Here is a 144,179-nt window from a genome sequence, read left to right as displayed (position 1 = left end):
TTCAGAGGCGGTCGCAAAATGCGAGCGCCTGCTCTGAATGAGAGCGGCTGCATCTTAAAAATGATCTGGCCTCCTGGCCGCTCGCTATGCTGTGGGTTACCACCCACAGCGTTAACGAGTGGCCAGGATGATGGTCGTGATGGTCAAGACCATCGCGACCATCGGGGCTTGCGACGAGACCCTTGTGGTAGGGTCTCGTCTGCCACAAGCCCCAGAGAGCTTCCAGCTCTAATAGAGCCGGAAGCTCTCCCACTGACATCACTGGTGATATCAGTGGGGCCGCCCACAAATGGCAACGCCTCTGTTTGTGAAACCACCCCCCCGCCACACCTACAAAACGGGGCGAGCTGTCGATGAACATCGACAGCCGCCCCTTTTGTAGTGAGCCCCGGAGCGAGAGAATTTCTCTCTCGCTCTGGGGCTTGCGCACGCGCAGTGCGGCCACTGCGAGTGCGCAGAGCCAAACATCAACCCGCTTGCGAGCGGGTCTGAATGAGACCCAGAGACAGCTATCCCATACGGCAGCTCGCTTCTTCATACTTACTCCATTCTTTCCCATTCCCCTCCTGTCTGAGGGCCTGATTCAGACCGGTCGCAAGCTCTGAGTGCTCGCAACCGGGTCGATGGTGGCCTACAGCACATGCGTACAATGGAGCCGGCTCCGTCGTGCACATGCACGAGACCCGGCTAGCTACAGGCACTCCGTCGCTCCGGGTCTCGCAACAAAGGGGGCGAGCTGTTGATGTTGAGTGACAGCTCGCTCCCTTTGGTGGGCGGGCCGGGGGTGTGGCTGCCCAAATGGAGGCGTTCCCATAAGAACGCCTGTCATTTGGGGGTGACCCCACTGGCATCACGAGTGATGTCAGTGGAGAGATTCCGGCTCTGTTAGAGCCGAAATCTCTCTGGGGCTTGCGGCCACTAGACCCTGCAACAAGGGTCTCGTCGCAAGCCCGATGGTCGCGACCTGTAGCTGTGGGTGGTCACCCACAGCTATGCGAGCGCCCATCTGCTCTATTCCCTAGTAAATATGTTTGTGACTGAGGGCCTGATTCAGAGCCGCTCGTAAGCGGCCGCTCGTTCGCTCCGAGTGATGTTCGCACATCTGCGCATGCGTATGGGTTTTAGTACGCATGCGCGAACCAGTCAGTGCGGCCGAAAATCGTGTGCTCGCAAAATAGCGAATGCCTGCTAATTTGAGTGACAGGATGAGGCGTTTGTGGGTGGTAACAGGGGAAGGTGCTTGAAAACGGGGAGTGGAGATCCGAACGCAGGCGTGCCAAAAGGTCAAAACGGGCGTTTTAAGGGTGTGCATAATTAACAAAGCAGCGTCATCGACCACGTCAGTTGGGTGTCTTTTAGCCCGAACTGCTCGCATGATTGCGGTAGGAAAATGCAACCACATGAATAGCGAGCAGTTAATTCGCTTTTCGATGTACTCGATTAATCTAATAAATAGCGGAGATGACGTATGATGCGAGCGGCCAGGGGGCGTTTTTTACAAAAAAAAGGCCGCATGTTTTGTTCGCTCGTTCAGACATAGAGGCGTCAACAGACCGCAAAGAGCGAACGGTCAATTTAAATAGCCAGCCCCTTTTTCTGGATGAGCGAGCGCAAATACTGTCCGACTCTGAATCAGGCCCTGAGTCTGATCCTATGTACAAAGTGCTACAATGTAGCGGCTGCAGCTTTTTCATGTCAAGTTCTGTCGTGCTTTGTCTGTAACTTTCTGTGTGTTTAAAACTACTTCCTGTGCAGTTAAAGTCACAGCCCAGCTGCTCTGTACAGTAGTACACTGTCAGTGGTGTTTCACTGCAGCTGCGATGCGATTACGATGCAAAATTTAAAGAAAAATTCAATACATTACCCCTCTCGGAGCGACTCAGTCACTCCAGGCATCTCGCGCCGTATGCCGTATAGACACTGGGGGTAATTTAAGTCCGTGTTTTTAGAAATGGAGTTGTTGCCCATAGCAACCAATCAAATTCTGGCTATTATCTTCTAGAAGGTGCTAGATAAATAAGTATAATCTGATTGGTTGCTATGGGCAGAAACTCCACTTCTAAAAGCCCACACTATAGTAAATATACCCCTAGGTGTATGAGGGGATACATTTATATGTGATGGTTAACCCATTGGGATCACAACTATCTAATATTAATAAGCCATTAACCTATTAAATTACATTATTCCAAGTAATATCACAATATGTTAATCTGGACAGTTTACAGCAAACTCAACACTATGTTGGTGAATCCCTTCCTTTGGCCTGTGCGGTTCTAGGGGTGGGCTAACAGGGCAATCGCCCGGGGAGCCGGCCCCTAGAGGGCGCCACTGAGTCCCCAGAAGGTTAAAAAAAAAATAAAAAAATCCAAAAAATAAGAAAAAAAACAGCGCCGGTCCCCCCCGCGTTGCCGGGCGCCCGCTGATATTTGTTATCAGCGGGCACCCGGCTCCCTCCCTGCAAAGGCAGCCGAAGCTCACTCCAGAGCTCCGGCTCCCGCATAGAGCACTATAGGAGGGACATCATGACGTCTCTCCCATAGATCCGTGGTGGAGACGTGGTCAGACCGGACGGCAGCGGACGCAGGAGCGGGGCCTAAGGTAAGTATTGTGTTTGTATTTTTCAGAAGGGAGGCATGGGGGAATTACTACTGTGGGCATGTCTATAAGGGGGCATTACTACTGGGGGCATGTCTATAAGGGGGCATTACTACTGGGGGCATGTCTATAAGGGGCATTACTACTGGGGGCATTACTACTGGGGGCATGTCTGTAAGAGGCATTACTACTGGGGGCATGTCTATAGGGGGGCATTACTACTGGGAGTATGTCTATAGGGGGGCATTACTACTGGGAGCATGTCTTTAAGGGGACATTTGTACTGGGGGCATGTCTATAAGGGGACATTACCACTGGGGACATATCTATAAGGGGGCATTCCTACTGGGGGCACTACTATAGGGGGCACTAATGGGGGCATTCCAACTTTGGGCACTACTATAGGGGGCATTCCTACTGTGGGCACTACTATAGGGGGCATTCCTACTGTGGGCACTACTAATGTGGGCACTACTATAGGGGGCACTACTACTGTGGGCATTGTATTAGGGGCACTACTACTCAGTACTGTGGGTCTTGTGTATAAGGAGTACTTATTTGGACATTGTGTAAAAGGGGCACCAATTTGTGTCATAACATGAATAAGGGATTAATCTGTGGCGTAATTTGAATTGGGGATACTGTATTATAAAGGGAATTACTGCATGTGGCATAATGTGCTATACAGGGCATTACTGCATGTGGCATAATGTGTTATACAGGGCATTACTGCATGTGGCATAATGTGTTATAAAAGCCATTACTGCATGTGGCATAATGTGATATACAGCGCATTACTATGTGTGGCATAATGTGTTATACAGGGCATTACTGCGTGTGGCATAATGTGTTATACAGGGAATTACTGCATGTGGCATAATGTGTTATACAGGGCATAACCGCGTGTGGCATAATGTGTTATAAAGGCCATTACTGCGTGTGGCATAATGTGTTATACAGGGTATTACTGCGTGTGGCATAATGTGTTATTCAGGGCATTACTGCGTGTGGCATAATGTGTTATACAGGGCATTACTGCATGTGGCATAATGTGTTATAAAAGCCATTACTGCATGTGGCATAATGTGATATACAGCGCATTACTATGTGTGGCATAATGTGTTATACAGGGCATTACTGCGTGTGGCATAATGTGTTATACAGGGAATTACTGCATGTGGCATAATGTGTTATACAGGGCATAACCGCGTGTGGCATAATGTGTTATAAAGGCCATTACTGCGTGTGGCATAATGTGTTATACAGGGTATTACTGCGTGTGGCATAATGTGTTATTCAGGGCATTACTGCGTGTGGCATAATGTGTTTATAAAGGGCATTACTGCATGTGGCATAATGTATTTATAAAGGGCATTACAGAGTAAGGCGCATTACTGCACATGGCAATTATTCGCCAGGAGGGGAGAGCTTGGAGTAACCCCAGCAGCTTCAAAAGTGCTGGGCACGCCCCACAGTGTGATGAATTGGGGGTGTTCTGCAAGGACATGGCCCCTTTCCGGAAGCGCATGTGCTTTCAGCGCGTGCAGAGGAACTTCATCTACAAAAAGTTGTTTTTTTGGGGGGGCACAACTGTGAACTTTCGCGCTGAGCTCCACAATGTCTAGAACCGGCCCCGCCTGTGCTGGTATAAGTTAGGCTCACATATATACATCTGGAAAAAGAATAAGAATGAACGAATACCAAATAGGACATTTCTGCAATGAGGTTTTACGAATACATCCTGGAAAGGTGCAGTAAGATCATATACCGAGTCCTTAATGTTGACTCGCTCACTGATCCTGCAGACTCCCACAGCTACTACTGAATAATATAATACCTGTCATTGTTATGTCTCAGGCACTCAGATACTGTGGCTGATTCTGAGTCACATGCTGCTGTGACTACTCTAGTGCCATTTGCCATGGTCACATCTGCGACTATATACTAATGCTAGTATCAGCCTTTCCCCCGGGTGTACAGCGCTGCGTCTGACTGTGCAAGCCTGGGACGCCCGCTTTCAGCCTCATCAGACATTGTAATACTGCTTGGGGGCTTTTTAGATGCCACCACCAGTATGACCTTCAATGTGAGCGATTAAGCATCTGTGTAGGCAACCCCATCAGGGACACGCCTGCGACACTCCCATAACACACCCTATAAGATGGACCATCTCATTGTGTCTGAATAGCCACCTCCCAGCCCCCCTCAGTAACGCCCAGCACATTTCCAATACATTTCTGACACTGGTTGTCTTAATACCATTTGAGCCTCTTTACATACACATAGGGGTCAATCCAATTAGGTGCAAATTGTGAGATGCTGTTTTCTCTTCGAATTAGCATAGCGAATTCATTTTGCAATCCAATTAGCAACTCGCACTGAACCAGTCAGACTGAATTCACATTTTTCCACTTGCACCTCCCTGAGGATGTGATAAAGTCTTTATTTTAAGGTTAAAATCGCAGGACACTGTGCTGAACCCCTTGGACACTCCCCCAATGATTAATTAGGCAATTGGAAGTTTCCAATTAACTTAATTAGTCCAATAATTACATGTCATTATTTTGGGGTTAAAAAATGGCCTAAAATTACCCCAAAATCAACTTTTTCGTTAGTTTAGGCACCCCAAATTTAATTACAGTAATTTTTTAATTGAAAAATAATTGTTTTTATAATTTTTTTTTACAATGTTTCCAAGTGCCCTCAAGTACCTCAAAGTCTCTTTTTTTTCTACTATTTTTTCCGTTGTACGTTTGAGATTACACAAAGAGTTTGCTTTTTATCATTGTTTTGCATTTAAAAAAACCCCCCACAAATCAGCCATTTGACACCATTTAAACACCTTCAGTACCTACCTAATGCCCACAAACAGCCTTCTATATAATTATACATTTTGGGTGGTCCAGGATGGTCTCCCCACTTTTTCATTCACTTCTCTCACATCGCATTTGGCAGTCAATTCGCAAACCCCAGCTGTGAGTACCGCGAATAGACATTTTTAATTGGATTAGAGAATTCTGCGAGTTTCATGAAACAAACTCACTACTCGCAATTCGCACCTACTTGGATTGACCCCTCAGTGTAACACATGCACTGTAACGATATGTCTAGTGTGTACCCAGCGTTGTCAGTGACATCGTTAGCGAGGGCCAAGTTGCTGAATGCAGCATGGCCCCCCATGGCCGAGTGCCTTCGCCAGGACCGCCATCAGGGGGGGATTTGTAGGATTATAGTCCCGACCCTGGACACTTGTCAGAAAGGAGGGGACCCGTCAGCTCCTACCACCCGCTACTACCGCCCGCTACTACCCCCTTAAGTGAAAGAGGGTCCCGCTCCGACTGGCATGCCGCGTCCACTACCTGCGCAACACCTGATTGATCTACAGGGAACAAGGAGGCCCGTCATTCCTCCCGCCCACCCACTTGTTCAATAAAGTTTTTATTTTAGAGTCGGCACATGTGCCACTGGAAGAGAGAGGAGCTGCGCCAGACAACCAACCAGCCAGGGAGTTGAAGGAGCCCTCTTCAATTAGGTAAGTATGTCATGAGACTTGCGTGCTTACAGCAGCAGCCACAGGGCCAGATTATAGGGAGGGCGAAGGGGGCGGTCATCCCAGGGCCCCACACATAAGGGGCCCCTACACACTGCCCAGAGACACCACTGCTACTAACAGCATTTAGCTGTCTCCGGCGCCGCTATTGTCCTTGTCGGCGACTCAGTTGTTCCCTAACAGCAGCCGCCAAGGAGCTTCCTACAGTCAGAGTCTCGCGAGATTTGACATCATCATCTCGCAAGACTCTGACTGTAGGAAGCTCCTCGGTGGCTGCAGTCAGTGACAGTCAGAGGGAGCCAAGGCTCCAACATAAAGTAGAGTTGAGTCAACTTGACACAGGTCCTCATGGTTCCCTCTTGGTGTACCTCAGCGGTGCAGGGCGCTGACAGGCAGGTACTGTAACCCTTAGTGTGTCTGTGTGTATATACAGGGCCGGACTGGCCATCGGGCACTTCTGGCAAATGCCAGAAGGGCCGATGGCCAGATGGGCCGGTTTGGTTGAGCGCAGGCTTACCCGGCCCGGCAGTACAGCCTCCTGGGCGGTGCCATGCTCAGCAAGGAATTTGCACTAATGAGCGGCCGCGTCATAGCGTACTGACGTCATGATGCTGTCGCGTCATGACGCAGCCAAGCCCCATGGCAATGGGAATCTGCCTGTTAGCTGGCAACTCTATATGCGACAGTGCGGCCACTGAATTGACCTTCGCCTCCGCCATGGCCCTTCTGGTCAGGACCGGGAGGACTGAGACTAGTAGCTCCGCCTCCTGTGCCGAGCTGCATGTCCCCTGACGGCTGTCTATTTTCCCCACAGTTACGCGCGCAACGTGATGACGTCACGCTGTGCGCTTAGTCTTAGTATGTGCAGTGTACCCACGCTCCACGAAGGAAGGAGGAGAGCTGAGTGAGGAGGAGCACCGCACAATCACCAGGAAGACTCCGATTCAGCGTTTCACAGGTAGCCCCAGTTATGTGACCCAGTGTGACAGCTGCTTGTCCCTTAGGAAGAGGAGAGAGGACACTGCACAAACCTATTATGAGGTAAGTGACAGTAAATATTGTGTCTGCTACAGTATAGTCTGCAGATTAGGTATTATTGTTTATACAGTGTATATATATATAGGTTCGAGTTTGCACGTTGAGTTCGGACATTGTAAGATAACGTTTGGCCTCTTTCTGAGTTCCATTTTTTTGGAGGGAAAAATCCGAACTCAACGTGCAAACTCGAGCCTATCCGAGCCTGCACATCCCTAATATATATATATATATATATATATATATATATATATAATATATATATATATATATATATATATATATATATATATATAGCGCAAGTCCAGCACTCACTGGTTCGATTTTTCTTATAAAAAACTGAAGCCTGGTAGAGATAGTCATAGTAACACGTGTGCATGTGATGTCAGACGGTATTACATAGCCGCAAGGAAGCAGCTGTGCAATACTGTCCGGAAATGCAGCAGGAGGTGTCTGTAGGTAATGGGCACCTCCTTTCTGCACCTGAGAGATCCTAGTGCAGCGTCCATTTGTGCTGCCTCAGATCACCATTGCGAACACTGGCGGCTCCAAAGGTGGCGCTGCAGCACAGTCCAAATTTCAAATAGGGGAGTCACACCTACTGCCAACGTGTCTTGGCAGGTGATGATTAGCTATGTTTGGAAAGACAGTTGGTTTGGCTCCATTTTTTGAAGTTTGGGCTGCGCTGCAAACCCACCTCTGGAACCACCACTGATAGCAACCATCGGTTGCAATGGTTGCCCCTATGGTCAGGTTTCGTAAGCTGAGATTTACTTAACCTGGCCTGGTCCTGGCAGTTTGCGACGCCCAAAAATCTCCCTGGCCTCGTCCCTCCTGGAAAACAGAGGTGACATGTCCCAGTTGCCAGGAACGCCCCTACTCCGCCTCCCAAGCGCTATAGCCTGTCAGTCAGGCTGCAGCTGGGAGACACTACAAGTAAACTCGCAGATGGAGGGCTGCACATGCACAGTCCTCACACCATTGGAGATGTACGCTAACCATCAGGTTAGCGTACATATCTGAATCTTTCCCGAGGAGTACTGGAGCCGACGGCTGACAGTCATCGATGGCACCACTTGGGGAGTTTGGGGACCAGCTGCCACTTCCTAGAACTCTGCAGTAAGTGAGAGGGGGTGCTCAACACAGCACAACAGATACACCTGTGAGGGAGGTGTTACCAGTGTGCTGCAATAGTCCCAGGAACGCCTGCCATTTGTGGGCGGCCCTACTGACATCACTCGTGATGTCAGTAGGTGGACTTCCTGCTCTATTAGAGCAGGAAGTCCACTGGGGCTTGTGGCCACGAGACCCTACCACTAGGGTCTCGTCGCAAGCCCGATGGTCGCGATGGTCTTGACCATCGTGACCATCACCTGGCCGCTCGCACAAGCTGTTGGTGGTCTTGAAAAATAAAAAGGGACGCCCTGATTCAGAGCGAGCGCTCTCAAAGAGCGTTCGGCTCTGAATCAGGCCATATGATCACTAATGCAGCATATTCTTGTCCTGTATTGTACTGTAAGTCACTGGTTTCTTGTTCACTTATTTGTTTATGTGCATTGTAAGGTGCTGCGGAACACTTTTAGCAACTTATAAAGAGAGGATAATAATAATGTCACTAAGAGGCACTACTGTGTGGCATAATTTGAATTGGGAGTACTATTATGTGGTTACGCCGAGACCACCACACCTGGATCTCCCTGCTTTGCCTGTGGTTGGCTGCACAAATGCTCTTTTTTAAAAATGTGCAGTTACGGCTCTGCTTTGGTGTGCGCAGATGGGTCCTCTGTGTTCAGCACCCCTGCCCTAAAAATTTTCTGTCTAATATTCTACAACTGCTAAACTAGGGCTTGGTCAATTGGGAAAATGCCTTCCTTTTTCTTTGTGTGTGACCTACACCAATGTAGTGCCAGCTTTACCTAATTGTGGACACACCTATAGATATCTGTCGAATCTGTCTGGTGGGAAGGAATATCTGGTCCATTTTCCAGCTTCTGGGAGCAAATTTCTATTGTTATTTGCTCCTATACATTACCAGATTTTCAGTCCCACTACACGGATTGGACAGATATAGCTATAGGTGTGTACACAGCTTAATAACAGAACCAACACAATACCAAATGTTTGACAATGGCACATGTTTGAATCCCCTGCAGGATGAGCTGTTGTATGTATTTTAATACAGAGAATGATGTGTACTTGTATGTTGTTCTAATATTAATTATATTTTTAAGAGCATAGACTAAGAAGTGGGAGGAGCCAGGAATAGTAAGGGGAGGAGTCTATGCCAGGAGACAGATGCTGACGCGAGGTGGGCCTGTGCGCTCTTTAAATGCCAGGGCCTATTTTTAGTCCCAGTCCGGCCCTGTATATATATATATATATATATATATATATATATACACACACACATACAGTATACATGGCTATATATACACTATATATGGCTATATGTACTGTGTATATATATATATATACACACTATAAACACCTATACATGAGTGTGTGTGTGTATAGTTATATACACAGATACACTGTGTGTATATATATATATATATATATATATATATAGCGGTTACATAGAGGCCCCCACAAGTTTGATGCCCAGGGGTGCCCACAGACCTTATTCCGGCCCTGAGCAGCCAGCACGTCATGTGAATGCGGGGAGTGATGCCTGGCTAGGGCTGGAGAGGCAGAGTGTAGAGGTAAGAGAGTAAGATAGAGTGAGCTGGGCCATCTGTATTAGTTATATACACACAGCCAGGTGCACAGTGAGAGAAAGTGGGTACATAGTGGAGAAACCGCAGGTGGGGGGGGGGGTGGCTGTCTTCTTTGTTAGTCCTAGGTCCCAAAATTTCTGATGGCAGCGCTGGCCGTCTCTTACGTCTAGTGTGTGCCGGCCTTAAGAGTATTTATGTTTTTTCTCCATCAACATCAGCATGTTGTCTGGCTCAGGATCAGGACCACTCTGTTTTAGGCTTGTGATTGCTTTTCTAAGGGTTAAAGTAATTTTAGGATGTCTGTTTTGCAAACATAATCTCTATTTTACATAAATGTATATATGTATAAGGGTTTGCTATATACATTTTCCATTAGTGGTGAATAAAGATGATCTGGACCTGTATATAATGCAACAAACCACACAATTAGACTCCAGGAGCAGTCCTGGTATAATAAGGCATCCACCTTCATAATGTGTTTTGTTTGATTAAAGATTTCATGAGAATTATCAGGGATAAAGGTGCAACACTCCTTACCTATGAGTGCCAGGTCCCTGCTATGCTTTCCAACAGAAAATCCAAAGCCATTCTAACTAACACAACTATTCTGATTGCAGATAATTCTATACTGATATATGAGAGTGCAAAAGCAGGGCTGCCATCAGAAATTGTCAGGTCCATTACAAATGAAATTTGCACTCCCACCCAAACTACCAGACCAGTAGAAGAAGGGTAATGTCTAATTCCCCTTCACCGAGAGGACCCTGACGTCATCAGCCAGCGTCCAGCGTCATTCCCTGCCATCCAAGTTGGCATAGAGGGGGAATATAACCATGTGGCGAGCGTAGCGAGCCACCGTGCCCGAAGCATGGCGAGTGCACAAACAAACTTGTGTAAGTAGGGACAAAGTACTTCTTTAGCTGGCTGTCATGGGCAGGAACTGCACTTCCGCCCTCACTCACGTCACTTCCAGGTCCCTAGCAAGAAGGGGAAATACAGCCTACAGTAGAAGAAGAGGTGTAACGTGGAGCACTACAATGTAAAAAAAGGATGACAATTATTTAAAACAATAAACCTTTACAGACAAAAAAAATGCTTTAATCAATCAGTGAAGCAATTTAAAAAATTAATATACAGGTTTTGCCGATGTGTTGTTACTGAAATAGACTTCCCCTTGCAAATGGAAAGTCTTAACTCTGGCCAGATTACCGTCGGTGATAGCAGTATTTTCATGGGTAGTATTCCTTTGAAGTGAGAAAAAAAACTAATCATTTATTAAAGGAAAATTGTGCTTACCTGCCACCCTTTGGTCCAATACTGTGGTGCTCCCCTTGTCCTCTGTAACCCGGCTCTGTACACAAGGGGTACTGCACGCAATGCTCCTGGCTGCAAACTGCTTCTGATTCATATTAATTTGCCTGTGAGTCAGAAGCAGTTCATGGATGGGATGGTCAGAGTGTATGTACCCCTCATATCCCCTTGATGATGGTCCTGACCAAACAATAGCTGCCACTTTTTTAATGGTATATAATGCAGCATAAACTGCAAGTCTACTCCCAGGGTGCAATTTAATTGAATGGAACATGCTACATGCATGAACAGAAGAGACATATCCAGTGAAGACTTCATATGATATCAGCTAGACAGGTACAGTACTACTACCTCTCAAAATAGACATACAGTAATCATGAGCAGAGTTCACCTAGGGGCTGCAAGGCTGCAGCCCCCTGTAAGATCTGTCATCTCGGTGAGCCAGTTGCATTCCATGACTGCACTGGCTACATTGTCACTGACAGTGGCTTCTAATTGGAAGCGCTACCTGCCAATCACTCAGAGAACAGGCAGTCCCAGGGGAGGTGTTTTTGCCCTCTGGGAATACCAGTCCATGCTGCAATTAGCAGAGAGTGCTTCCAGTAAGAAGTCACTCCTCGGCCTTCTGGGCAGCCCTACTCTGCTTATAGGGGCTGCAGCCGATGCAGTCCATAGGAGCTGGTATTTTGCATTGTCCCAGATGCATTGCACTGGCGCCTAGACCCAGCTGCCTGGGACTACTATCTACTGTATCTCCTCTTCTCCTCTTGCAGTGTAGGCAGCGGCAGCATGGGCAGAGGAAGCCCCCTCATCCAAGAGGAGAGGAGCCGCTGCTGGACATAATAGAAAAAAAACAATATCTTAATGGGAAAATTGGAAAATAGCACATGTAAGCAGATCTCCAGGGGTATACTGAATGGGAGAGGGGTGGGGGATAAAAGGAAAATAAGGAGCACTGCTTATTTGAATTATGATTTCAATGTCAGGAAGTAGATAATTGTCAAAGGGGGGTCTTCCCCAAAGTGGTCTATCCAGGGTGACCACATTTTCTGAAAGCTACTAGAGGAGTTATACAGGATGGCTGTGATGCTTTCCATTCTGTAAGTCGCCCATATACAAGTAATAGTAGCAGTATAAGATTGCGGGTCTGTATTTTATTCAGAGACATCCTTTATTTTTGTACCAGTTGGCCTCAGCTCCGGCGCCCTAGGCAGCTGCCTAATGGTAGCAATGGCCCTGATTTCCAGCTTTATCTGGCATACTGGTCATCCATGTATTTATCTTCCCTGTTTGAGGCCACACTAATCTCAGCTTCTTGACCTTGGAATCTCCTGTTTATGCTTTCTCTGCCTGCTTATGCTGGTCATACACGCTACAATTATCGGGGCGATCCGCCTTATATCGGCGGATCGCCCGATAATTGTAGCGTGTGGGGGGACGACCGAGGGTTAAATATTGCTCGGTCGGGCATGCTGCATTGTCCAGCATGCCCGTCCGATGCTATATTTCCCTTTAAACTGTTGGCCGCATCGGGCAGTGTATGCCCAGCCACAGAAGACAGACAGACATTTCCTGTGTTCCTTCCCATGGAAGTAACAGGGAAATATCTCCTCCCCCGGGAGCAGAGCGCGGATGTCTGCCGAATACACTGTGAAAGACACGGCGACATCTGCGGCTGGCAGCCGGCCAGATAACATGTCTGTCGGTCTGACAGGCATTTTATCTGGCCGTGTATGCCCAGCATTAGGAGTTGCTATGTTTAAATTGTACACTAAAATAAATAAATAGATAGAAAAATAAATAATGTATTTGTACTATCACTGCAACATGGTTTGTTCTGATACAATGATACTTGCTTTTTTTGCTCTGACTTTGCAATTTTTTATACTTTATACCTGAGAGATTTTACATTTAGTTACGCTTTGTGACTAAGAGACTTTTCTGCTATATATTAGTTCTTGTTTTCTTTACTATAATACCTTTCTGACCAAAGGACGTCCACCGTCAAGTTAATATGTAAGTGATGCAATATACAATTAAGGAGGACCTGCATGCAGGGCCTTCAAGAGCCTTGATGGACCCTGGTATTGGCGGAGGGAGGTGTTACCAATTCCAAGGAGATGTGGCCACACCCCCTCCCACAAAAAAAAATGAAATGACTCTGTGCAGTGAATGCACTCAATGCAGGCGGTGGCTCCAGGGGAGAGAGGGGAAGCCCAAGGGGGACACTTCTCTTTTACTATTGAGCCTGAATAGCAGCACAGCTGCAGCGGCACATCGGCCAGTGAGAGGAGACTGGGCAGAGCATTGGGGATGCTCGCTGACCTGGGCCCCTCTAACCAGCCAACGCCCAGATAAGTACTACCCACTCTCCCCCTGTCGGCGTCCCTGCTTGCAAGGCTAGAACTCTGAAATTTGGGGATTGAACTGGAGATGTTAAGTAACAGCAGCACATAAGTAACTTAAGATAGGTACACACTGAGCAAATACACATTGCACGATATGTCATTATGATTTGGCCAAATCATGTAAAACATTGCCTCAGTGTTTACCTACCTATAGGCAGAGCGGTACAATTTGGCAGGTATATTTGATACAATAACAATTTGCACATGTTAACAGCAAGTTAAGCACGTATGGACTATTACTATTGTACAACAGAATGGAATAAATATTGATGATACTGGATCAGAACCTCTATATACCCCTGCCTATACCTTCTAATATCCTACCTATAAACCTCTAAGGATGATGCTAATTTGAGTATGCAGTCATACAGTAAATAAAGACTTAAGACCTGGAATCTGTGGTTCCAAAGCACAAGTATTATTCAGGTAAAAGTACAGTCAGTTACACGCTATTGATCCAGACACAATTTGGCGCAAAGGAATTATACAGACCCAAGTACAGTATACATACGCAGCGCATTCTGGTCCAGATGTTAGGCATCAGCAAGAAACCCCTCAGTCAGCATTCAGCAAGAAGACTAAAAACCCAGTGCTTCAGCACACATATTTATACCCCCCCAGAATATACAGGACAATAGAGAAGTTTCTTGCTTATATCATTGGTTCCCAGAGGGGAAGCATCTGTTACAGAGCGTTTAACAGGCTGGTTCAAGTAGACTCATCCCAGCCTCTAACAACTGGGGGTCTCTGCCCTCCCACCCTATGCAATCATCCTAACAGTTGTTCATATAATATACATTTTGTTGCTTAAAGTCTCTGCGGTCCATAAGTTGAGAATGCATGATGCGATCTCCACACCTGTTGAAAGAGAACGCATCAATACGAAACCAAACACAGCTTTCTTAGCATGTATAAAACCTTAGTTATCAAATATCTTTATTTCACAGCATTTATACTAACTGAACAAACTTAAATCTTATACCTTAAAGCTTATTAAACCTTTTATGTGGATATGTAATGTGTGAGTATGCAGGGTTTGATATAAAGACGCTAGTTAACTTGGGGTAGATGCGTGCGCATGAAGCTAATAAAACAGTGTTTTCACACAAGGTCTTATGCATTCGCTAATATGCGACTAGTTAACAGTGCAATTGTGTGTATTAATGTGTGTATGAGGAATGGTGCACTTAAATCTCACTTACTAAGTGAACACCTAGCAATGTTGAATGCTGAGCCTTATAGTTCCACATGCCCCTTCTCTCAGCAGCCCCCACCTTTCCCAGGCTCAAAAGAAAATGCCCTTTATTCTCCCAGACTCTTGTGTGAATGCAAATTAGCCCAGCTACAAGACCCAGACCTAAGATAACACTCTTGGCTTTGAAGTTATTTCATTGCAGGAAGTCTGCTAAGGTAAGGTGTGTATTCTAGCCGGGCCACCTGGAGTGAGAGCAGACGTTATCCAGGAAGCTTATCTACACAAGCTAGTTATCACGTGGCCATTTTCTCTGTTCAGCTAATGCAATCCAATTTTGACATACTGTAAAGCCATTTCTGAAATATATCCTTTATAATACGTAAAGTCATGAGATGGTCACAGATGCATTCGCATGATGCTAATAGTATTATCGCAACATGTACTAAAGTGTGAGTTTATCTAAAATGGCGCTTAGGCGGCCATTCGCAAAATGGCGTCTTGTGGCCAGTCACAAGATGGTGTCGCAGCGATTCAATTTTAACTGATCTTGTCTCAGCCAATAATCCAGTTTCGACAATATGCTTACACATAGCCCAAGGAACTGGTCCACCTGTTGACAATGTAATTCTAAGAGGTTTAGCAGAAACGTGGTCTTATACTATACAAATGCCTGGTACACTTACGGACAAAGCAATTACAAAGGATTAAGCAGAAGCATAGTCTTATAATGTTCAGTGATCTCGTAAACTTGCAGGAAAACCAGTAGTATAGGGCTAAGTAGAAGCATAGTCTTAGAAATATCCATGCATCTGGTACACTTGCAGACAGAGCAATAATAATACCAATAGTACTGGGAAGCAAGATAGAGTAGTCAGGAAACACAGTTAGGTCTGCAATGTGCACTTTTCATCACATATACAACTGCTTGTAAGTATATGTAGGTGACAGTGATGTCCCCCTTATGGTATTAATTTGTTTCAAATCATGTGACAAGAGTGTGACCAATCTGACTGCAGGCTGAGCTTGTTCATTGTCTGATGATTGGGATGTGGAGATGGGCCCAGAGGAGTTGGAACTGAAAATGGGCAGAGGAGTCCGCATTAATTCATAACCCTCTCCACCCCCCACCTCTGCTGCCCTGCAGGTTGGTACACCGAGGGTCATGGCTTCGGATATGCACAGAGATCAGCAACAAGCTAGACTGGGGCATCACCTAGCCAGGTTTGTTTTGGACATCCTTTAAGCCCCACAGGGGCATATGCACATGCGCAGTTCACTTACAGGCATGCCAGGAGTAGTGTGGGTAAGTCCATCTCGTCCTTCAGGCACAACAAATCTTTTCCTAAAAGACTGATAGAAGTAGCGTTGCTGAAAAGCGTGCTTATCAGGTATAGGCCATATCATCGCAGAAACAGGATGAGCTATGGGTTGATTAGAAACACCCATCGCTGAAATACTGTTGTGTGATATGAGAGAGTTAAAATCTTATGCCTTTAGGACAGATTAGAAACACCAGTATCTATTAGACATTGAATTGATTTACCAGACATTGTGTAAGTCACTAGGATTTCTTGGGCTGTAAAGATTTATCATCTGTCAGGACTTAGACAGTACTCTTGTTGTGGAGGCGGTGGAGAGGGACAAATCAGATCTGCCATTAAGGACACTTGCCCTTCAGATGACCTGTTTCACCTCAAAAATAGCAATCTCCAATAATAGCTTCCTTTGTTCTGGCAAAGTTTATCTGCCCACATGATGCGCTCTTCCCCTACCTCATCCTTAACACTTCCTCTCCAGTGTACTCTTACTTGTGTGGAGAAGCTATGCATAGTTAAAGCCACAAGGTTCATTTCAATAGCTACTTTCCTAGTTTCCTGCATATTTGTGCACTGAGCAACCATATTAATTTCATCAACACCCCACTTATACCATTCTACAGCAATTGTTTTAAATGACAAATTCATTGTTTTAATATGACAAGTAGTAAAAGGCCATTCACAAATGTAACTGTAGCTTGTGGGACTTGTATAATTGGATTCTCAATCCTTGCGTGTCTAACAAACACATCCCTTTCAAACCAATCAGATTCTAACAATTATTTTATAGAATGTATTACAAAAATAAAAGCTAGTACCTGATTGGTTGCTATGGGTAACTTCTCCACTTAGGTTTGATAAATCTCCCCCTTAATCTCTCAAAATAGTCTGCTGTTGATTCCAAATTGTACTACTCCCAGGCATTGTAGACCCAAATGGTCTTAGTAGGACATTTCTATGGCTGTCTCTGTATTTACTGTCTCATACCGTCCTTTCCTGGAATAGCAGCAGGCAAGGTAACCTTTCTACACAATGTTGTTCTAGCTTCAGTAGGGGGTGACGCTGTCAGCAAGTGATTTACATGTTCCCAACTGTAATTGTAACACTTAAATATAATTACAATCTAATAGCCCCTGTTCTGTTTTATCCCTTATTTTGATCCTGAAAAGGATCCCATTGTTTACTAACATGCATGCAAACTGTGGGGTGACTACTGTGGGTGGAAGGGGTGCGGTTGCTATGATGCCTGAGCTGCCTCTGTGGCCTGCTGCTTCCCCTGCACCCAGTCATGCACACAAGGTGGACCAGTCCAGTCAGGGCCGCCGAGGGGGACACAGGTAGCAGTGGTGTTGATTTGGTGCCGGCCCATCAGCTGGTTACAGCTGACGCATCGGCAAGCAGACATGGAGAGACAGCGCCGCCGGTCACGAGGCAATGAGAACTCGAGGACCGGCAGCCAATAAGCTGTGAGGGCTCCTGATTGGCTGCAGATCCGCGAGCTACAATTGGCTCGTGACCGATGCCACATTCAAATTGCGCAAGCGCTGTCTGTCCATGTCTGCCGCTGCCTGCTGGTGCACCAGCTATAATTAGCTGGTGGCCTGACACCAATTCCACACCTACTGGCGCTGGCTGCTAATGGCACACAAGGGGAGATGAGAGGCTGCTGGAGGGACACGGGGGTGAGTTACTGGGGGCAGGGGCATAATGTGTAAGGGGCATTTTTGTGTGGAATAATGTGTTATATGGGGCACTATTACTATGTGGCATAATGTGTAAGGGGCATTACTGTGTAGTATAAGGGGCAATGCTGTGTGACATAATGCATAAGGGGCACTACCACTGTGTGGCATGTGTATAAGGGGTACAACTGTGTGGCATAACCTGAATGGGCTGTGTGTGGGGGCAAATGTATGTGTTCTTTTTTTTTTTATCTTGGGGGGCATGGGAACCTTTTAAGATCTTGATATGTGGTCCCCAAAGTTCTAGTTACGCCCTTGCATGCAAACACAGAGGGGCGGGCTGACTAATATAAATAGTCACTTTAAAAAGGACTAACCCTGGATTTAATATGAACTTGCATGAGTCATAAAGTTTGACAGTTGCTCAGACTGTAAGGTTAAAAGGATACTTTTGTAGCTTTCACACAGGTATTTAGTAGACAGTCAATTTCCACTTGAGCCAGCACCGGAAACTGTGTAATTTAAGAGAGTCCCCATTTTTAGGTTGTGTCTCTGTGACAGTGTGTGGCCCTGACGAAGTTCAAACCTAGGCAAAAACCACCATACCAAATTTGGTGGAGCCAGGTCCAAAACTCTGGCTGTGCATAAAGGACAAACAGACAGACATGCTTTCTCGCTTATTATATAAATGTATGCACATTTACAGATATACGATGTCAAATATGGACATTTATAGACAGACCTCATTTCTGTTTGTCTACTGTAACCTGGTTATAAAATGCTGATAGTTCCACTTCCTGTCAAATAAATCATGAATTTGTGGTTTTAGTAATAAGTCGTACTGTATACAAATAGGTTATTTCTGCTATAATATTGCATAAAAAGCTGGGAGGAGGAGAGAGGATTTCCTTACTGTCACATTTCATATCTATAGCCATCTACACGGATGGATCACCGTCTTACCTGTTAAAGAATAAACCTTTTTTTCTCTGATTGACTCAAATCCCAGATTTTTTTTGTGTGTGAAGCTTTTAAAGTATTAGAACATACAGTCAGGTGCATAAATATTGGGACATTGACAGAATTTTCATATTTTGGCCTCTATTCACCACCACAATGGCTTTGAAATGAAACAAACAAGATGTGCTTTAACTGCAGACTTTCAGATTTAATTTGAGGGAACTAACATCCAAACCAGGTGAACGGTGTAGGAATTACAACGGTTTCTATATGTGCCTCCCACTTTTTAAGGTGCCAAAAGTAATGTGACAAACTAAACAATCCTAAATCTAACTTTCACTTTTTAATACTTTGCAGGCAATTACAGCCTAAAGTCTGGAACGCATAGACTTCACCAGACGCTGGGTTTCATCCCTGGTGATGCTCTGCCAGGCCTCTACTGCAAATGTCTTCAGTTCCTCTTGTTCTTGGGGCTTTTTCCCTTCAGTTTTGTCTTCATCAAATGAAATGCATGCTCAATCGGATTCAGGTCAGGGGATTGACTTGGCCATTGCATGACATTCCACTTTTTAGCCTTAAAAAACGCTTTGGTTGCTTTTGCAGTATGCTTCGGGTCATTGTCCATCTGCACTGTGAAGCGCCATCCAATGAGTTCTGAAGCACTTGACTGGATATGAGCATATAATATTGCCCAAAACACTTCAGAATTCATTCTGCTGCTTTTGTCAACAGTCACATCATCAATAAATACAAGGGAACCAGTTCCATTGGCAGCAATACATGCCCACACCATGACACTACCACCACCATGCTTCACTGATGAGGTGGTATGTTTTGGATCATGAGCAGTTCCTTTCCTTCTCCATACTCTTCTCTTCCCATCACTCTGGTACAAGTTGATCTTTGTCTTATCTGTCCATAGGATTTTGTTCCAGAACTGTAATGTTGTTTGGCAAACTCTAATCTGGTCTTCCTGTTTTTGTGGCTCACCAGTGGTTTACATCTTGTGGTAAACCCTCTATATTCACTCTTGTGAAGTCTTCTCTTGATTGTTGACTTTGACACATTTACACCTACCTCCTGGAGAGTGTTCTTGATTTGGCCAACTATTGTGAAGGGGTTTTTCTTCACCAGGGAAATAATTCTTCTGTCATCCACCACAGTTGTTTTCCGTGGTCTTCCGGGTCTTTTGGTGTTGCTGAGCTCTCCGTTGCGTTCTTTCTTTTTAAGAATGTTCCAAACAGTTGATTTGGCCACACCTAATGTTTTTGCTATCTCTCTGATGGGTTTGTTTTGATTTTTCAGCCTAATGATGGCTTGTTTCACTGATAGTGACAGCTCTTTGGATCTCATATTGAGAGTCGACAGCAACTGATTCCAAATGCAAATGTCACACCTAGAATCAACTCCAGACCTTTTACCTGCGTAATTGATAATGAAATAACGAGGGAATAGCCCACACCTGTCCAGTGGCGTAACTATAAATTTTGTTCCCCCCTGCCAAAAAAGTTTCAGACTCCCCCGCCCCCCCCCCCCCCATTCTCCCCCACATGGGATTTTGGTAAAATAATTACAGGGACGTTTATACGCAATTTGGCTCCCAGTGCAAAAGTAAAAAATGTGCCACCACCCCCCCTAGACAGTTTACAGTATTTTTCCTCCTTATAGTAATGCCCCTTACACATTATTCCACACCCCCTCCACCTCACATTACTTGCTTCCCCCCAAACCCCTGTACCTCATACTTCCTGCTTCCCCCCCACCCTCTGCACCTCACACTACTTGCTTCCCCCCAAACCCCTGTGCCTCATACTACCTGCTTCTCTCACCCAACCCCCACACCTCACACTGCCTGCTTCCCCCCACCCCCTTTGCTTTACACTACCTGCTTCCCCCCACCCCCTGCGCTTTACACTACCTGCTTCCCCCCCACCCCCTGCGCTTTACACTACCTGCTTCCCCCCCCCACCCCCTGCGCTTTACACTACCTGCTTCCCCCCCACCCCCTGCGCTTTACACTACCTGCTTCCCCCCCACCCCCTGCGCTTTACACTACCTGCTTCCCCCCACACCCCCTGTGCCTCACACTACCTGCTTCCCCCTGACCCCCTGTGCTTTACACTACCTGTTTCCCCCCCCACTCCCTGCGCTTTACACTACCTGCTTCCCCCCCACCCCCTGCGCTTTACACTACCTGCTTCCCCCCCACCCCCAGCGCTTTACACTACCTGCTCCCCCCCACCCCCTGCGCTTTACACTACCTGCTTCCCCCCACCCCCTGCGCTTTACACTACCTGCTCCCCCCCACCCCCTGCGCTTTACACTACCTGCTTCCCCCCCACCCCCTGCACTTTACACTACCTGCTTACCCCCCCACCCCCTGCGCCTCACACTACCTGCTTCCCCGCGACCCCCTGCGCTTTACACTACATGCTTCCCCCCCATCCCCTGCGCTTTACACTACCTGCTTCCCCCCCACCCCCTGCGCCTCACACTACCTGCTTCCCCCCCACCCCCTGCGCCTCACCCTACCTGCTTCCCTATCCTACTCCCTGCACCTCACAGTGCTCACACTACCTCTCAGTCTCCCTTTGCTGACAGAGACCGGCTGCATCTCCTCCTTCCCATCCACAACGCTCTCCGTTTGCGGCTCGGCACCAAGCAGGGCACTCCTTTGATCAGCGCTGCCTGAGGTTGGCTGCTTCTCCTCCCCTTCTCAAGGCAGGCAGTGGGTTCTCCGTGGCAGCTCAGCACCCAGCAGGAACACACACACACATCTTCAGCACTGGGATAGTGAATCGGGTCCCCAGTGCTAGGGCATGAAGGCAGAATACAGTGGCAGCTTAAACTTTGAGCTGGCTTCTGAGGATGGATCCCACGCGGCGTACTCATCTGCACACACTTGAGCTGCCGTCCTCAACGTTCCCCTCCCTGACCGTGCACACACACAGTGACAGCAGGGAGGCGGAGCTAAGGAAACTGACAGGAGGCGATGCTGAGGACAGCGTCACAAGGAAGCGGAGCAGTGTACAGTTTGCCGTTACAGTACAGCGGGGAGCATCTGGGTCCTTAAGCGTAAAAGATGCTAGAGGTCCAGTTTAAAGTATGATTGGAACAGGCATCAGGGCCCTAAGATGATGTGAGTACTGGTTTTAATTAAGTAAGTCCTGCAGTTTTAATTTTTAATTACTTAAATATTCAGGCTTTTTTTTTTTTAAAGGGAAGTGGGCATTGTACTTATCTAGTCTTACCCTTACAGAGGTGTAGGGCTATTTTATTAGTAGTGGCTGCATGATGTAGACTACATGGTGGTTTGACAGAAATAAAACATCCATATTAATACAAAGCTTTATTCAGATAGTACTGACCTTTTACGCAGAACTATACACGGAGAGGGTGCTATTGGAAATCCCAAATGTACTTTTACTCTAAAATAAAAACTGGAAAGAAAAAAGTTGAAATGGAGCAATGGTTGTAGTGTGGGGATGCTGGGAGTGATCAGTTTTAGGGAGAGATAAAAATAGTAATGGAAAGAGGTATAGGCTTCTTTGACAGTTTAATGATCTGCAGAGTCCAGAGACATGATCATAATAATTGCTTTCCAGAAAAAAAGCATTTTTTTGTGGATAACAAAAGCTTTGAAGTAGATAATTAGACACACTTATTAAACCTAACACATGGTATGCGGTTTTCAAGCTTGCACTGCCACCTAGTGGCCAAAACAGCACAGCATGATCTATTACAGACTGGAGATAATGTACAAAGTACAACTGATGCAGTGCAGACTGCCTTGGAAGTCAAATATGTTTGAGAAATGACATGAAAGTCCAATCACCTACCCCAGTAATACCACCACTTTCAATTAACTGACCCTTTTTGTATAAGAATCTGTAATACAGAGCTCAACTTATCAACTGTCCAGGAAGCCATCGGTCCACTTGTGCCCTCTGAAGCTACTATTTATTATAACTATACATGAAAACTAGTGATTGCCTTATTATCAATAGTCTATGTAATATAAAGTTATCTACATTGGATATGAGGTGGGAATCCAAATAACATTTTCCACCCATAAGTATCCTATACAGCCAGTTGCATTCATATATTGTTAGTATAACATAACAATGATTACAGAATGTGTGATCCATTGCAGTTGGCTACAGGTTGTTTTCAATTTATAGACAACACATCAATGCCAAAAAAAAACAATTTTATTTAGTAGAGCCTATTATATGTAAAATTAACATTGCCTCTACAAATACAAAGCATTGTCATTTTTGCTTGTTTATTTGGCATCACAGTTCACAAATGACAAATCAGGTAGATATAGTTAATATAATAATTTCCAAAATAACAGTGTCTCTGGGAAATAATTGTGTAATCTACTCTGTAGATTTCATTTGGTGCTTTCCTGAGAAACTTTAATCCCAGCCATGATATAGTTGAACTAATTTCCAGCATGTAACAGACCACTTTCGTGAGAACCAATTTCGACATAACCATCTTTATAAATATACGCCAAACGTTATTTACCATCTAATATAGTGAGCATATCTCCACTTTATTACAACATTCTACCTCCTAATAGCATTTTCTAATTATATGTAGTTCGTTTTAGAACTATGCATCATATGTAATTATACATTATACTTCTTGGTAGCTTTTCCTTTACATACAGTATCATGGCAAACTAGGGTTTAAGATGATTTACCATAAACACACACATGCACATATATGTAGATATATATGTATGTGTACATGAAAATGTGTGTGTGTATATATATATATATATATATATACACACACACACACACACACACACACACACACACACACACACACACACACACACACACACACACACACACACACACACACACACACACACACACAGTATGCTTAATAATGGGATACAAATACCAAGGATTCATTAAAACCAAAAACCCAATCATATTTCAGCTTTAATAAGTCAAGTGATAGACCAATAAGAGACAATTTGTCTGATTAGTTATTAGTATACATACTGTATGTGCTATTTGTAGCATGTTAGTATATAAACCACATATTCTTTTAAACCCGAAAGTAGCAGCACCATCATATCCAATACACTGTTTTATCATAAGTTGGTGGTACTGGGGTGTAATTTTCCATATTAGTGCAGTATACAATGCATTACACAACAAAGCATACAGTTTTATAATTTCACATGCAAAATAATTAGTAGTGTAAAAAACATAAATAAGTGTTTGAGTACAAAGTACTGAGATGCAGCCTTGTGGGTTCTCATTCTTTACAACATCAAAAACATGAATTACATTACAATATAAAAGTGAATATGCCACATATTGCTGCTACATGTTGTTATAACAGAGCTTTGAAGCCGTTGTGAGAGCCACCTTTCTATAGGATACCTGTTACTGATGGGATACTGTGACTGACTTGCCAATGTTGCACCAAAAAGACAACATGACATGAGGATGGATCCTAAGCATTGTATGAACAACACCACTGATGTAACTATATATCACCTTATCTACTATAAAGCGAAAAACACTAATACCAATGTAAACATGATTTAAAATACTAAAAAATACAAAATGTAGAAATAATATTATACAAGTAAAATAATAATTAAAAAAATCCTGTTGAATGATCTGACTTATTTTATATTTACAGAAGAAAACAAAAGTTCTGTTTTTGTCACAACGTTACTGTCAGAACAAAAAGTTGCCACAGAAACAAGTGTGAAAAAAGTGCTTTAGGTATTGAAATGAATGCAGGGTAAGTGACGTGTAGGATGTATTTATTACAAATGTGTAAACTGCACTCTGTTTCCTGGGAAAATGTTCACCCTTGAAGCAAATTTCATAGCACCTACAAATGACTTTCACATGAAAGACATATCTGAGCAGCAGCTGTTCGCTCAATGTGCAAACGTCATGTATCGGGAAAACATGAGGCTCCTATTCGGAAGAGGTCCATGCATTTGGTACAAAAATAAACTTAAGACATGGAACCCTGTGGATATTGGAGAAATATAGCTTTTAACATGGCAAATAGAAACTCATTTATATACCATGTGGCTTTGTATGCAGCTGACAGGTCCACTGTAATATAAAGTGGCCCATTCATTGTAGAACACTCCAGTGCTGGGGGAAATCTTTGCAGTAGGGTGATTTATGGGTCACACAAACTAAACTGCTGTCACTTCAGTTCTCCCATTGGCCTGCAGGAATAATAACTTCTAGTGTTTATTTAATCTTCAGTGCTGGGACATTATTGTATGATGACTGCGTCCCTCAAACGGTCTCTCCTATCTCTCAAACCCAAAGCAACGTTTCACACTGTACACATTTCCAGCAGGATAACTTGTGCATGTTATGTCTGTTTTAGACTGAAAAACTGATTAAGTGACATTTACAGTACGGCAAGTCTAGTGTAAGCAAGGGCCAATGTCATGTATTCACAATACAGTGTGAGTTTATATGTCCTATGTGTAACTGTTATCGTTAACATAAAAAGACACACTGTATGTAAAACAACAGTATGGACTCATGGTTTGTATATGAAAATAGTAGATGGCAATGCGATACAATGTAGCAGTTCATAAAATAAATTGTGGTCACATGACAGCACTTTGGCAATGTCAGCATCCGATAAGTGACCCACTTTAATGAAGCTATCATGCATTTTATCTCACAGAGAATCTGTACATAATGGACATACGTATGTGAAAAGTACAAGTGCAGGATTTTGGATATTATTTTCCGCAATGTTCCCCTTTATAGTGCTGGGTCCAAGTTTGGAGTCTGGAGAAATCAGCAATATAAAGTACCGTAGTCTGAAATGACTACATAGACACTCATGCAGTTCTCAGTCTTGCAAACTCGTTTCCCCTCCTCCATAAGGGGGCTTCTGTATTTTAACCTTCAATTATTTTATTGATGTTCCCTTTCAACTCGTCTTTGACGGACTGTGAAGATAAAAATAATTCAGATTATGATTTTTATATTTGTATTTACATTTGTTAAAGTGCGCAGAATATTACTAGGAATGTTTATGTGTTAGTGACAAGAGGACATTCTGGATTACTTTGCTATGGTACCGCATGCAATGAAGCAATCCTAATTTAGTTCTTACAAATGGAGATAGAATTAACATTCTATCTATAGGAGAACTACTGCCCATAGGTCAGGCTTAATACACTGGCAGCAGTAAAGCATAAACCCACAAAGGTCACTTGTGAGTTACATTTCAAGTTCTATCATGTTGGCCATGCTCAGTACAACTTCTACTATAAATACTTCTACTGTACAATATCACACTCCTATAGCTGGTCATTCACATCTGCAATCAAGAAAGAATTAAGAGACACTCCTAGGTAACAGCCTTTAGTGTATGGTGCACTATGCAATGTCACTGAAGATGATCTTCCATGTCCACCATTTTGTGAGAGTGCTCACCGCCCTTTAAAGAGCAGGTGAGCCCAATGAAATTGGGGAACCTATAGAGCAGATTGAGTTATATGCGCTACTGTCCATAATCGGGGTCAAAGTTGTTACAGATCTCAGGGGATACCAGTGTTGCACTTAAAATTGCTGTTCTCTTTGTAGGTCATAGGTACCTATTATGTATAGCTACTAGTGCGCACTAGTGTCACTGCTCCGAAAGAAGCAGTGAAGCCGCTCGCCAGCTAATTTTCGCATCAGCTGTCTCCGCGCAGGAGCAATGATGAAATGCACTGGTGTCCGCGGCGAGTTAGAATGTTAATTATCGGGTTTCATTTGGACCCCGATAATTAACATCATGAACAGTGCTGTCCCTTCCCGCGGTGTCACCCGGTGCGAGAAGGGACACTGGGCCTGATTCAGAGTTGGGAATAGAGAGATATCTCTCTCTCAACTGATCATCTTGGTAACACCATGCTGCACTGCAGGTGGGGCAGATTTAAAATGTGCAAAGAGATTTCGATTTGGGAGGAGTGTTTCCAAACTGACATCTAAATTGTAGAGTAATAATAAAGCTGTGCAGTATTTGTGGGCTACATGCAAAAGCAGCCAGTATTTACACTACATGCAAAAAAATGTATGTATTTACACCCCTTGCATTGCAACATGGTCTGCCCATGTACACAGTTAAGTGCTATCTCTCTCTCTATTTCCAACTCTGAATCAGGCCCTCTGTGTGCTGCTAGAGGGGACGTTGCCTCGTGAGCAGGGGGCATGGCCACGTGGGTAGGGGCTTGGCCTGAACCCCCATAGTTCTGTATTTCTTACCGGGGGAGGGGGGTGCAGGAGGTGCGGACTGCGTTGTATGCAGTGTGCCGGCTCCATCACAGTGTCAGGAGCTGAATGCTGCACTTAATACTACAGTGCAGCACTCAGCTCCAGTCACTGAAGGGGAGTCTACACCTTGGTGTCACCCCTCGGCGGGTGCTACCCTGGTGTGGCCCGCACCCCCCCTTGTGACGCCACTGATCATGAATAGGCGCCATAGACTGAAATCTGCTGTGTGTATATTGAAATATACACTTTTTAGCCTTATTCAACACAAAGCAAAAAAAAAAAAAAAAGAAACAACCATAAGGACAATGTTACATCCTAGTTTTGTGATAACAAACCATTAAACAGATAATTTCCATGACTCTCACTGCCTCTCTAAAGTATCTAAATTCAAAAAGCTAAAATAAAAAATCGTTGTGTGATGCTAAAATGGGAGAGGAAGTAATTAAATACAGTAATATGATCTATGCCAAAAATAATAATAAAAAGAAAAACAATACTGGTGTAGCGATACTACTGTAGGATGTGCAAATAACAAATGGTGACAAAAGAATCATTAAAAATATTGAGATAGACATTGCTATCTATAAGAGTGGGTTGTATTTTAGTGATTGTATTTTGTCATGTAAAAGGTGAAGAAAAGTGGAATAGTGGTAGCTTGTTAACAGCTTTTTGTTTTTGCACCCAATCTAAATTTATTTATTTACATTATGTGTGTATTGTATCTTATTTTATGGTGGTCACTAGTATATACAAATGCTGTGTTATATATAAAAAAAATTGTCGCAGGAAGTGGACCTGGTTCTGTGTAACATGCAGCGTTGAAGTAAGATACATTTATGTCTTTTTATACCTTTTATTTTGATTTTATGCATTATTTTAAAAGTTTATTTTTTGGAAAGACTTGTTAGATCTGGGGTCCACTACCTGCTGTATATTTGTACCAGGGCTCGAAGTGAGGCGGTATACAGCGGTATACCATACCGCCACTTCAGCCTGTGTTCCAACTCCCGCTTGGCAGTTGGCGCTGGGAGTACAGAACAGCTGCTGGAGATGTGTCCCTTAGGGACACATCTCTTAGCAGTGCTGGCTTGACTGAGCTGCAGGAGACGAGTCCCAACTCCCGAAGCCAGGACAGATGCGGCCACAGTACTGCACAAACCTGGCGCCGGTCGTGAACAAATCACAGACCGGCAGCCAATAAAAAAATCATCTTTAAATTTGTTGCCAGCGACTAGCCAATCACGGCTTATGGATCAGCAGCCAATCAGAAGCAGCTACGTGGCTGCATCTGATTGGCTGCTGGTCCAAGCTGTGATTGCTTCACGGCCAACGCCAAGTCCAAAAGCCTGGAGGGAGGATGAGTGGATGCTGAGCCGCCTGCGGAGCTGCCCCACTGCCAGCCGGGGGGACAGGATAGGACTCGTAGAAGCCGGACTCTGCCAGCGCTGACAGCACACATGGAATGAGAGGTACTGTGGGCGAGAGAGGTAGTAGCTGGTAGGTAGTGTAAGGTGCTGGGGTTGGGTGGACTGAAGTGGGCAGTGTGAGGTGCAGGGCTTTGGGAGAGGGAAGCTGGTAGTGTGAGGTGGAGGTAAGTAGGCAGTGTGAGCTTAGAAGGTAGTGTGAGGTGCAGGGGCAGGGAGAGGGAAGCAGCCTGCAGGTAGTCTGTAAGGCTTGGGGGGGGGGGGTTCAAGAAAAATGTCCATACCCCCACTTCAAAATTCCCACTTCGAGCACTGATTTGTACTATATGTATATGTATTATATAGGCAGTTCTACATAATGCATATACAGTCAGGTACATAAATATTGGGACATTGACAGAATTTTCATATTTTGGCCTCTATTCACCACCACAATGGCTTTGAAATGAAACAAACAAGATGTGCTTTAACTGCAGACTTTCAGATTTAATTTGAGGGTAAGTACATCCAAATCAGGTGAACGGTGTAGGAATTACAACGGTTTCTGTATGTGCCTCCCACTTGAATAGATGCCAAAATATGAAAAGTCTGTCAATGTCCCAATATTTATGCACCTGACTGTACATATGTATATGTATTATATGGCAGTCACTGGGAAGCTCTCTGTATTGTATAACGAACACTAGGATGATCTCTGTATTGTACATAAAGGCCACTGAGATGCTCTCTGCGATAATGCCTTGGTCAGGAATTGAACTCATGACCTGAGAGCAGTGAGGCAGTAATGGTAAAAAGAAAGCCAATTGTGTGCATTTTGTAAGTTCTCCCCATGTTTGTGTCTGTTTCCTCCGGATGCATCGGTTTCCTCCCACGCTCCAAAAACGTACTGGTTGGTTAATTGGCTCCAGACAAAAAATGAACTCTAGTGTATGATAGGGAATATAGATTGTAAGCTTTACTGTGACAGGGACTGACATGAATGACTGAAATATTCTCTAAAACACTGTGTAATATGTGTGGGCTATCAAAAAATTCTAAATAAAAACATGAAATAAGACTAATTTTAATAAAAAAATTGTGTATAATTGTTTTCTCCTTGTACTGTACTTTAAGTATTGTTGATTCTGAAAACAGAAACCACAAGAATAGTTATTTTCTAGCCATAGTTTATCTTTGCCTGCTGTTTGCCTGCTTAGATGAGAATTCCCTAGGTCTGGCACCTGACATCTGATGATCATACTGTGGCAGTAACTGATATCTGGTATCCCCCATAGTTGCATTACTGGGTCCTCTTTCTGGTAATAGTATTCCGTTAGAAGCTCACCCAAGTCATTATTCTTTGTAATGGCTGCAGCTACTCTGGTCCTCGGCCCTTGCTGTGTAAATGGATATCCAAATTTAAGAATCGCAGTGTTCTCTTCAAGCATTTGAGCAATCTCCATCTCCACGGCAGTCCCCAGCTGCTGTCTCTGTAGATAGATAAATGGATGTGAGCTGTATCCAAGCTATATCATGCCTCCAGCGCTAAATAAATGATAGCACATTTACCTGATTGGCGATCTTGATCTCTGTGAGGGTTTTGTTTTGCTTCAGGGCTTCCACAAAAGCCAGAATGCCAACTCCAGTTATAAAGTTTGTTTCAATGTTAAAACTCCGCAATGTTTTATTCACTTTCAACATATCTGCAAAAGCCTTTAATGATTACATATTTATTAGATCCCTGTTAGGCAGAAATACTCATGAATGCATTAGCTAGACCCACTCTTTTTCACTGTCAGTATTAATTTTCAGCCCTGGTCCAAAAAATACATAAAGGCTAAAATGGATATCCATGAACATTATAATCTCCCAGGACTCTTATTTCTTGAATAGCTGCACTAAAATAAAAACTCAGTTCCTGGATTCCCTGAACTTAGGAGGACTGCTTAGTGCTTCCTCCATATAGATGATTCACTCAACTTATAGGAGTACTGCTTAGTGTTTCCTCCATAGAGACGATTCCCTGAAGTTACAGGAGTACTGCTTAGTGCTTCCTACATAGAGATGATTCCCTGCTTACAGGAGTACTGCTTAGTGCTTCCTACATAGAGATGATTCCCTGCTTACAGGAGTACTGCTTAGTGCTTCCTGCATAGAGATGATTCCCTGAACTCAGAAGAGCACTGGTTAGTGCTTCGTACATAGAGATGATTCCCTGCTTACAGGAGTACTGCTTAGTGCTTCCTACATAGAGATGATTCCCTGCTTACAGGAGTACTGCTTAGTGCTTCCTACATAGAGATGATTCCCTGCTTACAGGAGTACTGCTTAGTGCTTCCTACATAGAGATGATTCCCTGAACTCAGAAGAGCACTGGTTAGTGCTTCCTACATAGAGATGATTCCCTGCTTACAGGAGTACTGCTTAGTGCTTCCTACACAGAGATGATTCCCTGAACTCAGAAGAGCACTGGTTAGTGCTTCCTACATAGAGATGATTCCCTGAACTTACAGGAGGACTGGTTAGTGCTTCCTACAAAGAGACGATTCTCTGAACTGACAGGAGGACTGGTTAGTGCTTCCTACATAGAGATGAGCAAAAGTTTCAAAACTGTTTCACAAAATATTTAACTCATTACACATTTGAGCCGGAATTTGGCATTATGTGTTATCAGTCCTACCCTAACCAGACAACACACAGTAGGGCTGATTCCGCACTGGACGCAACAGCATCGGTGTGTGCATCTTTTCCTGCAGTCGTGTCTGAGACTTTAAGCCAATATTAGTATAAGCTTCTCCCTGGTGTACATCCTTGCGTCTGACTGTGCAAGGACTGAGACACCCACTATGTGCGTCTGTAGACACAACAATCCCGCCTGGTGCTTCTTTAGATGCAATCATCGGACGCACCATCAAAACATGCACCAGTCCCATGCTAGGTGCAGAATCTCCATCAGAGTATGGCCCCCAATGTAAGCATATGGCTTCACAACCTATAACACGCCCGTGACATTCCCATAACATGTCCGTCAGACAGTGCATGACTGTGCGTCTAAATATCCACGTCCCAAGAATGCCCAATACATTTCTGAGACTGGGGGTATATTTACTAAAGTGAGAGTTTTAGAAGTGGAGATGTTGCCCAAAGCAACCAATCAGATTCTAGCTATTATTTTCTAGAAGGTGCTAGTTAAATGTTAAGTAGAATCTGTTTGGTTGCTATGGGCAACATCTCCGTTTCTAAAAACGCTCACTTTAGTAAATATACCTCTGGGCGTCTCAATTGCTGCTGCGACTCTATGCACCCCACCGTGGGATGCTGGGCGACTTTTCAGATGCATGCACAATTGAAAAACATTGACCATTTGTGTGCATATCGGGATTGCGTCCAACTCAGAATCAGTCCCAGAATGAGTTAACCATCCTTTTCCTAGCTTTAGTGATAAACTATAATTGCGATTTTATAAATACTGTGTGGAGAGACAACGAGGAAGAAGTTGAAGGTTGTATCACTAGAATTTGGCATCTCTGGGAAACAGCCTCATAAAATGCTATATGTCCAAGTTCACTAATCTCTATTCCTATGAGAGTTCACAGCCAGCCAGTGAAATGCATGTAAGCAATTCACAATAGAAGAAGGACCTTGTTCCCCTTCCCACTGGCAAAACCTGGGCTCTTCCACGCCACAATAAATGACTCATAGAAGTGTTTCCCGTACAATTCCTAACCAAAAGTGAAAAACAAATATTGTTTTGTGCAACCATAATGGGGAAGACCAAACACTATATTTCATATGCAATTAAGACAAATAAAACAACACATTAACAATATATACATTTGAGGTGTAGTTCCCTTCTAAGGGTGGTACACAATTAGTTTCGCACCCGCGATAAAGTTTTGCATGCCGGATTTTTCGCCTGCATCGCGTATTTTAGCAGCGCTAACTTATTGTGTGCGTCCCTGCTACTCGCCCCATTCAATTCCAAAAGACGTGAAAAAGGCGACACGCAAAGTCAGAACAGGTGGAAAGTGGTGTCAGAATCGGGAAAATCAGCCTGAACCCTCTAAAAAGATGCGGAAACTTTGGGGATCAATGTAGTAGTGCCCGATTAGCCCTAATAAAACTGTTTGGGTACTTAAGTTGGTACAACTGCCTCTAATTAGCGTCTTTGCACAAGTGGTGATGAATGGCATAAAGCAGTATTTTTAGGAGAAAATAAGTAGTCCTGGCAAATTTGGGGTACCTGAAAATGGGTGCTAGAATCTTATAATGTCTCTGAAGTGAAGTATTAATAAAAGTGAAATTCCGCCCTCATAAAAGCACCTGCAATCCCAAAAACACTTGACCCCTTCTTAGAGCACCCCCAGAACCTTATTTCGCTAGTTTGCTAATTTCTCCCCCCACTTTGTGCTGTTTCACACCCAAATTCAAAGTACTTTTTTGGGGTGTTCTTTGCTTTTTTCCTGGAATTTTTTGATGCAGTTGTCCTTTGGGGGGATGTTCCAAGGGTTCTGAGTGGTTTGCACCCAAAAATAAATATGTTGCACTTCTTTTCTCCTGCTATTCAGAGGTGAATCTTTTTCGCCTATTGCATTGACTTTCCGCGTATGCAAATGCGGGTGGAATTGAATACGGAGGTAAGTCGCAATCGGCGATACTTTTTCGCGGAACTCAGCTTTCCGCTTCTAATTGAATACGGCCCTAAGTCACAATAAATGAAATTGAATAATGACAGGTAGTCACTTACAATAGCCACTGGATCGTTGCTACGGGTTGCTGCAAGGCTGAAAGACTTCAAGTGGGTATTTGATTCTAGAGCCTTTGCAAATTCCTTTAGTGTTGGTATTGGAATGTTCTAAGGTTTATAGAAAAATAAGAAAAAAATATTATCATTCAGGATACAACTAAGATACAAATTACATAAACCATTTCTAATATCCCATCTATTTATCTGAAAAGTATTGTATTACGCAAAAGGCACAGGGGTGCACCCAGAGACGGAGGCCCTATGACTGCTCCTCCATTACTACAAACAGCACATACAGTATGTATGAGAGGAATACTGATGGAGCAAACACAACCTGGTTGTTTTTATAGGAACATCACTATTAATGATATTAATATGAATTCATGTAATTACTGATACAGGGCAAAAAGACCATGTGTAAAAAGTCTACAATCAGTGGCATTGTTATAATGAGAGCAGGGTGTGCTGTGCACATGGGCCCCTGGATGAAGAGGGGCGCACACCGTACACACATGTTTTGTAATACCTCTCCGTAGACCGACAGTGGCAATGCTGCACAAACCATTGGGAAAAATGGTGGGGCGGCTTTTTCCGTGGCGATGTGCGCCTGCGCAGTAGAATTTGGGACAGCACCAGAGTCAACTCGCTTGTGCCACCAGTTAAAAAGGAGGAGAACCAGACAGAGATTGCAAACGGACCCCCTCCTCACTTAATATGCCCCTGTCTGTGATCAATAGAATTATAGCACATACTGTAGGATTTAATTGTATGTAGCTAAAGTGTATACTCATGGATGGTACATTGCTCTACAATGCATTTTCCTGTACTATTCATTAACAATGACTCAGTGACCACTAGCACTGCAGTGGAAGTAGCCATGGTTCTGACTTTAGTTGTCAGACAGACAGACAGACAAAAGATGAGCCTTCTGGGTCCCGGGTATGTCCAGCATTTGAAATGTATACTAACAGTGCTTGTGTATATCACTATTTGGAGAGCCACATGTATGAACACTTATCGTTGTATTATTATTATTATTACAACAACTGTAAATGTTGCCCATGTCTCATATTTCAAGACCAGGAATAAGCTGATCAATCCTCTGCCTACTGTCCCTTTACGCACTGGCACTGCATTATACGCTGGTGACACAACATAATGGGGTCAATACTATTGTAAGGATTTTAGGAAGACCGCTTATCCTCTACTTCTAATATTGCCATTTATCGCAGGGATCCAGAAAGGAAGCAGATTTCATCTTGCACCCCCTCTGGTGGATATCACTATCCCATTCCACTGCGGTCACAACAGGTGGACATAGAGCTCAACAATCAGCTACCCGCCCGCCCTCCTACAGAATTTATAGGAGACACGGGAGTTCCGGCTGACGTTCACCGCTCCACGCCGGGTAGAGATGTAGGTCTCTTCGGACAGGGTAAACGGAGTCGTCAGCATAGAGCACGAACCTGGGAGCGAGCCATAGAATCATTGGGACGGTTTTAAGATCCATCATACATGCTGCATTGGTAAGCAGCTTTATATTATACAGCCTGCTATGGCAATTATTGTAATGGAACTTATGTGACTACTACCACTGCATACCAGCAGAGACATTGTTGCTTATTTGTATGAAAGCTATTTTACAAATACTACAAAATAGCTGATATTACACCATTCCACTTCTTTGCAACAAGCTTGGAGCTTTGTATCAACATATTCCATACTAGAGGCTTTTTTCTATGGATCAGTTATTTGTGTCATTGGGACATTTAGCATTACAATTTTTTTTTCCTTTTTAGGAAGGGTCGTATTTTTATTGTGATGTTTGATATAATCATTGAATGAGCATATTGCTTATTTTTATGATGCTGGGACCTATGCATTACATGTCTTATTAAATTGTATATTTTTATATTCTATTATTTGAGTATACATATTCTTATTGGTATAGCGCAAATCCTTATATATCTTTTGGTCACAATCCTATTGTACGTGATGTACTCGCGGGTGGCCCGGATTCGCTAAAATGTGCTCGCAGCCCATAGAGCTCAGAGCAAAATGCAGTGAATTCGGGCTCCGGAGTGGGCCGCGAAGGGTGCGCGGTGCCGGTCTGTTGCCGTGTTTTAACTCCATTGTAACAGCAACTCTCACCCTTCCCATGGAATAGGATTGACCCCATAAACTGCAATTGCATCTAATAAGTGGCAGTACACAAGTGTTGCGGTTGGAAGGACAAGGGGCTCAATGTATTTAATTGTTCTGAATGCGAAAAAAATGGAGCAGGCAGCATCAGAAAGACCGTGCTGCAACACAATCATTTCCAACCACAAGTACAAATTCTCGTGTATATGGTACCATTGCCACCTAGTAAATGGGTATGGTAATTAAACCATTGGTTGCAATGACCCATACGCTGTATCAGTCATGCATTTGCATTAGCAGTCAGGAGCGTTTGTGTTGTGGCACTATTTTTCAAGGGAGTAAACAACTAAGCATAAAAAGCTAGGTGGTAGGGAGCTCTGCCAATTCAGCTGTCATTTGTAACTTTGGATGACAACAGATCACAAGTCATTCAGAAATGTGTATAGAATGGGAAATACTTCAATTTTTGCAGTGTTAGCTGCTGTAATATAATTTATTCACATTGGTGATCATGCAGTTTCCATTCTTGAGTTTACTTTAAACAGCAGTATATGCTCCTCCATTATGTGCATGTACAAAAATGTCCATCATCGCCTGTATGCAGAGCTGTACACATCTTTGCAGTCCGCCCGCCTGTATATGTAGTCTACATTTGCTTATGTGTTAATGTCCTGTGTCAACCTAGTTGCACTTCTTCAGTCGTATGTGGAAATGCTGTAGAAATGTGTGTAATGAATCACCCATACTGGCTTACGCTCGGATCCTGAGCATGCGCAGTGCAAATAGGCGTACATCTCTGCATCAGGGCCTCCATGTTCTCCAGAATGATCTCTGCACTAATAAAACACCACCGCCATACTGTGTAAGCAGTGTATATATACACATTTATATGTACGGTATACTCACTAAGAGTGGCAAGGCAATGGAACATCAAAGCATCATCAGATCAAGAGACAGATTCACTGAGTAACAGTTTATGTTACAGATATGGTGCAATTATACCTAATGTAATTTGGGGAGCTATGGTTGTGACAGGCCACTGAATGATCTACTTACCTAGAGGGAAATATCGTTAAGTGTAGTGATAAGAAAATGTAAAATGTCTATATAATATTAAGCCTCGTCTTATCTGTATGAGCTTGGTGCTGGCAGGTGATATTACATTCCAGTGGATTGCGCTCTTTGCATTTAGTTTGCAGAAAACTTCAAATATGTCCAAAAAGTGACAGATGTTTGCCTTTTCCAATAATTACCTTAATGTTGTTCAAGTTGACATCAACAAGGAAAGGATCATTGGCTTTTATCCTCTGCAAGCTCTCTTCTACATTTGTGGGGTTTGGTGGGTCTTCAAATGAGGGTTTCACTTTTTCAGCTTTGACAACATCTACAAAAAGTACTTTTATTAGTATAATCACACAAGGGTAAATACAGAGGAGCATTGCTCATGGACAGTCAGTCAGTATCTGGTTACGTTATTGGGCGGCTGCACAAACATGTCATCTCACACACAATTGACATGAATGTATGTAGAAACTAGACATATTTGAAAGTACTTACGCTCTATGTAATGTATACTTTGTCCAATAGGGAATGCAATAATATTCCATACAAATATTTTGTAAATCCATGCATCAGTACAAATCAGTGACAATCTCAAGTAAATGAATGGTTACATTTTAAGGCGGGCTGGTCTAGAAACCCACTGCAATGTACATCGTACATACTAGAAGTACAGGAACCATGTTGTGAGTTAATACGGTATTCATGAGAATGTTTTTTTAAAGCTATATTTTGAGATATTAGGCTAAAGACAGTGATTTATATTGGTAATGCAAACTTTGCATGTTTTAGTCTACAAAAGTAAATGTAGAAATATAAATCAATTATATGTATTGAAAAGCTTGGTTACCTATTCATGAAAATGCAGCCTGACCATGGATTAGGAACTAGCATGTCACAAAAATTTGGTCTTGAAATGTCGGATTGGTGAATTAATGTGTTGCAATATCATAATATTATGAATATTGGTTCGAATGCCGAAACGACTGGGCCTCCATCAGAGCCGGCCCTATGCATAGGCAAACTAAGCAAAGGCCTAGGGGCGTCCAAGCCCGCCTAGGACCGGCGAAGGTTTAGGGCAGGCATGGCCGGGGCACCAGCTCCTGGATAGGTAGAGACTCTGGAAGCTGCTACTGCCACTGCGCAGCGTGTGATTGGGCCAGACAGCAACAAACAGTGAGCAGGCAGCGGCAGAACAGCCAGCGGCAGTTTGCGGGGGTGGGGCACCTAGATGGTAGCTAGTGGTTAGCGCCGGGTCGGCTCTAGGGTGGCATGCATGCGACCAGCCAGCCTAAGGAGGGAAAAGCGGCTGCACCACCCCGCTGCTTGCTGTACCTCGAGTCGGGCGGCTATGCAAGCTGCACTCAAGTAAAGTAAGTCTGGAACTGGGAGAGGGGTGGGATGCTGTGATGTTCACTGATGGGAGAGGGATGCTCTGCTGGAATAGGGGTGCTGGGTGAGGGTGGGTGCTGACACCGTGCTGTGCTGGGATAGGGGTGTTGTGCTGGGTGAGCGGAGGTGCTGTGCTGGGAAAGAGAGGTGCTGTGCTGGGTGAGTGCCGGGTTGCTGTGCGCTGTGCTGGATGAGGGGTGATGAGTGCTGTGATCTGTGCTGGGCTTGGATAGGGGTGATGTGTGGTGTGCTGTGTTGGGTGATGAGTGCTGTGATCTGTGCTGTGCTGAGAGAGGGTTGATGGGTGCTGTAATCTGTGTTGGGTGAGGGTGCTGTGATCTGTGCTGGATGAGGGGTGCTGAGTGCCATGATCTGTGCTGGAAGACGAGTTCTGTGCTGGGTGATGCATGCTGTGCTGGGAGAGGAGTGCTGAGAGCACAGCACAATGAGACCATGCCCCTTCCATGAAGCTACACCCCCATTCAGGATCCCACAGAGGGGGCTGGGGGGGGACCACCCAAACTCTTGCCTAGGGCACTTATTTGGCTAGGGCCGGTTCTGGCCTCAATTACAAAGCACACAGGATACACACTGCAAACAGCTTGGCTTGCACAGCTACATCTAGGTGGTAAGGTAGAAATAATAACACTGAGGGAAAGACAGATCTTTTAAGATTTTATAAGAAAAATGAAAAGGGAAACATAAAATGTCATAAGCACTTCTAGTAAAATTATGGGCATATTTATATTTATATGGTTTATGGGATGTAGAAGTGCTAAGTAATATTAGCTGAAATGGGCCCAGACATAAAAGTATGTATGATGTGCCTATGTAACTTAAATCCAGCTTAAATCCACCTTAGGTTCTAGTTTTAAATCAGTATCTTTCATGTAGGATAGATAATTACATTACCTGTGTTTTTCCGTTATCAAGTTACAGAAAAGCCTCTTTGGGGTCTGGCAAGAACATTTACTGCACAATAAACCTAAGGAGCTGCTAAGACTAGAAAAGCGCTCATGTAGTAGGGACGTGTCTTGTAATACGTTATACAGCTGCGAAAAGAATATAAATATTTCAAGAGAACCTAACCTATGAGATGCAAGTACTGTATATCTTCATTTTATCTACCGAAGCGCAAATTCATTTAATTTTACTATATTACAGTAGAATATTGTGAAGAATAAGCAGTTATTTCTGTCTGGGTGGAGTGTGTACTATTTGTATTACATTTTCTGTGAGTACATTTTTTATTACGTTGGAGAGCTAGAAATGTATTTCTCCGACTGGAAAATGGAACATTAGTCACCTGTTATGTGCAGATAAATGACCTCCACTGTGTGTAAGGGACAGATGCCCTTTAACTTATTATGAACAAACTATACATACTGAGACTGAGATATCACAATTATGTGTAGGGTAGTGTCCTGACAATGGCATGTCCAAAATAAACATTAATGCAAAGTCGGCTGCTGGACACATTAGCATAACATTTGCATAAGTGTGAAGTCTTCCTACAGGAGCCTCAAAGTTACAGTGAAGGTTGTTTTACACAAACTCCTTACTAACATTTACAAGTTTACTATACATCTAAAAGACTCACTATTAAAGATATGGTTTAATCCATTATTGCCTATTCTCCCGAAATAGCAGGAAGACTCACTAATTAGGCAGAGACCTTCGCATGAGAAGTCAACTCACCTGCAAGGTGCAGGGTGACATGTTCTGATCATCAAGCCATGGCACCTCACACATGTCTGTATGACCATTGAAGAACATTACAGGGAGGCTTACAGATAGCTCACATGTCTGATAACAAACACTCTACAGGTAGCTACACGGTTTGTGTAATATTATATATCTTCTTACCTCGAAGATCTACTCCATCTTGTCCTCCGTCACTTCCCTGTGGTCTGCTGGCAAAATGTTGCACTCCGAGGACAGCTAAGGGGCAGAAGTTTAAATATAATTTGTCACAGAGCTCCTGTGTATATATATATATATATATATATATATATTATATATATATATATATATATATATAATCCAGAACGGGTGGCACTCACATGTAATGTAGACAAATGTTAGGTGCCCTCCGGTGAAGCTTCTCAGCGGGGGCTCCAATATATATACGGTCCGGCGGCACTCAATGCAAATAAAACTCAGACAGCAGATGTTTTGATCAACGTTTCGATGTTACACCATCGTCATCAGGATGACGATGGTGTAACATCGAAACGTTGATCAAAACATCTGCTGTCTGAGTTTTATTTGCATTGAGTGCCGCCGGACCGTATATATATATATATATATATATATATATCTGTAAGTACAAAAAGAAGTAATATTTTATAATGCAGTTGAAGGGTTATTGCTACTTACAAGCAAGGTCGCTGAGCTCGGTGTCTGTGGCACTTGCTAGGGCCTCTTCCAGTTCTGGCTCCAAGGTCACCCTCTCCTCTGGCTGGCGTTCCATGGGCATGTGCTTGGGAACAAACACCTTACCTACAGAAATGTATTGCAAAAAAGAGCCAAGTGTTTAGAGGGAATCTGTGAAGTGCTGAACGTGTATCTGAATTGTACAAATCTAGTGAGATTACAGTGTAATATATGCTGTACAACATATTGATAAGCGCAGCAAAATCATTTTCTTCTTTCCATTCAACTATTTAATGTTATAATAACAAATGCAGATAGACAATACAAATACAGTTTAAAAGAGTATCCAAACATGTCACTTGCTCTAGTGAAAACTGAAAAGGATGTTAATTTTAGTTTATTAAAGTTTTACAAGGATAGGAATTATATGTTGCAGACTCCAGTATGAGAATGAGGGTATGACAGCTGAAGTAAACAGCACTACTATTTTACCATAGTAATACAAAAAGAGAGATTGGAGCCCCCCGCCTATGTGAAATGGGGCGTTGTCATAAGGAGCATGGTCACTGAAAAATGGGGCGTGTCAACATGACACACACCCCTTTCTTGTCACTGGGAACATTTCTTTCCAAATGCACCTTAATGCAGTGCCCCTCATACAGTCCCCCCTATGCAGTGCCCCTAGTAGTGGTCCCCCTTATGCAGGCCCCCAGTAGTGCCCCTTATACAGTACCCCCAATATATAATGCCCCAGTAGTGGTCCCTCTTATGCAGGCCCCCAGTAGTGCCCCTTATACCGTATCCCCATTAGTTCCCCTTATACAGTGCCCCCAGTAGTGGTCCCCCTTATACAGTGCCCCCAGTAGTGATCTCCCATATGCAGGCCCCCAGGAGTTATCCCCCATATGCAGTGCCCCTTATACAGTGGCCCCAGGAGTGATCCCCCTTATGCAGGCCCCCAGTAGTGCCCCTTATACAGTGCCCCCAGTAGTGATCCCCCATTTGCAGTGCCCCTTACACTGTGCCCCCTGTAGTGATCCCCCCACATGCAGCCCCCCAGTAGTGATCCCCCATATGCAGTGCTCCCAGGAGTGATCCCCCCTTATGCAGGCCCCCAGTAGTGCACCTTATACAGTGTCGCCAGTAGTTGCCCTCCTTATGTAGGCCCCCAGTAGTTATCCCCCTTATGCAGTGCACCCTGTAGTGGTTCTCCCTTTTCAGTGCCCCCAGTATTAAGCCCCTTATATAGTGCCCCCAGTAGTAGTCCCCCCTATACAGTGCCCATTATATAGTGCCCCCAGTAGTAGTCCCCCCCAGTAGTGGTCCCCCCTGATGCAGTGCCCCCAGTAGTAGTCCCCAGCAGTGGTCCCCTCCAATGAAGTGCCCCCAGTAGTAGTACCCCCCAGTAGTGGTCCCCCCCAATGAAGTTCCCCCAGTAGTGGTCCCCCCCCCAGTAGTAGTCCCCCCCTTAGTAGTAGTCCCCAGTAGTGCCCCCCCCCGATGCAGTGCCCCCAGTAGCAGTGCCTCCCTTCTAGCAGACACACACACAAAAAAACCCCCCACTTAATTAAATCCCCGATCCTGCTCCTGCCGTGGCCATCATCTCCTCTATCCTCCCGGGCTGGCCCGCTCTGCATTATGGGAGAGACGTCATGAGTGAGCTCCAGCCCAGCTCCGGCAGTGAGCGGTGCAGCAGTCAATGAAAGTCTGTCTGACTCTCATTGACTGTTAAGCAGTGGCGGGCACCGGCTCTGAGCACGGACCAGGAGGTCCGTCGCCCGGAGCGCAGCCCTGCCTGAGCCCTCCCTCTAACCTCCCGCTAGCGTTATTGGGTAAGCGCTCATGGGGAGGGAAGGGGCGTGGCCATGCAGCACAGGACGGCGCCGGGCGCATGGAAGCCTAGCGCCGGTCCTGCTGCTAATTAAGACAAACACACAGCCGCCGGCCGGCGGTTGTGTGTTTGTATGGCGTGTAGTGCTGATCGCGGCCGGTCCGATGGCGCCCAGGCCACACGCCCTGCTCGAGAGAACATTTAAAGTGTAAAAATATTAAACTCTAACACTGGTTAACCAGTAATTGTAGATGTCCCTTACACCTGAACCATGAGTATTCTTTAGACCAGGGGTGGGGAACCTTTTTTTTGCCAAGCTCCATTTTGATATATATAACATTATTTGCGGGCCTGGTGCAGGCCACGCCCCCTCCATGTACATGGGGACGGGGCCACAATCGCTAGTGATTACAGCAATGCCTGGAGCATCCTGAGGATGCTCCCGGGAGCTGTAAGGGCAGCGGTGTGACCATCTGAAGCGTCCTAAGGACGCTCCAGGTGGCACTGCTGCATAGATTCTGGCTGCAGGTTGCCATTATAGGCACCCTGCTATCCAGATGAGGCTAGCAGAAAAAAGTTCAGAGGGCCAGACCAAATGATTCCGGGGGCCTTATATGGTCCCCGGGCCTGAGGTTCCCCATCCCTGCTTTAGACCAACAGGTAGGACACCAACATCGAACCTTGCAATAAATGTATCTAATTAAACACTTTGAAAAGTAGATAAGAAAACTACAGGTTTCTTATTCATGTTTCAGCTTGGATACTAAAGGGGGGGTATTGGCTCTGAAAAAATTTTGGCCGTAAAGAACGTGTTTTTTTTTTTGCCGACGCTCGGGTATTTTTCACTGATTTTTTTTATCGTGCTATCCAATTAAACCCCGTATATAATGGCCGAAAATTTTCTGTTTTTCTCACGAAGATATTCGTGAACTTATGTATTTTCTCTGCCACGATCGGGAGAAAAACACCTTATCGGGGATTTGGTTTTGCCTGCCTGAGGCAGGCAAAACAAAATCTCTGATAAGTCCCGGCTTCGGGGCTAATTGGATAGCCTTGGGTGAGGTAATTAGCTGCGGTAATTTACCACGGCTAATTGGATACCCCCCTATATTGTCCCAAATTATTTAATGGAGGATATTTCCTAAACAAGTGAAAAATATTACATGTACAGTAGAGGCGCGTATCCAGTCCACTAGCAGATTGTGGAACGACAGTACAGTCGTTCCTCTTCCTCTGCAGTGCCCATGCTGAGCGATATGTCGTTCAGTGTAGGCACCCTCCCTCATTCCTGAACATGGTCAATCTGTCGTTATCAGCAGATTGACCGGCATGATCAGGCGATGATTGATGTAGAAAACGACCAGCGGGAGTACGCATCGCTGGTCATTTCCGACATTTTCATGCCCGATTAATGAGCGATTGAACGATATTGTTATCGTTCAATCGCTCATTTTAATCGGCAAGTGGATACGCGGCTTAACCTATAACAACCAATCAGACTTCAGCAGACGTTGTATAATGAAGACAAATGTCTGCTAGCCAATAACTAATTTTTATTTATTTTTTAGAAATATATCTCCTGCTGCCATCCCAACATTCTGCCTCCCCTCATGGAAGACTCCATAGCAATCACCAGTTATTCCAAAATAATGAGTTGCAATAGTAGGATTTGCTAAATAAAATAAGGCTACACCCCTGTGATTTTGGCTCTATCAGAGCCAAAATCACTCCCACTGACATCACTAGTGATGTCAGTGGGCCGGCTTCTGACGGGAGGCGTTCCCGTGGGAACGCCCCCGTCAGGGAGGCACGCCCCCGGCACGCCCACCAAAGGGGGCGTGCTGTCAATCAACATTGACAGCACGCCCCCTTTGATCGGACACAACGAGCGAAGGACTTTCCTTCGCTCGTCGCGTCTGGCGCATGCGCACGACGGAGCTCCCTCCGTCGTGCACATGCTCAGTCCATAACATCGACCCACTTGCGAGCGGACAGCCGCTCGCGAGTGGGTCTGAATCAGGCCCAAAATTTGTATGACAAATTAGGGCACACACCCTTCAAGGCATTACAGGGGAGTGAACTAAAAGGAGATTACATTGGCCAGAGCCGGCACCAGAATGAAATGAGAATAGGCAACAAGTAGAGAGGAGTCTGCAGAAGATGTTACATGAAGTCAACGCTTCTCATGTTGTATTATATGCAACACATTATATTCAACTCAGAAGTGGCTGCAGCACAGTGTGACGCTAGTCTAGTGACTGCCAATTCGGCCACTATACTGCTTACTGAGCACTGTAACATGAAGAGAAGAAACATACACTGCTACAACTAGCCTAATGTAGGGCATTATAAGCAATAAAACAGGTTTGATGTTCTATTCACTCTAATTCTGATAGCCTTTGGGAAACAGCCATTCAGAGTTAAAGATGGAAGATAAAAATGGGACAGATGGGTGCCCTAAGGTTATAAATGCTGTATATTAAACAGGTGTGCACTTCCTTAAGGGGGTTTTCCAATTAACTTAAGAAGCTCACTAACCCCCACACAGCCCACCCCAGCAGTAACAGTAGTTTAATGGGGTTCCTCTACCTGGGAGTCCCATCATTCACGATCACCTAAAATGTTCAATTGGAGACCCTGTATTGGATTTTGCCTACTACAGAGAATACCTAACTGTGCCACAGATGGATAACAGATGTACTGGCTACATAAGTACCATGACCTTGCTAAACAGAGAGGATGGTGGTGGGGATGGGGGGGTGTGCTGAGGGATGGAGAGGGACTACACCAAAATTCTATTAGGAAGGGGAAATATTTAAGTTTTCATAATGCCATACAGAGATGGAGTTAGGGTTTTGTAATAAGTGACAAACATATACTGTATGCTTTATGTTGCTTGATCATTTGAGATATATATTTGTCACCATAGCTGGCTATGGCGGTGGCAATATTAAAGAGCAAAAAAAGGGGTTATCACCACTTGATACATTGACTGCTATGTATTCAAAGGAGATAAGTTCCAAACCTGGCGGACTGAGAGCAGCAACTTAGAACCACTAGGATTTAGTACATTGTATTGGTAGGAAGCACCAATTCTCATTGTTCAACTGGAAATGATCTGGATATCTGTATGGTAACCCAGAACAGGAGATCGGATTACCAGTCACGGTGGTGAGGGCTGTTGATTCCATAGACAACATTTTGTCCTGCATGTTAAATATTTTGAACTATAAAGAGATCGACTCGACTGAACATTAATGAAAGTTGAACCCACTGTCGCTATTATATACTATATGGAGCAAATTCTTCCCCTTGTATAGCAAACCGTTTATTAAAATCTCTGTGGATATTTCTAGTTACAGCTTTTTATTAAAACACTGCTCATTCTCTTATATGACGGTTCCTTATTTATCCAGTCAAAGAGAATCAAATCGGCCTGTGGTTGTTGAGATCAATATTTGGAACTGATACAAAATTTCTTCTGTTGAGATTGTGAGCCTGATTCTCAGTTGGAGACAAGTGGAGATACATATGGATCTTGCGAAAATCTGCATACCGAGCATGTGCCATAAAGACATTGGTGAACTGTGCATGTACCGGACCAGGCATACGCACATGGACGGAGTTTGCTAGTGCGTCCGGATTGATTTGTCATGTGAGGGAGCACTATTTCAGTCCATGTGCTCATTCCTCATTGTCTACCCCATCTATGTCACTCCTGTCTGTCTGCACCTTTTAGACTGTAAGCTCTCTTGAGCAGGGCCCTCTTCCCTCATGTGCTTCACCTTCCCTAAAGCCGCGTATCTACTAGCAGACACCGGCACAACAGTACGATTACGACATCGTAATCGTACCGTCGTTCCCCTTCCCCCTGCAGTGCCTACACTGAACGATTGATCGTTCATTGTAGGCACATCAATCATCTCTGAACATGGGCAATCTGTCGTTATCGCAGATTGACCAGCATGTTCAGTAGTTAATTGATGTCGGAAACGACCAGCGGGAGAGCGCATCGCTGGTTGTTTCCGACATAATTGTGCCTGATTTGTGCACGATTACTGTGCGATTGCACGATTATGATGTCGTAATCGTGCAATCGTTCAGTAACATTGCGTAGTGGATACGCGGCTTACTCATACTATCATCTAGTCCTAACTCCCCACAAGGACACCTAACATTTGGTTACTTACACCCTGCTACTTGTTGAGTGTTATGATCACTAAAGCAGCAATGTGTATAAACCATGACCTTGTCCTGCATTGCTTCATACTGTAAGTCACTGTTTTCGTGTTCGCTCACTTGTCCATTTACTTTGTAAGGTGCTGCGGAACCCTTATGGCGCCATATAAATAAAGGATAATAATACAATGGATGTTTCTGGGCGGTTACAGGACTGCAACCATGTGGATGCGCAGAAGTGATCCATCTCCATCGGAGTGTCATGAGCGTGACAACAGGTGGGCCTGTTTCTGATGGATCTTCTGCACAAGCCAAGATACTAATGATGATGGCTACGTACATAAGAATAACGGATGGCATAGGCTTCCACCTGCAGATGCACGGGTATAATTTTCTGATCAAGGAGAATTTCATCATTTCTGCCCAGCCAGTTGTCACTTCACGTGATACAACTATACTTGCAGGTTGGATAAAAAGTTGGATGCGCTACAGTTAATAACCAAACATTTCAGCGCTGTAGGTTTTGTTTGTATTTTATGCATAGGTTTGCCCCCTCTATACAGCAGCTTGAATATTGCTTTGTATCAGTTTATTGTAAATTAGGTTGATTTCCTCCAGTGCATTGGGTGGTTTTTCTTGGTATGCTTCCAAACCTGGCGAAAGCCTATCGATGAAGGAATGTGATGCAGCAATCCTCTTATTACTATGACCATCTCAGGATAACTATCTCCCAATACAGGGACTAGATTTTTGTAGGTGCACAGGAGATCCAGGTAATCATTTGTCACATTCTTTTAATGGGACTTTTTACCATTCAGGAATATTTGATGTAGATATGTGAAGTTATATGGATTATATACTGTATGTGATAAAACTATCCCAGCAATAGTAACACAAGTAAAAAATAAAGTAATAAAGGGATGATCCTAAAGTGCAGATGGAAAGTTCAAGTGACAGTCTTACTCTGCGTAACAAGTCCTACAGCAAAAGGAGATGAAGACTGATATCACAGGGAATGTGGGAGTGCAAAAGGTGGGTGAATAGGTCCATTTGCACAAACAGAAATGTATTAGAGGGGCGTCTTTATTTTTTTTTTCTGTACATTCGCAAATTACTTGTCCAAGGTCACAAGGCGATAAAATCCGCCACCTCCAGTGAGCCCCCTGTAAGTGTAGTGACTACACATCGGAAACACTGATAATCGCACGATGGGCTGACAGTCCCAGGATGAGGTGTTTCTCCCCTTGGGACTGCGAGTCCGGACTGTGACTAGCCGAATGCACTTCCAATGGGAAGCCACTCCTGTTCTATTATGGCAGCCTCATTGTGCTTCTAGGGCACAACTTCTCAAACTCGGTCCTCACAGGATCCCAAACAGTGCATGTTTTCTAGGTCTCCACACAGAATCGCAAGTGAAAAAATTAGCTCCACCTGTGGATCTTTTATGATGTGTCAGTGAGTAATGAATACACCGGTGCACCTGACCTGGAAAATGTGACCTGTGTGGGGTCCTGAGGACAGAGTTTGAGAACCACTGTTCTAGGGGTTGCAGCTGATTCAGGGCCTGATTCAGAGATAGACGCAAATGCCATTTTCACACAGATTGAGCGATTGTTTGCCATTGCAAATGCGTATAAGCCATACTACGTGGACGTACAGAGGATCCCATCACAAAGTGACTGACAGGTTGTCAGAGTTTGGGGGTGGTAACCGGGAGTGGTTAGAAAAACACACACGTGTCTGTCGTTTTAACGCTGTTACATGGGCGTGCATAGATTAGACACTGCGAGAACATACGCAGCTCTGTGTGTCAGAAGAGCACCCAAGGCTGCGGCAAGTCAGACCTCCCGCAAGGGCAAGATGGCCACCAATGTGTGACGATGTTAGCGATATTTACGCAGGTATGCGTCGCCGCACGCAGGTAAGAAGGCAGCAGTGGGCGTCTTTATGCTCGGGTGATCTTTGCTAACATTAGCATATTTTCGCTGCTGCATTGCGTATAAAATTGCAGCTGTGAGCGCATTAGCGTACATCTCTGAATCAGACCCTCAGTCCCTAGAAGCCAGTTTGTTTTTTGTGCACATGTAGTCCCCCTCCTTTACTAAAGTAAGAGACAGCACGGGTCTCCAGCAACTTTGTCTGTCACTGGTGTACATCCATGCCCTCATGTGTGAGAACATATGAAATATATTAGACATTTTCAGAATTCCACTTAAGATTTTCTGGAACTGCAACTCAGCAAAAGCTGGAATGTGAAAACTGCTTCTCCCTGTTTGACACATCTGCTGGGCTGTTAGTCCGGGGTCACCAAGCTGAGTCATCAATCAAAATAAACATGTATCATTGGAAAAATGGGAGTGAGGAGTGTAAAAACATAGAGGGCGGAGTACAGATAATAAATTCTGTTATTACGAACTCTACACTTCAGGAATGTGCCCACTAAGTGGCCATTTAGTGAGACCAGTCGTTAATTGCAATGAAATAGATGAAATGCTAAATGCCAGATCAACATACTTGTTCAATGAGAAGTATTATGACATAACTGGTTCTCTGCAGTCTGTAGTTTACCTTCTGTGCAGTTCGGTATACAAATATGTCCTTCCTCGTCTATCCACCGTGCAAGTCGCATTACACCGGGTGCACTAGTCCAGCACCTAGCGTCTTTTTTGCTGCAAATGTGTCTTAATCACAATGCGACTAAGCAGACTTTCTCGTTGAAACTGATAAGCGGCATGTGTATGTTCTGTGTGCGGCCGAGTCTGTAACATCTTATTTGCATCGCATTGCGAATAAGACACATTTACAGCAAAAAAAGAGACGTGAGAAGACGCTCAGCATGAGTGAACTTGTACGGGACTAGGCGCCACTAGAAGAGCTGTTTAACGTGACAGCAGCTATAAAGACAGATGACCCCTCTGTATGTTAACGTATGACAAATGCCCATAACATGCTGGTGGACATATGGACAACTGACCATAAGGTAGAGAAGTGACCACACTTAGGGTAGACATGCCTTTAACAAGAATCACTGCGACCTATAAACATGATTGTTTTAGGCTCACATTTTCTAATATATACAATACACAACATATGATATTGCATACATGAGAGGTGGAGTTTCTACACCTTCTGTACCCCAGTCGCAGCACACATCCATCACTGGGGGTACTCCCTTGTCCCTTGTAGGAACCCCAAAATGAATAAAGAGCATGTTGTTTAGAATATTGTACTTCATTTTAGAACTAGAACATCATGTGCGATAATAGTATAGATGTGTTTGTTCTAGAAGTCTCTGCAATCTTTATTATTTCTTATGTCATATTGTTAAGGGATAATCTGGTTAAAGGGGGAACTGCACTCATAAAAATAAGTTATGTTTGTTTATTGTGAAATACATCTGTGAAACATATTTTTAAAGTGTTTCTTATGTGTAAACAAAATACTAGTGAGCCACTGTTTTTTTTAATCCTAAATGTGCATGAGTTACCATTTTGGGAATCATAATTGATGAAACTCATACTGATTGTTTCGGAAGGGCTTACATTTTACTTAATTATGCTTTCTAATATTCTCTCCGCCCTTTCATGCTACCATTCCAGCCTAAATCCATTGCCTGCAGCTTCCAAATGAGTGAGCCATCAAAATTAATGTCATTCTCGTAAGCCAGAGGTTCCCAAACACGGTCCTCAAGGCTCCCCAACAGTTCTGGTTTTAGAGATATCCATGGTTGACCACAGGTGACTTAAGGCCTGATTCAGCAAAGAACGCACGGATGCGGACGCATGCAATCGGCCGCTGCGAGAATATGCTAATGAATGCATACGCACGGCAATCGCAGCAGAATAAGCAAACGCCCAGCACTACATAATACCACCCACTTCCCTCTACTTGCGTCCTCTATACCTGGCAAGACAGCGGAAAACATCGGTAACAGCGAGAACCATCAGACCCATACGCACAATAGTGGTTGACCTGACCCTCCAAGAGACACAGCAAGACTTATCACTCCAGCTAGTCCCTGCACACACCTGCACTGCATCACCATTCAGCAAGTCCCTGCACACACCTGCACCGCATTACCTTTCAAACACACCATTGGCTCCGTGAGTCATCTGACCACACTCCCACCCCCGGAAGTGCACTACACAAAAAACTCAGAAGCATTGATCCTCCCACACCTTCTTGAAGAAGGCACCTGTGCCGAAATGCATTGGAGACCCTCACATCAAACCTGACACCGATCCAGGCTGACCTCCACTGAAGATCCCCATCCCCACCAGGGACCGTCAGTGCAGAAAGCTCTCAGCCCACCCGCCCGCTGGTCTGCACTGCTCACACCTCCAGTGACCGGCTCCACCTCAGACCAGCCTCTCTCCAAACCCCCACCCCCCTCCAAGGCATGCTCAACAACTGACTCCTGGCCAGGGTTGTCTCCACCGTCGATTCCCATTTCCACAAGGGACAGTCAGTGATGAGAGCACCCCGCACATCCGGCCGCAAGTCTGCACAGCCAACATCGCCAGTGACCAGCTCCATCCCGGTCACACCTTCCATATTCCCCCCTCCCCCCGGCTTTATTCCAATCAGTATCCTGGGCAGACCACCCCCCCTCCCAGGGGTGGTCCCAGCACACACACTGCAACCCAGCCTCCCAGCAGCTCACCCATCCACAGCTCTGGCTCCGCACCACCAGCGGCACGACCAAGAGCCAACCTCAGCTGCACACTCCAGTCACATACCTCCACAGACCAATCAGAACAGCCGTGCACCTGCAGCACACCAGCAACACGCTGACCCAGCTCACCATCAAACCTGCAGCTTCCAACCTATGTGTAACGGCCGCAACATCGACCTACATCACCATAATAAAAAACCTACTGGTAGGCAAGTGCACAGGTGTTCCAACCCACTCTGCACATCCCACCACACCCTGAGACTTCCTAGACCGTCGACCATAGGTCCAGCAGGGGTGACATGCAATGTCACTGAACCGCACAGAAGGAGCCCCCTGAAAGGGTCCACCTACCTCCCCAGTCTCATCACCACTCATCACTGAACCATACCCAGCTGCCCGGGATCTCAACAGAGCAGCATTGTGACTACTCAATATTTTGCCCCAAACTACTGTGTCTCGCTGGCCTCATTTTGATCCTATCTTATTCCCCTTTTCACATTACTGAAAACTACACTCCATACCCAATCACACCCTCCTTCTCACTCCCAAAACACCACCACCACCACCAGAAGAAACATCCCAATTAACACCACTCACAAACACACACAAGTCATCACCATCACCACCACTAGCAGGGAGAGCGCACCTTACCCTCCCTACCCCCATATGTATTCAGTGCGGGAAAGGTACTCCCACACAAAGGTGCAGCACCCCGAAACCACAACACAACACCCCCTGGTCAATGAGAGCGCAGTTCTACTGCCCATTTTCACATAGCAAGACTTGCCCGTACACACAATAGTGGTTGACCTGACCCTCCAAGAGACATAGCAAGACTTGCTGTGTGCAACTAGACCTCAGGCTGAGTCCGCTGCTGCAAGGGCTTAATTATGCACGCCCCTGAAACGCCACCCAAACGCACCGGCCCGCCTGCGTTTGCCCGATAAACCCCCGTCACTACCCACAAACGGCACTTCCTGTCAATCACTGTGCTCTGGGTCTGCGTTGCTTCTGCAAACGCAGTTACCTTCACAATAGTTGGTTCGCGCAACTGAATCAGGCCCTTCATTAGTACCTCAGTCAATTTGATTTAATAACCTGACAGTTGCCCAGAAAGCCCCTCCAGGCCACAGCTCAAATCACGACCACAATAGTTGTATTGGATAATACAATATTACTATAACTGCGGCCACAGCATGCAGTATAAGGGGAGGAAATGAGTTGCTGCACATGCGCAGTGACAGCAGCTTTTCCTACCAAGCTGGCTGTGTGTGCGGAACTGAGCGTTCAATCAGCGCACACCAGACCAGACTATAGCTTGTTAAGTGCTAATTATGCTGACTCCATGGGCTGGGCACACACTACAATTAAGCATATGGAAACCCTCTTCTAAAAATCCTGATTCTTAACATCAACAGGAAAACAGCCCCACCCACTGTATATTGGGAATAGGACAGTATAGGTACAGTAGTTCTGAAAGTTTTGTTTTAACATTCTGTCATTAAGGGGCTTATTCTCAGTCGGATGCACTGCCGATGTCAGACGCAGTGGAGCGATTTTTTCTTTCTTCTGCACACGCATCTAAGTCGCACTGCGCTTGTGTCCATCCGAGTCCTTGCTCACAGGGGCAGATGTACTACGCTCTGGAAAGTGATAAAGTGGAGAGTGATAAATTAGTACCAACCAATCAGCTCCCAACACAGACTGTAAGATGACAATTAGGAGCTGAGAGGTTGGTAATTTATCACTTTCCATTGTATCACTTTCCAGAGCTTAGTACATCTACCCCAGAGTCGCAGTTGCGATTGAGAAGTATAGGTGACAGTGATGCGCGGAGATGGTCCATCTTATGGGCGTGTTACGGGAGTGGTCCAGGCGTGTCGCTGATGATGGTTGTGTACCCACACACAGAATCGTTCACATAAAGGCCATAGTCAGACGGATAATCTGCACCTGCCATCAGGCTTGTGCAAGTTTTGATAGCGTGACAGATGGTGGCGTCTAAAGATGCAGGAAGTGAGCGTCTCAGTCCTTGCACATGCAGACGCACAGATGTACACCAGGGAAGGACTTGTAGCGGTATTTACATAAAGTCTCAGAAGCAACACCGGCAAAAGACGCACACACGGACACTGCAGAATCAGGCCCTAAGACACATGTTATTAATGATGCCAATCTTTATGTGAGGTGATCTTCACTTTGAATTTGCTTGAAAAATATATCATCAATAGCCAAATGGCTGGTAGAGTAAATATTAATAGTTATAAATTACACATCTCTATCACTAAAAACAATAATAGAATCCCATCATTGGCTTTTCCGGTTTCTTAAAACAAAGCCTAGCCTTGTGATAACCTAGCTACAGTATCACATAGCAGACATCGGACGTCATGCACAGATTAGTAATAAAAGTCATACATGCAATTAAAGTAATAAAAGTAAATAAGATTAAAAAGGCCACTTTCTGTTTCTGAAACTCTCTTCAGAGCTCTGTGATTTTAAACTGTATCTGGAAGTAATTAAAGGCGTGATCTTGTTATTGCAAATCTGAATTACGTTATTGTCAGCTATAGGACTGTAGCAGACTGCAGCGCCAAGAGACACAGGCTTAGTTAGTTGTGTAAGCTGAGGCACTGTAGATAGGACCACCAAAGGTTTATATCACTGTGTGTGCTGCAAAATAAAGCAGTTTTACAGTTACAATTCTACAATGGATTTTTAACCATATGCAACCTGTACGCTCATCTGCTGATGGCAGAAAGTAATAAATCTGTAACACTGTAGGGGACTAAAAAAGGTACAACTGAATGATTCAAAGGTTTCTACTAAACTTTTCATTTGATGTCAGTGGCGTGTCACCCGGGATGGGGAGGTTATGGATGCTCTGCCAAAAAGGTGGAGATGCCTCCAGGCAGGGGGTGTGGCCACGTGGTAATTACGTGCTTATTACCGGGTGGGAGGGGGGGGGGGGCCCTGTGTGCAGTCCCGGCTCCCTCACACAGTGTCAGGAGCAGAGTGCTGCTCTTACTGCTACAGTGCAGCACCCGGCTCCTGTCACTGAGAGTCTGCACCTTGGTGTTACCCCTCAGCGAGTGACACCCGGGTACGGCCAGCACCCCCCTTGTGATGCCACTGTTTGATGTACTTTAAAGCTGGGCACACACTATACGATGTGTGACCCAGCAGCGGTCTGATGCTATGTAATGATACATCACGGGGGCCGTAAATACTGTATGATCTGGTGTATGACGGTGCAATGTGTCGGCTGCATGTAACATCATTACATTGTTCATTGCATCATCCCATCTGCTGTGCCGGTAACAACGGATCAGACAGACACACTATACGATGTGTTCGATATATTGTTCCGATCCGCGCCGGAACGATATATCGTATAATTTGTAACCAGTTTTAGTCTAAAATCACAATATCCATGTGCCCTTTACACAAAACCAGGCCAGATAATATAACCAGTTTTGTTACCAGAATCTTCAAGGCCCAAAGGCAATGTTCTTAAATCACCCAAATGCCATTCAGCTTTCTAAATCTATCCCAACTATAACTACTGCATAGCCTATACTGCCTACATGCATTCATAAGAAAACACGAATTACCAAGCTGATGAAAATCCGCAATATTTATTTATTATAAAAGAAGAAATATAGAAAGTAATGAAAAAAATGTATATTTAAAAATTCACAAATATCTTACAGAGATCCTGACCTAAATTTAGTATAAGAACCGTTAAGTGTATAAACCCACATCTTCTTCCCTTTTGGGGGGATGTCTATAATGCTGTAACCTGAGGAATATTTCTCAAAGCCCCGATATATTAGCAACAGGTTGTCGCAATTCCCCGATCCCCAGGCGCCAGGGTCTAGGCATTGGTGAAATTCAACATATTGGATTTTCCTGATTTGCCAATCCCGACCAAAATATGATCTCGATCAATAAATTGGAAATTTTCAACATGAAGAATATCCCCGATGGATCGGCGATCATTGATGGCTGCTGATCGATTTTTCCGACCAACGGATCGGCGGTTCTGGATCGATCGGTGAATCGGCCACCTGATGTTTGGGGCCCTTCAGGCAACAATATTTAGGGGGACATACTAATTAGGGAATTAATTCTTACAGCAAATGTTGAAATTAATTGAACACTGAAGTGCCAAAAGTAATTGGTTAGCAGGTAATAGTAATGGTAGGTGGCATCATCGTAATGTGACATCTTTGAAATGGCCAGACATGCGTCAGTTGTAATCTGACATCTCGTGAGTCAGGTTGCACATGGCACGCGTGCATCGGGAATGGGATGTAGTTAGCAAACCGGTGGGCGCGAGGCTGGTGGTCTAAATCCTGACGGCTGAATCCCAACAAGGGACTTAAGATAGGCGTCGAAATACCAACGCCTATATTAATCCCGATGCCGGAACACAGAAGGACGGCTGCCCGAACGAGGTAAGTCCGGGGCAGTGGCGTAACTAGGGCAGGGCGAATGGGGTTCGTGCCCTGGGCGCCGTTGGGCCGGCGACGCCGCCGGCCACGGTACCGGCCCGCACGCCCTAGATAGCCAGTGTAGCGCCGACCGCAATGAGTGCGGTCAGTGCTACACATTTGCACAGGACCGGCGCTAGGCTTCCAGCGCCGGTCCTGTGCTGCACGCCTGAGCCCGTTCCCTCCCCCTGAGCGCTTGCCCAATAGCGCCAGGAGGCGGGCTCAGGCTGTGCATAACACACGCATCGCCGCCAGCGCTGGCGGCGATGCGTGTGTTAAACAGCAGCCAATGAGAGTCAGATAGACTCTCATTGACTGAGAGTCTGCACCTTGGTGTTACCCCCTGGGCTAGGTTTAGGTTACATAGCGGGGTTAGCATTAGGTTTTGGGGGGAGGTTAGGGTTAGGCACCCCTAGGGGGTTAGGCACCACTGGGGGAGTTAGGCACCAAGGGTGGAGGGTTAGGTTTAGGCACGAAGGGGAGGGGGGTTAGGTTTAGGCACTAACGGGGAGTGTTAGGGTGTGGATGGGGAGGGTTAGGGTTGGGCTACAAGAAGGGAGGGTTAGGGGGAGAAGGGGGGAGGGTAAGTATACTTACCCGACCACTGTCGGGACACCAACCATAGGGATGCCGCTGTTGGTATTGTGTCAGGAGGCATCCCGACAGCCGGCATTACATACTGATTCCACGGCAATACCTCATGGAAGGCATTACCACCCACCGTGGATAGCGCACGGGTGCTTAATGATTATGATCTGGACAAAATTGCCCGAGGTAACAGACAAGCGGCACTGGCTCAAATTACAGGATTCAATGCAGGAGGTACCAGACGCATATCCAGCAGGTCCGTGCAGCGGTCTTTAGTTTCCTTGGGATATGGGAGCAGAATACCCACCAGAGTGTCCCTGTTAACGGAATCGGTATGATTAATGCCGGACGCAAGTCCAGCGGTTGGCATCCCGACAGCGGCTGCCCGACATGGGTAAAAATCCTGATCGTCCCTAAGTTAAATATAGACTAACCTAATTCCCTCCCCTAACCCTAACCTTCCCCCTAGTGCCTAACCCTAATCCTCCCTCTAAGTGCCTAAACCTAACCCCCCCTTCCCCGCCGCCTAAACCTGTCCCCCGGGAGGGTGCCTAACCCTAAGTCCCCCCCGGGGGTGCCTAACCCTAACCCTCCTCCCCCCAGCCTAACCCTAACCTCCAAAGTCCCCTCCGGGAGCCCTAAACCTAACCCTCCCCACCTTCGATCGGGATGCAGGGCGCCGGTCTCCCGGCATCGGTAAAATGACAGGCGTCTAAATTTAGACGCCTGTCATTTAACCCTCGCTGGGATAAAGCAGTCGGGAAGCCGGCTACCTGACTGCATACCCTGTTAACACTACAACACTGTACACATTGCTGGCCTTGTGACATCGCTAATTGGACCCTGGAGGACTGGCAACATGTGGCATGGTCCGATGAATCACAGTTCCAATTGTTTCGGTCTGGCTATAGGGTTAGGGTGTGGCGCAGACCCCATAAGGCCATGGACCCCACTTATCAACAAGGCACCGTGAAGGCTGGTGGTGGTTCTATAATGATGTTCGCATGGCATGGGTTGGGTCCGCCTGAACATGTCATTGACTGGTAACCGCTATGTTGCATTGGTTGATGGCCATTTGCAGCCCTCCATGGACTTTATGTACCCCCACAACAATGGAATATTCCAGAAGAATAATGCACCGTATCATCGGTCCCAAGTTGTCCAGAATTGGTTCGAGGAGCATTCTGGAGAGTTCCGACGAATGAGAGGTCTATTCGCACCCAAGATCCTGCACCTACAAATATCAGGGAATTGTGGGAAGCTATCGAGATGGCATAGGTCAACATCTCTCCAGAGGTTTTCCGCCCACTTGTGGAATTGATGTCAGGTCGAGTTGCTGCACTTCAATGTATATCTTTTGGCACTTGTATATCTTGCTGTTAGAATAATGCTTAAAAATGTATATAATTGTCCATTGAAAAGCACATGATTTATAATAATTGCTGGTAGTTTATGTGAGGGATAGGAACGGCTATTCCAAACACAACTTCAGGCAGCAGTACCTGCCCTATTTATTAATATATAGATGGCATATACCATTACAGCAGGATATTATGGTATTATGGAATGGCACAAAGAAAATAAACCCTTTAAATGCTAAATATGCAGAGTTTACTAAAATTACACCCGTGATTATAATCACGATTCTTGGTAAATTCCAGAGTTGTATTCCGGTCTATGGAAAGTACCTGCGAGTTTGGCCAATGGTGTATTTATTTCTATTTGTACATGACACAGAGATACGAAATAGACAATAATTACGGCGCTAAATGGGTATGGTACATCCCTTTGATGTAGAGGCTGTGGTCTTATAATGCAATCAACTGGAGTCTTTTGTCTTCTTAATGCAGTCCCAAAATTTGATAGTTGCTTGGTTTACAGCATGCAGAAAAACATTAAAGAGATGAAAGAACCAATGTGTAGTAGTGTCTTTAAAACCACCAATGAAAAATCAATTATTCAAAATGGGATATCCTCTATATTCAATAATGTGTTATAGCGTACCCCACTCACATCACATGTGGCGGGAACACACGTAATAAAAAAAATCATGAAAAATATATATATATTTTTTTAATGTATTTTTCATGATTTTTTTTTTTTTGTGTGTGCTGCTATCTTTTGGACATTTAATTAAAATGTTTTTGGATTGAAATATTGTTGTGGCTGCCTACTCATATATTTTGGAGCAATATCATCGAAGTTCCATACTGAAAGTTTGAAGCTTGTTGGAAAAAGATACCTTGATAGGAGTTCCATCGTCGTACTCTATGTGAGTTTTGGGTATGCTCCCACACTTCTTTACACAAAGATACCTTTATATGATTTAAAAGCTACAACAGAGTGTGAGTAGGGGTACGCTGTTTAACATCTTATAGCTGAAAATATTTACATCCATCAGAAAGAATCATGCATATTTCCTTATGACATATTGGTCAGAAGGATTAAAGATACCCTTATGCATTTGATCTACAAAAAACAAGAAGTGGGTTGGGTACGCTAAACCTATTAAAGGGGAAATTTCCACATCAAAGAAACCTTTATTACGTGTGTTCCCGCCACATGTGATGTGAGTGGGGTACGCTATAACACATTATTGAATATAGAGGATATCCCATTTTGAATAATTGATTTTTCATTGGTGGTTTTAAAGACACTACTACACATTGGTTCTTTCATCTCTTTAATGTTTTTCTGCATGCTGTAAACCAAGCAACTATCAAATTTTGGGACTGCATTAAGAAGACAAAAGACTCCAGTTGATTGCATCCTTTATAAGACCACAGCCTCTACATCAAAGGGATGTATCATTGCCATACCCATTTAGCGCCGTAATTATTGTCTATTTCGTATCTCTGTGTCATGTACTGTTTCTTTTGAATTGTGGTGAAATTCGTGGAATATTGACTAAATTAAGGGCAGCTGGGCAACGGGCCCTAAAAAGTTTTTCCTCACCTCTTTTTTAGATTATTTCTATTGGTGTTTTCACCCGAGTTTTGCAGAGTGTTTCATGATTTCTCACCCAAGTTTGCCTTTAGTAAACTTGCGAGTGGTAAAAAATGGCCAAACCCACCTGTGATTGACATCTCAACAAAACTCGAATCTTAGTAAATTTACCGCTTAGTGTTGCAACTATGGCATTTTTCACTTCATCATCTGTTGAGAACTTATTTCCGTCCAGTTGTCTTTTCAGGGTTGGGAATGCCCAGAAATCACAGGGCGCTATGTCCGGGCTATATGGAGGGTCTTCCAGTGCTCTCCCATTAATTTCAGTCAGTGCTGCCAAAGCAACAGCAGCAACATTTGGTCGGGCTTTGTCATGGAGCAAAAACTACTGTTTCTTCAGCAAATGTGGTCTTTTCTTTCTCATGGCTCTACACAAATGGGTTTTCAGGACTTTTGCATAGTAGTCACCATCAATTGTCTGTCCATGGAGAACCCAGTGCTGTAGGATCATACTGTGCGCATCAAAGAACAGTAGAAGCATGACTTTACATGCCAAAGGAATCACACAGAATTTTTTTGGCGAATATGCATGTTTCCATACACTGGACTGTTGTTTGGATTCCGGATCATAATGACGAATCCTCGATTCCTCACATGTCACAATCGATGTTAGGAAATAGAGTAAATCTTGCATGATTCAACACGTCGTTGCATCTGCTCTTCTGTGAGATTTCTGGGTACCCACCTGGCACACACGCAATGCATTTCAACATCTCTGCAGCTTTGGCAAAATTCAATCTCACAGACACGTCTTCCTCATGCGCCATGACGAAACGTCACTCACTGTAACCAAACAAAAAAGACTACGGCAGTCCAACCACAGGTTCAGACACATCAATGTATGAGCTTCACAATAACTAGCATAGTGTTGCCACGTCTACCTATGGGACAGAAAAACAGAGGCAGTCTCATTAGTTTTCAATCAGCCCTTGTATATTAATTATTAACTTAAGTACCCGGCGTTGCACGGGTTTAAATCTTCAAGTTATTAAGTTTTATTATGTGATGTTGTCCAAATCCATCCAGTGGAAGGCCCAGAACTCACCAATTGCCACTCTCTGTGAAGTTTTCATCCAAATCCATTCCATGGAAGGCCAAGAACAGGCTCCTCGAGTCAACGTTCTGCCCAGCGTACACCAACGGGAGTTCCGACTGGGACCTCAACCCTCTAGTATGTCTTCTAGGATCCAATGTTACCACTTTGTGAAGTTTTTGTCCAAATCCATCCAGTGTAAGGCTCAGAACAGGCTCCCCAGGTCTGAACAGGCTCCCTGGATCAAAGTTCTGCCTGGCACGCTCCACCGTGAGGTCCGACCAGGACCCCAACCATTCCATTAGGCATCCCAGACTAATTGCCACCCTTTGTGAAGTTTTCATCCAAATCATCCAGTGGAAGGCCCAGAACAGGCTCCCCGGGTCAAAATTCTGCCCAGCATACACCAACGAGAGGTCCGCCTAGGACCTCAACCCCCTAGTATGTCTCCTGGGATCCAATGTTACCAATCTGTGAAGTTTTCATCCATCCATCCAGTGAAAGGCTCAGAACAGGCTCCCCAGGTCCGAACAGGCTCCCTGGGTCAAAGTTCTTCCCAGCGCATTCCACTGTGAGCTCCGACTGGCATCCCAACTACTGCATTAGGCGTCCCAGACCAATTGCCACCCTTTTGTGAAGTTTTCATCCAAATCCATCTAGTGGATGGCCCAGAACAGGCTCTCCGGGTCAAAGTTCTGCCCAGCGTACACCAACAGGAGTGGACCTCAACCCCCTAGTATGTCTTCTGGGATCCAATATTACCACTCTGTGAAGTTTTTGTCACAATCCATCCAGTGGAAGGCTAAGAAGAGACTCCCCAGGTGAAATTTCTAACAAGCATACACCAATGGGAAGTCTTCGACCGGGACCCTAACCCCCCTAAAACCTGGCCAGGATCCATCTGGACAACCTCGCGTTGGTTTCATGGCAATCGGTGCAGGGGCGTTCAAATTCGTAACCAGACAAACAAATAATCAAACAGAACTTTATATATTAAATAGATTTACTGCATTTAATTTTTGCCACTCAACATAAAAAAAAGCTAAGTAAGTGAGCTCATGTTTGGGTGGGTGACCAGTCTCAGATCTGTGCACAGGCCACGAAGGTCATGTACAGGCTAACACGAAGAGTCCAAAATGAGAGCAGCTGTGTGTGGAGTACGGTCCATAGAAAAACGTCTCCTCAATATAGTGCCAAGCAGAAACAATGGAGGGGAAAAATAAAAATTTTCTAACTTTATAGATAAAGTTTTTTTTTATTATTAGAATTGCTATTAAAACATAGTTGGGCGTCGGGAACATGTCCACTTTAGCAAGTTGAAGATGCCCACAAAGTGTCCAAATAAGTAATACTACCATAAGGAATGTACAGAACAACTTTTCTTGGGTGCTAACAAGTAGTAGTTCAAGTGACCAGCAATCCATATATAAATATACGCTTCTATGTTTGTTTTGGAAGATTTGGGTTTAATTCATGAGAAAATACATACTGTGAGTTAAACTTTTAGGGGAAAAAAGTTTCTGCCTTGGGAAAGCTGGAAACATGGGACCCCTACATCAGTACAGTGTGCACCGTGACCACACTGGCCACAATGGATTTCCCAGAAATATTGGCACAGTCATTGGGAGATCGAGGGGGCACTGATTAGTAGCAGATGCTAATTAGACAGAAGGAGAACAGGGGCTGAGATATGGAGCAGATTCAGCCCTTGGTATCTTCTATACAACATTTAAGATCAAATTCATCAATTTTGAGAAAACAAATAATAATGTTGAATTATAAAATTGTCAACAGTCCTTCAATAAATTCAAGTATGACAAAAAGACGCGCAGCACATTGGTACCATGGTCGCATCAAGGACATGGGTTCTATTCCAGCACCAGTATCTGATTGGACCTTTGTGTGTTCTTCATGTGTTTCCCCTTCTGATGCTTTGATTTTATCTCACAGATCAGAAAACATAATGTTTGTGTATTGTGTGATGGAAAATTCAATTTAAAAGCTCCACTGGAGCATCAACGGATAATAATGATTACTAACATTCTCAATAACGTAGTATGTAATATGTTAATGATAAAACTGGACATGTGGCAGCACTGCACACAGCAGAAACATACGCAGGCATCACCTATTGCTAGCAATTACAGTTAGGGCTGAGGACCAACACTGATTGTAACCCATATGTACCATTCACTCTCAGCCTAAATTTGCAGGATTGTACCATTGACATGTTTAGAGACTAAAATTGTTTTCACTTATTTTTTAACTCTGCTTCCCATCAAAATTTCTGCAGTCACTTCTCTTACAGTCAGTTGGAAGTAAAGCAAAAACAGCAAGTAACTCTGCACCTTGGTGAAACCATGTTGGGGGGTGCTTAAGAGTGAGGAGGTTTCTTGCCAAGCATGTAGAAACTAGATGGCACATAATTAGGACCAGTCTATATCTGTGTAAAAGGTGCATGGCCATTTACACTCTGCAAATCTGGTTTGTTTTATATGTGTACCAGGATGCATTTTGCATCTTCCAATTCAGTGGATAAGCACTGTCTAGGCGCAGTCTGCCCTATGATAGTCCTGCTCTCAACTCTATTTCATGGATGGTTTTATAAATAAAGGTAAACTATACAACCAGGTCAGCACTGTGGAGGGCATGGCACTGCAGAAGTGCCATGCCCTCCACAGGGCATGGGGAGTGATGATGCACAATTACTGGTATTGTTAAGCAGGGGGCAGAGCCACGATGATGCGTTTCAACACGAATCATGTCATTAGCCGTGGCAAGGTGCCTCCAGGAGACTTGCCCACTCTTCTGAGTGCCACCCGATTTTAGGGAGAGAAGACAAGTAAACTGAGCATGATTTTAGAGAACAGTTTAATTAAAGTGCTATGAGGATGTACTATGATGTAGCATTTATACTTTTGCAAAGTGCCCTTACTGAGATTTATTAGCACCGTCATATATGCTAGGCACTCCATCTTGGAGCACCTAGGATGTATTTGCGCTTCTCATACAGTGTGCTTCGTAAATTAGTTCAACTGATTCATCGACCAACTTTCAAATAAAAAAATTGGAGACAGTAAATTTTGAATACTTAAACAGATGATTCTTGCAAGCACAAGAAGTGGTTCTTGCCTTTGATGACACACACATAGTAAATGATCCAAGCAAGAATACATCAATGATTTACAAGCAAGCTGGCTATGCCACAGAGTTCAAGAAAATCTTATTCATTCTGCTTTGCCTGTTTACTTAGAATTATTATAAAATATGACTTTTGCTTCCAGAATACTTATCTGATCTTAGATGAGTGGGATGATTCATATTTCATGGAGAATGTAACTTGAATTATGTGAATGCTCTAAATCAAGAAATATTCAAGAAACTTAGTATCATGAGACAATTCCCAGTCTAGATTCCTTTTCCACACTAGTATATTTATAAATGCACTATATGGGGTTGTTATACTTATACCCGGCAAAGTATGTTACTTGTAATTCACACCTCTCATCTTGGTTTTTCACTACTAGATAACTGTCCACTAAACATATATCTTACTTTTAGGTTTGTTATTTTTCCTGATACTGCTATTTCAAAGCTCTATTTCGGCATTTTGCATGTAACTCATCCAGGACTCATCTTAGAAGAAGCCAAAAGTAAAGAAATGTCTTCAAGCAGGCCTTATCTTGCTCCAAGACCTCAAGGCACAACCCCAGGGTAGGGATGATACCTGGAAGCAATCTGCACTGAGCAAGTATACTACATAGCTCCAAATGAGTGTAATACAGACCGTGGTGGTGTCCGGAAGAACCTCTAGCATAGTTAATTTGTCAGTATTGTGAGTACGAGAAAAATGTATAAAAATTGGGCCTCGTGCGGAGTATTATGCCAGTTTGTGTTGCGTGGCCATAAAAGTGTCCATAAGCAAATTTGCATGGTTTTGCCACTTGGGTCTCCATGCAGCTGGATAAGTATATGGGAGCATTCTCCCGTAGGGCAGTTACAGTAGGGGCGTGTATATGTAAGTACAAACAGATGCAGACAAGGAAAAATATGAATATGTGCCTGAGGAAGCCATATTATTGATGGACAATCATGGTTAGGTGCAAATAGTAGACAATGATGACGGTCCCCAGCATTAGCTGATTTTTGGATGCTTGCAGATGCTCCGCTATGACTGTAAACTTCTTGTTCGCTTGGGTGCATACTAAGTTTTCTGTGTGTGTTTAAGCAAATACTATTTTTCCATACACAATACTGGGAGTTGTTTCTACTTTATTAGAGAGATTTTAGCAGTTTTATTAGTGCCTAATCATGAATGTGTATTTTGCAAGACAAACTAATGACAAATGCTTGGACTAAACAAAGTAAATGTGTTGCTGACATGTACGGCTCAGAATTTGAGTTGAAATACATAATTTATGCATGCAGTTTTATTTTAGCATAAATTATGTCCAAATTGTTTTAGTCAACTCTGCATCAGCCACGTTGTGTCTGAAATCATAAAGTATGCAGTCAGGGGCAGATATGGAACATAAAGTGGCCCTGGACAAATAGAGCATACAGTGACCATCATACAATAGAGATAAAAAAAACAAGTGACCGCCATACAATACAGAGAGCAACATAGTGACTGCCATACAATATAGAAAGCAACACAGTGACCGCCTCTGAGTCGCACAGTGCATGCTTCCCGATTGTTACCGCTCAGAAATTGAGTACAGAATCAGATGCCGAGTCTCTGGATTTTAGTGGGCCCACCTGGGAGGTAACAGGGTGGTGGCTAAACCGAGATGTGCATGTCACGGCATCTATATGTAGTGTATGGAAGCCTCCTGTCACAATACCGACAGTGGCACCCCGATGGTTGGTATCTCCCCCTAACCCTCCTTTCTTGTAGCCTAATCCTAACCCTTCCCACCACGCACCCTAACCCTCCCTGTTAGTGCCTATACCTACGTTACCCCCTTTCGTGCCTAAACCTAACCCTCCCCCCTTAGTGCCTAACCCACCCCAGTGGTGCCTAACACTGCCCCCTAGGGGTACCTATCCCTAACCTACCCCCCAAAACCTAATGCTAACTCTGCTATGCTAGCTAAACCCGCGGCTAACACTAAGGGCGCCCGGACTTACCTCATTTTGAATGGCGTCCTCTGGTGTTCCGGCGTAGGGATTAAGATAGGCATCGGTATTTCACCTATCTTAAGTCCTATGTCGGACTTTTAGAGTTGGGATTGAGACCAGCAGCATCGCGACCGCCGGTCTCACAACTACATCCCACATGTCACAGCATGTTACTGAAAGCAGATGCACAGCAGCGCACACAAGAGACCATACTCAGATGGAAAATTGCACCTATCATAGGGCAGTCGAAATACCTCCACAGTAAACCCGCCGCCCGGAATAATGCAGACACCGATATCCCAAAGGAAAGCAGGATACCGGCGTCGCAGCACGACTGCCGAACGTCCGGATGGCGTAACTATGTGCAGTTAGCCGGAGATGGGGGGTTAGGACTAGGCATCCCATGGGAGATTAGGGCTAGGCACCCCCTGGGGAGGGTTAGGCCACAGGAAGGGTGGTTAGAGTTAGGCACCTCTGGGGGGGGGGTTACGGTTAGCCACCCCCACCGGGAGGGTTACGTTTTAAGTTTAGGGTGTGGAAAGGGGGGTTATGGTTAGGCACCACCAGGGGTAGGTTAGGGTTAGGTACACCCCCTGGAAGATTAGGGACCACTAAGGGAGGGTTGGAGTTAGGGGGTGGGGGGGGAGTGTATAGGGTACTTACCTACGCCTGCCGGGATTCTGCACCATACGGGCTATTCAGCCACCGGCATCTCATACCGATTCCCATCTCAAGATGCTGCAAGTGGGCATCTCAGTTTGTAGAAATTCGGCTGTGGCATTAGCATAAAATGCGGCCATACCTGCGTCCAACATAGAATCAGACCCTTAGAGTATAGTGATCATACTAAGAACTCATACAGAATCTGTCCTTTTATGACCATTTCTAGAACTGTTTACATGACTCGCTGTTAACACAGTTACCCCTGGGTCCAGCCCTCTTCCGCATCCTGATCATAAATAATGGTCCTCTCCTACTATCTACTAACACTATCCTTCTCCTTTCAGCACAGCAAATTGCCCTGCTGATCCTCTCCCTTGTATGATGGAACAAATTGGGGGCACAGGTATTCTGCCTTTCTCCACATAGCATGTATACAGAGACTCCCACAGAGTGACACTAGTGCACCAGTACCATTCTGTCCCTTTATGAAGAAAGCTGCTTGCTCTGGCTTTAACTTTTAATCCAGGGAGGGGGCAGATAAACTGCCAGCTGTCTTCACAGCAGGAGCGCAGACTGTGGCTCCACCATGCTGCGGCTCTATGAATGTGAGTCAGTCCTGGTATGAATCTCAACTCTCTTTTTCCCTTCCCGGCTCCTCACTATGGGGGGAGATGTAGCAAACCTTTGCGAGAGAGCAAGTGAAGAAGTTACTCATAGCAACAGCTTCTGTCATTTTATAGGCTGTGCTAGATAAATGATAGCTAGAAACTGATTAGTTTCACTTTCTATGGGCAACTTTATCTCTCTCAGACAGCAATGGCTGATGGACATCGCATCAGTCGTACAGAGGAGGAAAGGGGTTCCTGTCCTGGCATATAAGAGGGAGAGGCCTCAATAAAGGAAGTAGGGGCCATGCTTTCTAGCAATAGACAGCACTAAATGAAAAACCTTATCCAGGAGGCCGAGAATTGCGCACAATGAGTGAATCGGATACTAAGTGAAAAATCAATAAATAAAAGAAATAAAAAAAAAATGCTTCAGAATACCCCACACTGCCATTGGCCCACAGAGAAAAATTCTGGTAAGTCCTATGGCCAATCCGCCATATGTTGGTGATAACTATACCCAGAAGAAAAGTGAAAGTAAAGGAAATATTGCAGAAATGAAACCACTGACATACCCAGTGGCCATGGATGTAACAATATACTCTCCTGGAAAGTGCGGGAGACTGACAATTTTTTGGGGGTCCTCCAGAAGAGTGGGTGGATCTCCCTTATCCCACCCACTTCCTAGTGAAGTGGGCATAATGGGATAGATAATACCAGAATTTGCGGGTCTGTAGGGGGGGCGGGCCAAAATGATGCAAATCACAACATATAGCCCCCCACCCCCACCCAACAAATCCGCAATTCACAGCATTGTGCTGTGTTGTGGGCGGTGCCTAATGATGAAAATAGCCTGGCCCTGCCCCAAAGTGGTCAGCTGCATCTCCTCTCCAGGCTTCTCCCAGAGAGGAGAATGCAAAAAGTAGGAACGTATGTGTAACGTGTGTCACTAAAAGTTCTGTCTAGAGACTTGGGAGGAATATACACTATAGATATTCTGCTCAGAGTCCCAAGTGTGCTAATGAGGGCGTTGCGTAAATATTTGTAAAGGCAGAGACCACTGGGTCACTCACATACCTCATTCTGGTAAGTAATCATTACCATTTGGCTCTTTTTTATTATAGTTCACTTATCATTGGTAAATATTCATGAACCTGCAACCTAACAGATAAGAGACAGTGACATCTCAGAGCCATGAGTCCCTTATTTATTTATTACCAGTTATTTATATAACACACCTACAGTACCTGTATATTCTGTGTCTTATGCTGGGCATACACAGCAAGATAAAATGTCTGTCAGACTGACAGACATTTTATCTGGCCGGCTGCCAGCCGCAGATGTCTGCGGCATACACTGTGAGAGAAATCTCACAGTGTATAGCCCGACATCTGCGCTCAGCCCCCGGGGGAGGAGACATTTCCCTGTTCCTTCCGTAGGAAGGAACACAGGAAATATCTGTCTGTCGGCCGCGCTGGGCATACACTGCCTGATGCGGCCGACAGTTACCGGGTAAATATCGCATCGGACGGGCATGCTGGACAATCCAGCATGCCCGACCAAGCAATATTTAACCCTCAGTCGCCCCCCCCCCATGCTACAATTATCGCGGCGATCCGCCGATATCGGGCGGATCGTCCCGATAATTGCAGCGTGTATGGCCAGCATGAATATTTAGTCATCCACATCAGTCTCTGCCCCAGTGGATCTTACAATTTAGATTCCCTACCATTATTTAGCTTATTTTGCTGCTTATTTTAGCTTTTACTAGATAAGTCAGAACATTTATTTGTGTGTGTGGGTAAATTGCATATTCTTCTCATTCATCTTTCACAAACTTGAATTTAACTACAGGCAATTAAGACAGAGATCAGCAGTAAGATTTGCTGGATTACTAAATATAACTTATTCAAGGTTCTTGTTTGGATAATAATAGATTTACTTTACAATTTATTTCTGTGGTTTAAGCAAAGTTACAGCCAAAAAAACTAAACTAATCCAGAGACCTCCTGACTAGATGCTTTGTAGCTCTTACACTGAAAATGACAGCAAATTCCAAAACTAAACATGGAATTTGTAAGTTAGATTTATAAAAAAAAATAAAAAAATAAAAGGTCCTAAGGATGCTCTAGGCAGCTCTACAGGTTGCCTGACCAGATGTATTTCTTGGACCCTCCAGGCAGCTCTGCAGTAGTGCTACTGGTTGCTGGGTAAGGGGTCCAGGCACCCTGTAAGCCACATGCAGATGCTGTGGGGAAGTGACGGTGCAACTCACAGAGCCCTAAGGCACAGGTCGTGCACCCCTAGTTACTGCTCTGCCTTTATTCCAAAGTCCAACACTAGAGATGGGTCAAGAATCCAAAGAAACAAGGTGAGAAGGACAAGCAAAAGGGCAGGAACCATGGTCATAACTACAATAGCTGCAAGTAATGGAGCTGCTATGGGGCCCAGAGCTGAGAGGCGCCCATCTTCCTTGTCAAAGTTACATGTGTCATATACATTTTCACCATTGGGTTGTACATAGGGGCCCGCTATGGGGTCTTCACATAGCTAGTTACGCCCCTGGTAGGAACCACATAGAAAACCCATGGGGGACACAAGACTGTGAACACAGAGGGGATAGAAAAGAATACAAAAAAAATAGGCAGGTGGTGAGCATCTGTGTGGGGGGGGGGAATCACTTGGCTAAGGTGTTATTGGGATGATGGTCAGAGGAGTGAATGAGAGCATGTTGGACATAGTTAATATAATTAAGCCCAGAAATACACATCTTATTAATTAATTATTTTGCATTACTAAGGTAAAATAATATCTTTACTATTCCCTCAGCGAAACAGCATCTTACAACTATAAATGAAGTTTGTGCTTCTTGTGTGGAAATATGACTTTGGAAGAGCTTATAGAAATAATGCAGGGTTAACTTATTGGCTATGACAACTAGGCCGCTGCGTCATACAGTACACACATTGAATGTATATATATATATATATATATATATATATATATATCTAATACTAACGGTGCACCAGAGAAAGTTGCCTTTATTATATTGAGCGCTGGCAGATCTTGTGTATATATATATATATATATATCGTGGTGAGAGGGTTTGTCTCTCACCTGAATTGCCCACAGGAAGTGTTGAATTCCAGGTTTTCACATTTACACAGACCCAGCTGGAATAATCACTCCCACACACCTGATGCTCCTTGCTCCTGAAGCTGGATAAGTTAGCCAGGCGATAGGCTGGGAGTGGTGGTTAGCATTAGGGTGCCAGGACCTGGAAGGTCTACAGGCATTAGCACAAGGAGTGCTGAGACATTTACTTTTTATGTTGTTTGCTTATTTTCTGTTATGTGTGTCCAGGCCTATGCTCACGTATGCTAAGGTGCAGTGTCTGCTACCATTAAAAAGACACTGCTGTACCAAGTACCCGCCTGTTTGGAGTTCTCATTTCAATACCCCGTGTTACATGTGGTGGCCCATACGGGGACTCTGCACTGCTGTGTCGCAGTGCAACTGCTAGAAGCCTACGCCGTAGTGAAGGATCTGACCAGGCAAAACATTTGGCATACGTGAGTATGGTTGGCGAACCAGAAAAACCGCAGTTATATTAAGGACACTGTAACTTGCTGTGTAAAACTTTGGTTTATGTGTACTGAGGGAAAAAAAAAGTTACTTTGCTTTGTATTTACTAAGGTGCTTGAGATATAATAAATGCTAGTATCTTCTCCAGCTAGTATGCAGTCTAATTAAGCTCACCTGTTGACTGAACAAGAGCAAGACACACACATTACTGAGGTCTAATTAAGCACTGCAGTACTGGAAGAGAAATAGCTAGTTTTTTATTCCTGTGTTCTGTTTAACCCCTGCATTTCTGGGGAAAAAAAGCAGTGTTTCTTTTTCTGTGTTAAACAGCAATTACAATTGCGTTGCTGAAAGAAAGAGATATATTTATTTGTGTAAACTGGCTTGTTATCTAAAAGCACCTACACTTGTACATACCCCTCCTACTATAAAAATGGAGGAAGTTTTTCACACTATAGTAAATTTGTTGGCCTCTCACCAAAAGACAGAGGAACAAATGTTCAGTTAGTGACCCAGTCAATGGGCACAACAGGTGCTAGGCATCTAAAGAAAATGTCTGCCTCAGATGACCCAGAGGTGTATTTGCTGATATTTGAGAGGGTGGCACAGCATTTAAAATGGTCAGCGGGTACTTGGGCTGATAGACTTGCCCTCTATCTCACTGGTGAGGCTCAGAAAGCCTATGTTGATTTGTCCTCTGCTGATGCAGAGAAATATGACCTAGTCAAAAGTGTTATTCTGGCCAGGTCAGGTCTCACTCTTTCTGGGAAAGCGCAGCGCTTCCATGAATGGGCCCTATTACCAGGGGTCCCTATTCAGAAGCAGGTTGCAGAAGTCACCAGACAGGGGCGGAGTTGGCTCCAGCCAGAAGACCGCACTGCCGCTCAGATTGTAGAGACGGTGGTTGTTGAAAAAGTATAAGAACCCTAGGGCGGAATATGCAATGCTGGGTCATACACGCAGATCCTCAAAATCTAGAGGACTTTAGTACAGTGTTGGAGCAGTATGAGACCGCAGGAAATATTACAAAAATGGCAGAAAAGAAACCAGTGAATGAGCGAACCGTTAAGATGGTACCCCATTGGCCTGTGACCATGACTGTCACCCCTCCTCAAGGAAAAACCGCTGGAGATGCCAGGGTCATTTGATATGAGTGCAGAGAGCCAGGTCATATAAGGCGGGACTATCCCAGGAAAACAGAGCCTATGGAGTGTGGGGTTGCTATTATGGGCGCTACGTACCCCGCTTTTTGCACGATGGGACCCCTGGATGCCAGACCCTGTTAATGTGGGAAACTGTGTTGCTAAATGGCCGAGAACTCCAAGCTATTATAGACTCAGGGAGTGAGCTAACCTGATCTTAGAGGCTGTCCTGCTCAGGGCAGTAGAAAAGGTGCCAGGGTTAGTTGAAGTACTCCACATTCATGGATCCACAGAAAACTTATCCTGAGTGCGAGTGAGCATCACCATAAAGGGGCGCACTTATGAGGTGGTCGCGGCAGTTGGTCCTAAGCTCCCCTATCCGATCATATTGGGACGCAATTTCCCAGGATTTATTGAGCTTGTGAAGGAACCACAGAGACAACTCCAATGAAAAGTCTCCAAGGCCCTACCTCGGAAAAGGAAGAAGAGTGGAAAAGGACAGCCAGTCCTCTTTGGAGAAAGAACGTCTGACTCACCAATCTTACGTGAGAATAGCCCCAGTCTGGACTGGGATACGCTGCCGCCTGACATAGACCTGCAAAGTTTTGCCTGAGATCAACAAACTTATGCTGCCCTCGGGAATGTCATGGCTAGTGTCATAGAAGTTAATGGCATCATAAAAACTGCCTACCCACCGGAGGGCCCTCCATATTTTGTCCTTAAAGTTGATCTACTATATAGATCAAAGTGGAGCAAGGGAAGAAGATTGAGCAGTTGTTGGTGCCCAGGGTACATATACCACTAGTGTTGCGAGCCGCTCATATCCATCTTTGGGGAGGTCATCTCAAAGAAAAGAAAACACTGGAACGTATTCTGCTCCAATTCTTTTGGCGAGGAATCACGGCTGAAGTAAAATTATACTGCCAACGGTGTCCTGTGTGCCAGAAGAATAGCCCAAGGCCTCATTTGAGAGCACCACTAGTGCCAATGCCTATTGCTGGGGTACCATTTGACCGCATTGCAATGGAGCTCGTTGGTCAACTGGAAAAATCAAAGCTGGGTAACCAATATGTTCTGGTGATCTTGGATTACGCCATCCGCTATCCAGAAGTGATACCCTTGCGGAATACCAAAACAACTACTATTGCCAAGGAGCCAAGGAGTTGATGCTCCTCTTTTCTCGTCTTGGGTTTCCTAAAGAAATCCTTACAGATCAGGGGACTCCATTTATGTCCCAAGTAATGGCAGAACTGTGTAAGAAGTTGGGAATAGTACGACTGCATACCTCAGTATACCACCCACAGATGGATGGGTTGCTGTAAAGATTTAAATGGACCTTATAAAGTCTATGATATGCCGGGCTGTCATGTATAATAAACGGGAGTGGGATGAAGTACTTCCTTACCTCATGTTTGCCATATGTGAGGTACCCCAATCCTCAACCGGGTTTAGCCCTTTTGAGTTCCTCTTTGGAAGGCAACCAAGAGGCGTCCTAGACATCTTGAAGGAAGGTTGGGACAGCAGGAAATAAAGGAACCGAAAGTTGTGGAGTTCGTCAGAAATTTAAATAAAATTTTAAATTTAACATTTTAAATGGCTGTATAAAATAGGGCCCATTGTTCGAGAAAACCCTAGAGGCCCAAGCTCGTCAGAAACAAGCCTATGATGCCACAGCTCAGGTCAGAAAGTTTTATCCAGGGGACAAAGTTCTAGTGTTGGTGCCGATACAAGAAAGGAAGTTGTGTGCACATTGGCACGGGCCCTACGAAGAGGTGGAACCTGTAGGACCGATAAATTACCGTGTCTGGCAGCCAGGAAGGAGACATGCAGAGCAGATATACCATGTCAACTTGCTCAAACCCTGGCAAGAAGAAAGTCCAAACCCTGTACTTTTCGCTAGCCCGCTCGGATGTCCAACTGGCTCTTTGAGAGATACGTTGTCCACAGAATGGCAGGGAAAAGTACAACCCAGTGTCCGCAAGAAGAAGACTGAAGGGTGTTGGCCGTCACCAAGGAATATGTGTGCCTCCCCAAGCTTGGAAAAGCGAAAGGGGGTGGATATGTGGTTAAAGGGGTTTGGCTCTCACCTGAATTGCCCACATTCTGGTGGAATCAGCTCCCTCCAAGGGAGGCTGGACTGCAACCTGTGCATTCTGCATTAGCAGTGGAGGTGTGGAATTCCAGGTGTTCACATTTACACAGACCCAGCTAGAATAATCACTGGAGCGCAGGAAGGGTTTAAAACTCCTACACACCTGATGCTCCTTGCTCCTGATGCTGGATAAGCTAGCCAGGTGATAGGCTCGGGGTGGTGGTTAGCATTGGGGTGCCAGGACCTGGAGGGTCCACAGACATTAGCACAAGGAGTGTTGAGAAATCTACTTTTATGTTGTCTGCTTATTTTCTGATATGTGCCAGTGTGTGTGTCCAGGCCTATGCTCACGCATGCTAAGGTGCAGTGTCTGCTACCATTAAAAAGACACTATGTATATATACTGTGTATATATATATATATATATAAAAATGCAAAACAGCGGCACTCACGGGGCTGAATAAAGAAGAGTCAGGTACACAATAGGTGTACCTGACTCTTCTTTATTCAGCCCCGTGAGTGCCGCTGTTTTGCATTTTTATTCAACAGGTCTTCTCCACCTCAGATGGTACCTGGGCAAGTATTTTTGGTTATTGTGGAATGCCGGCTCCAGTGACATATATATATATATATATATATATATAGTGGCAATACCAAGCTAGGTGGCGATAGTGAGCAACTCATTCTGTGTGGGGCTGGAGGGATCCGCCCACATAGGGTGGAAATAGTAATTGTGACCACACCTATAGGCTGCCTTGTGGATAGAGCTCAGGTGAAGCTAACGAGGCAGACCAGTCAGGCTGCAAGAGAAGAGAGTACATGTGGGACTGTGGCACCTTAAGAGCCCAGTGTGCCTGGAGGTCAGTGGGGGCCAGGAGGCCAGTGTCCTGACCTGCAGTCAGGTAGGGAGGACCACAAATCTCTAAGACTGTTTGTGTGAAGCTATAGCAGCCAAGTTGCAGGCCAGGAGGCCAATGTTCATACTTGCATGCGGTGCAAGGAGGACCACAAGAGAGACTTTGTGTGAAGGCCAGGGGGCCGTGTTTATACATGAGAGAGACAGGATTGAGGCTTTTGAAACTGTGTTACATTTGCAGATTAGCTGGCCATAATGGAGGCTAGGTGTTTGTTATTTCTGCTCCTGATTGCTGACAGTAAAGCACCATTTATATCCATCTAAACATGAAAAGCTGCGTGTGGACCCTTATGAACCTAGGCAGTGCACCACTGACCTCTCTACTGAGCGATATCACTGTATATATATATATAGATATATATATATATATATACACACACATACAGTCAGGTGCATAAATATTGGGACATTGACAGAATTTTCATATTTTGGCCTCTATTCACCACCACAATGGCTTTGAAATGAAACAAACAAGATGTGCTTTAACTGCAGACTTTCAGATTTAATTTGCGGGTGATTACATCCAAATCAGGTGAACGGTGTAGGAATTACAACGGTTTCTGTATGTGCCTCCCACTTTTTAAGGGGCCAAAAGTAATGGGATTATCAACTCAAAAGCTATTTCATGGACAGATGTGGGCTATTCCCTCGTTATTTCATTATCAATTAGGCAGGTAAAAGGTCCGGAGTTGATTCTAGGTGTGACATTTGCATTTGGAATCAGTTGCTGTCGACTCTCAATATGAGATCCAAAGAGCTGTCACTATCAGTGAAGCAAGCCATCATTAGGCTGAAAAATCAAAACAAACCCATCAGAGAGATAGCAAAAACATTAGGTGTGGCCAAATCAACTGTTTGGAAGATTCTTAAAAAGAAAGAACGCACCGGAGAGCTCAGCAACACCAAAAGTCACGGAAGACCACGGAAAACAACTGTGGTGGATGACAGAAGAATTATTTCCCTGGTGAAGAAAAACCCCTTCACAACAGTTGGCCAAATCAAGAACACCCTCCAGGAGGTAGGTGTATATGTGTCAAAGTCAACAATCAAGAGAAGACTTCACAAGAGTGAATAGAGAGTTCACCACAAGATGTAAACCATTGGTGAGCCACAAAAACAGAAAGACCAGATTAGAGTTTGCCAAACAACATCTAAATAAAGCCATTACAGTTCTGGAACAACATCCTATGGACAGATGAGACAAAGATCAACTTGTACCAGAGTGATGGGAAGAGAAGAGTATGGAGAAGGAAAGGAACTGCTCATGATCCAAAACATACCACCTCATCAGTGAAGCATGGTGGCGGTAGTGTCATGGCGTGGGCATGTATGGCTGCCAATGGAACTGGTTCCCTTGTATTTATTGATGATGTGACTGCTGACAAAAGCAGCAGAATGAATTCTGAAGTGTTTTGGGCAATATTATATGCTCATATTCAGTCAAATGCTTCAGAACTCATTGGATGGTGCTTCACAGTGCAGATGGACAATGACCAGAAGCATACTGCAAAAGCAACCAAAGAGTTTTTTAAGGCTAAAAAGTGGAATATTATGCAATGGCCAAGTCAATCCCCTGACCTGAATCCGACTGAGCATGCATTTCACTTGATGAAGACAAAACTGAAGGGAAAATGCCACAAGAACAAGCAGGAACTGAAGACATTTGCAGTAGAGGCCTGGCAGAGCATCAGCAGGGATGAAACCCAGCGTCTGGTGATGTCTATGCGTTCCAGACTTCAGGCTGTAATTGCCTGCAAAGGATTTGCAACAAAGTATTAAAAAGTGAAAGTTAGATTTAGGATTGTTTAGTTTGTCCCATTACTTTTGGCCCCTTAAAAAGTGGGAGGCAACATATAGAAACCGTTGTAATTCCTACACCGTTCACCTGATTTGGATGTAATTACCCGCAAATTAAATCTGAAAGTCTGCAGTTAAAGCACATCTTGTTTGTTTCATTTCAAAGCCATTGCGGTGGTGACTAGAGGCCAAAATATGAAAATTCTGTCAATGTCCCAATATTTATGGACCTGACTGTATATATATTATATATATATATATATATATATATAATATGACACAGTCAGGATAGGGATCCCTCTCCTGGGGTAGATGGACTCCCTCTTTACACACACACAGCAGCTGTAGAAACAGGATACAAGTTTGGGGTTCTCGTACAAACTGGTCGGCGCCAGTCTTTATTGTGCCAAATGAATATAAACATAGACAAAACATAAACATAAGTGCAAGCCTGGCTGGGCACTAGCTACACAGCAGATTCCCTCTCTATAACAATGGTAGGGCCTATTGCCCTCACCATCAACAAAATACGTGCACAGTACTTACAAGGATTATCACCAAGAGTCTCTGAACGGGCTAGTGTGCCTGCTCTCCCAGGTGTGAGACACTCAGCCACAAACAAACCCAGCTGAAAGGCCCAAAACCTGGAGTGGCCTCCTCACATCCACACCCCCAGGACCCAAACTGGCTTTTCTATAAAGCTGACATTTTGGTCTGCTTACAAAACAGACTTCTCCTGGTTTTTTTTAGAACACATAGGCCAAAAACCTAGGACAAATGTACCTGCCACTGACCACTTTACCAGTGCTTCTATCACAATATATATTTATATAAACTCCTGTAACCACCCTTTGCCTTCAAAACGGCATCAATTCTTCTAGGTACACTTGCACAAAGTCAGGGATTTTGTAGGATTGTAGTCAGGAGTATGATTAACCAATCATACCATAAAGGTGATGGTGATCATAATTTTTCAAATGTAGGTTGAGACATAGGGGGTCATTCAGACCCGCTCGCGAGCAAAGGACGCTCGCAAGCGGGTCGATGTTGTGCGAATGCGCATGTGCACGACGGATGGAGCTCCGTCGTGCGCATGCGCGAGACCCGGTGAGCGCCGAGGAATACGTCTCTCACCAAAGGGGGCGTGCTGTCGATGGTGAGTGACAGCACGCCCCCTTTGGTGAGCGTGCCGGGGGTGTGGCAGCCAGACGGAGGCGTTCCCATGGGAACGCCTACCGTCTGAAGCCGGCCCCACTGACATCAGTAATGATGTCAGTGGGAGTGATTTTGGCTCTGATAGAGCCAAAACCACTCCTGGGCTTGCGGCAGCGAGACCCTACCGCAGGGTCTCGTCGCAAGCCCGATGGTCGCGATGGTCTTGACCATCGCGACCATCTTTTTGGCTGCTCGCATATGCTGTGGGTGGTCACCCACAGCTATGCGAGCGGCCAGAAGGCAGCTCCATTTTCAGGTAGGAGGGCCATGATTCAAAGCGAGCGCTCTGGTCAGAGCGTTCGGCTTTGAATCAGGCCCTCAGTTATTAAATAAAACAGAAACAGCTGTGGGTGGTGGATTTTACTGGGGAAGGGGGGGGGGGGGGTCCAGCACTGCAAGTCATAACTCTGTAGACACTCTAAAAATAATGCTAATAAAATATGATAGTGATTAGGAAATATGTCTAAACGTATACTGGATCTAAAACATTTTACACAGTGTGCATAAGTTAGTACTTGGATGTAAGTGGTTAGAATCAGAGTTTTAGAAGGAATCATTATGATTTACCGCCAGCCGTTCAAATCCCGACAGCGGCTGCCCGGCACAGGAGGAAATCTCGATCGTCCTAAGGTAAGTACTAACTAACCTTATTCTACCCCCTAACCCTAACCCTCCCTTAGGGGTGCCTAAACCTAACCCCCCCCTTCCCCGCAGCCTAAACCTAAGTCCCCTGGGGGGGGGTGCCTAACCCTAACCCCCCTTTCCCCTAGCCTAAACCTAACCTCCCAGGGGGGGTGCCTAACCCTAAGTCCCCCCCCAGGAGCCCTAAACCTAACCATCCCCCCCCCCCCCCGCGCGCGGCTGTCTGCGCCCGGCTTACCTTTGATCGGTAAACCGGGTGTCGGGCTCTCGGCGTAGGTCTAATGACAGGTGTCGGGAGTTCGACGCATGTCATTAGTGCCTTGCCGGGATTAAGCAGTCGGGAAGCCGGCTGTCGGGATTAGGTCCGCCAGCTTCCCGACTGCTTACCTTTTAGAACAGTGTTAGTAATTTACTTACTGCAGTGGTTCCCAAACTGGGTGCCTCAGGGCACTTGCAGGGGTGCCTCAGGTTGGTGGTCCAGCACCAAATCAAATTATTTATGGTCAATGTAATAAAAATATGTGGACAAACAGAAGCTGAAACCTGTCCATAACCACATTATTGAACCTAAGGATGACAGGTAAGCTCAATTTACATCACTTTACTAAAAAAAAAATCTGAATTACTCAATAACAAACGTTTGACTTATGGGTGCCGTGAAAATAATGCTATGGGGCGACGCGATTCAAAAAAGTTTGAGAACTTCTGACTTAGGGCATGAAACAAATTGCAATAGTAGAAAAAAAACATGAGTATCTGGATAATTAGCCAATCCTTATTTTTTTTTCAATTATGTAATGTATTTGATAGGAAACTTTTGGCTTCTCCCACATTATAATAGAAACCACATGTTCCTCTAAATGCACAAAAGACAAACACAAACAAGCAAATCTCACCATTGAACAGTATAAATAAACCCATTGCTGACTGAGGATCTGCAATAACTTTGAACTCTATCACAAGTGGGAAAATACTTAACTTGTCCATTGCTGAAACAAACTTATCAAACTTATCATACGCACTTTAGCTGTGTAAAGTTCAAGAGGAATACTTTAGCATACTTAAGGAATCCAGCTGCAGCTGGGCAAAATGATGTAACTTATAGACTGAAAAGATGCTTTACAAATGAGGAAATATGCAGGGAACTAGCAATTTAGTAGCATTTTTGGGTGTGCAGAACATTCTAATTTGTGCTGCTATCTGAGGTGGGGTGACCGAGTGTACAATACCATGCACACAATAACAAAAGTAATATAAATGTGACAAATAAGAGAAAGTTTAAACAAATGAGCCTCCAGCAAGCAGCATTCCTGTGTAGACAGAATCCCTGCAAATGATTGTGCAAAGTGTCTGTAAGAGGAAATTCAGAGCTGAATATTTACAAATATCTGTGTAAGCAAACAGTGGATAGAATTAATTAGCAATAACAGCATGATTTCCAGTTAGACTGGACCTATCAGAGACCTTAAGCGAGAATCTGGTGACAGGGGTATTTTAATTGTTAATGCCTGAGGTGGCTTATGTGCAGCGAATCCCCTCCCCCAAGTCCCGCATCTTACCTTGTGCCGGCAAGCGGGATCCTCCTCCGTGGCACCATCTTCCCAGTGATATTTTGGAAGATTGTGCATGCGGACAAGAGAGCAAAGGCTCTGCCACAGTCCTATTTGCGTGGTGCCATCTTCCTGAAGATGTCACTGGGAAGATGGCGCTGTGGAAGTGGAGGGACACGCACAAGCTAAGTATACTATGAGTGCCGAGTGTGCTTTTTGGGACCCAGGGGCCCATGAACACCGCACACCCTCACTCATTATAAATACATGTATGTCTGGTGGCTTTTCAACCAATAACCCAGAGTCACTTCTGCATTCTGCCACAATGACAATGCATGAATAGTCATACATGCCAAACTTTCATATCAGCACATTATTATTGTCACAAGTAGAAGATCTCACAGCAGACAAGTCAACTAGTTTAGGGCAGGAGAGTTGGTATTTGCATATTTGTATGAAATACTTCCCAAGTTTGCAGTTCCAAAATGATACCAAAAAGAAAATGATGATACTGCTTTATTGCATTCATATATAAATTACACAGTGACCAGTGTCAATGTGGAAAAACTGAGTTCTGAATGCTCAGATAACTGTACAACAGCAACTGGTGTAATGCTAAGCAATGCCAGGGACAAGTCATTCAAATCATGTATTATTAAGAAAAAAGTTGCGTGAGAGCCATGTACTTCCACAGTCCAGAATCTGGACCTAAATTATTGGTTTATTGAGAAAAACAGTGAGGAACTCTAACTCTCGGTCCAGTAATTGTTCCATGTGCTGCTGCGGCTCTCTGCCTTATTGGCTCTCAGTCGCTATTCTAGCTACCTGGACTCTGGCTGCTACTCACCTGTTAGTAGTCTCGTTACCTGACCTCAGCCTGATGGACCAATCACAAGAGACCTCTCCCTTCATTAGGGATTCAAGTCAGTTCCTGCCTGCTGGTGATATTAATAAGTTTCTGCACCTAGTGGATGTTCACGTGGTCGCTGCATGCGGTGCAGTTCCTTGCTCCTGAACCCTTGTTCCTGTGTCCAGTATCCTGCCATTGTATACCTTTGCTCCCAGACTCAGGACCTGATTCAGACCCGCTCACTGTGAGCGATTTTCGTCCATCTGCACATGCGTATAATTCGCAGTGCGCAAGCCATTTGTTGCGATCTGATTTTGGTAGCTCGTAAGCCACTATCAGGTCGCTGCTTTGAGTTACAGATAGTGCCGTTTGTGGGTGGTTACAGGGGAAAGTGCATGTGAACGGGGGAGCGGTGTCTGCCCGCCAAAATGCCGTTTAAAGGGCGTGCATAATTAGCAAAGTAGCGTCATTGTACACGTCACCTGCATGTATTTCAGCCTGCACTGATCGCAGTGCTTGCGGCGGGGAAAGGCAACCCAAAGGGCTGCGAGCAGCTCCGATGGCTCACGATGGTCCCAATTAATCATACATTTCCCGGAGATGACGTGTTGTGAGTGGCAAGCGGGCGTCTTCAGACATTTGTGAGCGCACTTTGCCATAGCTCGCTAACACACAGTGGGCGTCCTTACGCGACGCAGTGCGAGCGCTTAATTTACATATCCGGCCCCTTTTTGCCAGCGAGCGATCGCATCTTGCGAGCAGGTCTGAATCGGGTCCTCAGTGTCCTGTTCCTGACAATCCTACTCCTGTGTCCTGCTGGATTCTGCCCTGTTCCTGTGTCCATCCCAGCTACGTATCTGTGCCTTGCCAAGACTCTCCAGCTTACCTTTTGTGTCACCTCCGATTTGTGTCTAGTCCCTACGTGTACCTGTGGATTCATCCTGCGAAGTTCAACTATATCAAGTACAAGTTCTGCTACAAACTCCCACCTGCATCCTGAATAGCTGACCTGCCACAATCAAGCGATATCCAACACTGTAGGTACAACATTATTCCTATCTGCAACCTGAGTAGCTGGCCTGCCACAACCAAGTTCATATACAGCAATGCAGGTACTAAATTATTCCTAAACACAGAAAAAAAGAGATTTGCCCCCCAGCACACTGCAGCAAAAACAATACTTAAATCCTACATGATAATAGCGATTCAAAGGTATTAGTTACATACATTTGCAAATATATGAATAAGCGCCAGGCCAATCGTCAAGGCTCCTCTATACTGGCGTCCCTAGCATTAAGGGGTTCACGTCCGAGAAGCAAGGTACCCCAAAAAAATTAACACTTATTGATTCATACTTACACATCTTTTCTTTATACTTCACTATCACCTTTTTCCCTTTTTCGTGTGATGCCCTGGGGATGGCCCTTGGTTGGAATTTTTTTGGGGTGCCTTGCTTCTCGGACGTGAACCCCTTAATGCTAGGGACGCCAGTATAGAGGAGCCTTGACGATTGGCCTGGCGCTTATTCATATATTTGCAAATGTATGTAACTAATACCTCTGAATCGCTATTATCATGTAGGACTTAAGTATTGTTTTTGCTGCAGTGTGCTGGGGGGCAAATCTCTTTTTTTCTGTGTTCAGAGTAAACCCCGCCCTTTACAAGCACCTGTGTTATGCAATTAAGCTGATCTGAGCAACTACCATATTTTTTTATTTTTTTTTTTGCTTTTTTTTACTAAATTATTCCTACCCGCATCCTGAGTAGCTGGCCTGCCACAACCAAGTTCATATACAGCAATGCAGGTACTAAATTATTCCTACCTGCATCCTGAGTAGATGGCCTGCCACAACCAAGTTCACATACAGCATTGCAGGTACAATATTATTCCTACCTACATCCTGAGTAGCTGGCCTGCCACAATCAAGTCCAAATCCAGCATTGCTGCTTTGGCATTGTTCCAACCTGCATCTTGAAAAGTTGACCTGCTACAATCCAGATCTGCATCCTGACTGTTTCTGTGCATGTCCACCTGTGCAGGTTAATTACTAGACTTCTGATCCTCCAGCTAGTTTCCAGCAGCAGACGCTAGCACACACCTGCATCTGTTTGCTTCAGCTATTAACCCCTACCTTGCCTGCTGCCATTACTCCAGGTAAAACTTTCTGTGGATTACGGTTTACTTGTTACACATATAATTAAATTACTGTTATGGATGTAACAGTTTGTTCTTTAAACAGGGGAGAACCGGGGGCAAGCACAGGTTTTTAGTGGAGGATTTCAGCGCTGCCTTTCACCAAAATATTGATGCAAATAAAATGTAAAAACAAATGCTGTATAGGGTATATATAGCTACCAAATATATATCCTGCTGTGAAAAGATACAGATTCCGTTTTGTACAGCTGTGATTTGTAAGTGCATGTACGGCAGTGATAGTATTTGTGAATTTGACCACACATATAAGGGGTAATCCAATTTCGGGTGGGCCTTTTTAAAAAACAAAAACAAAAAAAAAACCTTTGGTGCGGGCTTTTACCCACAGCCACTGGGTTTTGCTATTCAATTACATGACTGAAAATGGGACGCGGTAATTTCTACAAAAATGATTGCATCTTTTTTCTCACACTTCCAGAGCAAGTCTGTTTTTCCTAAAATCATTTATTTTAGAAAAAATCAGTGGGACTTGCTCTGGGACCCCAGCGGCACCCCTCCTGAGGACTAAATAAGCAATTTGGATGTTTCCAATTAGCTTAATTAGTCCTTAAAAACTCACCTTCCGAAGCGCTGTCTTCTTCCTCCAGCATCAGTAGCCGGGTCTTCTGCAGCAGGGTGAGTGTGTTTGTAAGTGTGTATGGGTGAGTGTGTGTGCGACCCCCACCCTCCCTTTAGCCAGTGCTGGTGGAAGTACATCTCAAAACAGCCCTTGCGCCTCCCAGCAGCCCCCAGGACTCTCAGCTGCCCCCTCCTCTGTGACAAATTTAAGGGGAGGCCACCAAGAGCCGCGGAGACCCCTGGACAGGGAAGGATCTTTTTTTTTTTTTCTATTTTCTTATGCGCCATGGGGTTTTCAGAGCTGAAAACCCTGTGATCACTTTTTTAAACTGAATACCGCGGGTATCGGGAGCACGCGTTCTTTACCTCGCTAAACTGTACCCCCAATTGAATATGCCCCTTAAGGTGCCCACACACCTACCGACTTTCATCCAATTTAAAAAATGTAAAAAATGGCCAAATCGTGAGTTTCTACTCTTGATCACGATGCCGATGCTCGCCCCGCTCGTCGTACCTCGCATCTTCAGATCTGCCGTGCTGTAGGGCAGATTAGCCAATCTGGGATACAATTCACTGGCTGCAAGATAGATCTTAAGTCAGATTGGACATTTTTAACTACAAATCGTGACCACGTCTGCCTGGGGAGAGTTCAGGGGAAATCGTGTACATCGGCTGATTGGGAGCAAGTCGGTATGTGTGTGGGCACCTTTAGACTAGGTTTTACTGTCAAAGATTTGGTCAACCAGCCTGTGAGATGAACAACTGAACTGCATGGGTATCAGTGATTCATTACACTCCAAACCACATAAGGGCTGAGGCAGACTTGTGTGAAAGACAGCTGCAGTCTGCACAGCCTCCATCCATCCAGTTGTGAAAGTAGCCATCATCATTATCAGATCACATTTACACCAGCACTATACTTGGTGCAAGAGACCCATCTGCAATCAGACAGATCTCTGCTTAAGCTCAACACATTCTGCCTACATGCCCACAATACACCTAATAAAACTTAGCCTAAGCGCAAACCTTGCATTGCCACATAGTAACCCCCAATCGGCTATAAGAAGAGATGCAACTGAGAGGCGTACACCTCTGACTCACTAGCAATTGCTCTCAGATGCCTTGGCGACAGAGCAGGCCCAGTGCTAAAACTCACAAGATCTATCTGCACAAAGCAGTTGTACTGTATGCAATTGAATCGTCTCCAATTAAAGGTTGGACATTGAGTGAAAGTATTTGTGTCCTGACAAATCAAATGCCATGAGAACGATTGTAATTGGACCGCATGACCGATTTGGGCACATATGCATGGCCATTTCAGTGCAATCTGGAAAAAAATAAATATATAAATGTCCAAACTGACTGAAGAAACAGACACCTGTGTGGCTAGACTCAGTATTTAATACTGCTGGCATTTGGTATTCCAGAATGGCATATAAATATGGCTGTATAGGCACATTAAGAACATTATTATATGACACATCCAGCTGCACCTAATTATTCGGCCACATCGTTGCCTACTGGGTTCTAGTCTTAGAACAGGAAATGCATGACAGGGTTACCTTTCTTCTCCCCAGTGTAAGGCACACAGTCCTCCCTGTCTTGGTGCTCCATGGCTTCTTTCTGCAAGTAAGTCAGCAGATGCTGCCTGTCAAATGTCCCTGACGCTTCTTTAGTGGTTTGGTCTTTCTGTCGGAAGCCAGCAGGTAACAGGGCATTCTGCAAAAATGAAGGAGATTACTAAGAACACATAGAAGGTAATTACGTATATAAACAACAAGAGCTATTTATATTACAATGATTTGAAGCTGTCTTTCTGCTCGTTAAAACAAACTGAAATATCATTAGACGGCGAAAGATCAGTGCCTTGTAATGTTCATATACTTATTAAACTGAAAGCAGAACTGAGTATAAGAAGGGCTTAATATACAGCTGTCAGAAGGAACGGTATCATTACCTACGTACCGGGTACTGACACATCAAAAAGCCTAAGATATAAATGTAACCCTTCATTTTCCGTGTACTGTTCCCTTACACTCGCTGGAGGCAGCCATTTTGTGGATGAGAATGTAACCAGTGACAACAGTGAGAATATAGCTTATCATTTAATATTATTATTATTATTATTATTATTATTATTATTATTAATAATAATAACAGTTACTTTATATAGTGCCAGCATATTCTGTTGTGCTTCACAACTGGGAACAAACAGTAAATAGTATTTTGAGATATACAAAGAGATATATGTTGGTGTAGTTTGGTTGATAGCCTTATGTGTAACTAAAAGTATTTTATATTGAATTCGGTAGAATACAGGTAACCAGTGGAGGGACTGACAGAGTGGAGCAGCAGACGATGAATGGTTAGTGAGGAAGATCAGCCTCAGAGCCAGGGCTCGAAGTGAGGCGGTATACGGCGGTATGCCATACTGCCACTTCAGCCAGCAACCCCTGCGGCAGTGATTGAAACAAAAAGAGAAGCTTCCTCCGTATTATCTGGAGATGTGTCCTGCTGATTAATTTTTGTGGCCTTTTAAATTTAGCGCAAGCCTCTACCCAATCGCGGTTTGCGGACCGACAGCCAATCAGAATCAGCCACGCCAGTCCGTGCCGTGATTGGTTCACAGCCGGCACCAAGTCCAAATCACCGCCACAACTGCCCCAGCGCTCCATTGGACCCAGCGCTAATCAAAGCAGTCAGTGTCCCTGCCTTCTGATGCGACACCCGCGAGAACCCACTGCCAGCCGGGGGACAGGGAGGAGAAGCCGGGATATGCCAGCACTGACTCTGGACATGGAAATAGAGGTACAGGTGGTGAGAGAAGGAATAAGGCATTGTGAGGTGCAGGAGGTGGGAGAGGAAAGCAGGTAGTGTGAGGTGCAGGATGTGGGAGTGTGGAGTAGGCAAAAGGTGCAGGGTGTGGGATAGGGAAGCAGGTAGTGTGGGGTGCAGGATGTGGGAGCTGGAAGTAGGCAATATTAGGGGCAGGGTGTGAGTGAGGGAAGTAGGCAGTGTTAGATGCAGGGGAGCAGGAGAGGGTAGTACGCAGTGAGAGGTGCAGGGTGTGGGATAGGGAAGCAGGTAGTGTGAAGTGCAGGATGTGGGAGTGTGGAGTAGACAAAAGGTGCAGGGTGTGGGATAGGGAAGCAGGTAGTGTGGGGTGCAGGATGTGGGAGCTGGAAGTAGGCAATATTAGGTGCAGGGTGTGAGTGAGGGAAGTAGGCAGTGTTAGATGCAGGGGAGCGGGAGAGGGTAGTACGCAGTGAGAGATGCAGGAGTTCAGACAGAAGCAGAGGCTACATCTTATTATCAAAATCCCTAAAGCTTGGGGAAGGGGGGTTCAATTAAAATATACATACCCCAACTTCAAAATTCCCACTTCGAGCACTGGAGCTGATTCAGAGCCGCTCGCACGATGTGTATGCAAATTGCGTAAGCAGTGCTTTCGCACAGCAATGCATTCGCACGCCCAGTATTTCTTAGAGAGCGATCATATAGTGTATGCAGACACCCACCAGCCTGTCTTAAGACGCCCACTTGTGTGCACGTCATGTCCAGGAAGTGTATGCAACCAACGGTACATTGGGTAACATCTGATGCGATCACAGCGCTTGAGGTTGACCATGCCCTTCCGCAAGCACTAAGAGCACATCAGTGTAAAAACAAGCCAGGTGACATGTACTATGATGCTGTCTTATAATTATGCACACCTCTAAAACGCCGTTGAGATGCTCAGGCACGCCTGTGTTTGCACCTCCACTCCCCCGTTTTTACTGGCCAGCCCCTGTTACCACCTATAAAAGGCTTCCCCTGTTACTCACTCTGCTGGGCTGTCTATGCGCAGCGAGCGAACGCATTGTGAACTTTCGCTACGTATGCATACGTATGCGCACAATGCATACACACTGCATACCATCGGCAGCAGCGAGAGTATGCATCTTAGCGAGCGGGCCTGAATGAGCTATACTGCTCACATCTGCATTCAGAATAGATTAGCAAGACCAGTTAGGAGACTACTGCAATAGTGAGGTAGATAATGAGTGCATAAATGACAGTTTTTGCATTAATTCACACTATGCACGCCCTGAACTTTGGGACAATCAAGTGCGGGTGGTGCAGAGTTGTATACATATCAATTGCATCTATACTTCTGGCCGAACTGGGCTGTGATGGTTCGTTGTCACATAGGCAAGGATTCATGAGGCCATATTCATTCAAATGTGATATATAAAGAGCTGCACTAAACAGAAATGTGTGTGTGTGTGTATATATATATATATATATATATATATATATATATATATATTATAGGGCAAGTGGAAGCGCACACTGATGATGATGATGATGAGGAAACTACTGTAGGTGCATAAGCTGCACATGGAGATGTGGTTTCATCTCGGGGTGTGCACAACCCTGCACATCTGAGCACAGTAAGCCTCATTAATACCCCTTTTACACCAGAGCAAAAACCTGGGTTTTTGTTGGGTCTACCCAGGTGGCAGCTCTGTGTAAAAGGGTCCCTGAAAAATAACCCAGGTCAAGTGACCCAGCAATCCAACCCAGGTAGCTACCAGGGTTGGACCCAGGATGGACCCGGGTAATGGTGCAGTGTAAGCGGTGCAACCTGGGTTATCTGACCTGGGTCTTGCCTAAAATGAGCTGATTGGTGGTTGTGGAGCATTCACCTCCCACTTTTTATGACCTCACAGGTTTAGCAGGGCAGACCTGAGTTCAGTGTGAACAGGGCTGACCTGGGAGTAACCCAGATCGAAGGTGCAATGTAAATGGGTCTGACCAGGGTTGGAACCATGTCTAAAAACCCAGGTCGGACCTGGGGTTTTGGTGGAAAAGAGGTATTACTCTACATCAGGCCCAAGGTGGCTAAAAGCAGCTGATGGCACCAGTGTCCTCCAATGGGATTACTGAAAGTTTGCAGTGTACAGGATAATATATCATGGTCACAACATTGTCTGTAATATTCTCTATTCTGAAAAGCTCATCAGACTATATAGACAAAGGGATAGGTTGGTTTTTTTTGTAATCTCTTTATATTTATATTTAGTTGTCCTTTAACCACACTGTACTATGATGTCAAAAGTGTTGAGTTTATAGCAGAAGAATCCTCTGTTCGTTAAAAGGTTATACCTATAAAAAGTGAGTATTATTGGGAGCAGCAATACTAGACGGGAACAAATATTAATCCTGAAGCACGCACAATGACACAATGTTACTCTCTTATATTTGGTTCAGCTACATTGTAACAAAAGCAAAGCTGCTAATTTACTGAATGGAAATTTCTGCACATTTCCCATCCCTAAACCCAACTCATATGGTTCATTTCAAGCAGAGTCATGTGTTCCAAGAGCTAAGGTGACTTTGTAGGCAATAAAGAGTTTTCTCAGTGTTGTTATTGGCTTCTGTGGGAGGAACAGCTGCCAGCATGCAGGAAAGGAGAATACAGCCAAGAGAATATAAAATGAAAGCCACACAATTAAGTAACATGACTGGTATTACCTAGCTTAGAGCAGCCCTGTGTCACTAACAATATAGTGTTTAGCGTATGCTTCAAAGGGTATCTTTCTATTCTGTATGCATAGCTGTAATATAGTTATATGGACTATAAAAATCACAAATAAAACCATATTCTTTACTGTAAAAAAATATTTACCTATACTAACACTCATTTGAAACATGGGGACTAAAACACAATGGGGTATATTTACTAAAGTGCAGGTTTATAGAAATGGAGGTGTTGCCCATAGCAACCAATCAGATTCTACTTATCATTTATCTAGCACCTTCTAGAAGATAATAGCTGAAATCTGATTGGTTGTTATGGGCAACACCTCTACTTCTATAAACCTAGTAAATATACCCTAATATTTAGGATAAAGTGTGTTGGTTTACCTATGGTGGAGCATCTAATCACTCCCAGCACCTCGCGAGAAAAGATGCTAGGTGTATGAGGACACATCTGTAGTTTGCATAACCACTGTGGTGTCATATCTCCCCTCTCACACTTGTCTCAAGTCACCTTGGAACGCTGTTAAAACAGGGACATCCATGCCAATATAGATTTCAAAAACTATGGGAGATGTTATGATGTGAGCCTACTGTCCTCCAAACCACTTTCAGATCATTGCTCATCATTGCTGCAGTCGCTGCAAACAGCCCCTTGTGGCGCGCCAGGTCCTGTGCTACTCTGCTAGCAATGGGCGCCTTTTTGTCAAAAATGCATCTTAGTTGCATTGCGATGCATTAGGACGCACCAGGAACCTGTGCTGATTAATTTGATACGTGACACTTGCAGGGGTTAAAGTGGTCCAGAATGGGTCCGGAACGGCGTTCCGTCACTTCTATTTGGAGACGGAACTCCTCCACTACCACTACTGGGGGCTCTGCATAAGGGGCACAACTATTGGGCGCACTATCATTGTGGGCACTGGCATAAGGGGCACTACCACTGTGGGCACTGCATAAGGGGCACTACCACTACGGGGGCACTGCATAAGGTGCACTATCACTACTGAGGCCACTGCATAAGGGGCACTACCACTACTGGTGGCACTGCATAAGGGGCACCACTACTGGGGGCACCACTACTTGGGGCACTGCATAAGGGGCACTACCACTGTGGGCACTGCATAAGGGGCACTACCACTACTGGGGCACTGCATAAAGGGGCACCACTACTGAGGGCACTGCATAAGGGGCACTACCACTACTGGGGACACTGCATAAGGGGCACCACTACTGGGAGTACTACTACAATAGGCATTGCATAAAGGGGCACTACTGCTGTGGGCATTGTTTAAGGGGCACTACTACTGTGGGCATTATGTGTACTAGGGGCACTACTACTGTGGGCATTGTGTAAAATGGGCACTGCTGTGTGTCATACCTGCATAAGGGACAATATTATGTGGTGTAATATGAATCAGGGGTGAATCAAGATGGTGCTACTATGTGGCGTAATTTGAATTGGGAATACTATTGTGTTAGCATGCCCCTTTTTTCAGCGAGCGCTGTCCCTTTTTTTTTTTAAAAAGCGCTGAGGGGGGTGCTGAGGGCCTAATTCAGACCCGCTCGTAAGCGCTGAGCGCTCGCAAGCGGGTCGATGGTGCCCTAATGCGCATGCGCACGACGGAGGGAGCTCCGCTATGGTTCTCGCACCAAAGGGGGCGTGCTGTCGATGGTGACTGACAGCCCGCCCCCTTTGGTGGGCGTGCCGGGGGGGGGGGGGGTTGCTGCCCAGATGGAGGCGTTCCCATGGGAATGCCTACCGTCTGGGTCCGGCCCCACTGACCTCACTAGTGATGTCATTGGGAGTGCTTTTGGCTCTGATAGAGCCAAAAGCACTCCTGGGCTTGCGGCAGCGAGACCCTACCGCAGGGTCTCATTGCAAGCCCGATGGTCGCGATGGTCTTGACCATTGCGACCATCTTTTTGGCCGCTCGCATAAGCTGTGGGTGGTCATCCACAGCTATGCGAGCGCCCGCGAGGCCGCTCCATTTTTAGGTAGGAAAGCCCTGATTCAGAGCGAGCGTTCTGGTCAGAGCGTCCGGCTCTGAATCAGGCCCTGAGTTCCACCACTTCTCTGTGCGGAGTATGAAAGTGTCACATATCAAATTAATCAGTAAAGTCTCCTTGTGTGTCCTAGTTGCATCACGTTGAGACTAAAACGCATTTTCTTCAAAAAAAGACGCCCAGCGCAAGAAGAGTTGCATCAGACCTGGTGGCTCACTCGCGCCTGGCATCTTATGTCTTGTGGCTAACACATATAACTAAATAATCCTGTTGCTTGGATTGGCTAGTTGCAGCGCCGGACTTATTGAATTAGTGGGGATTCCTCGTGCGCGAGTCAAACTTTACCTCGCAGCTCATGGAGGTGCAAGGTAAAATCAGCGTAAAAAACACCAAATCGGGCTCGTGAACGGGGAAAAAACCCATTGATTCTGCAGTTTGCGCTGAATCAGTGGGTGTCTGCGTGAGTCCCGATTTTTCGGCGGGGAAAAAGACTATTTTACTGAATAGCTTTTCCCGTGCCGTGGGGATTTTGCCCGGCTAAACCCGCGGCTAATTGAATACCTACCTAAGCAGGGCACATCAGCAGATATGAGCAGTTACTGGAACAAAAGAAAGTAAGATTATTTATTTATTTATTTTATTTATTACCAGTTATTTATAAGGCGCACACATATTCCGCAGCGCTTTACAGAGAGAATATTTGTCCATTCACATCTGTCGCTGCCCCAGTGGAGCTTACAATCTATATTCCCTACCACATGCTCACACACATACACACTTTATGGTCAATTTTGAGGGGAGCCAATTAACCTACCAGTATATTTTTGGAGTGTGGGAGGAAGCCGGAGTACCCGGAGGAAACCCACGCAAGCACAGGGAGAATATACAAACTCCACACAGTTAGGGCCATGGTGGTAATTGAACCCATGACCTCATTGCTGTGAGGCAGTAACGCTAACCATTACACCGTCTGTGCTGCCCAGATGCAGAGAATACGTTCGGCAGCAGTGCTTAAGGATCTGACTGACAGTGTCTTTAGCTGGGTACACACTGGACAATATATATCGGCCGTTCAATCAAATCGCCGATATATCATGAGTGCGTTGCGACATATTGCCCGTTCACAGACATATGACATCTGCTCTGCAGCATTGCAGATGGTTCAATATATCTGCAGATATATTGGCGCATCTGGCTGTGTGTACGAGCAGTTAACAGCCAGCCAGTACATTTGCTGCAGGAACTGCCGGTGACTGACATCTCAAATGCCCGCCCAGTTGTGATATCAGGGAACACACATTGAAAGGCCGATCGGTAAGTCGATCGGTATAAAGCTTACCTGATCGGTTGCTGTGTAGGCGGAACGACCCAGTGGCCAATCTGTTGGCACAATGGACCTCATTCAGAGTCGGTCGTTGCGGCCGCTCGGTCGTACACAACCGATGTTCGCTAAACTGTGCATGCGTAAAATTTGCAATGCGCGTGCGCAAACTAGCTGTTACGATCAGAAATTGCTCTCTCTCCTTGAACACAGCCAGGTCGTTAGTTTGAGTGATAGAATGAGCCGTTTGTGGGTGGTAACAGGGGAAGGTGCTTGTGAACAGCGGGTGTGGAGATCCGAATGCAGGCGTTCCTGACTATGCGAGGGGAGTTTAATGGGAGAGCATAATTAACAAAGTAGTGTCATGGCACACGTGACATGGGTGGTTATTACACTGACTAGATCGTAGTGCTTAAGAGATGGTATGGTCAACCTTTAGCTCTGTGATCAGCTCCGATGGGTCCCGATGGTCTCGATTAATCCTTATATCCCCGGAGATGACATGTGTTGCAATGGAGAAGGGGGCGTGTATTTAGTCTTACGACCGCTTCTTACCCTCGGTCGTTCAGCTAACCCTTCTTAGCGACGCAACTTACGATCACTTCATTTGCATATCCGGCCCCTTTCCCCTATGATCGAGCGGCCGCAACAACCGACTCTGAATGAAGTCCAATGTGTACCCAGCTTATCTATCCATTTGTCCAAACTATGAGAATCGAGAATCTTTTTCCTAAAAACCTCTGTAAGAAGACATGCAGATAGGTAAATAAATAGAAAAAGACTCAGGGCCAAATGTAATAGACTGCAAATTTGTAAAAAAATTTGAGTTTACAGCTAAACTCGTATATTTTATTCACTTGCAAATGTAATAGGGTGTGACTATAGTAAAACTTGCATATTTCGGACTTAACTATAACTCGCAAAAAACATCTCGCATCCAGATGTTTTCCCATTCTCTAGATAGAAGTTGGGCAATGTAATACAGTGCGAGTGCTTCACACGCACATATTACATCGCAAAAAACAATAGACCAGCTTCAGGATAGTGAATTTATCCTGAGCAGGTCAGAGTAACACAGAAACATGCACATATACATGAGATACATGCATGTTTCTCTGTGTACATATGAAATACTTTTTTATTTTGTTAAAAAATGACATGCATCCCCTCCCCAGAAACATAACCAGCCGCGGGCTCTGTACAGCCTGTGCTGGTTTTTAAAATACAGGGGCCAAAATGCATAGGGGGCACCTGTATTTAAAGTACCAGCACAAGGCTTTTCTGATCCGGTCCTGGTTGTGGAAAAATAGGGGACAAAATGAGTAGGGGTCCCCTGTAATTTCCATAACAAGCACCGGACTCTTTCTAGCGTGGGAGTAATGTCACAGCCAGAGAAAACCTTTCAACTGTTTCCCCGCCAAAGCATTACCCCTGACCGCTAGTCAGCCCAGGCCGGGGACAGTCTATGGAGGAGACAGGCTGACCGCACACAGCCAATCAGCGAGCAGGTCTGACGGAGACGTCCACTGATTGGCTGGCATCTCCTGCAATGACTGGGCACACGTGTGCCCCAGTCATTCGCGCGGAGGAAAGGTATGCGTAAACACATATCTTTCCTCCTGTCCGGCATAGTTTCGAGTTTTTCCGTTTTTTGTTTTAACCCCCTGGATGTCTACAGGGACCCAAAAGTACATGAACATCGCATAGGAGGTGAGTATGGATTTTTTATTACAGGTACCCCAATGGAATCCTACTGGACAAGGAGACATGATGTCATCAGGGATACAAGGTGAGTATATGTGTCAGTTAGTGTGCATGTGTGTTTAAATAAAATTGTACTTTCACGGTGTGACTTGTCTTTCTTTAAATATTTCATTGGCTGTGGAACTACAGGTACCAGTGGGCCCGTAAAGCCCCGCATGCTGGTACTTGTGGTTCTCCAAGTACCAGCATGCGGGGGAGGCTTGCTGGGACGTGTAGTACCACAGCTAAAGACAATATTTTAACTTCTAATTTTTACACAACACTACACTATCAACCTGGCACCCACCTCTCCAGGGATCCCTGGCCTGAGCTGACTAGCAGTCAGGGTTAATGCTTTGGCCACCGAACCAGGTGAAAGGCTTTCAATGGATGTGACATTCCCTCTCCCCCCCCACCACTAGAAAGAGTCTGGTGCTCAAATAACAGGGGACCCCCACTCATTTTGTCCCCTGTTTTTCCACAACCAGGACCGGCTCAAATCCCTGTACTGGTACTTAATATACAGGGGCCCTCTACGCATTTTGGCCCCTGTATTTTTAGAACCAGCACAGGCTGTACAGAGCCCGGGGCTGGCTGTGCTACTGGGGAGGGGGTGCACGTCTTTTTTTTTTTAACACACAGACAGAAACCTTCATGGATATCACTGATCTGTAAAGGCTTCTGTATAACTCGCACCTTTAAATGCTGGTCGCATTAAAAGATGTTAGTTTACATACTGAAATACTTCCATAGATTCGCATAGTGTAGTAGCCTCGAACTGAAAAATTTGCCAGCTATTACATTTGCGAGTCCCAGTACCAACTCGCACCTTCAAAAAATGCGAGAAGGTGTGAATTGGATTTTTACTAAAACTAGAAACCTATTACATTTGTCCCTCTGAGTTAATGTTTGCCAACTTACAATAGTATAGAACTGCCGGCACACCAGCTTAGTTGGGTCCTGGATGCCGACGCTGAGGATCCCGGCTAGGTAAGAATGCCAACAACCGCAGGTAAGTAACCTAACACTAAACCTAACCCTACCCCTAAACCCCCACAGCCTAAACTTAACCCTCCCCTGCCACAGCCTAAACCCCCCTACCTGCAGCTCAACCCTAACCCTTCCCCCCACAGCCTAACCCTAACCCTCTACCTAGTGCCTAAACCTAACCCTCCTAACTCTAATACTTACCATTGGGATGCTGGTTCCAGGATTCTGACTAGTGTTGGGATTCCGGCGCCGGCATTCTGAGTGCCGGCATGCCAACCGCCGGAATGCCATCTATATCTCCACCAGCTATTGAGGCAACTACCTCAAGGATGACAATTTTGAGAAACATTGGTATGTAGAGAGAAGGCATCATTTACCAATTACGAGTTGGACACTCAGTAACTCAGTGGCGGGCTGGGCCGGGGGGCAGGGTGCCATGTGCCCCCTGGGCTGCAGTGCCATGCGGGCCGTGGGCAGTCTGTATCTCTGTGACACAGCTGCACCGGATGGAGTTCGGTCAGTGCTACACAGTGACTGACAAACACACAGCCGCCGGCGCTGGCAGCTGTGTGTTTGTTTTGAGTGGCAGCCAATGAGAGTCTGTCAGACTCTCACTGACTGCTGCTGCACCCACTGCAGGAGCCGCTCCATCTTCCGGCTCCTGCAGTGGGTAATGGGAGAGACGTAATGCAGAGCGGCCCGGCCCGGGGAGGACGAATGGAGGAGCTGATGGCGGCGGCGGGAGCGGGGATTCAGGAAAGTGTTTTTTTATTTTATTATTATTACGTGCGTCTACTGGGGGGGCGGGCAATACTGGGGAAACTACAAGGGGGAGAGCACTATTAGGGGCATTACAAGGGGGAGAGCACTACTGGGGGGCACTACAAGGGGGGGACTACTACTGGGGGCACTAAAAGGGATGAGACCACTACTGGGGGCATTACAAGAGGGAGAGCACTACTGGGGACATTACAAATGGGAGACCACTACTGGGGGCATTACAAGGGGGGGACTACTACTTGGGACACTACAACGGTAGAGCACTACTGGGGGCACTACAAGGGGGAGACCACTACTTGGGGCACAACAAGGGGGGGCTACTACTGGGGGCACTACAAGGGGGGATTACTACTGGGGGCACTACAAGGGGGGGACTACTACTAGGAGCACAAGGGGGTCACTACAAAACGGAGACCACTACTGGGGGCACTACAAAAGGGAGACCACTACTGGGGGCACTACAAGGGGGAGACCACTACTTGGGGCACTACAGTGGGGATTACTACGGGGGGCACAACAAGGGGTGGCTACTACTGGGGGCACTACAAGGGGGGACTACTATTGGGGGCACTACAAGGGGGGGACTACTACTGGGGGCACTACAAGGGGTGGAACCACTACTGGGGGCACTACAAGGGGGGGGACTACTACTGGGGGCACTGCATAGGGGGTACCACTACTGGGGGCACTATATAACGGGCTTACTACTGGGGGCACAAGGGGCACTGCACAGGGGGGACCACTACTGGGGGCACTGTATAAGGGGCACTGCATAGGGGGATCACTACTGGGGGCACTATTGGAGGCACATGGGGCACTGCATATGGGCACCACTACAGGGGGCTGCCCCTAATCTTTATTTTTACTTTACATTAATTCCATATGGACCCGCCTCCTCCCTGGAACACTTGGGGGGGGGGGGGGGCACCGTAGCACGCGCGTGCTCCGGGCACCCTGGCTACACGCTACTCCTCTGCCAGGGCCACCTGCAAGCATTTGCCCCCCAGGCTAAAAGTTGCCAGCCAGCCCCTGCAGTAACTCACCACTTTTTGGTGACAGATGTAATGGGAGTGGTAATGAGTAATTTGTGATGAACTATAGTATCCAATCTCAAATCCTAATAAATTAAAAAAAAAAAAACACTGCAAATCCTACAGAGCTATAGATTGGGGACATGTCAGGAATTCAGATACTTTTGTGTAAACGTGCACAACCTAATTTGAAATAAATTGGAAAATTCAAAAATGGAACTTGATATTGTTTAAAAACACATTCCTCTAACTTGGCTTACAAACCATTCTCCTGAAGCCATTGGAAAACAGACTTAACACGCAAATCCTTTGAATAAAACAACATACCATCTAGATATACTACAATACATTAATAATTACTGAAGATTTAATTGACAAAATGGTTATAAACAGCTGAAGCATTTCATAGTCTAAAAAGACACAAGATATTCATAGTGGCCAAACTCAGTAGCCAGGGATTTGTGTATCAAATGAGCTTCGTAAAGATGGTAGCTTCAAGAATTTGAACAAATAGTTTGGAGATCTGAGTAATTCCATAGTGGTTCTTTATGGTAATTGTTGGGCCTCTGTAGTCAATAAAAGGTTTGAGACAATGGCCTTATGTTTCCAATGAAGAAGAATGCAACTCCAACAGGACAATTGGAATTGTGGATCTGTACGCTTTCTAAGTTATCTTTAATGTATTTTGGCATTACTTTGGTTTCAGGTACAGTTAAAGCAGGTACACAAGGAGCATTTCTAGGGATTAAATACATAAATAACGCAATTGAAAAATCATTGTGGTGGTAACATTTTCTTTTGGCATTTACTGAAAACATCTGCAAATCTTGAGCACTAGAAATGAGTATTGGAATCCCCCAATTATGCAAATGAGGACATTTTCTTTAACAGACGTCACAAGAGGACTTGACCAATCCTCCAGTCTTACAGGTGTTGCTGGAGCCTACCAAAAAAAAGAATGTAAGGACTTTGAAATGACACATCTAGTCCTTGTGTACAGCTTCTATATACATGTTGAAAGGAACAACTTGCTAATAGATTTACCCTTCCACCCTGTCCCCCATCTCAAGATGACACTTCCATCATTAGTAATGAAGAGATTCAAAGACAACAATAGATATGTGAAAATGTTCAACCACCTTCTGCTTAGTGATATTGCCAGCAGCCCCTATATATATTGTGGGAAGATTAGTAATGGCTGCCATAGGACCAGAGCCTAGGTGAGGCTGCTGGTGGACACAGTGAGACAGTCCAGGTGGGGCTGCAGTGTGAGTGAAGCAGACCAGGTGGTCAGGATCATACCTGCAAGGGGGCAGGGAGATCCCTATACCTCTGACACTGTCCTTGTGGGAGGCGGCAGCCAACAAGCTAAGAAAGCTATACCAGGCCAGGAAGCCAGTGTCCAGTCCTGCATGTGGCAGGAAGGACCACCAATCTCAGAGACTGTGAGAGACTGTCATGCAGATTAGCTGCTTCTGTAGAGAGGGTTCAAGAAGTGAGCTAGTGCCCTAAGAGAGGGCTAGGTTGTTTATTATTTTCTTTATCTGTTTCCTGATTTCCATGCTGGAAGTAAAGCACCATTTTCATTTATTTTTACTGGAACGCAATGTGTGGACTCTAATTCTGCACCTAATCACTGCACCACTGACACCAATCTACCGAACTAATTACCACCAAGATATCAAAATATATATATATATATATATATATAAAATAAATATAGAGTCTAAAGTTAAAACAGATTAAAAAAATGAGTCTAAATTACATATTATTAATTAGAGACTGTTTTGTCCAGTATGGTCACCCCAGAAACACCTAGGCTGTGGCGGTTCCTGGTATCAGAGAACACAAGCTAACGAAGTGAGTCCCATGCCGAGTCACCTACTGCGCCACTAGTGGTGGGGGCCAGCACACCTGAGGGATGCCCTGTTCTCATCTGGGATCTCTGTAAAGTGAAGATGGACGTCACAGTGAAACACCCTTAGGTAAACCATAGAAACTGAAATATTTGGAAACAATTCTATCTGTTAAGACACACCTGTTTGTTAATATTAGCTATGGTGTAATTAATTGTTCTATAAAAGGCAGTGACTTTACACTTTTTTCTAGCACAAACTTCATCTTTGATACAGTATACATATAAATGCTTGCTGAATGCAGCTTCGGGTGTAAATGAAAATTTCCTTCTGGTAAATGCCAATTATAATGATCCGCATGTAGTACTTGATAGAGGATAAATATTTCAGCTACAATATGAGCTTTATTCAGCCAAAGGTTGAATGCAGGTCAATCTTACCATAACATCCAACTATGTCATCCATAACATCCAACTATGTCATCCATAACATCCAGCTATGTCATCCATAACATCCAGCTATGTCATCCATAACATCCAACTATGTCATCCATAACATCCAACTATGTCATCCATAACATCCAACTATGTCATCCATAACATCCAACTATGTCATCTATATCATCCAACTATGTCATCCATAACATCCAACTATGTCATCCATAACATCCAACTATGTCATCTATATCATCCAACTATGTCATCCATAACATCCAACTATGTCATCCATAACATCCAACTATGTCATCTATATCATCCAACTATGTCATCCATAACATCTAACTATGTCATCCATAACATCCAACTATGTCATCCATAACATCCATAACATCCAACTATGTCATCCATAACATCCAACTATGTCATCCATAACATCCAACTATGTCATCCATAACATCCAACTATGTCATCCATAACATCCATAACATCCAACTATGTCATCCATAACATCCAACTATGTCATCCATAACATCCAACTATGTCATCCATAACATCCAACTATGTCATCCATAACATCCAACTATGTCATCTATATCATCCAACTATGTCATCCATAACATCTAACTATGTCATCCATAACATCCAACTATGTCATCCATAACATCCATAACATCCAACTATGTCATCCATAACATCCAACTATGTCATCCATAACATCCAACTATGTCATCCATAACATCCAACTATGTCATCCATAACATCCAACTATGTCATCCATAACATCCAACTATGTCATCCATAACATCCAACTATGTCATCCATAACATCCAACTATGTCATCCATAACATCCAACTATGTCATCCATAACATCCAACTATGTCATCCATAACATCCAACTATGTCATCCATAACATCCAACTATGTCATCTATAACATCCAACTATGTCATCCATAACATCCAACTATGTCATCCATAACATCCAACTATGTCATCCATAACATCCAACTATGTCATCTATATCATCCAACTATGTCATCCATAACATCCAACTATGTCATCTATAACATCCAACTGTCATCCATAACATCCAAATATGTCATCCATAACATCCAACTATGTCATCTATAACATCCAACTATGTCAGTCTAAATAGGGAATTTTTTTGATTTGTATATTTATACTTGAAGAAACGCTTGTATAGCATCATACGGTTGATACTGTTACAACCTCAGCACATCCTGATCCTTTATTGGCTAGTGTGATTTTCCTACATTTGGAATTAGTTCTCTCATCTGTTGGTTTTATTGATAGAGGTTTTAAAATAGATTGATAAAAATAAATGTTTTTACTATTTAATTTGGTTTTCTAGTCCCATTCCCCTCATTGTCATTACTCTCTTTCCATCATGCGTAGTGTCCTCTGTAGGCATAGATGGATATCTCCAGCATGGCAAGCCACCTGTTTCTGAATGACACTGGAAGTCACCATTCCCATTACACATACCTCAGGATCCAGTTCCTCTAGTACGCTCTCCAGCTGTTTTAATTCATCTTCAGACAGTTTGCTAAGGATTTCATCCTCATTTATATTCTTGTACTTGTCGAAGTCTTTTCGAAATGGCAGCGACATAACTAAGTGATCCTTATTCCTGTTTTCTCCCAACTCCTGTTATAATAAAATACAACAACAAGCAGATGTTAAATGGTAATAACACGTAAGACTGCGTAATTCACTTTTACATTAAATGATGTATTCAGTGACAAAGAAAGTCTGATTGTAAAATGAACTGAGAATCCTCTTTAATACACAGGCTCAGATCACCACTGATCTGATGGACTGGAAAGCATAGAAAGGGCATCCTAATTGGATCATCACTATCATTCCTGACAGTTTTATTGTCATCTATCTAGGAATTGACAGTACAGATTATTGGAGACGTAGACCATAAAATAGCACACTGCGAGACAGTGACTAGGGGCCTGATTCAGAGTTATACGCTAATCTCGCCGTCCCTGCCACTTTTTACGCAGCTACTATGCGAAAATATGCAAAAGTCGCAGCTCCCGGGGATATGTATTGAGAAGCCCACCTGCAGCATTGCAAATCCAAGCACCTGCGTAAAAAGTCACAGCAATGGGGCGTTATCAGTAGAAAAGGGGTAGTGTCATTGAGACGGGGCGTGCCCAGCACTCACGTGCATTTATTAATTCGCCGGTGCTTGTTTCACCGGAGCTTTTTCCACCCACGGGAGACTGCAGCCCGGGACGACTGTTTCAGCGGGGCACCACCATAAGGGCAGGGCGCATTTCAGTTACTTTAACTCGGGTAGGACGCGGTGCCACGCTGAAACAGCCTAGCGGGAACACTACACACAGTGCAAACCCTGAGATGCCCATTTTCAATACCAGGCAGGCACAGTGTCTCCTTCTGGACTTCGGTTATACATGGACTCTGGCTGCAACACTGCGTCTGAGAACGCAGCCACGTTCACTAACACGCCCATGACACTCCCATGATACAGGGGTTTTTTGCGCCCACTTCAGACCACCTCCCAGTCACCACCCATGTACACCCATGGTTTTGCCTCGCCGTTCCTAATGCCAGCAATCCCATATGCAAAAAAGTACATTCAGTGGAACGCTTTCGCCGTAGGGCTTTTCAAGTATTTTTTGCACAGTAGCAAATAGCTACTCAACTCACCAACATTGTCATTGCGCTCAGTTAGTGTTCACCTCTGAATCAGACCCCGTGTGTTTCTATATAGGGAATCATTGTTTATTGGCTGAACTTGACATATTATGTAAAAAATAAATAAAACAGTGAATGTGGCATGGGTATATATGCAGTCTCTAGTTTAAAACTTTTGTAGATTTGTTTTCACAGATTATTTTGGTAAATTATAAAAAGGACACTGTCACTGTTTTTAGTTGAAGAAACTAAATGTGACATAAAAATCAGGTCAGTTCTGGCATACTGTAAGGTGGCGAGCTCGATCACTCTTCAGTCAGAATATAAGACACTATAAAAAAAAAATGTACAAAAACAACAACAACAAAATATCGGCGATACTGGCAAGCAGCAGTAAGCATAGATTTATTGCATCTCTGACCAGTCGAGGTCCCTGCTGCTCACTGGTGAGCTGGCATTGTTGGGTCACACACCAACACTGTACCTAAATGCCCTGACTGGGGTTCCAGATGCAAATTTGTTAAAAATAAAAAGTATAAACAAAGCAAATCAATACACCTCATATGCAATAAACATCGTTTTCTGGAACTTCTAACATGACGTAGCCATTTACTGTATACTATTTTAGAATATTTTAAATGCTCCTCTTTAATAACTATTAATGTACAGATAATAACAAATCATGAGAACTGTATCAATAACTGAACAATCTAAAATTAAAAAGTGATATAGCACAATTTATAAATTTTACATTTATATTGCCAGGGACAGAAACTTATAGGGATAAATCAGTTCCCAACCAATTAAGCACAAAGATTATATAACCATAAAAAGTAAATTTTTGTGGAGAGACTGTTATTTTTAGTTCTAGTTTCAGATTGTTAACCAAAGTATATTTGCAATGAATGAAAAAAAAAACTATCACATGACATTTTTTTCCCCAACAGAATGCTGCTGCAAGAAATGAGTCTTATTTTTAGACCAAGAGACAGTAAGCAATATATTCCAAGACAAAAGCAAACTATAATTAGCTCACTGTGCTTAAATAAACTGGAGATTACCGAAAGGATACTCTGATGCCACTAAGCCTATTACCATAAAATAACATTTCTGGCTCCTATGGAAGATATATTAATTTACAAAAACATAAATTCATTGAATAGTCCACCTTATACAACTACTATATAATATTTATTGTTAAGAATGATTCTTAACAATAAATATTATATAAACAATTGTGGTTATTTATTTCTATTACATTAAGCAGATATTTGAAGAAACAACATATTTATTACAACCACATGGATTCAAGTATGGGAATGTTCTGCAGGTAGATATGGTTGCATTGTAGTTGTATCAAGTGGACTAATAGTTGTATAAGGTGGACTATTCAATGAATTGATGTTTTTGCAAATTAATATATCTTCCATAGGAGCCAGAAATGTTATTTTTTTTGCAAATTGCCAGTAATACAGACTGCAAACTTTACAAGTGTCAACAATACCTATGTATATTGTAGTGGCAAAAGTCAATGGATACCAGTGTGTGAAGGTAATGGTAAGTGGCCTCACCGTACGTCAGACATGTATCAGTTGTAATCTGGCATCTCACGAGTCAGACTGAACACTGGCTAGGCTGCTCATTGCAAGGCGATGTGAATTATCGGAGTTCGAGCGGCGCATGATAGTAGGTGCCCGACGGATGGATGGGACATTTCATTTTCGAAGTTGTGCAGACATTCAATATTCATCGATCTACAGTGTCATGTGTATACTGGGAATACCTCATGGCAGGCATTACCAAGCACTGTGGACAGCGCAGTGGCAGGCCACGGGTGCCTAATGATCGTGACCAGCGGCATCTGGCCAGTATTGTCCATGGTACCAAATAAGCTACAATGGCTCAAATCAAATCCGCATTCAATGAGGTACCAGACACATATCCAGCAGGTCAGTGCAGTGTTCTTTAGCTTCCAATGGATATCGGAGCGGAAGACCCACCAGATTGTCACTGTTAATACTATGACACCGTACACAGAGCCTCTCCTGGGCTTGTGACGTTGCTAATTGGACCCTGGAGGGCTGGCAACATGTGGCATGGTCCGATGAGTCTCGATTCCAATTGTTTCGGGCTGATGGTAAGGTTTGGGTCTGGCGTAGACACCATAAGGCCATGGACCCCAGATGTCAACAACGCACCATGCAGGCTGGTGGTGGTTCCATAATGGTGTAGGCTGTGTTCACGTGGCATGGATTGGATCCACTGGTCCGCCTGAACACATTATTAACTGGTAACCGCTACGTTGCATTGCTTGATGACCATTTTCAGCCCTTCATGGACTTAATGTACCCCAACAATGATGGAATATCTCAGCAGGATAATGCAATGTGTCATCAGTCCCATGTTGTTCAAAGTTCCAACAAATGGTGTGACCACCACATTAACCCAAAATTAATCCATTCAAGAATTTATGGGACATGGTGGAGAGGTCAATTCACATCCAAGATCCTGCACCTACAAATATCAGGGTGCTGTGGGAATCTATCTAGACAGCCATGGTCAACATCTCTCCAGAGGTCTTCTGTCCAGAGGGGTCCTACTCAATACTAGGCATCTATCCCATGACTTTTGGCACTGCAGAATTTAATGAAGCTCCTCATCTTTCACTGTGTCTGAGTAAATTCCGTAACTGTCTCTGAAAAATATCATCTCGAAACAATAGGGGTGGAAAATCTGGGTTGCCATGGATATTTAGAAGACAATAAATTATCATCAATTTTAATTCATAACTTTCTCCTTCAATACTTGACTTGACTTTTGGCATGATATATAGATTATATGTATCGATCACATTATACATTGCATTACCCAGGAGCATGCATATTCCACTATGGATGTCTGGAAAACATGGGTACGGTGAACAGAGAAAACAAGAAAAATGATTGATAGATCGATAGATTTGATAGATATGGCATCAACCTAGGTGGCAGTAGCGAGCCACCTGTTCAGTAAGAGTTGTAGGAACCTCCCACATGGGATGGAAAAGGGGTATGTGACCAACCTTTGAGCAGTCCAAACTTTGAGCAGCACAGTACCATGAGCAGAGTGAGAACTTAGTATCTTTATGCAGACTCAGAGGACTGGAATCCGCCATAAACAGACTCACCAGAGGGTAAGCAGAGAGCCCAGTGTGCTCAGTGAGAGGCCAAGAAGAGACAGTAGGAGCTGAGGAGAGAAACTAAGAGACAGCAATCCTGAGAGAGGCTGCTAAGAGAGAGGAAGAGATTTTAAAAATCACAAAGACTCATCAAATCTACAACTGTACTAGAAACCCAAGCAGGCATCTTGGGAACTTCCGCTGCATAATGAGAGGAGTATGTTTGAATCCTGGGACATAGATTATCCATGTACAAGCTAGTCCAAAACAGGACTTGATACATGACCATAAAAAGTATATCACTGGATGACAGATAAGACATGCAAGGGGATAACATAGCAGATTTCTCAACATTACATAATTTTAAAATAGCTTAAACAGCTCTCATAGTATAGCTATATGAATTCAGAGGTCAGAAAATGCTAATACTCCTTACATATCATGAGATATATTAACAAATTGGTATAAACCAGAAATGGAGGAAATGCCACTACAATAAAAATACTGATATTAATATTTACTATAGTTCACTTTAAATACAACTGCAAATAAAGTGTATAAAGTACAATACTACAAAAGAACTATCTTAAAAAAAAAAGAAATGAGTGTGTACATTGAGACTGACTTCAAATAAACCAGTTTTCCAAATCAAGCCCTATTTTAAGAATAATGCACCCACTGTGTTTTCTCATCCAGTGTATCCATGGTGAATGGTCCCTTTGAAGAGGAAGCTAAGTTCTCACACTTTGATTGGCAATGCAACAATGTCCCATACACACAAGTCCTTACAACACTAAAAGTACGTGCTTAGTGAGTATATCCGGCTGATAGACAATGCACTTACATAGGGGAAGTAGAATAAAAGATAAAATACACAAGCATTCACAAAGAATAATAAATAACACTTTCACCATCAGAACTATGTTTTAGCTATTAATGAAGTTATAAAGTAATTCAATTGCTACCTACTAATGACATGGGCAGCATATTTTTGATAACTTGGGAATATTGGTCATCTAGATGCCATATTTTCTCCCCCTGTATACTGCATATGACATTAAAAAAACAAAGGAGGGGATATCAATTAAGAATTCAGTTGGAGTAGTGATATTTTAAATTAACTGGGTAAAAAAGGTGTAAATCATTGCACATCTTTGACTTATTATTTCTTCTATTATATTTTTAACCAATATTTTGCTGGTTTTAGTTCTATAATAGGACATTTTAGCAAAGATCGAATAAAAGTAACGTTTTTAAACTTATATATAATTTGTTACCTGTGCTCCAAAGAATGACAAAACCTTTTTTCTCCTTTCAAGTTTGTAAAAAAAGAAGAAAAAAAGTAAAAACTGATGCCAGGGACACTGCTGCAGTATCGATTGGGTTTTTTGGATCGATTCTACTAAAACATCATGTCTTTAGAATCGATCCAAAACTCCGTGATGTATCCGGTATGGAAATTGTTCTCATGTAAAAGATCGGTGATCGATGCCCATCACTATGTTACAACTCTAATAGACAAACTGTGGCTCCATAGCCTTCAACTGGATGACCATGCTGGGATGTGTAGTAATACCCTTTTTCTAGAATAGTATATATATAAAAAATTATTATTTTTATAGGACACCATCTATGTCTTACATGAAAGGGTCCATGGCAATAAGTTGTGACATTTTATTCATATCCTAATATGTGTTATAGAAGAATTGTTTTCAGCCCTTCCAACAGTAACGCGATTGTTTTGCTTAGGCCAGTAAGCACAAAGATCTTGTTGAAGAAGACACTGACTTTACACAGACCCCAAACAAATCATCTCATGTACAACATGTGCACTGTTCATTTTCAGACTTACAGATCACAGGCAATCTGCGGTCACTTATTCACAAATCACAATGCAAGAACCATTACAACATACAGTGAGCATAAAATCTAGATGAACTTGACTTTTTCAATGCTACTTGGAAGTTGTTACTAATCTTTTAAAATACTATACAAGAAATAATGAAAAATGTACTGTAAAAATAAACGGGAATAATTATTTACTATGACAGAAGGGTCAGGATGCGAATAGCGCCGAGAAGTTCCTGGAGCTTTTTAGTTGTTTCCCCAACGTCCAGTATTTTCCGATTAAAGTGCAGACGCGATGTTGTTAGCGCCACGCTAAGCTGAAAAACAACATCGGGGCCGACACTTTATTTGGATTTCTGCTCGCACTCTCAGGAGGGTTCAAGAAGAAATCCTTCAGTCGCGCTAACAGCATGGTCACTTGAATAATTCCTGGAACCCCTTCCCGGTGATATTCACATCGCACTTAATTGAATTGCCCCCTTATGGCGCATGTGGCAAAATAATATTGATCTTAAAGAAGGTAGATATTATTTTGCCAATCTAAATGCAGATATGGTGATTCAGCATCGATCCAAAAGACGATGTGGGACCGCCAATTCGCCGTTACTGTATCATGGTGTATCATTGCATTACATCATGATTATATCAAGCTTGATGCTGACTTGGATTCACACTAGTTTGCGTAGCATAAATTGCACAAATTTGCATTGTGCATGCTCATAAAGAGAACGCCCTTATATGTGTGAATGCAGATTTATTTGCACCTGATGCTTGTGCCTCCCTACGCCTGGAGAGGCAGAATAGAAGACGGGATGAAGTCAGGATGCCAATGGCCAGGATGCCGACGGTCACAATACTGACAGTGGCATCCCGACGGTCATAATCCCGACATATTGCACTGGTAAGTATTGGGGTTAGGCAGCGGGAGGGGACAGTTAGGGTTAGGCTGCTGGAGGAGTGGGTTAGGGTTAGGCTGCAGGAGAGGTAGGTTAGGGTTAGGGTAAGGGTTAAGATTTGGGCTAAAATATTTACCAAAATCCGTTGGGATTTTGACCATCGGGATGCCGCTGTCTGTATTTTGACCGTTGGCATCCTAGCTGTTGGGATCCCATACCCAACCCTAGAAGAAGCATGGGGCATGCCAACACAACCTGAATGCAGTAAGGATGTGTTCAAGCAACTGTGGTGAAATGCAGAACTGCAGAAACACGCCAATGTGCCTTTCAGTAGAGTAATAGCTGTATGTGAATGAAGGCTGGTGTAAATAACTTTATGACAACGGTGTATAATTATATGATAGTTTATAGCCAACAGATTCAGCTAGCTAGCTGAATACCTCAGTATTTCATTGCAGCATATCCGTAATGTGGCCTTACCAACACTTCCTGAGCATGGTGCTTCTGAGCTCTGTTTTGTCTTGCGTCCAGTGATGGTCATCCTGCCCACTGCATTGCTTCAGTGGTCTACTCCACCCTCAGAGGGTAATTCACAGATGGACACAGGAAAACCTTTGGGTGCAAGTGTCCGATGGTTTCCATCTGGACGTGTCCGGGCCGCACTGCGCATGAGATCCATGCAATTTTAGTGGGTATTTCTGTGTGGTAACTGGGGGGAAATGTCAGTGAGTGCATCTAAAGGCACAGTTACACTGACACCAACGGCCATGACCACTCGGACATTCTGAGCCTGCCAAAGGAAGGTGCAATGTCAGATAGTGCGTCCATAGTGCGTCTTTGTACATAAATCGGTGGATTTTCGCAGCAGCATGTTGACGTCTCTATAGGACACCCCACAGCATTACCATATGGGTGAGGCAGCGGTTGCTTAATGCAACTGCACCAACCTCACAAACTGTACCGCATATTGGTCACAGGGCTCACACAGTTATGTTTTAACTAACTTTATATAGCAAGCGCATTTGGAGTAATCCACACAGTTTTGGTCTTCCAATTAAGGCAATTATCCTATTTTTCTGTAATTAGTCAAAATCAAAGTAACAATCAAAATCATCTTATTAAATCTCAGACACAGACAGGTATGTGCAGCCTTGCTCCTACTGTTCTCTTTCACATTCCACATACATCAATCATGTTATTGTTACCTGCAGTTTACAGCTGACTCATTGACCCTATTCTGAATCATTGTTGCTAACAAGGACCTTGTTAGAGATGCCATCTCATGCAATCTCTACTTTTGCAAAAGAACTGTAATTCTTTGAAGTCGTGATATTCAGATAAGGTCAAACCATGATCTCACTTCAAATTACATTTTTAATTTTAAAAATGAGGTATTATTATTCCAAATAGTACACTAATTATTCCACAGTTGTATACGATAATGTCTTAAAGAGGAATTGTGTCAACCTTTCCATTGATGATAGGAGCCTTTCAGATCTCTATTTTAATAATGTAATAAATTAGAATCCCACAAGCACATCTACCTGATTTACAGTGATAGGAAGTCTTCTTACATTGATTCAGAGTCGCACACAATATCGATGCTCGCGTAGCTGAGTGATCTTTGGCTACTGTGCAAAAATCCATAAAAATTCCTGGAGCGCAGACGTTGCACGGTGCGTACACACAAAGGCGCTGCTGCCATTGAGACAAATGGTGTTATTGGAGTGTCACTGAAGTGTTTGCATACACAGGCGCTCAATCGCTCACATAGGAGGCCATACTCGGACAGAAAAAGTAAACCTGCCAAATGTAAGTGTGCAAACGATGGTAGCGTCAAAAGATGCACCAGGTGGTATTATAGCGGACACTCAAAGTAGCGTCTCAGTCCTTACACATTCATATGCCCGGATGTACACCAGGGAAAGGCTCTGTAGCGGCATTTGCATCAAATCGCAGGTGGGCGACTGCCAAACACAGTTGCAGCCTCGTCTGCGTCCACCTATGAATCAGGCCCGCTATGTGTGATACCTGCTACCTATTTTGTGTTAGATGGGTTCCCCAGGCTACAGGGGGAAACTAAGAGCTTTAGCAGTATAAAATGGCCAGCAACAAATAATTCTGTTTGTGAAAACTTACAGTATAGCGATAGCTGTCATTTCTATTACGTACCTTACTCTGAGTAAATAATTACTGATTGTGTCAACACAATAATGATGTAAGGGAGAAAACACACTAACTGCTATCAGCTGGAGAACATATAGGCAAACAGACTCTACTTTCTTGTTTCAGCAACCACCAATGGACTCAATGTCATTATTTTATGTATTATTTACTTACTAACAGTTATTTATATAGCACAACCACATATTCCACAGAGAATATTGTAGTCATTCAAAACAGGCCCTCCCTCGTTGGAGCTTACAATCTAAATTCCCTGTTACATGTACAGTATATATATATATATATATATATATATATATAATTATTTTTTTTATATATAGTAGGGGAGGGTTAATTTTTTTTGTTAGAAGCAAATTAACCTACCAGTATATTTTTGGAGGTTGTTGTATATTTTGCCGACAGCCATCATGTAGACATGCTTGGCATGTCAACACTGACCACGTCAACATTCATTATCAATGATGAAATGTCAACATGATTAGATGGTCAACAAAAAGTCCCTAGTGGCCTAGTGGTGACTTACCTGGTATGGAGGGTCAGGCTCTTCCAGACGTGTCTTCCATGCCCGGAGCTAAAGTCAGGATGACTTCCAGCAGATCCTGCGCGGCTTCTGGCGGTAAGTATGACCAATCCTAACCCATAACCCTAAACCTCCCCCTAGTTCCTAACCTTCCCTCAAGTTGTCACAAACCGTGCTAGAGTCCTCCGTCTCAGACCCCTGTACCTACCCATGCGCCTGTGTCATCACCGCCTGCCGAGCCGCCTGCCGCTACGTCCTGTGGGGCCTCCACCTGGGGACTGTCCACAGCATCCCCACTGTGGCCTGTCTCCCTGCCGCAGTTCCATGCGCGCATGGCGCACCAGCATGCAAGTCCTCCGGATCGTGGGCGCGACCATCTTGGTTCAGGTCAGGTGGTGTGTGCGCATCCAGTCAACAACGCTCTTTGCCGGCTCTAGCCAATCCACAGTTGCCTGACAGTATAAAAGGCCCTCCAGAGACACAGGCTAGTTGCCAGTACAACAATGTCCATTGCCGCAGCATGACGCTTGTTCCTGTGCCCCTTGTGTGAAAACCATGTTCCTGTTTGCTACAGTGCCTAAGCCTTTTCCAGCATTCCTCGAGTGTAACCCATATTCCTGTAATACTACAGTGCTCAAGTCCAGCGTACTCCAGCTCGGAGTCATACTCAAGTTCACCACTCTAGTCCAGTGTACTCCAGCTCGGAGTCATACTCAAGTTCACCACTCTAGTCCAGTGTACTTCAGCCCGGAGTCATACTCAAGTTCACCACTCCAATCCAGCGTACTCCAGCCCGGAGTCATACTCACGTTCACCACTCCAATCCAGTATACTCCAACACGGTATTCTTCAGTCATATTCAAGATCTCAACCTCAACCAGCAAACCCCAACCCGGACTCATATTTCAAGATTTCAATTCCATTTTCCAAGTTCTACTTCTTCAAGTCTACAGTTCTTCGTTACAGTTCATCTTCTCAGTTCAGAGTCTGTTCAGTGACTTTGTTTTACAGTTTATTCAGTATCTTCCAATTGCGTTATCTCTGCACAGAGGACTATAAGTTACATCTCATATCGCAGTTCCTATCATATCTGTATGAGCAGAAATTACATTAAACCATCCAAATTCCAACTACTCTCAGGTTCAGGTGTCTCTGTTCTACAACCCAGCTCGGGTTCACAACACCAAGTTCCCCAGTCCGTGACACAAGTAGTCTAACCCTAATCCTCCAGGGCCCATGAGAGCTTACAAGGGCCTCGGTACTGGGAGTGTGGTCAAATCTGGAGCACAGGCAGCTGGAGGGGCCCAGTACTACCGACAACACTGCTGCTTCAGGAAAGGAAGATGTCCGATGCAGAGCCTGGAGAGCGAAGAGGCATGCTGGTGGGCAGGGAGGGAAAGATGGAAGTCTCAGACGGCGATTGGATGAGGAGACGATGCCGCCCGTGTTAATTGGTTGGTAAGTGCTGTGGATGTTTTTGGGCCGGCTGCTGTAGTGCACACACACAGCTTGTCCTGAAGGACCATTTTTAAAACCTGAATCCCTCACTGTCTGTAGCAAGTAAACACGCACTATATAGCACGTATTTTGTCATAACAGATGTCGGGCATGTTGACATCATAACTGTTGACAGTATGATGTCAACACTATGGCTACATTTTATTCTTGGATTGTTGGAAGCAACTGTAGTTACCCCATGGTAGGAAACCCATGCAAGCAGAGCGGGAACACACAAACTCCACAAAGTTAGGGCCGTGGTAGGGCTCAAACCCAAAACCTCAGGGCTGTGAGGCATTAATTCTCACTACTACGCCAGCCATGCTGCCTAAGGTGTGTTTTTTTGCACTAGAAAGGTAAGTGCAAAAATGATCATAAATTAAGCTGTACAAACAATCACATTACACAGTGGCAGAAAACACTACACAGGTTTTCTGGTTCTTAGTTTTTATGTGTGGAGTTTGGCATACTCCACGTGGTTTGTGCTTTGGCTGCTAGAGCTACTTGATATAATTACTTACAGGTGCTTCCTTTTAGCGCAAGATAAATTCCTCAACATCACACAGTGGGCCTGATTCAGCATGGATCGCAACTGCAACAGAGTATGCAGATTGTGTGTAGTTTACATGCGTATGCAGCACAGTGCGCGTGTGAGTTAGCATTGTGATTGCTCTATGATCACTCAAGCAGAATAAAAGCCATTGTAGAGTGAGTGACAGGCTGTGAGCGTTTGGGGGTGGTGACGGGGGAGTGGTCGGAGAAAAGCAGATGTGTCTGTCCATTTGAACGCCGTTTCCTGGGCATGCATAAATTAGATACTGAGACGGCATTCTCAGCTTGTGTACTCACTGCGTTCAACAAGACAGGTCAGACCTGCTGTAATTCTGCGTGAGGGCCCGATACTCGATGGCACCGACGTATACGCAGGATTGGTAGTGGTGTCTCTATGCTAGCTGTGCGACGGCCTTGCGATTGCATTTCATTGGCTTATTTTCGCAACAGACCTCCGTGTGGTTACGGAGCTGCGATAGCAATAGCGATCCATGCTGAATCAGGCCCAGTGTACACTATTGATTTTTCCTGTTTTATTTACTGCTTTCCCCACACGAACCGAGCGCGGGTGAAGTTACCACTTATACTAAGGACCATAGGGTGCCAGAATCCCTAACCTAATGGGAAAATAAGGTGTAGACAGCTAGTAAGTGGTATGCATACATTATAGAGTAAAGAGAGTGGATTAGTGAAATTGACATTAGTCTATTGTGCAGTTATCTGGCTCAGAACTTCTGTAATGTAGAAACTTTCTTACACTGTGTGTGAAGCTCATGCATCTAGTACAGTATGTTCTTAATATTTGTGACCTACAATTATAGCATGCACTTTGGGAACTGTCATGTATGAATATGCAGCAAGAACAATGCTATAATATGTTTAAGTGCTAATTACATATAAATAAACTGATTTTGTTTCTCAGATGCCAGTCAAGCAGATCCAGGAGATTGAATATATCAATAAAATCCTTAATGCTGTAAAACATGATGTAGAAGTAGAGTACACTGAGGGCTATGCACGTGCAAGCACAACTTGTAAAACAGACATACTTCAGTTTATTGTATAGGTAATCTACTTATATTGATATTTTCCTAAACAGATAGTAAAAGCTAATGTTGCTGCATTAGAACAAAAAAGCATCATGTACATACTGTATGGGATGACTTTCAAAGCACCATTAGCAGCATCCCAGTGGTTACAGATCTACAAAGGAGCTTTGAATAAAGGTCATTCTGACATCAGCATTTTTAGAGACAACACTAGGGGATTCCTGTGGTGCAGATGGAAAAAAATCAATTTATGAAGTGTACAATACTTAGGGGTCTATTTGTGTAGTATAGAGCGTGCAGAGTGGTAATTTTCACCATATATTGCAATATATCGATGCAATATATAGTAATGTTTTCTAGGTAATACTAGGTAATACTTACCTTATCAGCTGTATCCTCCGAAAAGCCCCTTTGTGATGCTGTAAAGAATGAATTATTGTGATGAGGTTACTTTTTGGTCACGCCCCAGCATCTGCTCGCGCAATGGCCGCTGGATGATACAAAGGGGATGGAGCGATTGCTGAGTATGGGGAGCAGACAAGAAAGTATTCATGTTCCCTGCATTTCTCCTAACGAGGGGTTAGTCTTGCCTCATTACGCCATCCTGAGATGGCCAATTTTTACAGAGATGAGGAACAGAAAACTGAGCTTTCCATTTTTCTATGAATCACTCTCCCCATAATAGTGTATGGGAAAGCAAGCACCGCTAGCAAACACTTAAGACTTCTCCATTGTCTGAATACGACAAGGAAGTGAAAAGTCCTGTTTTCATAGGTGGTTCTTGAAACAGGTCTTTTCTCTTCTCTTTTCTCTTCTACATGAATAGGCCCATTATGCTTGTTACACATTAGATGAAATATTGGGCCAAATGTAATAGGGTGAGAGATTAGGAAACGTGAGAGTTTAGCAGTAATCTCTCACATTGGTAGAGTTTTATCTTCAAAATGGGAAAACATCTGGATGAGAGTTTAAATCGTGAGTTATTTTAGTCTAAAAACATGAGTTTGTATGTTCTCGGATTCTATTACATTGGCCGAATTTAAAAAGTGTCATAGGTTTCTGCTAAACTCTCACATTTTCTCAACTCTCACCCTATTACATTTGGCCCATTGGGTCTATAGATGATCAATGATATTTTGTCCCGACCATCTACACAAGTGTGCACACCCAACTCATCTTTCAAAGATTTCTAGTACAGATGCATCGCATCGGCCATACAAAATATCTGGAAGATACAGTATGTTGTTAATAATGTGTAGTGTGTACGGACAATCAGACGGTGTATACCGATGCACGATTGGTAGCCACTATCATCTGAACAGACATATCGTTAGGTAGCAACAATGTTTAGTGTGTATGTACAATATTATGTGTTCTCAATCATTAGGAAAATCGTTAGGTCCATCGGCAGTTACATCGAGTGAGCACCCCACATTACTTTGCAACTGTTTCAATCTGAAAGCGCTCCAGGACATTGTGTAGTTTGTGTCTGACGTTTACAGAGTGAAGTTGGCGCGTAGGGCAGGGTCTTAAAACTGCCACATTGGATTTTCATGTTAAAGGAAGTGATCATGCAAATAAAGTCCCCGGAGAGTCTAGTGATAACGCCAGTCTGCAGTATTTTCAGAGCAGGGGCGAAGAATGTATAATTTAAACAGCAAACACAAAGTAATATAATACTGAATGGGTGATATTACAATCTGTAGGAACCTCTTGCCGAATATATGAAGCTAACAATCTATATATCTACTATCTGTTTACTGTGGACATTAACTGTAGCTGTTAGATAAAATACATTTATGGTTGGACCGGGGGACCTCCAACATGGTCACTAAACTCATTTAACACCAATCAATATTAAACTACTACAGGAAGACATCAGAGATTGTTCATGCATTATTATATACATGAAATAGTGAAAACCTTGGTCACTATTTCATCATGTATATAATAATGCAGGGAAAATCTCTGAAGTCGTCCTGTAGTAGTTTAATATTGATTGGTGTGAAATTAATTTAGTGACTATAAGCATCCGGCCCAGTTGCACTGATTTCAGCAGGTAACTGTCCTGCAAGAAATTGGGAGGGATGCCCCCACTCATCCTAGCTAATAGGTGCTGCATGAATCAGAGGCAGCTGCCTCAGATGTGCACAGCAATTCAAGGGTGCTTTATGGGGCAGGCCTAATGCTTCAGAGGGGCCTGAGACACCCTGAGGGTGACTAAAGCTGGGTACATACCTATACAATCATCGGGCCGTTCATCCAATATCGAGAGAACGGCCATTGGATTGTATAGGTGCGTACCCTGTCCCGATGCAGGAGCGTTAGCCGATAAACGGCTTTTAACGCCCATGCAACAGTCGGGATCGGGAAGTCACATCTTATGTACAATATAATATTCGTCGGTTCGACCTCACGATCCCATAGAAGCCCGTACACACTGTGCTATGTCTACACAGTGTGTACGCGGCTGTCAGGGGGTCACACTGGGGACAGACTGCATGGCTGATCGGGACAGTTTTACCCGATCAGCCTGCAATCGTAAAAGTGTGTACCCAACTTAGGCCCCAATGTGATGTGGACATGCCAACTTTCACAGGCTGTATACTATATGTTTGGTAGTATGCAAAACGATTGACAACGTACTGTATCCTTATTATTAAAATAAACCTGTCATTGCTAATTATAATGACCCCTGTCATGTTGTTGGTTGAAGGAATGTTTTGTTTTGTTGTTACTGTATGTTCTGTTTTGATCAAGTCAACCCCTATTGCTATTATTTCAATTTATGTTAATGCTAACTGCTGTAATATGCAAAATGGAATGCAAGACAGATTCAGCAGAATTCTAATACTGTGACCATAAAGATGGTGCCTGATCCAGCATTTTGTAGTGGATAGAGAATTCACAGACTGTTAAAACCTTATGTAATGATTTAGAAGAGATGGAAGCTACGTTTTCAAAATGTCTATTGCAAGGTAATGCTTTTTGTATCTGGGAAAAATAAATCTCAGCTATGACTGAAAAAGTGACACATTCCAAGATATCAAAAGTACAGTGCTCTGGGGGAAATATATATTCATATTATATGGAGTAGCCGAAGGTCTGGTGCCTAAGAATCCTGCACCCTAGCTTCTTCAATATAGAACATGAGTGCATTAAATATTTGTTGTATATATATATATATATATATATATACACACATATACGTATATATATATATATATATATATTTACATAAAGCATAAAAAATCAGATGCATGGTATAGAGATAGAGGATGGTAAGTTTAAGTTTTAAGAATATATTATTATTATTATTATTATTATTATTATTATTATTATGAAATATGACAATTCCTAAAACATGGAACTAGTGTAGAGCTTTCAGAATCATCAAATTATTCCACTAACTTTACTTAAGGGGATGAAAAGGGAGGAAAGAACTGTAAAGCATCAGGGAGTATGCTGACACTATAATAAAAGTTAGTAAAAAATGAAAACTCAGAAGGGATTCACCAAAAAATTATACAAGAGCAGAAAAATAAATGATTCCTTAAGAAATCACTGCATTGATAACTTGTGTGCACTGAATACATTGAGGCAAGTTTAAACTAGTAGACATTAGGAGAAAGGGCAGGGACATACTGCAACACCATAAAATCATCTGACTTATTGGCACCATGAGCAATACGCACCCATTATAAAGTATACCCAATACATCACCTGTTCACTTTGTATATAGTCACAGGCATGCTGGTAGTGTAGTAAGATTGCAGCAAAGCAAGGGCTGAAAATTTAAATCGCAAATCAATGAATCTTTTCTCATCTGAGTGTTTATATTTAGTAGAAGAACCTATGCCATGCATCAAAGACTATACAATAAATATCAAACTAGATTACTCATTTATTGCAGCGTAATGATGAGCACAACACACACACCCAGTTCTCATCATGCACATCTCTTATACATCCAAGGCTGTCACAAACCTCACTCATATACAATAAATCGGATTTATTGACCACTCCTGTTTCTAGACACACGGATTATTGCCATAATTATTATCTTGCAGCACCATGGTCAGCCATCTGCTCCCTGCGTAAAACTGCTGATCCATGCATGTACAAAATGCAGAGGAGATTATTTTACTATACAGATTGCATGATATTTTCGCTGAGATTTGCATTTGTTTCAATTAGTATTCACAGGAATTGCATGTTATTAAAGCATCATTGTTCTTACCCCTCAGACTCCCTCCTCTAATCCTCTTTTTCTGTGAGTGTGTGTGTGTGTGATGTCCAGCTAGGGTACCGTTTCTACACGCCGAAACAATAGAGGGTGCTATATCTGCAACCAGTACTAAGAGGTGGCACTACTGTGCAGCGGCCATATTTACTTAGGGCACTTGCGACCCTTCGAAAATTTTATATTATCGTTACATATGTTGGTTTATCTTATATAAGCGTTAATGACTCACACAAAGAATATGGTGGTCGCAATAACATATTTAACGTGGAAAGTCCATACGCTTTCCAGCATCAAAGATGGCAGACATGGTCAGTGATTAGGAACATTGCACGTTATAGCAATGACAGCGCGTCACTCCCAAGGCCTGGGTCTAGTGCTTCTATACAAGTGCATCACGGGAAATGTAGTTTTGGAGGAAAAGATTATGTGACAGCGATATATTGGAGGGTTTCCAGCTATAACAAAAAAATGATGTTATCTATTATTAGGTTTGATCCGTTTAGTATTTTGTTGCAACACCAGTGATTCATATTGTTATTTGTTAGTAATAATAATTAAAAAAAATATCTAAAAAAATAATATAAATATATACGGTACTTACTTTATGTAATGTTCCAACAAGACTGTAAATTGGTGAGCAAGTCTTCTTGTATCTTTCCCACTGTTCACCATTCAACGTTATGGATAGTGGCTCTATATTAAACTAAATAATACAATAAAGGAATAAACTCAATCTCCAGTTTATACTGTGTATTATTACCTGCAAGCTTCAGCGTCTCTGTTACTGTACATAAACTGGAGAAAGACATACAGTAATGACAAGGAGAGTCATCAGTGCAAAACAAGAACTATAATTAACACCTATTTTAATTCACTACGCTAAATATTTTAATGTTTTACAACATACATATATCTTGATGACATACATAATATTTAAAGTTGCTCAGGAGAAGCACATGTACAACAAATAAATATACACTATTTCTACTACATAATAATAGTGTAGTACTTTAAAATGTATTATATATTCCGTTCACTCTGCATTTGCCTACTGGGCACCACGTCTGGAACAATGTAACAGAGAAGTCAATCCAATTACATGTGAAGGGTGCCAGCTGCCGTTGCAACGGCAGTAAAACGCCGGCAACAGCACCTCGCATCCTTTGTGGCCAGCTCCGCGCCCAAATTCGCATAATTTTGCACTTTTATGCAAATTCAGGCTGCCTGTTTTCACGATGAATTGTACTCGTGAGTACATCGCATGGAATTGGATTGAGCCCAGAGTCTGTTCTATCTGCCTGCAGCACATTGTTTTGAAACATTTCATATTATAAGCATGTATGTAAAATTGGTTGTAAACAAATCAATTAAGCTCACTCGAGAGGTTATATGTTGCACTTACGGTACCGCTGTACTTTTATTAATAGGACGGCGTATAAAAATCTAGTGGCCAGGCCGCAAGGAGAACGAGTTCGGCTGACATTGCTGGCGTTTCTACTTTGGCAACTCACCCCCATCACCTGTAATTGAATTGACCTCTGTATATATTCCTGTCAAAATACTTGATTAAATATTATACAATAATAGCAAACATAAAATGTGTGTTTCTTGCATTGCACAACAAGCCTTCCTTGTTATACACTATGTAGACAAAAGTGATTGGACACTAACAGCAAATAGATCAACAAGATTTTATTGATGTCAGTACTTTGTAGGTCCACCACATGCATTGATTACTGCAGACACCCTTCTTAGCAAATCTAAGAGAGTAAAAAGCAATAATAAGTAGCGCTATAAAGAGTCCTGCTGCTGCAACAAAAAGAACCAGGTAGTGTCCTGGTCTGAAACAGAAATATATATCACAAAACAATAGGCAGCGCTTGTAGCATTTAATCAATGAAATATAATTTTAATATGAATATGCAGATATACTTAATGGTCAATACTCAAATATTTTTAATATGAATATGCAGATATAAATACTCAATGGTGCAAATTGCTTGTATGAGTAGTAATCACAGTATAAAATGGAAAAAATATCCAAAGATGATATAAAATAGTAAAATACCTAAAAAACTCACAACATATAGATATGGATTACTGGAGGGTATATAAGTATATACCAAACACATATATACTAGCTATGTTCTAAATTCAATTCCAGTATATTGTATCGTATCAAGTGCTTTTCATCTGACAATTGGTCATCAATTTAAGCCAGTGCAGTGTGTTTCAAAGGTCATATGTAAACGGGGTACCGTGCATGGGTGTCAAATCAATCCCCTGGGTATTGTGGACTGGAATGTCCCAAGTTTATCCACAATGGGTGACAGTACCTTAATTCCTTTGTGCAATCAGCGGGTAGATACAGTAAAGAGCCCTGTGGAGCCGTGCAAATGAATGGAAGGGTCTCTGTGCATATGACAGTCTCCCGTTGCTGAAGCTCTGTGTCCCCGTAGAAAGGTGGTGTTGACGGTAATTGAATAGCAGCAATGTTATTAGTCCTGGGGCACAACGAGAGCCAGGTGCGGGGTGGTGATCGGCAGCTGCAGTCCGCGGATATGTCCACCCCGGTAGGAGGTAAAGGTGTGCGGCTTCTCCAATGTGTGGATTGCCGGTCTCCTGTATGTAGTGTCTGACTACTTCAAGGGCTTCGTAGGACGGCTGGGTCATGCATCAACCTCCCACTGCCCACCAATGTGTGCCACCCACCTACCCACAATGTGTGCTATCCACCTATAAATGCATGACCCAGCAACCGCCCACCAGAATGAGGCGGGCGGTGGCTGGGTCATGCATCAATCTCCCATTGCCCACCAATGTGTGCCACCCACCTACCCACCAATGTGTGCCACCCACCTATAAATGCATGACCCAGCCAACGCCCACCAGAATGAGGCGGGTGGTAGGTGGGTCACTGCCCACCAATGTGTGCCATGCACCTAGACAATCACTGGCCACCAATGTCACGGACAACTTAAAAAATAACATCAAAATCAGCAAACACTATAAATGTTATAAAATAATAAAAAAATATTTAGTTCTACAACAAAAAATAAAACATTACAACAATATCAATACATATATTAAATTTGTTTTTGTTCTTGTGATACATTTGTTTATGATGGTTGAATATACCACTATAAACAAATGTATATCAAGTCAACAACATAAACAAATACATTGCACCAATAAAATAAAAAACATATTACAATACTTTTAAAAACACATTACATTCCTGAAAATAAAAACATTTAAATACAAAAAAACATTAAAAACCTTTAAAAAAAAAATATTACAATACTTTTTAAAACACATTAAATTCCTTTAAAAAAACATTAAAATACAAAAAAATACATTGAAAAACAGAATTTTTTTTTTACAATACTTACCCAAAAAATCTGGAAAACTAGAAATATACATAAAAAATTTCACATTTCTAGATTAATAAATGTATCTATTTTTTTTCTTCCTAGCAATGTCTATCGATAGTGAACGGGAGTTTGTGATGGGATTCCTAGAGATCCTCCAATCAAAGGAGTGTCTATGGCGGATATCCTGTCGACAGTACCACAACAAATTGCAGAAATTGGCAGCTTTGTGGGTGTTGTATGACTGCACCCAAAAGTTAATTGCGGATGCTGACCTAAAAGCAGTCAGAAAAAAAAATCCAGAACCTGCGTACCATCTACATAAAAGAAAAGAAAAAAGTGGACAATTCAAAAAGATCTGGAGCAGGCACCGACGACTTGTACCAGCCAACACTCTGTTACTATCACCTGATCAGCTTCATTAGTGAACAGGACCATAACGCAAGTCAGTTGTCCTGATGGCCGAGCGAGAGGGAGAAGAGGAGGCGGCATAAGTGAGTGGACCTTCTGAGGAAGTTTTGGTAAGTAGAGACACAGGGCCTGATTCAGAGCCGCTCGCAAAAAGCGTGTGCTCGCTCTGAATCAGGGCGTGTGCTTTTTTTTTTTGTTGGGGCCTCTTGGCCGCTCGCATAGCTGTGGGTTACCTTGCGGTAGGGTCTCATTGCCGCAAGCTCCAGTGGACTTCCTGCACTATTAGAGCAGGAAGTCCACCTACTGACATCACTAGTCAGTAGGGCTGCCCACAAACAGCAGGCGTTCCTGCAGGAACGCCTCCGTTTGCTCAGCCACCCCCCTTCCCCGCCTTCCAAACGGGGCAGCTGTCAATCAACATCGACAGCTGCCCCTTTTGGATGCGAGCGCAGGAGCGAGTGCTTTTTGCGCTCGCTCCGGGGCTCGCACACGCCGCGCGTGCGCACTGGGCCACCATTGGCCCGCTTGCGAGCGGGTCTGAATCAGGCCCACAGTTCATAAACCAAAACCTTTAATTGTTTTTGTAGTTCAATCCTAATTGTCCAATATAGTCATTTATCTCACAGACAGTCCTCCTGCCATGGCACCGCACCTGGTCCGTTGAAATAGGCCATATACTCATCCTTCACTTCTTTGGCACGTGCTGTCGATGTTGTAGAAATTGATGGTGCAGACACAGATGTAAACTGGGCAATGTCCTCTGGAGGTCCTACATCTTCTGGTCTAGCTGTGACTTGTCCTCACTGTGTAGTTTTCCTTCGCAGAAAGTTATGCAGCACACAGCACGCCATCACGACCCAGTCTATCTTCTCCATGTTTAGGTTTATGGTGGTGTGGAAAATGCAGAACCGGTTGCTGAGTATTCCAAACGCATTTTCCACAATGCGCTGTGCCCGTGACAGACGATAATTGTAGATCCTCTTCTCTCTGGTCAGGCCCCTCTTTGCAAATGGCTTCATCACATGTTCATGTAATGCAAAAGCCTCATCTGCGACGAAAACGTAATTTAGGCCGTGCTTTGTCTCGTCCAGTGGCGGCAAGTTGAGGGCTTCGTTTGTGAGTCTCTGGTAGAAAGCCATTTGTTTAAAGGACCCACCATCCGAAGCACGGCCATTCTTGCCAACATCCACAAACAAAAATTCGTAGTTGGCATTCATCACTGCCATGAGAACGTTGCTGAAGAAGCCTTTACAGTTGTAGTAATATGATCCGGTGTTGGCAGGTGGGTTGATGCGGATGTGTTTTCCATCGATGGCTCCTCCGCAGTTAGGGAAATTCCAACGTTGTTCAAACTCTTCAACGATGCTCTTCCACTCCTCCACGGTGTTAGTTAACTGGAAAAATAGTAAACATTTTGTTAAAACATGACTATAATATTGTTTTTCATTTTCTTTCCTATATAGACTCCCACCCAAGAGCCTGATATGTCCTCCACGCCTGACCTAAGTTTGCTCGGGGACAGTGAAGGGGATAATTTGACCCCAGTGGACACACCCATTCTACCAGGACCATCATCTTCATCGCTACCACCCTCAAAAAAAAAAACAGGGAAGACAGCAGCATCACACTCAACAGGAGGACTTGTTTCTCCAGCAAGCTGAAAAAATCCTTCATAAACTGCCAGATGATGTCGACAATTTTACTGCACATATTAATAGTTAAATTAGAAAAATGGATGAGGTAACTAGTAAAAATTTCCAAATGCTCACCTATGACCTTTTAAGTAGGTCACTCAACAGAAATTTGCACGACTCCACTTATATTGCTGACCCACTGCTGCTTTATTCGCCTGCCCCAAACACCTATGTCAGGCCCCCCGCAGCCCAGTTTCTAGATTACTCCCCCACCCAGCACCTCAAGCACAAGCCATACCATTTATAATGCTCTACTGGAGTCAGAGGAAGATTTGCCACGTTACTCTTAATTTTTATTTTATTTTTCTTCTTCTTGCCTGTACTATAACTAAATTTTATCACTCCCAATAGGTGCTGCTGTATGCTATACGGTGGTGATGACACTAATTGGACAAGGTCACTACACATATGGTGCAAGTACAGATTGCTGGAAGCCGGGGTCACAATCTGTACTTGTGCCATGTGTGTATTGGCCTGTTCAATCTGGTGTCTGACCCACCATACAACATACAGCTGGCTACCTATTGGGATTGATAAAATTTGGTGATAATGCTGTTTTGTACAATTTATATACATGTTGATTTTATATATAAAAAAATAACTAAAAATTATGTTATTGCCTACAGTTCAGTGCACAGTCTGGTTTATGCAGCCTAATTTGCTGTCTTATAATAAGAGTTTAAATAAAAGACACATAACAATTGTTATTGACACAGGCCCTCATTCATACCCACTCGCGAGCGGCTGTCCGCTCGCAAGTGGGTCGATGGTCTGCACTGCGCATGCTCACGACGGAGGGAGCTCCGTCATGCGCATGCGCGAGACGCGACGAGCGAAGGACTTTCCTTCGCTCGGAGTGTCTCATCAAAGGGGGCGTGCTGTCGATGTTGACTGACAGCATGCCCCCTTTGGTGGGCGTGCCGGGGGCGTGCCTGCCAGACGGAGGCGTTCCCAAGGGAACGCCTACCGTCTGAAGCCGGCCCCACTGACATCACTAGTGATGTCAGTGGGAGTGATTTTGGGTGCGGTTGAAAAACTCAACCGCAGGCTTTTGCTCGCAGTTTCGATGGTCGCGATGGTCAAGACCATCGCGACCATCATCCTGCACGCTCGTATATGCTGTGGGTGGTGATATGTTAATGACTACTATGCAGCACAGTCTTGTTAATGCTGGCTTATTGGCTGTCACAGTTATGATAAAGAGTTGAATAAAAAAAAATACAAAAAAATAAAAAACTTCAGGTCTTCAAATGACCTTCCTGTAGCCAGGTACCTCAGGGTAGCCACCAGCCTCTCTTCAGCAGGGATTGTCCTCCGCCACCTTGTGTCTTGCCTCCGGATGTGGGGGGTTACCAGATGCAGCAACTTCTGGAAAGTGGCGTCATCCATGCGCAGGTAGTTGCGGTAGTCCTCCGGGTTGTTATCCTTGATCTCCATCAGCAGGGACATGTGAGAGCGAGTATCCCTTTGCTGCAGCCAGTCCTTGGTCCAGCATTTTCTTCTCCTCCTTCGCTGGGCCCTCTCCTGGATCATCTTGACCCCAGCTTGGGTGACCAACACTCTATACCGATAGAGATCCATCAGCACAGAATTCAGGAACAGGATAGAATGCAGGTAGCACACACTTGTAGGTAGAAGAAACTTTGTAAAAGGCAAGCCAAATACAAAGCAGAGCACAGTAGCAATGTACAGGGTTCAGCAGGTATACATCTAGCCTCACTAGAGAATAATATGCACAGGTTTAAAATTGCTCCTGCTTTTTTATACCCCCTAGCTAGCTCCTCCCATTGTTATGATTATTTAAATTTCCCACCAATTGTGAAGAGGCTCTTGTGTTTTTTTTTTAACTAACTATGGGCCTGATTCAGAGCCGGACACTCTGACCAGAGCGCTCGCTCTGAATCAGGGCCCTCCTCCATTAAAATGGAGCGTCCTCCTGGACGCTCGTATAGCTGTGGGTGACCACCCACAGCATGTACGAGCGTCCAAAAAGATGGTCGCGATGGTCTTGACCATCGCGACCATCGGACTTGCGACGGAAACCCTGCGGTAGGGTTTCCCAGCCACAAGCCCTGGAGTGATTTTGGCTCTATCAGAGCCAAAATTACTCCCACTGACATCACTAGTGATGTCAGTGGGGCCGGCTTCAGACGGTAGGCGTTCCCATGGGAACGCCTCCGTCTGGCAGGCACGCCCCTGGCACGCCCACCAAAGGGGGCGTGCTGTCAGTCACCATCGACAGCACGCCCCCTTTGGTGCGAGACCCGGAGCGACAGCTTGGCTGTCGCAGTCCGGGTCTCGCGCATGCGCGCGACAGAGCTCCCTCCGTCGTGCGCATGCGCAGTGGGGAACATCGACCCACTTGCGAGCGTACTGCCGCTTGCGAGTGGGTCTGAATGACCCCCTATGTATCATGCACGATCTCACGATGTTTACAATCAGATACATCATGAGATCGTGTGTCAAATTGTCAGGTTTTTTTACCAAATCGTGACCACGACTGCCGGGGAGCTCCCGGGGAGAGTTCATGGGAAATCGTACACATCGTGTGATCGTGAGCACATCGCTATGTCTGTGGGCACCTTTACAGTACACAGTAATGGCTTCGTAACATAAATTAAAGTTCTCACTATATAATTATTATTATTATTATTATTATCTCACCCTTCTGCACACATTATTGCTTCAATAATCTATCTCTCTTTTATGAACACACATGAGCTTTTTACTTATCTACAATATATACATTGATAAAAACATCTGCAAACCGTCGCCATAAATATCTTTCATGCATCTTTCATGCAATTAGATAATCCTTATCCAACAGGTAACTGAATTTGACTGCAGAGTATTCCACCTCCTGTGCCTGCTTTATTAACTATACTTATAGGTAACTAGCTTTTTCTTTACTGAATACTTATGCTATTGTTTCTAATGCCTTATGATTTGTAATAGTTAATTTTATTTAAGGATTCTCTCCAGTCTATTGACTGAAGTGAAGGCTTGATTTATATCTAAATTTATATATGTTTGGTATGTGTTGCTTGTTTACTTAAGCCATTTTTATTGCTAGCTTTCTTTTGGATGGCCAATGGGGGTTTTTCATTAATTAGTGTCCACACTTGCCTGCATCTCTGTATAAGTGTCATTATCTAGGCTGGAGGCCTGGCTGGATGGTTCAGTTTTTCAAAGTGCAGTCTTTGTAAGTGCTAAACTGTAGCGTTAGACCTGTGTTAAACCGAAGATTAACAGAAGGAGGAAATTCTAATGGAGCGTACACACTAGACGATATGCTCCCTGAGCGATATTGTCTAGCGTATCCCCGGCAGGGTGTGCTCAATGTCGTTCATGACATTGAGCACACCCGCTGAACGATATCATTAACGATATCGTTCAGCGCCGGGCTCTCTCTCCCATTCCCCAACATGCAGCAACCTGATGACATCGTCAGGTTGGCCTGCATGTTTACTTGATGAACGATAATGACAAACGACCCGCGGGAACGCGCATCGTCATTATCGTTCATCTTTTTGATGTTAAAAATGGGCGATAAAGTGGACGACTAAACGATAATGATATCGTTTTCGTTCAGTCGTCTACTTTAATCAGGCCCGCCAAGAGCCGTGGCAGGCCCCAGTAATAGGGGGCGTGGCCTAATCGAAGGAGTCGTGGCCACGCCCCCTTGCCTAGGAAAAAATAGTTTTGCGTGCTGGGGAGGGGGGGGGCGCTCTGAGCCCCCTCAGCCCGACGCAAAGCCAGGGGGGGCGCGATCACTGTGATCGCTCCCCTGCACAGGCATAGGAGACTGCTGTGGCTGCCGCTCAGCAGCCACGAGCAGTCTCCAACTACAGCTCAGCACACGCCGTGTGCTGGGCTGCTGTGAGGGGGGAGCGGCGCCGGGCCCGCGCCGGGCCCCTCAGGAAGCCCGGGCCCGGGTAATCTGTACCCGCTCCCCCCCTCTCGGCACCCCTGACTTTAATCACCCAGTGTGCACCTATAGTTCCATCAAACAACAAACCTCAACGGTCTGCGCAATCACGGCAAGCACACAACATTTCTGTTGCTATTAATAATGCTGGCCTTCTGATTCTCACATACATCTCAATGCTTATCGTACTTGTCCCCATGTCAGTTTACCTTTTTCCACTTGGAAACACTGGGTCTCATTCAGACCCGGTCGCAAGCACCGATGTGCTCGCAACTGGGTCGATAGTTAGCCTGAGCACGCGCAGCGGCCGCGCAAGCCCCGGAGCGAGAGAGTTTCTACAAAAGGGGCGGCTGTCGATGTTGATCGACAGCTTGCCCCGTTTTATAGGCGTGGCGGGGGTTGGTTTCACAAACGGAGGCGTTCCTTAAGGAATGCCTACCGTTTTGTGGGCGGCCGCACTGACATCATCAGTGATGTCAGTGGGGAGTTTCTTTCAGAGCAGGAAGCTCCCTGGGGCTTGCGGCTGCCGAGACACAACCTTAGGGTCTCGTCACAGGCCGCGATGGTGTTCACCATCGCGACCATCAACCTGGTCGGTCGTTAAGCTGTGGGTGGTACCCCACAGCTTACCTAACGACCAGGAGGCCGCACTTCAAAAATGAAGCGGCCGCCCTCATTCAGAACGAGTGCTCGCTTCTTGCGAGCGCCTCTGAATGAGGGCCACTGTCCTTTATCTTAGCTCTCTTGCCTAGCCTCACATCCTCTATCTGCATACAATCTACGTTACTATTCAAATTCTGCACACATTAGATCCTCACTTTTAATCCTCTCAATAACAAACTTGTTAATCTGTTACCTATTTATCATCACTGTTCTTTCACTTGCATTTCTACAAATCTCTTGCATTCATATTTCATTTACATTTCCAAATGTAATTCCTCTTGTTTACTTATCAACACCATGACAAAGTTTTCTTCAACTCCCTCCTTCAATCAGTCTCTAATCCTCTGTTTTACCCCCTGCTTCCACCTTTATCCTTTCCCCCTTGTCTCTTCCACCTCCTCTTCCCCTTCTCCCCCCTCCTCTGTCTGCCTACTCTTCCCTCCTCTCCCATTATTCCACTTTCTTCTAGTTCTACCCCCCCTTCATTGTTCTACTACCCCACCACTAAATCCTCCTCCTACACTCCCTGTCACTTCACCCCACTGCCATCCACATCTCCCTCCCTGCCCACCTCCTACAGGTTCACTTTCTAGCTCAGGTGCCCGCACAATCACTAAACTCTATTCATATTGGTCCCCCAAATTAATCTCAACTCTACAGCAACCGGGATAATCTTATTCACATCTCCCCCACAAAGGCTATCTCTCTATCCTGTGCCCTCTGGAATGCCAGGTCAGTTTGTAATAAACTGATCCCTACCTATGACCTTTTCATCTCCAACTCCCTGAATCTCCTAGCCATTACTGAAACCTGGATCTCACCCTCTAACACCACTTCTCCTGCTGCTCTATCCTCTGGGGCCTCACCTTCTCCCACACACCCCGGCATGAGGGTCGCCATGGTGGTGGTTTTGGGGTCCTTCTATCCACCAGTTATTCCTACCAGCTAATACCCTCTGAACCATCACTTAACATTCCCCACATTTGAGGTTCATGCTATATGCCTCATCCAACCAGTAAACTTTTGCGTATCTGTCATTTTCCGTCCCCCTGGCTCTCCCTCCAAATTCCTTGACATCTTTGCTTCCTGGCTCACTCACTTTCTCTCCTCAGATCTTCCCTCCATTATCCTAGGTGACTTTAATATTCCTATTGACATTCCCACAGAATCCTCTGCCACTTAACTCCTTACTCTCACCTCTTCATTTGGTCTCGCACAATAGACCTCATTACCCTCCCATCTGAGTGGGCACTCACTTCACCTGGTCTTTACTCACTGTTGTGATATTTCTGATCACTCCAATATCCCATTCCCCCTCTCTGACCATCACCTTCTATCTTTTAACCTATCCCTCTCTCCTTCACCTCCTTTACCTCCTAAGGCTACCATTACTAAGCGTAACATTGAGGCTATTGACACTGTTGCTTTTTCCTCCCTGCTGGACTCTCTTCTCTCACCTATCCTTTCTTTCTCCTGTCCTGAACAAGCCGCCTCCCTATAGAATTCCTCCCTTACTTCTACTCACCCTCACGGATCCGGAACCTGGCATTCCAAATGCACCAGAATTGCCGAGCGTCAGTGGAGAAAATCACACTCTAAGACTCACTTCCTCCATTTCAAATGTATTCTCTCATCCTACAGTGCTGCCCTGTCCTCTCCAAACAAACATATTTGAAGAACCTCATCTCCTCCCAGTCCTCAAACCCCCGGCATCTCTTTGCCACTTTCAACTCCCTTCTCTGCCCTTCCCCTCCTCGCCTCCCCTCCTCGCTCTCTGCTCTTGACTTTGCCATCTAAAATTGACTCCATACATGAGTTCATCATATCCCATCAGACCCTCAGCACTCCTGACCCTTCTTTCCCTGACTACCCCTCCCCTTCTGTCTCACTAACTCTGATATCCTTCTCCCCTGTTTCTGGAAGGAAGTCATGGCCCTCATCCACCTCCCCTCTTGACCCTATCCCTTCCAGTCTCCTCTGTTACCTGTCTCCTTCTGCCTGTTCCCATCTTGCTCACCTCGTTAATCTCTCCCTATCATATCGCACTGTCCCTTCTGCATTCAAACATGCCCTTGTCTCTCCCATTCTTAAAAAAACTACCCTTGATCCTAACATACTCTCCAACTACCGACCCATCTCTCTTCTCCCTTTTGCTTCCAAACTCCTTGAGGATATTGTTCACAACCGCCTTACCACCTTTCTTTCCTGCCACTCCCTCCTTGACTCATTTCAATCTGGCTTCCGTTCTTTCCACTCCACTGAAACTGCCCTCACGAAAGTCAGCAATGACCTCCTTGATGCCAAATCCAAGGGCCACTACTCTCTGCTCATTCTCCTTGACCTCTCTGCTGCATTTGACACTGTAGACCACCCTCTCCTCCTGCAAATCCTTCACGCTCTTGGTATACTTGGCACTGTCCTCTCCTGGCTATCCTCCTACATCTCTGCTCGTTCCTTCTCTGTCTCCTCTCATGACTCCTCTTCCCCCCACTTCCACTAACAATAGGAGTTCCCCAAGGTTCTGTTCTTGGCCCTCTCCTTTTCTCCCTATATCCATCCTCTCTAGGTGAACTCATAAACTCTTTTGCCTTCCAATATCATTTCTATGCTGATGATACTCAAATTTACCTTTCCACCCCTGAGCTCTCCCCCTCGCTCCTTACCTGTATCTTCAACTGTCTCTCTGCTGTCTCTTCATGGATATCCCAGTGCTTTCTTAAATTTAACATGTCTAAGACTGAGCTGATCATCTTCCCACCCTCTTCCACTACCTCACTTCCAACAATTTCATTATCTATTAAAGGCACAACTATATCCTTTAGCCCCAAAGTGCGCTATCTTGGAGTTATCCTAGACTCCTCCCTCTCCTTTTAACCACACATTCAGCACCTCTCGCAGTCCTGATGTTTCCACCTAAAAAATATCTACAGGATTAGACCCTTCCTCACCCAGGATGCCACTAAAACCCTCATCCATTCGCTGGTCATCTCCAGATTGGACTACTGTAACCTTCTCCTAGCTGGCCTCCCAGTCTCTCACCTCTCTCAACTACAATTGGTTCTCAATGCTGCTGTTTGGCTCATCTTCCTCTCCAGACGTTCTACATCTGCTTCCCCTCTCCTTCAAGTCCTACACTGGCTCCCCTTCCCCTTCAGATGCCAATTCAAGGTTCTTACACTCGCCTACAAAGCCCTCACCAAATCCTCTCCCACATACATTTCTGACCTTCTCTCCCTTCACACTCCCGCCCGCCCACTGCACTCAACAAATGCATGCTGCCTCTGTTGCCAACTGATTACTTCCTCCCACTCCCGCATCCAAGATTTTGCCTGTGCTGCTCCCTACCTTTGGAACGCTCTCCCTCTCCCTATCAGACTCTCCACCTCTCTAGAAATCTTCCAACGGGCTCTCAAAACCCACCACTTCATCAAGGCCTTCCAGCTCTCATCCTAACCCACTTCATGCTCTTTCCTCCCTATCTGCCCCTTCTGTGTCACACCTGTCTGTCTGCCCCTCCCCTTTAGAATGAATGTAAGCTCTCACATGCAGGGACCTCTTCCCTCATGTGCTTCTCTTTACATTTTCTTCTACTCCTTACTCCCCATAAGGGCACCTAACACGTGACTGCCAACTTCCTGCTGCTTATTGTGAGTGCTTTAATCGCTATTGCAGCAATGTATATATATCGTGTTCTTGTCCTGTACTGTAATGTACTGTAAGTTACTTGTTTCTTGTTCACTTATTAGTTTTATGTACTATGTAAGGCGCTGCGGAACACTTGTGGCACCATATAAATAAAGGATAATAATAACAATAATGCACCTCCCACAACTGTATTTATAGCTCTCTTGCCAAATCCAGGCCCCATCCACAAGTCCCACTCACAACGGATAATAAATCGAGCAAACCTCAGACACATCATGTGCCTCCCATCACCTTCCAAGTCACTAAAATGTGAACAAACTAACATCCATCCATGACCTCTTTATCTCAAATAACCTCAACCTTCTAGCAATAACAGAAACATGGTTCACACAATCAGACACTGCCTCCCTGCAGCACTTTCACACGTTATGCTGTGTACACACGGTACGATGGCAACAATCAGATAACGATCAGACGATCATTGTCTGAGCATCCTGCATGTGTTGGATGTTCATCCAACACATGCAGTAACCCCTTAACGACTATAACGCACATACAACACATGTACGTGAGTTGTTGTTTTTTTTTATCACCCAAGGAAAATATATTATAAATGGAATTGATTTGTAAGACATAAATATTACTAGCTGGGCATTTCCAAAAAACAAACAAACATGTATAGTTACTTCTAACATGGATCTTGTTACAAATACTTCCAAATTACTTTACATTTAAACAGGCCAAAATAATTCTTCCCTACCCCTATGTTTTAATTAATATATTGTTATAACTCATTACTGTACTCTAAACTTTTAAATAAAGATATTGCCAAAAAAAAAACAACATACTGTAAGTAACAAATTCTTATTGCAAAAGCATAAAAAATGATTAGACAGAAAATCTGCATTTGTACATGTATTTGTTGTGCCTATTTTGTGATGTTGGCAGGGAAATCCTAAAATACAATAAATTCCAAATGTCTGCATTTCCTTTTCAGATTGCAGGGTTATTATAGCTTTTGCCTCTAGGAAAAAGGTTTCTAAGCTCCGTCCAACATATACAAAATCTCTGGGACTCATCATCCACAGCTGTATTCTGGTTAGTTTGTCAATTACACCCCCACTAAAATTCCAGATACTGTTTCCTTATGACATGGAAAAAAACACAGTGGGTCTGATTCTGCGCAGGACGCTAACTGCACACATTGGCGATATGCATGAGGTTGTCTTAGTCGCACTGTGCATGCATCACTAAAGTTATCTCAATGAGACGCAGAAGGAATTTGGGCGCAGGGAGTGTGGATTTTAGTGGGCATGCCTGGGAAGTAACAGTGGGGTGGTTAGGCAGAAGCAGGTGTCTTGTGACTGCATCTACATCACACAGAAAACCATGTTCCAAACGGAGAAACTGCAATGTTTCAATGGTGCATCTGATATAATGCTATTTAATTGCACCTTGTGGACAGTCAATAATAGTTTTGGACATGTATGATCCTTTATGTACTTGGTGATGTATTATTGACATTTTTAAAGTAACAGACCAGGACCTAGTCAGGATACAGTTATTAGAGGGAAAGTAAATTGGAAAGAGCAGTGTTTCTGCAACTTGGAGGAGGAAGCTGATAAAGGGCCTGATTCAGAGTTGGGAATAGAGAGAGAGATAGCACTTAACTGTGAACCTGGACAAACCATGTTGCAATGCAAGGGGTGTAAATACATAATTTTTTTTTTGCATGTAGGGTAAATACTGGCTGCTTTTGCATGTAGCCCACAAATACTGCACAGCTTTATTATTACTCTACAATTTAGATGGCAGTTTGGACACCTCCCTCCCAAACCTAAATCTCTCTGCACATTATAAATCTACCCCACCTGCAGTGCAGCATGGTTTCACCAAGATGATCAGTTGAGAGAGATATCGCTCTCTATTCCCAACTCTGAATCAGGCCCAAAGTCAGTCTATGAATCACGTGCATTGTGTTTCGCCCACTTATTTGTTCACCTACCACGTTCATAGAAGCACTTCCACACATCCACATTATGTTTTTAGGATTTGCCCCCTGTGAGATAAGGATGAATCTTCTGTTGCGGAATTTATGAAAAATGATTCTTCAAACACTATCCACCTATCAGATTAAATGCACCAATAAGTTCATTGAAATTACCATCAACTTATTTTAAACATTATTAATTAGTATATGTCACGAATTATGTTCAGATATGTGGATTCATCAGTGGCAAACCCAGGATTTCTAGAGGGAGGTTTCCAAATGCTTGATTTTATAGTGATTGTGGCCAGTCCATGAAGAGGGCATAATTGGCACTTATCCACAGAGCCGGCCCTAGCCAAATTAGTGCCCTAGGCAAGTAGCATTGAAGTAGCATTTATCAAGTACAGTCTATAAAATAATAGGTTGGAGCTGATTGGTTGCTATGGGCAACTTCTCCACTGGTCCACTTCTCCATGCTTTTCACGGCTTGATAAATAGACCCCAGAAGGAGGCGTGGTCTAGCTGTGCTGAGACCCCTTCCCACATTGTGCTGTGCTCCCATCCCATGCAGCCTCATTCCCCCATATGTCTCTCCAGTCCCAGCCCAGCAGCTTCTTTCTTGTGTAAAAATATTTATAATAAAACACTTAAATTTTTTCTTCAACTCTATGATTCTTCAGTCTTCCCCAGGGCACTCCTTTTCAGGTTCTTGATGTTCCTTTCTCTGTGTCAGGCTCCTCTTCAGCCGTCCACCATTACAGAGCCTCCTGCTATCTTCTCTCATTAGTGCACTGAGTTTAACATTCTATAGGGCACATTCTCCCTTACAGCACAACATTCCAGGCTCTCCCCTTACAGCACCCCTTTCCCCTCACTGCACAGCACCCCTCACAGTACCCCTCACCCATCACAGCACCCCTCACAGTACCCCTCACCCATCACAGCACCCCTCTCCGCTCACTGCACAGCACCCCTCACCCAGTACAGCACCACTGTCCCAGCACCCCTCACAGCACCCCTCATACAGAACCCCTCTTTTCAGATGTGGGCATCATTCCAGAGCATTGGAGCAAGTCTGGGAGTCTGGGGGACAGAGGCATCACCAGGTCTGGTGAACCCTGTGCTCACCCTAGTATCCCCCCTAAAAGGGGGCGTGACATAACAAAATGGTGTGGCCTTGCTGGAAATCCCTCCGGGGGTGTGCCCAGCATCCCCATTGATGCTGGGCTGCACCCAGACACTAGTTTCTGCGTTTGTGACAGGAGACGAATGCTGCAGGAGAATGTCACACTGCAGCATCCTGCTCTTGTCACTGAGGAGCCGGCATTTTGGTATCACCCCCTACGAGGGTGACACCCGGTGCGGCCTACACACCCAGCACCCCCATAGTGACGCCACTGCTGGGGGAGCAGCAGAAGAAGCTAGCACTGCCCTGCACATATATGTACATATTGGTCTCCTTATGCACTGGATAGTGTATATTATACAGTATTAATAATTAAACCTATTGATGGCCTATAGCAGTGCACACCTAACAGTGCATGTTTTCCAGATCTCCTACTTGGTGCACAGGCTGGCTGACACATTTTAAAAGATCCACAGGTGGTGCTAATTATTTCATTTGTGATACAGAGAAGAACATGCAGCACTAGTAAAATTCTATTATATTATTATTTCTATTGTGGTCATGGTGATGGCTGGGGAGAAGGGTTTCCAGGCAACCGGAAGCCCATCCTGCATTTGCCGATAGTTGTTTATACAACTATCTCAGATATGTGTAACAAATAACAAAGTTGCAGATCTTCAATAGTGATCCAAGAGGTTTGGGCTTTGATGCACCTAGCATGCAGGCTGCTGCCCCCTTAGTTAGTTCCTAGAGTGGTAAATCAGAGAGTAGTCAGCGAGCAGGGTCTGATACACGTCTATTACAGTGCCAATGGGAGTAAACCTAAGAATTGTCAGTTCATTCGCAGGGTCAGAAACATGATTGCACAGTACAAAGCTATAGGGTGAGACAGGGAGCAGGTCCGGGAACAAGCCGGGTCATACACAGTAATCAGGAACTGATACAATATGGAACGCTGGAGACTAGGAATGAAGCCTAATGCTCTGGCACCTTACTAGTGCCAGAGGCATGTTTACATAGTTTCAGCAGTTTGAATTTGGCGATTCCTGTTCGCTGTCACATGACTGCACGCATAAAATGCAGGGAGGGCCATGCTATCACCCTTATGGAGATCAAGCATAAGAACATGCAGTAGAGTTGGGAGAGTGTAGGAAACAGCATCGTTGGACCTGGCAAAGTGGGATCTGGCACTGACTAAATGTGTATTAATGAAGTAAAATTGGGATTGTCCTTATTACAAGTGATTTGTGATTTGATGTTTTTTATTGCCCACATATTTCAAAAGTGAAACAGTAATCCAGTGATTTGTGCATTGCCTCCACTTAGTGAATTCCAGCAAGGCAGGTGCATGGTCTTCATTTTCAGGAACAAAGTGCAGAAAGTAAAACAGACAAATAGCAATACAATGAGCCATTCTCTGTCCACAACTTAAAGTGAAACCAGAAACTCAAAGCAAAAAGAGATGGATGGCAGGTAAATAAAGGAATGACATATAAGAAAGAAAGGAAAAATCTATGGAGGGTGATAAATGGGAGGGCAGTTAGGAGGAAAGGAAGACCCAAAGATCTACTAGCATAAGGGAGACACAGCATGGAGTGAGATAAGCAAAGTTAACATGTGAAAAATCCATTGCTAACTTAAAATCCATGGATCAAATATGAACTAGGCTATATAGAGCCAACTTCTCATTAATGTCAAGGGGCCTATTTATGAAGACTTGAACCTTGCGCAAAGGTCTATTTCCACATGAATTAGGCTAATTAAAGTATTGGGGGCACAGAACACCACAGTCCCCACAATTCTCGATGAGGACTGGACCAATTGATCAAGTTCCAGCAAGCTCCCATAGTGTATAGGCTGGGTCAGAGCCAAGGAGTAAATTAACAATGATCACTATCACTTTTGAGAATTTTGTTAAGTATTGAGTGATCCTGACCGCTGTGCTCACATATTGACCAGCTCTGGTTTACACTGGATTTCTGTTTGACTATATCATGCCCTCCTTATACACTAAGGGGCTTATTTATCATTCTATATTTGTGGCTATCTCCCTGAAAACACCCGTTAAATACAAATATTAAGTTTCCCCCAGATGTATGAAGGAGGGACCTGCTGTGATCTATCCATTCCCGATGGCAGTCGCATCCCCCATAGGTTTCTATGGGGGATGCAATGCTGCCAGCTTTACCAACATCCGGAATGCACTGCATTCCGGATGTTGAAGATGGCGGAAGTTGCTGTAGCCTATGTGTTACCCTCCCGCGCAATGGCGGCCCGTGCACGTGCAGTCAGCGGGAATGCCCATGACTGCACGTGCATGACCTCTGACTTCTAAGATATAGGATGGCCTTGAAAATAAGGTGACAACATAGGACATATGCACATGAGAAGGGTGTGTGGCCATGTGTCATGGGACCATGGTTGAGCATTTGAGGTGTATGCCAGTCTGACACTCTGGACTGCACCCATCCCATAAACTTCCCTTTGAATGCACACCAGGGTGTGTAGTACCTGTTCACTGCTGGTCTACTGAGCAAGGCAATGGTGAATGGACAATGTTCTCAAATCAGGACTGTCTTGTCACAGGTGCTGAGAGACCAGAATGAAAATGTTCATTTAGATCTACTTTTGGTTTATTGCTTTTATTACACCACCATAGTAAGTCACTTCATTTGATTGGATGTACCAAAACTACCTCCAAATAAACCCAATAGATTGTACCCCTGAGACTGTGACACACCAGAGTCTATGCCAATCAGGCTACCATGTAGTAATAGTATTGTGACATTCCCTGGTTACCAGCAACCCTTACACCACTATTTTCACCAGCCTAAATATAAATATACAGAATACACCCGCAGTGAGCGATTAGACCCCAGACCCACTGTTGGGGCTACACTCACCCTGGTTACCCTCTGGGGATCGGTATAGCATGGGTTTAATATTAGACACCTAGTCAAGTATCTTTAAACCTATAAACTTGACTTTAATTATCCAAGTCCCCATTGCCCTTTCCTTATAGTAATCCATATCTCAGCTGCAAGCCCAGCCAGAACCATAATCCTGGCCAGTCATATCAGACTCCACAAGTCACACACCCCTCTCCTCAGGTCACCATTTTTTTAGCCCACTCCTTCCCCATGATGGTACCCATGCTGTCAAAATACTTGTGGGAAGAAGAGCCGTTATCACCCAATGGGGTAATTTGTGCGTGGTAAAGTAGTCAGTCCCCATGAAGAAGCTTAAGCACTGGTACAAGACGACCCCCTGCAGGGTTCAGCTCCATCTGGTTGGAACACTGATAGGAGAATATCATTGTAACTGGCAGCGATTTGAATGATGTCATGTTTTCAGGAGGATTGGGATTGATGTCACAGTCTTACCTTCACTACCAGTAGCAGAATCAGAACCCATTATAGATATAGACATGCCACTGTAGAGTACCCTGGGCAAAGACAACATCTTTTTTTGCATTAAACCTACCTAATAAATCAATCAATAAATGTGGTAATAAGACAAGGTTTGAAGTTGATGTTTACAATGGTCTGTAAATAACAGAATTTAGTTGAGAAATCTTAGAGCACAAATGATCACCCAGCTACTTCACTAAGTCAGAGTTCTATTTTAACTCAAAATTACATTTATTAATAGGATTAATAATTCCACTGGCAAGATTGGTGGTTTAATTAATCATAACTGTGAACAGGTTGGGCAGGGAAGTTAGAATAAAGAGGATATAATCCATGAACGTTACAGCATATATTAAAACATTGTAATATATAAATTAAAACACAGTCGGGGATGAGGCTGGAGAGATAGGGGGATGAGGCCATAGCATACTTGCTCCCAATTTTTTGGGTAATCCCACAGACCCCCGGAAATGTAGGCACTTCTCCTGCATCCTGCCCACTTCGTAGTGAAGTGGGCAGAATGGGGAGAATTTTCATGGGGATCTGCGAGTCCAGGAGTAGGAGGTGGGGTCTGATGACACAATTCTATGATAATTGTGGCATTTGGCCCCACCCATAGTTTAATATGGGGATTTTCGGCATTTTGACGCAAAAGGTTGAGGCTTAATAACAGTAATAGTCTAGCCCCGCCCCCATAGCCACCCATCTGCATCTCCTCTTCTCTGGGCAACTCCGGGAGAGGAAAATATAAATGTTGGGCCAGAGAAACACCGGGGAGATAAGCTGATGACCAACTGGCCTTAGTTGCCGGGGAGGGATGGAAGGCCCCAAAAACATGAGCGTGCCAGACCCCAAGATTTCTGTTGCTGGCCCACAAAGCTTGTTTAAGTACTGTATGCTAATGCAAGTATCCGTTCAACTAATGCAGGGGATCGTGAGTACAAGCAGAAACCAGTGCTGTCCATTGATTTTACACCAGCCACTACAACCGTTATCAGTAGAATCTGCACTTGCACCAGTCCGTCAAAAATAGATTTCCGTTCTCCATATGCTTGACTCAGATCACAGGGAGCTCTTGATAAGGCCCACTATACTCCCATCACAAGTCAGAGTGGCTATAGCTTTTCCACTGCCTAGTTTCTGCCCCAAAATGCCCTATTTCACGTAAAGACAGATCGGAATAGCTCGGACAGATGTAACAATGCTTAAAGTCGCTTCTGCACAAGGACTGGCTGGGGCTTCAATGTTGCCCCACAGAGCCGGCTGTAGGCATAGGCATTCTAAACAAATGCCTAGGGCATCTGGAATGCCTAGGGGCATTCCATGGCTCTGCAACTCCCCCCATGCGCTGCTGTTGCGATTGGAGCTCAGCTCCGGCAGCACAGCGGTCAGCCCGGTCGAGGTGACTGTGGTGACTGAGACAGTCACTGACAGCCAGGCCAGAATGAGCTTTGCCGCCCGAAGCCCCACCTACCTTGAAGCTCCGCCCGTGGGTCGTATGAAACTCCATCAGCAGACAGTCCTAAAGTCCATCCTCAGTTGCGCTAAGCTACGCCCCCAAATTCTATTCCATGTTTCGCCGAAAGGTCCATCCGTCCGCAGGTCTGCTGAAGGAGGACTGCCCTCCCATCCCTCAACTCAGCCCCCTTATATGAAGGACAGCACTGATGATCGGCAATTTGAGTGACTCTGGGCCTGATTCAGCACGGATCGCAATTGTGATCGCAGCTGCATAATCGCACGCAATGCTGCTTCGAAAATATGTTAATGTCTACTACCGCTCAGCCAGCATAGTGACGCCCACTATAGCTTTCTCACATCCGTAATACCTCAGTCCTGCGTATACATCGGAAACATCTAAGTACAACAGCCCCTCACTCACAATTATAGCAGGTTTGACCCGTCGCAGAAACTGCAAGCCTCGTCACATGCAGCGAGTATTCAAGCTGCGTAGGTAATTGCAGTGGTTAATTTACGCACGCCCATGCAACAGTGTTCAAACGGACAGGCTTACATGCATTTCTGCAACCACTCCCCCATCACCACCCCCAAACTCTGACGTCCCGTCACTCACACTGCGATGGATATGTCTGCATGTGCAATCGCAGTGTGAACGTAGCCCACGCGCAGTGCAGTACATACGCATGCGCAGCACGCAACAATCGGACGATCTGCTTATGCGGTTGCAATTGCGATCCATGCTGCATCAGGCCTTCTGCCCATAATTCTTTGAGAATGGTACTTATTTCTTTGTTTTGTACATTGATTATATTTTAGCAGGGATAACGTACTGTAAATAACTTCTTTATTAAGGTATTATTATTTAATTTACAATAAAGTGTTTTGTTGCCTTTTTATTCTAGGACTGCCCTATCTGATGTGTTATAGAACATATTTACATTGTACATTGACAGTTTATCACATTTTAATCACAATTATGTCATCCTGATGTATCCTGATAATTATTGTTGTAGTTTTTTTTTTTTAATAAAATATATACTGGAGAAAAGCGCTATATACATCAAATTCTTTTTCTTATCATTATTATGATAATGTATGAGAAAGCTAATATATGCTGTATGAGCAAGCAGTCTAGCATGCAGGCCAGGAGAGAACACACTAAGCACCTGCTGCAGCTGTCTGTCCCATTGTTATACATACACAACACACCTCTCAGATAATTGCCGCACACACATTCCAGCCAGATGACTCCCCCACACTACAACTCCCAGCGTCCTTTGCACGCCGTTGGCAGGGAGTGCCTGCGCATGCGCGGTGCGGCTACGCGAGCAGCTCCTGATCAGTGAATGTGTATAGCTGGTGGGTGCTGGCGGCTTCCTGGCAGCTGCGGCGTTATACAGAGGTAAGGCTGCTGCTGTGCTCTCTGTCTCCTGTATGAGAGCTGCTGGCCGGGCATTGGGCACAGGCCGGGACATGCCGCATACCTCTGGCTGTGTTACAGTATAGGAGAGTGTGAGCGGATGTAAGCAACCTGTGGCCCTGCAGAACTACATGTCTCAGCATGGCCTCCTCTCCCCAGACTGTGACAGCAGCAAGTTGCTAGTTCCTGGTATGGGCTGTTAGAAAGCAGAGTTCTCCGGTCCCCGGGGCAGACAGTATACACAGCAGCAGCAGCAGCAGCAGCAGCAGGGAGGAGTGCTACTCAGTCAGTGCTGTGCTCACCGGGGTGTGTGTGCTGCACTCTGTGTGTGATTCATTGCATGTGCTGTAAGTGTATTATTCTTACACTGTTAGAGGGGAAGTAGAGAAGTATTGGTGACATATGTCACAGGCATACGTTCATGTAATGTGTTCTGCTCTCTTACAAAAGTAAATCCATAAAACAAATTGTCTCATAGGCTGGTCACACCTATACACTGTTACTGTGCTTGTCAGCCTCTAATGCCCAAACACCGCAGAAAAGAATCAGGATTTTTTTTTTTATATTTATAGGGAATATTTTGGTAAAAGTACAATGCATGAAATACATAATGATCATTTAAAAAAAAAAAATGGTAATTCGTTTACATGTGTGAATGAACCCAAAGTGGATTTAATGCAGAAACTGTAATTTTTCTGCTTTTGTGAGAGCAAGCAATATTGCCCATTGTTATGTTATTCATATTCTGTTAGCAGATAAAGCTTTGGGAATGCTCTGTTATCTTTAATCAGCTATTGTACTCGTTTCTTAACTGATAGGGCAAACCTTTAAATGTAGTGACTTTTATGTAAATTTCAGCAATCATTTCCATGCCATTCCAAAGGGCCTGGGTGATGTTATTTGTGTGACAGATGTGAGTGGTCCAGCTTATTCTTCATGACGCTTAGGAAAATGTTGCTCTGCTGTAAAGCCTATGGTATAGTCTGTCACCATAGCACGTGAAGATCGCCTCTTTCCTGTAAATATTATATTGTGTTTATTTCTAGTTGTATACAGAAAGTTGGCGTGTTCTACAAATAAAGGAAACCAGTTAGCCAGAGTTTGTAGGGATATAAAAAAAGAACCAATTGTAGCATTGTGTTATGTGCTAACTGTGATTGTTATGTGCTGTTAGCAGTGGCCAACATGCAAGTCTACATTTGGTTGGTTGGTTATTATTGTTTCTATATCACCACTATAGTATGCAGTACTTTTCAGAGATTATTGTTATCCTTTTCAGAAGTCCCCATAACATTTGAAGAACAGGATTTTGGATATGGGAGACTCAACCTGTAATGCTGCCCATCCACTAGAAGACAGGCAAAGACTGCACGATTACGCCATTGTAATCGTACAGTCGTTTGTCAGTCTGTGATGACTCTACACTGTATGAGCAGTCAGTCAGTGTAGGCACATCAATCATCTGCAAACATGCCGAACCTGACGTTATTTTCAGGTTGTCCAGCATGTTTGCCCGATGATAGATGTCTAAACGACCAGCTGGAGTGCGCATAGCTGGTCGTTTTAGACATTTTTGCAAATGATTTGTGAACGATAACGTTATCGTTCAATTTAATCTTTTAGTGGATGGGCAACTTGATGAAACCTTGTGAAGATGTAGAAAGTAATAATAGGGCTCGATTCAGTTGCCCGAGATGTAAATAGCGCCGGGAGATAGCTCCCGAAGCTATTCTATTCTGCGCGGTGTTTAGTTGGAGAATGCCCGTTCTCGCGACTAAACACCCTGTTTAAGGTGTGAGAACGGGCATTCCCCAACCTAACTTCCCGGTGCGATGTCTTTTCCCAGCGCGTTAAGGGCAGAAAACAGCATCACGTCTGGACTTTTGTCGGATTTCTGCTCGCATCCCCGGCGGGGTACGAGAAGAAATCCTTAGTCAGGCTTAGCAGCGCGGTGTATTGAATAACTCTGGGAGCTGATTCCCGGCACTATTCACTTCGCGCAGTATAGAATCGAGCCCATTGTGTAGATCCCAATAAATTAAATCCAAAAGATTGCAGGTTTTTTTTATGGACCCAAGGAAGTTGTGCATCCATTAACCTCAATAGAAATTACAAAAAAAAAATAAAAAATCAACCACTATCAGTAATTATTTGGGAGCACTGGCCTCGTGGCTCATAGGACTTGTCCGGCTCTACTTTGGTACCTGCCTCTTTGTTCTGTTTTTCAGTTGCCTTTTTAACATACGGTCAGCTTAATTTTTATTAATTAATCGGGGAACATTTGGGTTTACAGTATTTATCTACATGAAAAGCGCATTTCTGGAAAGTACAAAATGCGTACCATTAATAGTATAGTACAAGACCGTATCTCCAATAATTTCCTTTGTGGCACGAAAAGGAGTATGGAGCAAAATAAATCATCTGAGAGCTCCTGTTGCAGATTAGCCCAATATGCTGCTGTGTGCACTTCTGGGAGATGGCAGCGAGGGGTGTGTAGACACAGTTGGGCATATTGCTGCTTATGGTTGTTGGGCTCATTATTGCTTGCCATACTGGGCATGGAATTGCTACAGCTTTGCTACAGAACTGCAACATTGTGAATACCGATCTGAAAACTGTTTAAGCTGGGTACACACTATAACAGGGGTAGCCAACCTCTGTCCTCGAGAGCTACTAATGCTGGGTATACACTATACAATTATCTGTCCAATCTGGCTAGTTGGAATGAAAACCTGGTAATGTATGGGAGCAAATGACAATCGATCATATGGTCTTAAACACTGGAAAACGTACAAAAACAATTGTTAAAATTGGTTAAATTCGTGTTTTTTAACCAATTTGTCTGAGCAACCATTTTTGTCTGTTTTCCAGTGTTTGTGAGCAAATGATCAATTATTATTTGCTCCCATACATTACCAGGTTTTCATTCCAACCAGCCAGATTGGACAGATATCCTGACAGATAATTGTATAGTGTATGCCCAGCATAATAGTTCACGTTTTCCAGGCCGCCTAGCTGGTGCACAGGTGTGTATTCATTACTCACTAAAGCTGCATACACGCACAACGATTTTTTGAACGATTACTGTTAAATGATATCGTTTAACGATAATCGTTTGCAAAAATCCTTCACTTTCTGATTCAAACGATGAACTATTATCGTTCATGCGCGTTCACGTTTGTAGTTTGTAATTCAGTCAGATTTGTCAACTCAACGATTTTCATTAAGGGAATATGGAAAAATCGTTTGTAGTTCAAAAAAAATCGTTCATTACACTTTAAAAAAATCTGACAGATATGGTGCATACACACGGTCAGATTTTTCCTTCAGATCTGAACGATAACTATTTAAAAATCGTTCAATCGTTCAAAACTTTGGTCAAATCGTTCATCTGACAAATCTGACCGTGTGTATGCTCCAATAATCTGACAGAAAATCGTTGCTAACAAAATCGTTGTGTGTATGCAGCTTAACACATTTGAAAAGATCCACAAGTGGAGCTAATTATTTCACTTGTGAGTCTGTGAGGAAACCTGGAAAACATGCATTGTTGGTAGCTCTCGAGGACCAGGGTTGACTACCTCTGCACTACAAGATATATCGTACGATTATATACGATTGTATAGTATGTACACCCGATTACGTGTGCACAATGGTTGTTCATCGCACTGTCCCATCTGCTGCGCTGTTGTACACTGGACATGTAGTGCGCAGGTTCTCAAACTTGGTCCTCAGTACCCCAAACAGTGCATGTTTTCCAGGTCACCTCACAGAATCACAAGTGAAATAATTGGC

The 144,179-nt window shown here is 44.2% G+C and overlaps 1 protein-coding gene across 1 annotated transcript; it reads right to left on the bottom strand.

Moving 5' to 3' along the window:
• Positions 1–23,525: 23,525 nt before the first annotated feature.
• Positions 23,526–117,337, bottom strand: LOC148523575 (tropomodulin-2-like). The gene is made up of 10 exons (XM_088472966.1): positions 117,260–117,337; positions 100,132–100,293; positions 84,498–84,654; positions 40,180–40,302; positions 39,667–39,741; positions 36,603–36,733; positions 33,208–33,315; positions 30,030–30,173; positions 29,806–29,950; positions 23,526–25,745 (listed from the first exon to the last, which is right to left on the bottom strand). Exons 2-10 carry the CDS (start codon positions 100,255–100,257, stop codon positions 25,711–25,713), a joined length of 1,044 nt encoding a protein of 347 aa, XP_088329092.1. The 5' UTR covers positions 100,258–100,293; positions 117,260–117,337; the 3' UTR covers positions 23,526–25,710.
• Between the last annotated feature and the right edge of the window lie 26,842 nt (positions 117,338–144,179).

The sequence above is a fragment of the Taudactylus pleione genome, unplaced genomic scaffold (genome assembly GCF_031769625.1).
Source record: "Taudactylus pleione unplaced genomic scaffold, aTauple2 ptg000129l, whole genome shotgun sequence".
Classification (NCBI taxonomy): Eukaryota; Metazoa; Chordata; class Amphibia; order Anura; family Myobatrachidae; genus Taudactylus; species Taudactylus pleione.
The sequence above is the reverse complement of the archived record's forward strand: the minus strand, read 5'-3'. Positions and strand labels throughout refer to the sequence as shown.

Bases quoted from the DNA above. Each gene is read 5' to 3' on its own strand.
- LOC148523575 (XM_088472966.1), bottom strand. From the start codon at position 100,257: ATGTCGCTGCCATTTCGAAAAGACTTCGACAAGTACAAGAATATAAAT. The intron at 84,655-100,131 runs GTATGTGTAATG...TCATTTTTGCAG, and splicing joins TAGAGGAACTGGATCCTGAG to AATGCCCTGTTACCTGCTGG. The intron at 29,951-30,029 runs GTAAATGTGCTA...ATCTATCTACAG, and splicing joins AGATCAAGATCGCCAATCAG to AGACAGCAGCTGGGGACTGC.